The sequence below is a fragment of the Harpia harpyja genome, chromosome 1, assembly GCF_026419915.1.
Source record: "Harpia harpyja isolate bHarHar1 chromosome 1, bHarHar1 primary haplotype, whole genome shotgun sequence".
Taxonomy (NCBI): Eukaryota; Metazoa; Chordata; class Aves; order Accipitriformes; family Accipitridae; genus Harpia; species Harpia harpyja.
In genome coordinates this window covers 38,947,617-39,059,198 of record NC_068940.1, presented here as the reverse complement: position 1 = coordinate 39,059,198, position 111,582 = coordinate 38,947,617, and the positions used below count along the sequence as shown (strand labels likewise).

At 38.2% G+C, this 111,582-nt stretch overlaps 4 protein-coding genes across 13 annotated transcripts; 3 read left to right on the top strand and 1 right to left on the bottom strand.

Moving 5' to 3' along the window:
- Positions 1 to 2,040: 2,040 nt before the first annotated feature.
- ARFGEF2 (ADP ribosylation factor guanine nucleotide exchange factor 2) lies at positions 2,041 to 37,514 on the top strand. Of its 2 annotated transcripts, XM_052788242.1 has the most exons (39): positions 2,042 to 2,359; positions 8,503 to 8,533; positions 9,315 to 9,438; positions 10,147 to 10,293; positions 11,145 to 11,324; positions 11,753 to 11,972; positions 12,654 to 12,725; positions 13,012 to 13,160; positions 13,571 to 13,701; positions 14,236 to 14,470; positions 14,734 to 14,833; positions 15,060 to 15,199; positions 16,284 to 16,392; positions 16,906 to 17,107; positions 17,868 to 17,979; positions 18,573 to 18,778; positions 19,695 to 19,779; positions 19,872 to 20,043; positions 21,185 to 21,336; positions 21,526 to 21,654; positions 22,033 to 22,191; positions 23,393 to 23,540; positions 24,487 to 24,586; positions 25,903 to 25,943; positions 26,028 to 26,197; positions 26,826 to 26,977; positions 27,138 to 27,310; positions 28,438 to 28,598; positions 29,431 to 29,561; positions 29,656 to 29,785; positions 30,253 to 30,388; positions 31,169 to 31,307; positions 31,400 to 31,454; positions 31,716 to 31,830; positions 32,105 to 32,235; positions 33,336 to 33,504; positions 33,894 to 34,032; positions 35,175 to 35,292; positions 36,897 to 37,514. In XM_052788242.1, the coding sequence occupies exons 1-39, from the start codon at positions 2,221 to 2,223 to the stop codon at positions 37,071 to 37,073; spliced, it is 5,379 nt and encodes a 1,792-aa protein (XP_052644202.1). In that variant the 5' UTR covers positions 2,042 to 2,220; the 3' UTR covers positions 37,074 to 37,514. The 2 variants fall into 2 exon arrangements, with proteins under 2 accessions (XP_052644203.1, XP_052644202.1); XM_052788243.1 differs by lacking the exons at positions 33,336 to 33,504; positions 33,894 to 34,032; positions 35,175 to 35,292; positions 36,897 to 37,514 and adding an exon at positions 32,952 to 33,327 and having other exon boundaries at positions 2,041 to 2,359.
- Positions 37,515 to 41,092: 3,578 nt separating this feature from the next.
- CSE1L (chromosome segregation 1 like) lies at positions 41,093 to 72,212 on the top strand. 3 transcript variants are annotated; one of them, XM_052788211.1, is made up of 25 exons: positions 41,093 to 41,239; positions 44,199 to 44,294; positions 44,805 to 44,947; positions 48,525 to 48,626; positions 49,072 to 49,217; positions 49,538 to 49,628; positions 49,903 to 50,010; positions 50,935 to 51,027; positions 52,363 to 52,530; positions 52,627 to 52,756; positions 53,458 to 53,523; positions 55,443 to 55,645; positions 57,016 to 57,100; positions 57,873 to 57,934; positions 58,721 to 58,857; positions 59,018 to 59,121; positions 59,713 to 59,810; positions 60,701 to 60,851; positions 61,358 to 61,566; positions 62,313 to 62,410; positions 62,606 to 62,691; positions 63,810 to 63,891; positions 64,346 to 64,492; positions 65,337 to 65,568; positions 66,258 to 72,212. In XM_052788211.1, the coding sequence occupies exons 2-25, from the start codon at positions 44,210 to 44,212 to the stop codon at positions 66,345 to 66,347; spliced, it is 2,916 nt and encodes a 971-aa protein (XP_052644171.1). In that variant the 5' UTR covers positions 41,093 to 41,239; positions 44,199 to 44,209; the 3' UTR covers positions 66,348 to 72,212. The 3 variants fall into 3 exon arrangements, with proteins under 3 accessions (XP_052644171.1, XP_052644180.1, XP_052644190.1); XM_052788220.1 differs by lacking the exon at positions 41,093 to 41,239 and adding an exon at positions 41,839 to 42,214; XM_052788230.1 differs by lacking the exon at positions 41,093 to 41,239 and adding an exon at positions 42,287 to 42,556.
- LOC128140909 (uncharacterized) lies at positions 71,426 to 84,216 on the bottom strand. The gene is made up of 3 exons (XM_052785745.1): positions 84,149 to 84,216; positions 73,224 to 73,879; positions 71,426 to 71,514 (listed from the first exon to the last, which is right to left on the bottom strand). The coding sequence occupies exons 1-3, from the start codon at positions 84,214 to 84,216 to the stop codon at positions 71,426 to 71,428; spliced, it is 813 nt and encodes a 270-aa protein (XP_052641705.1).
- Positions 74,110 to 108,635, top strand: STAU1 (staufen double-stranded RNA binding protein 1). 7 transcript variants are annotated; one of them, XR_008235324.1, is made up of 16 exons: positions 74,110 to 74,285; positions 80,230 to 80,296; positions 84,978 to 85,254; positions 86,092 to 86,216; positions 88,242 to 88,398; positions 90,039 to 90,177; positions 90,904 to 91,069; positions 96,676 to 96,774; positions 98,133 to 98,345; positions 98,916 to 99,059; positions 99,918 to 100,064; positions 100,883 to 100,955; positions 103,044 to 103,363; positions 104,112 to 104,234; positions 105,765 to 105,997; positions 107,640 to 108,635. XR_008235324.1 is itself a non-coding variant. In XM_052788164.1 (16 exons), exons 3-16 carry the CDS (start codon positions 85,062 to 85,064, stop codon positions 107,725 to 107,727), a joined length of 2,073 nt encoding a protein of 690 aa, XP_052644124.1. In that variant the 5' UTR covers positions 74,110 to 74,285; positions 80,230 to 80,296; positions 84,978 to 85,061; the 3' UTR covers positions 107,728 to 108,635. The 7 variants fall into 7 exon arrangements, 5 of the variants coding, with proteins under 5 accessions (XP_052644124.1, XP_052644108.1, XP_052644117.1 ...); XR_008235321.1 differs by having other exon boundaries at positions 98,115 to 98,345; XM_052788164.1 differs by having other exon boundaries at positions 105,765 to 105,850.
- The last annotated feature ends 2,947 nt before the right edge of the window (positions 108,636 to 111,582 follow it).

Here is a 111,582-nt window from a genome sequence, read left to right as displayed (position 1 = left end):
AGCAATTGCACTGCGCATCATTTGTACATTCCAATCCTTTTATTATTGCTGTTGTCATTTTATTAGTGTTATGATTATCATTATTAGTTTCTTCTTTTCTGTTCTATTAAACTGTTCTTATCTCAACCCACGAGTTGTACTTCTTTTCCCGATTTTCTCCCCCATCCCACTTGGGGGGGGGGGGGGAGTGAGTGAGCAGCTGTGTGCTGCTTAGTTGCTGGCTGGGATTAAACCACGACACATCCAGACCAGATATTAGGAAGAATTTCCTAACTGGATAGTTAGTGAAACACTGGGGGCAACTAACTGAAAAGCTGTTGAATCTCCTGTATTAGAGCTTTTCATGAAGAGGCAACATTCTGCCTTTGTGCTTGGAGATGGACTAAATGATCTATTGAAGTGCTTCCCAGCCTCCTATTTCTGTGATTCTGACTTGAAATAGCGATTCATTCTGAACGTACATTATTCACTTAATGTAGAGGAAAGTTCAAGTCAGTTGCCTGATGACAGCTTCAGCTGACACTCAGAAGGACTTTGAACCTTCCAACAGTGGTACATTTTCTGGTAGCAGAAAATGCAGAACATACTGTCAAGAGAACAGATATAACTAGCAGATTTTTGAGGCAGTTACACCCTGATAAGTTGTGATTTAATGGCGAGCCATGAAATCACACTCATATCACACCCATACTTGAACTACTGATCTCCAAGGAAAACCGAAGTCTTCAGGTACTAACAAACCTTAAAAATTGTTTCCAGACACAGGCCCTTCCCTGCTTCTTATCCAGCCTTGTTGTAACTTCTGATTTCCCATCCTCTAACTCATATTTTTCCATACAAGTGGAGTCTTCAGCTCTGTATGAACCAGTCCACATAAACCTCTGGGCAGTAGAGGTGATCACAAAGCACCTGTCCATTTTCCCTGTGAAATAATACTAAACTAATGCTTTGCACAGGTGTTTGGGTTTGGAGCATTTGTTAGTGGTTTCTAGGACAAACTTGACAACTTGACACTAAGGATTGATTAATGACATTTTAAAGAATTAGACTCCAGCTGCTTGGAGAATAAGGAAATAAAATTACAATCTTATGTGCCCCTGTATTCTCAGTTAGATGTGGTCATCTTAATTTGATTAAAAGTCCATTGTGGAACAACATAGAAGAGATGGCTGCGTCCCAGTGATGGTTGCCAGATTATGGTGGAGGGTGTCTATGGAATAAATTACCTCTACAGATTATTTCCAAAGATTATACTGGCTTTCAAAGAGTCCAGAATTTTATTTTGGGTGTAAGGTACCCTACTGCATAGGCCAAAGGGTGAAGGGAGAAGATGCAATTGGGCATAAGGTTATTAAAGGAGACTCAATTTCTGGGACGTGATATTCAATTTTTAGTGATTCTTAACGTACGACTTTGGGTCTTTTACACATGTACTTTCTTAGTGCCTCTTTATAGGACCCGTTCTGTGAAAGTTAATGGTGATAATGCAAATGTTGAGATGCTTAGATTAGAAGCATTATAAAAATGAGTATTATATTAACGTGACTTCCCTTTTGGTAATTATAACTTAATCAATACAGATAATTGCAGCAGTAACTGACTTTTAATTCTTACCGATACTGAAATTCGTACCCGAGACGCAACTGACTGATTGCCACTTAAGCATTTGGCATTACAGCGAGGAATTTAGTCGGGTTTTGCCCCCAGAAAATGCAGGGACAAGAAAAGGGGCCAATTTTTTTAAGACGCCGGGAGGAGCCCAGCGCGTTTCCCGGGGAAGCTGGTGATGCAGGGCAGGCCCCGCCCGCAGACACCCGCACACAGCAGCGTTTCCGACGCACACTGATGGCCCATAACTAGCTCAGCAGCTCGCCAGAAGCCCGAAGCTGCGGGGAGGTGGCGTTAATTTTATTTAGTTACAGGCAGTGGTTCGTTTTTCAGCAGCGAGGCGCGATGCCCCGGCCCCCTCTCGAGCCCCGCCCACCCCTGGCCTCCCGTCGCCGTCGGCACCGCGGAAGAGGTCGGAGGTCGTCGCGGGAAGGCGGGGTGGTAGCTCGAGTCACGTGACGGTGCCAATATGGCGGCGCCTTGGCGGTGGCGGGGGTGGCAGGCGCTGAGGGAGGTGCGTCTCTTCCGGATGGTGGGGTTGCGGCGCGGCCGCAGGCTCTGAGCGCCGGCCCCGGTGACCCCCTCCCTGCCCCGCGGCGGGGCCGCCCCGCCATGCAGCCCCCGGCTCGCGAGCAGGACGCCCGCACCAAGAGCATGTTTGTGTCGCGGGCCCTGGAGAAGATCCTGGCGGAGAAGGAGGCGAAGCGGCCCCCGCACGGACAGCTGCGGAGAGCCTGTCAGGTTGCGCTGGGTGAGTCCGCCCGGCCCGGCGCGGCCCGGCCCGGACCGCGGGACTCCCCCGCCTCCGCCGGGCTGGGAGCCGCCACCCCTCCTCGGCCTGGGGGGCGAATGACAGAGGGTCCCGCTGGCGGCGGGGGGGAAGGAATCCCTGCTCGCCCGGTGCGGCGGGGGCGGGAGGTGGTGTTACCCCCTCCCCCCCCGCCCCGCTCCGGCTGGTGTCCTCCGCCACGTTGGATCCCCGGCGGGGAGCGAGCGAGTCCCGGGCCCCCAGCTGGGAGGTTGCCGGCCGCGGCCCCGGCTGAGCTCGGGACTTTGGAGTGGGGAGAAAGTTCTCTCTCTAATACCTGACGAGCAAGTACGAGGGGAAAACCCCCAGATATCTCTTTTTATTAAGTTCTGGTCTCGGTATGAAGCAAAAGGGGATGGGGTTTGTCACTTTAGAACCAATTTTCAGAAAATTAATTGTAAACTTTTAAACTAGGAGACTGGCTGTTTAAGGCTGTCGACTTGTGGAGTCTCAGACCTTCCAGGACTAGCAATCTTCTGACATCTTATCTCCAGCTCGTGGTTGGACTGGCTAAAAACTGTTAGCAGTGTAGCCAAATACATACAATGCCTGTGGTGTCTTGCAGAACTGAAAATACTTTTTGTGAAGTTGGTGGACTGGTCCTGAAAACCCCTGCAAGTACAAATTGATGATATAGGTCTCTGTGTTAAAGTTCTGGGAGCATATGGTATATCATGAAGAGGAAAACAAATAAACCGGGTAAAGCTAAAGTATAGCTCTTACAGTTGGAGTTTTCTGTGGCCTTTCTGAATTTGCAAAAGTGACATACCGCTTACAGTTTTAGTTGCTTTGCACCAATATTTTTCCTTTAACTTGGGAACGTTTACTGTATCCAGAACAGAAAAAAAGGCAGGTTGAGTATGTAAGGAAACTAGGCAGATGCAAGTTCTGTCCAATGCACTGCGAAAGAAAGCTTGAAAAATAGCTGTCATTTTTACCTTCCTTCCCACAATCCTTACCTTCAAGAAATTTGTAGGAGCTAATTGTAGTGATAGTACATCCAGAGAAAGCTAACCAGATAGAAGGGTATTTTTTTGTTATTATTAAAAGTTGACATTGTGAGCAGTAGTATAACACGTGTGCCCCAGCAGTTAGAGACTACTTTTCCTACTTACTTCCTTTTGCTGATTTCTCCCCCAACATGCACCCAACCCATTTACAGGACTGGGAACCTGTTTTGTTGCTATGTAAATATATTTAAAGGGTGAGAAAGGGAACTTTCTTGAAAGATGACTAGTGAAGGTCTTTGTTTGCTAACACATCAAAGATTATGATTTTGGGAGAGGGGTATTGTGCAATAGCCACCTAATAGCATTTGCATATTGGATTATAACTATTCTATGTCTGCATATTTTAAGGTACAGTACATTTGAGGGTAGTTTAACGCTTGCGATGATGGACATTTTTTGCTAATCTTGCTCAGAAAAAAGAAGTCCGTGTGCTTTCCTGGACTAAAGCAGAGGTCAGCGTGAATAGATAACCTGTTGCCCAACCGTCCTGCTGTAGCAGGGCCTTGATTACTGTACTAAAGGATCTCTGTTGTATTTGGTGAATGTTGTATCATTTTAAGTTGTCAACCTGAATGAGGTTTCTTTTATTTACGTGTGATTTTTTTTTTTCCCAAACTTCATTCTGTTTAGGTTAAGCTCTTTTTTACTCAAATGAAAAAATCAGTTTTACTTACATACACTTAAGCTTAATTAAGCTTATACTTTATATTAACTAAGACTATGACTTCAGTTCCAAAAGTGTTAGCTCTAATTATCAAGCCCTGCGCAATAGTAAATATGCTAGGAAATGTGGGAAGAACATTACTTGCAGTCTGAGGAATTCAGGCCAGACTTTGTAATCTACACAAACTGTTATGGATGAAAGAAGCTTCCGTGTTTTGAGTAATAATAAAAAAGTCCAGTTAACTCTGAGTAAAATTAATTCAGTTTGAGAGAAAAGTGAAGTTAACTTTATGAAACTGGTAATTGTGTCAGCTGTTGTCTTCTTTTTTTCTTTTTTCCATGTCATACTTCAAATAATCTCTTTCTGCTTCTCACTAAATTCCATTTGCTGTGCTGTCTTATTTATACAATGGTCCTTTTAATGGAGTGTTGAGGTATTGTACCATTTATAAACCAGTCAACGCAGGCACGGGTCACGTGTAAATGATACCTGCTCTTGGTACTAGGGAAGTCTATGATGCATCTTTTTTCTAAATAGAGAGGAACTGGTCTATTCTACAACTACCTAATAAAAATTAACCTGCAACTATTTCTAAATTTCTGCTGTAGTGTTACTGCAGTAGTGTTTCTGCTAATTACATATGCTTTAAATTTTTTGTTTGGTGAGACAGAGAAATATATTTCTAACTGTGGGAATGATGCTCTTGTTTTATTTTACATGGGTTCTTTATTGTTTTGAATGTGTTCAACTCCTGAGAGCTTAAGTAAATTACTACTGAAAATTGTTGTCATTCCTATGTAGGAAGTATAGGTATTCTTTCATTCTAATTTTAATCTGTTCTAATTGTTTTAATCGTTCTAATTTTAAACTGTTCTTACCCTTTTTTATCTTCCTTTCCCAGTAATATACCTTTCACTGGACTAATACTGTGCAGTTTTGGACTGCAAAATATCTTCATGATTTTGTAGAAATAAGAAGTAACATAGGCTCAAATGGGACGTAAACACAAGAAGTGTTGAAGAAAACAAACAAAATCAGTTCCCAGTGGTGTTTTGGGGGGGTTTTTTTTGCTCTGTCCACCCCCTCCTTTGAAATACACAGAGTTTGAATAGATTCCTTCATTCAGTCTCTTGCTTCATCAGTAGGTGTAACGGTTGTATCCTGTACTCTTGGTGCCAGTAAGCCCCAGGAGAGATTGGGAGAAATTGAGGTTTTTAAACAGAGCAGCTGTTCTGCTCTGCTTTAGAAAACTGTTTTTAAGAAAACTTGTTTTCAACAGACAACCAGTGTATTGTATAAAAATAGTTGCTTAATAAGCATTCACATGGAGCTCTAGGCACACATGATTCTTAGTGAACCTACTGAAATAATCTCTGTTCTGAAAAATTTACAGTGGAACACAGGCAGTGTGTATCACAGCAGTTCATATTGGTCTAATGCTAATTGTGTGCCTGGATCTCTCATATAAACTATTACTCTTGCCCTGTTAGGACTGTTTTTAATGACATACTGTGCAGACAACCTGGTTATGTGACCTTCTTTGACCGCCACGTACATATCTTCGAGCTTTGTAAACAAAAGAATTTGTTTAGTTAGCTTGTTAATGAGTTTAATAAAATAATCTCTTAAACCATGCCTTCACTTAGGAATCTAATTGTGTGTTTAAGAAGTCTCTGGGTATAAATGACAGATGTCTAAAATAAGTTTGTGTTTCTTAGTTTAGTAGCCTCTTGGCTAGCATGTTTTGAGAACACTGGGGCAAAGAGGAGGTAGCGTTGCTTCATTGTGGCAGCCTTTTCTAAAGGGTTCTCTATAAATTGATAGAATCAATAAATGTGGGTGTTGGGTTTTTTTTTATTTAAGTTTAAGGCAGCCTGGAATTAGGCAATGCAGTAGACTTTACTGGTTTGGGGGAAGGGAAGCTTTTGCTGCTGCTCCATGTGTTTGTATTGGCACTGCTGTCTGGTGTTTTGACACACTATGGAAAGACATTGCATGTGTCCTTGCGCGAACACAAGCTATGCCATTTTCTGCACAGGAACTAGTTTGCTTCCACTGAGACAAACTTGATTGCACGTTAACATAGGATGCATCTAATTGCAGGCAGACAATTATTTCCTCCATTTTAATATATGGCTTTCAATATAAGCAAACTTAAACCATCCATCTAATGTAGAAAGGCAGTTAGTTTCAGCATGAGCTTCATCCTGCTTTTATTATGGCCAGAAACTCTGGAAGAGATTGCTGCAAGGCCTTTCTTGTTATTCCAGTTGTGTTGCCTGGTAGGAATGCTGAAAGGCTTGCATTGAGTGGGCAGCACACATAGTGCCCAGAGTTGAAGATGTTTCTGACTGAAGTAGATACCATGTGTGCCGATACATTCTGGCCTTGAAAGTAGCAGGTAGCTCTAGTACTGAAAACACCAAGTGAAGGGACAGTGTTGTGCTGTGATGACCAGACATTGGCCAAAATTCAGACTGTGTTCTGTAGCTGTGGAAGGGAATTCAGCTGTGCCCCTTAATCCTATGACTGGAAGAGGAGAGTGACAGTGGCAGTAGGTTTCTGGAAGCTGTCTGTGCCTGGTCAGGGCTTGGCAAGCTGATCATGGCAACAGACTTCATTTAGGCAACAATTTCTGTTTCACTCACTTTCAGTGGTCAGACCACCAAATGAGCACTTAAAATGTGGAGGCTTCCGAACTATTTTGATGCAATCAGTAGCAGAAGCATGCCTGTAACTTGCTTTTGTCCTTTCATTTATTCTTTTCTGCCAGCATTATCTGTTAAAATACTGTTGTGGTGCAGATATTTTTATATGGCTTTAGAAAAGCCTTTATTAAATAAAATTGTGGGGAACTTGGTCAAGCCTTGGTTAGATTTATTTATTTATTTATTAGTTTATGGAGTATTTCTGAGAGAGAAATTGTCATTGTTCGAATAAGGGATGCTATTCTTACATATTTTTCCAATGCAAGATCTCATATAACTATCGGTGAAGATGGGCACGATCATGTCTCCTTAAGGCTAAGACTCTTCAATATTTCTGTTGTCTATTCTTTTGTTGGCTGTACAGTGGATAATGTTCCTTCAGTTCTTGTTACATTGCTTATTGCTAACGGATGTCATACTGCTTCTTTCTTGACTGCTGACTGTGTTGGCTTTCATTAATGACTACGGCAGACAGAATAGCAAGTCCCAGTCCTGGATTTAGCTTATCACTCACAGCTTGCAGTTATACAGGTTTCCTCCACATTTTGCTTCCATTTTCTCTATAAAATAGGGGTAGTAATGTTACAAAATCGGCATACTCTGCAAGGATTAATTCTTGCAACATTCATTGAACAATAGGACAGTGCAAAAACCTGTAACGTGTTTGTTACAGTCCTTGTTTGTTAGTATGTTTTGTGTATTTATGGTTCTGAGACAGAAGAAATAATTGATGTTCACAGGCAGCACTGAAATCATCTGAACTCTGAACATCTAATCCCAAACAATGGTGCCTCTCCAGAGTTGTGGAGAACAAATATTGAGTGAATGATCAGTTTCTAATAACTTTGCAATTGCAACAAGTTTTGTAGGCATGATAATTTGCAGATGCATGAGATAGGGTGGGATGGACAGGATTCCACATGGTGTTACAAATGGTTGTAGCTGTGCAGCCTTACTGCATGTGCTGGTTTTGATATTTCTTGTCAGTTTTCACAGTATGCGCTTATGCCATGTCTGGTGTAGTGCAGTTCTGGTCTGTATTGTGCACCATGGTGACATTTTAGAAATCCTCAAAAAGCCACACTAGCATCTTTGGGATTTGCTACTGTATGCAATAGAAATGAGAAAGAAACACTTTTTTTTTTTTTTTTTTCTTTTCCTGTATTTAGTTTTATGAAAAGCTCCCTTTAAAAGTGTAATTTTAAAAAAAAAAAAAAAGCTCTGCTGGCAAAATGACACCATGCATTTAAGATTTCTTATCTCTTGGGAGTTTGTTCAGCTGATGTCATATTGTGAGGTTTAACAAAAGCAGGCTAACTAGCATTGTAGTTAACAGGAAGGTCTGATGCATTGAACTAATGGTTTATGCAGTGGCTTAGACTTCTGCAGACCTGAGCTCTCTGATGTAGACTTACTCTTGAATAAAAATTGCATACTATACCTGTTTTCTAAAGATATCTCTTGTTAAGAATGTTTGGAAAAATTAGCCTTTTCATGTAGAAGTTGAGAGATATGCCTTCCAATAAATGGTGTAACTGTCCATGATCGCTGAAGATGTTACAGGGAAGGAATAGCAAATACTGAAGCGTAAGACTTCTGGTTTGAAACAGCTTTGCTTTATTGCATTTTTCCTTATTTGTGTTATTGATAATGATAACTTATGTTGGGTGTTAAAATCCTTTGAATATTTTTTCTTTCTTCCAGATGAAATAAAAACGGAGCTGGAAAAGCAAAGGTAAATTATTAATTGCTGTAAACTATGCCATAAAACAGCAAGCAGAATAATTTGATAGTGGAAATGTAAGAGTGTATATACATTATGGCAATGAATTTGTGAATACCCAGTTACACACCTTTCTGCTGAAAACATGATATGGCCTGTGTGCTCCAATTACACAATGTTTGTGGGTGTGGGTACTCAAGCCATAACTGCCTCTGAATTTCACTACGAAAAAATTGCAAAACTTCTAAAAGATGCTAGTTTTTCACTTCCTTTTACTGGGCTTAATATAGCCTGATAGGAGATCATAAAGAGCAATAGGTGTCCTCTGTTTGACAGTATATGCTCTTAACTACCTAGATCAAGAATACCAATTTAAATATTACTTAAATCCAAATTTTAAAACACTTTTCCAGCACTCTGCTGTGATTTAAAATGAGCCTCCAATGTGTTTCTCTTTGCTTAGTAATCCTCATATGGTCCCTGTTTAATTCAGAATAACTTTGATAGATTTATCATTTAAGTTGTGTAGGAGTTCCCAGTATTTCAGGTAGCAGGACTGTGTTGGAGTGTAGTGAGGGAAGAGTTAAGTTTAAGAATATATGAAAAAGTTAAGATGTGATACTGATTTTTAAAGAAAGCTGAACTTTCTTTAAGAAAGTATGTGTGAGAGAAACTTGCATTACATTTGTATGCTGCTATGTACCATTCAGCTTTAAATTTAGAAAAGGAGGACGCATAGTTTGCTGTGATATACATGTTTAGAAGAATTAATAACCCTTCTTATCTGACCTAGAGAAGGCACTGCTGCTCCACCAAAAGCAAACTTCATTGAAGCAGATAAGTATTTCCTCCCGTTTGAACTGGCCTGCCAGTCAAAGTCTCCACGCATTGTCAGTACTTCACTGGATTGTTTACAGGTAACTGTTCTGTTTAAACTTGGACAGAGTGAAATGGAGAAACATGCAGTTACAAAAATCTTGTGTGATGTTGGCATTCTTAGAGTGAAGAAGTAATACTGTCCTGAGTACATACAGTGGTGAAGATACCCACTATGGCTACCTAGATGCATAAACCATGCAAAATAGGTTATTATCAGACTGGGCTGACAGCGCATCTTGTCAAAGTCAGAAACGTATGTGTGTTGTTTTATAGTGAACCAAGCCTTTATTGAAGCTCATGAATGCTTACATTATTCAGTAAAGATGTTTCATCTGTGGTGCTCTAAAAAGAATATTTACCATGGTGTTTCTTGTAGTGCTGATGTGATGGGAGGTCCGACTCTGGAGTCTTTCTACCTTGATCCTCCTTAGATTCTTACAGAAAAAACAAATTCGCCTTAAGGGCAGAATCTTTCTGTTGTTAATAGGTACAAAGTTTGACGTTAAAAAATTTTGTCTGGTTACAATAGGTCTGGGTGGAAAAAGCTTATGTATCACTTACTAAATTTGTTTTGTCTAGATGTGTGAACAGTCCAGGTATTTGGTAGCCAGACTATTGATGGTGTTAAATTTTTGTGTTAAAACCGGTTAAGTGAGGTATACTGTCTAAAACCCCCTTTTTATGATATACTTACTGTATTTTAGTTAACAGTATACAGTTGTCTAACCTGCATTCTTTCTACGCAGAAACTCATTGCGTATGGACATATCACTGGCAATGCTCCAGACAGTGGAGCTCCTGGAAAACGACTGATTGACCGAATAGTTGAAACCATTTGCAATTGCTTTCAGGGTCCTCAAACAGATGAAGGAGTACAGTTGCAGATAATTAAGGTATTTTATTTGGTTCAGTTTGGTGCAATGTTAATTTGCTTTCTCTGATTTTGTAACTGAAAAAAATTTAATGCGAAGCACTACTTAAGGCTCAGTTTCTCCATTTCTTACACTGTTAGATGTGCCATTGAATTTAGGGAGGCTGTCACCAGGTCAGACTTGGTATGTGAAATGTATTTCCTCTTGGTGAAGCAGAACATAAGGGAATAATTTATAAATGTTTGTCCTTCTTTCTGGGATGAGCCATGGCCTGGGTACTTTATCTTGCAGACAGCTGGGTGTTCATCTTCTAGGCTAGTAATGCCCACATTCATTAGGCCAATGAATTGCTATCAGCCTTCAGCTGAAGGCACTGTAACTCTGATGCAGTATCATGGCCTGCTGCTCTAGCCCATCTGCAGTATATGCTCTGAATGAAGCATAGTAGTCCCCGTGGTGTGTGTTCTGGTTCTGAAATCTACTTGGGCTACCAAAACCAAGGTTGGAAATTGGTGAACCTGCTAGTAATCTAATTTGATGGCGGTGTAGAGCAATTAGCCTTTTCACAGAAATTAAGCCATAGAATATAATGATAACTGTTTCATGTGGAGGTGGAATATCTCCCGTAGTGGAAAACTAGTTGTGATAAAACACTTGAACAACTCAGGAGAGAACAGAGATATGTGGAAGTTCTGTTAAACTTTCTTTGATTTGAAATCTTGTTTCAGAGAACTAGAAGTTCCTTACAAAGTCTTATAAACAGATACATGTGTTTCATAACAAACCCAGTGATTATTATGGAAGACCTGCATGAAGTGTATTGCTGCCTACTTGCTTAGATTTCATTTTTACTGTGTTATGGACTTTTTCAGGCTCTCCTCACTGCAGTAACATCTCCGTATATAGAAATCCATGAAGGAACAATTCTTCAGACTGTTAGAACCTGTTACAACATCTATCTGGCCAGTAAAAATCTTATTAATCAGACAACTGCTAAAGCTACCCTTACGCAGATGTTAAATGTCATTTTTACACGGATGGAAAATCAAGCTGTACGTAACTGTTACTTTTGCTCATCTCAAATGTTTAGGCTTGAAAAATGAACAGAAAACTTTTTTATAATTATTTTTAATGGGTCTGTCATTGTAGTTGGATATCTATTGATTTGTAATTTTAAAAAAATTGTCAAATCCTGCAATAAAGCATAATGAAGCATACTGACTGATTAAAATATGAAGCTTTTTGCTGATAACAAGGTTTCACACTGTACTTTCTGCCAAATGGCTTTGTATAAACAAGTGATGGGATGCTTTTAAAATAAGCATGAAGAGCATCTTTTTAATTTGACTGGCCAAGTGATGTCTTCACTGTTTCTTTCCTGTTAACACGTGAATTCACAAAGGAACATCAGTCATCAGAGATACCTGTTTTCCCTTATGTTTTGTGCCTTAGATTAACTTTTTCGTATTGGTTTTTCAAGATACAAGAATCCAGAGAAATAGAAAAAACAAATCAGCAAAAATCCCAGTCTCCCGCAATTCAAGTGGTGTCCAAGTCTCCGAAGATTGGTCAGTTAAAGCACGGCTATCAGGAAGGCAAACCCACTGTTCCTGTAAGTGTGGAATTAACAAACGGTGAGCCTGAGAGGGCAGAAAACGGAGAGGTGAAGTTGGAGCAGGATCTGACTCTTTCAGCATCAGGTGAACAAGAATAGGTTGTGTCTATTGCTTTCAGTTACAATGTTCCTATTGGAAAATGCTCTTTGTGGCTATTTGGGGGAGAACTGACTGGGGATATTGGCTCAACTCATGCTTGCGTTTTCTCAGTAGTTATTCAGAGTATACAGGCCATCCTTAGCTTGTCTACAACATTATAACCATTGAAGAAAGGCTCATGTTTTCCCTAGAATTCTAGTGCAACTATATATCGGTTTTGTATATAGAATTATAATGGGATTTGACTTGATTAGGTTGATAAAGGTGAAGGAAAGGAAGAGAATAATCACGGTACATGGGAAGTGACAGAATTGCTTTCAGGTAATTGAAGTCCTGTGGTAAAAATAATGTGTATTATGAAGACCTTATCATAAGCATATACTGTATCCAGATTAGGAACGTAGGGTATTCCAAAACTAAAAGTTCATAACAGTTGATAAATGCAAATGACAAAATCACTGTATTAAAAATATCAGTGTTTTATTATAAACAATGGAAATAATATCAATGAATGTTTTTGTATGACTTCTTGGAAATGGCTTTAGAGGAGAACTACTAAAGAAAATCTTTAATTTTTAAACCTTCTGCTTCTGTCATGTATCTCCTTTCCATCTTCTTCCTAAACAAAAGTACTAAATGGAAAATTATCTCTGTGTGTTTCATTAGAGGAAACAACTGATGGAGGAAATGAAATGGTTAAAGGCATCTTGGAAGATGTGGTCACGTCAGCTGTGAAAGGTAGCAAAATCTTCTAAAGTAAAATAGATGCATGTGTATTGCCAAACTTTTATTCCTGTGATTACAAAAGCATGGAAGTTCTTTTTGTTACTAAGTATCTTGTCAAGAACACCTACTAAGGCAGTAAGAACAGGTTTTTATTGTTTCAATATTCTTCTTTTGCTGGTAGCCAAGAAACTTTAGTTTACCAGTGCTGCTTCTGTTCCGCTTGGTTGTAGAGCTTCAAAGTCATGGGATAAAAAAGCTCAATGGGTGATTTTAATCGGTTTTACTTTTTCCCATTTAGTGGCGGAAGAAAAGCAAGTTACAGAAACAGTTAAGGCTCTACCTGCATTAGAGGCTGCTGATATTGCTCTTTCTGGCTCTAGTAATGAAAATGTACAAACAAACGGGATTCCAGATGACAGGCAATCTGTTTCCTCCACTGATAATCTGGTAAATAACTTCACTGGATGCTAATGTATATTTAGGAAAGGCGATATGTTTTTGTCATGCCAACTAATACAGTGGGATTTTGGGGAGGGAAGGAACAGAAGCTTTAATATATGTGTCCTGCTCAGCTTCAAAAAGGAAGCAGCAACTGCAATTTAAGTAGATATTGAAAACAACTGTTCCAAAATTGATTATGTTATTTGTATTTTAATACAGGGTAGGGGCGGAGGGGAAGAGTCTGTCAACATGTGTGAAAAGATCCACATCACTTGCAGGTTCAGGTTTAGTTTAAACTTTGCCAAATGTACAGTTTTTACTTAATCTGTAGCTAATTCTCAGAGGAGCTGTGGAATCTTCTTAATTGCTCTGTTCCTTTCTCTCACTGACGACCTAATGTGTTTCTTGCTCTCAAGGAAACAGATGTATCTGGACATCAAGCTGCTTCCAAATTTTCCCATGTTCTACAAAAGGATGCCTTCCTTGTGTTCAGGTCGTTGTGCAAGCTCTCAATGAAGCCACTTGGTGATGGACCACCAGATCCCAAGTAATGAGACTGTAGTTATTATACATTATCCTTTTCAGGTAGCTTTTGGAGACAGTTAAGTAGCTGCTGTATAGTAAAACAGGTATTCAAAATTCACCTGTCAGGCCCTTATTTCAATTAGTTTGATGAATCTAGGGTTGCAACTTGCTTCAAATTATTAAAAACTTAATACTTGAGAGTTGTGGGGTTTTTTTGTAACAGGCTTATTAATCTTATCAGTTGAAGTGGCCTTGACTATAGTATTTGTGAGTTTTTGATGGGGGAGTGGGAGAATGCGTCTCAGTAGCACTGAGTTGCATCTATTATCCTAGTCTAAGAAGTTAATACTCCTGGAAAATCTCCAAATTAAGATGGTAGATGTTGTCCAAAATCACTTGCAGGCTGATTTCCACCCCTCCTGTGCCCTGGCTTGAAATGAATTAAAAGAGCAGTCATTTCTTCTTGACATGGAAGAAATGCCATAGTGGTCATGCTGAATACAACTATGTATTCAGAAATGTAATAAAAATATATTTAATTTTGAATTTTTTCTAGATCCCATGAATTGCGTTCTAAGATAGTGTCTCTCCAGCTTCTTCTGTCAGTACTGCAGAATGCTGGTCCAGTTTTCAGGACACATGAAATGTTCATCAATGCAATCAAGCAATATCTTTGTGTAGCATTATCTAAAAATGGAGTCTCTTCTGTTCCTGATGTGTTTGAGCTCTCTCTTGCCATCTTTCTCACGCTGCTTTCGAATTTTAAGACCCATTTGAAAATGCAGATTGAGGTGAGAGACTTTTATCTAGCATTTGTATGATGCTCTAGTTCTCAAATAAAAATACTGTAATGATAAAATGCCAGCTGGAAGATAGAAGTCAATGTCTTAGTTTTGTTTGCTTACTAAACTGGTCTATTACTACTGTATTCAAATTCTAATATGCATGAGATGATACTCTTCAAGAGGAATTACTGAATAGAAAAGAATTTGTACATTTGGCATGGTTCTAATAAGTTTAGATCATCAAGTCCTTTACCTCATTTATTTTGCAGGTGTTCTTCAAAGAGATCTTCCTGAATATTCTAGAGACTTCTTCAAGCTCCTTTGAACACAAATGGATGGTGATTCAGACTTTAACTAGAATCTGTGCAGGTATTTCCATTGTTGTGAAAAGCAGTCACTTCCTCTGGCAGCAGATGAAAATTAATTTGAAGGCAAATGCCACGTGTAATGTTTAAGTGTGAAAAATTGAATTTGATCCTGTAGTGCTTGGGTTAAATGTCTGGATTCATCCCCACTGCCTGCTCCAACCGGCTGATTCCTTTTAAAAATGCTATTACACTGAATCCTAATACTTGCATTTTCTTTTATTTTCAAGATGCCCAGTGTGTAGTGGATATTTATGTTAACTATGATTGTGATTTAAACGCTGCTAATATATTTGAACGCCTTGTAAATGATTTGTCCAAAATCGCACAGGGACGAAGTGGGCATGAGTTGGGAATGACGCCTTTACAGGTAAGAAAAACACCTTTGAAGGTAAGGTACTTTTTTTTTCCATAAATGGTGCTGTCTCTGCATCATTATTGATATTTCCAGTGGTTCATGTTGTCCTTAATGTACTGATGTTGCTTCCTTTATTAGTTAACCAATTTTGCAACTGGATGCTGAAGCAGTACGATTAATTTACTTTGTGATTTTAATGTATATTTGCATTGTGACGCTAGGCTGGTTCTGGGCTCTCTTGTTGGTCTGCCATGGGAGAGAGAAGCAAATGAGCCTTTCTCTGCCTTACTCAAATGACTTCCCTTCTGGGGTTTATGAACCAGCAGTAGCTTCATCTTGTGTTTGCTTTGCACAAACATTTTGTGCTGTATCTACACCACAAGTATTTTATTTTTAAAATTATACTTTCCCAGTCATTAGAGGAAGGGTGGAGTATAGACTGCTTTCAGCAGGAGGAGTTATTTCTGGTATTGGCCTTGTCCTACAGCACTGTTTTTCTAGCCCAGCCTAATGGCTTTCAGGGCTGAAGTGAACTTAGTGCCAGTGTTGGTCTCGGAACTGCGTGCACCTCACACTTCTACCCCCTCCCCCATGGTCCTTTGACCAGAAAATGGAAGTAAAAACCAGGAGACCTTTGTTTCAGATTTTGAATAGAACTGTTTACTGTACAGCTAAGGTAGTAAGATGCTTGTCTTGCTTGTGGAGAGATCTGACACTATAGAGACTTACTGGATGGTCATAATCATTCATACAACAAAGGGGCTGCATGTAGGATTTGGTGTATATTGCTCGTTGGTTGTGCTCATCAGTTGTCAATAGACCATCTGCTTAAAGCAGCTGGAATGTGTGTGTCAGTCTGGTTATGGTTGCTTTTGGCCCGGATGTATCCAACCTAAATAGTCAAGGGGCAGAAACTTCCTATAACCAATAGATTCTCCCTAACTGATGAACTTTCTAAGGTTTGAATGGTGTGATGTAATGCCTTCTAAAAACTTGTGGACATATATGTATTGTTTTGGGTTTTTTGAGGGTTTTTGTTGTTGTTTTGTTTTTTTGTTTGGGTGATTTTTTTTTTAAATTTTTTTTTTTTTTGAAGGAACTAAGCCTGAGGAAAAAAGGACTTGAATGTTTGGTTTCTATTTTAAAATGTATGGTAGAATGGAGCAAAGACCTTTATGTGAACCCCAATCATCAGGCTAGCTTGGGTAAGATTGTTTCCTTATGGAGAGACTATTTTGTTTAATAAGTTTGTGCTTGTGTTTATTCAGTGTTTAGAAGCTACTCCAGAAGTGTGGATGCTATGTTTTTACATAATGATTTGTTTATACAAATGAAGTATTTTATAAACAATTGTAAATGCTGTTGCAGTAACCAACTGTCCAACTGTCTGGTTCAAATAACCAGGTTCTGTTTAAGAGCTTTAGCCAGGCCATTGTCTACACTATAAAAGTTGGCTTATGTAGAACAAGACATGTAACAAATCTTGCAGTTACTAAGTTGAAGCACAATTTCTCCATAGCAGCTGCTGCTGCTCTTCTCTGCCTTTCATTGGATTATTTTAGAATTGCATCAATATAGCATCTTCATGTAGTGTAGACTGCCAAAAAGTATACGTGATAAAATAAGAATATTGACTCATAAATTTCTACTAAAAAGTTTTGTAACTAAAAGCTTTTGACTGAACAGGATAACTTAAGTCTTGCCCTGTTTATAAATAGGTTCATATAAACAATCTGAACAGGAAATGGCTGAAGGTAAATGCCTTGAGAGTGGAGGGAGACGGAGTAGTGTCAGTTCCTTGGACTCCACTGTGTCATCAGGAGTTGGAAGTGTTGGTACCCAGACTGCTGTCCCAGATGATCCTGAGCAATTTGAAGTCATCAAGCAACAAAAGGAAATAATTGAACATGGGATAGAACTGTAAGTCCAGTATGACAGGAATATAAAAGTTCACTAATAAAAAAAACTGTGTGTACAACAATATTGTTTCTTATGGTCTTACACAGTCAAACCTGTAGGGACACTTACAAATTGATCTTAATGCTGAAGGCTCGTGCCTGCTGTTGTCAAAAGCTAACACTGGAGGCTATTGTAGTTAAAAGGAATTCAGTAAAATCTTGGGTGGAGTGGAGGGTGGTTTCACAGCTTTCCTTTGTGCTGGTTCAGCCACAGAAGAGAGGAAAGTGTGTGTATACCTAGGAAGAAATTGATTTGAGCAGGCAGGCTTAATGTTGTCTTACAGCTCTTACACCATTTGTTGTCTTTCATTGAGTTTGGAGAATTAAATCATTGTCGAGCTATGCCTTACTACTTTTTCATTAGTTTGAAGATCTTTATGTCTGTAAATGCTATAAGGAGGTCTTGAACAGCAACATTTTTAACATTTCATGGAAATTCTCTAATTTTTAATATTTCAAAAAGGTCAGTTTTTAAGTAAGTTTTCCAGCAATAACTTTTAAGCTTATCAGCAACTGAATGTACCTTATGAGATGTAGCCTATGGCGTGATATGTGCAACAAATGTAGTAACTATTCTTTGACTTTTTTCGAACTAGAAAAAAGAGATACAGAGCTACAGCACAGAATCTTTGGTTTAGAAGGGCTCTATAAAACTAAAATTTTATAGGCTGTGATGTTTTTCAGTTGTATGTCTCAATTTCCCCATGTTTTTGTCTGAATAGGTTTAATAAAAAACCAAAGAGAGGAATACAATATCTACAGGAGCAGGGAATGCTTGGCACTACAGCAGAGGACATTGCACAATTTTTGCACCAAGAAGAACGCCTCTGTTCTGTAAGATGACATGCAACATAAGATAATGAATACTTTTGCCCCTATCATCTTCTCCCCTGTCTTCTGATGTCTGTATGCGCTCACTCTTCAGTTCATATTTCATTAATAGATAACTGAAAGTGTAAGGGTTCTAATGAAGGTACTTAATACCAATGCTACTTTCTCTTTACTTGCTGTCCCAGGCTTTTTAGTAAAGTAGCTGTGTTTACAATAAGGCGCTGAAGGGATTCCCCATAAATGGGAACATGCATTTTATCTATATCTGCATTAGTGGTACCTTGCCAGCAAAGGAATATCATGTACTGCAGTGGCAGAGCATTCTCTTCTGCATATGAAATTGGGCACAAGTTCAGCTTTCCTTGGCTCTACAGTAATGCAGATCTTGCCTTGGGAAGTGAGGGAAGCAAGAATATGCAGACTAAAGGCATTTCTAATGACACTGGTTTCTTGTCATCCCTCTAACGGTTACTCTGCTTGCTCAGTGAAGTGTATCAGTCTTACAAAACTGACAGATGTGCAATTCTTGTACTATAAATTTTCTTGCAAAGCTGGCAGTTGGATTACACACTAATAACTGTCTCTTGTGTTTTTAGACTCAGGTAGGGGAATTTCTTGGGGAAAGCAACAAGTTTAACAAGGAAGTGATGTATGCTTATGTAGACCAGCTTGATTTCTGTGGAAAAGACTTTGTCTCTGCTCTGCGTATATTTCTGGAAGGTTTTCGTCTGCCAGGTGAAGCCCAGAAGATTGATAGATTAATGGAGAAGTTTGCTGCTAGATATATTGAATGCAACCAACGGTAATTCAAAACCTTTGTATTGGAGAAGTGCCTGAAGAATGGCTGCATTGTTTGTGGCCGTTAGGGGCAAGGTGCAGCTCGCACTAGGTCAGGAACTTCTACAGACTTGTGTGAGGAGCAGATCTTGTTGCTAATACTGGTGCTGACCCTCTTCAGCAGCTAGGCGAAATGGAAACTTTGGATAGAAAGTATCCTGGTGCTGGCCTTTCATTAAATCTGAAATACTTGCTAGAATGAATTATTGGAACAGGAATGCACTAAGTATGTTAAATTGTCTCTGTATAAGCTGTTCTGTTTTAAAACAAATGTAGATCACTCAAGTGTAAACAACAGTAATAAGTAGCAATTGATAAAATTCAAAATACATGGCATAAATAGCTAATAAGATGTTACACATGTTTTTGTTTGCCTGTTAGACGTTGAACAAAATGTATATATGTTAGTTGGCATCAAGAAGGCAGTGTTGCTATTGTTTCTAATGTAATAAACTAGCATTGAAGTTTAACTAGGTGTTCAGGCTTAATTGGTTCCTATTCCTCAGTCCAGTTGGTGCCTCACTGGGTTGGTTTTGTATAGTTCTTTATGAAACCCTGGGAGTGAAAAATAAGCTGTTCTTTACCTGTTGTAGGATTACCCAGAGAAGAATAATGTATAATCTTTTGGGAAGGTACTTGAAAATTCCAGTCATTGCTAGTTTTCAACATTGTAAAGAAGATGCTTTTATATTGTTTCCCTTTTTATTTGCATTTTAAAACATTTGGGGCTTCATGCATTTCTAAAGACTAATTTCAGGCTCTGTTAGCTCTTTGGTTGAATGCATAGCACTTCTGGGTGTTTTTTTTGCATGTAGAAATAGAGTTAATGGATTGAGGAATTAGGGCTCTAAAAACCTGTTTTGTTTTTTTTCCTCCCTTAGGCAAACACTATTTGCTAGTGCTGACACTGCCTATGTTTTGGCATACTCTATTATAATGCTGACTACAGACTTGCACAGTCCACAGGTAGAAATTAAAAAAGCAAACTTGTAGAGGTTCAAATTTCCCCTGCAACTTGCATTCAAAATCTGATATCCAACTTCCATTCTTTTTTACAGGTAAAGAATAAAATGACAAAGGAGCAATACATTAAAATGAATCGAGGAATCAATGACAGTAAAGACCTGCCAGTAGAGTATTTATCCACAATCTATGAAGAAATAGAAGGAAAGAAAATTGCAATGAAAGAGACAAAAGAATATGCAATTACAACCAAGTGTAGTAAACCAAGTAAGAAGGAACTAGAAACCGAAAGACCACAGTGCTCTTGAACTATTGCAGTAACTTTCAGGATGGTGTAGCGGGAGTTCAGATCCCTTTTTGAAAATGTGTTGTGCAGTACATAAATTTCTTTCAGAATGGCTAGTATAGATATTTGGAATGAAACCTGGCTCAGTTAAGTAACAATGCTGTGATGGAAACATAGCTGTGTAAGTGCATCTGGCACCATTGCAGAGAGGCACTGGAAACTAGATTTGGGGTTTTTTTGAAACGGAAGTGTGGGGGGAAGATGGTAGAATAACTGAGGGTGGCACTTACTTTGCAAGTTAACTTCTTTTTTTTATGTGCTAGACAACAGGTGGGATTTTGGTTTGTGTTGGGTTTTTTGTCTCCCTATCAGTAGCATGTCATAGTTCAGAGGCTGATAAGTGCCACAGTCCTTGTGATAATGTTTGAAAAAGAGAGAGATCAGAGAGTTTGTTATGGTCTGTTGTCACCTATCCTCATCTAGACCAAATGAGGACTTCTGTATGTAGTGTTCGCTAGAAACCAGGATCCCCAGCTGTACTCTGCTTTTACTCAGAATAACTGGTATTGATTTAATTCAAATCAGTGACTTCTGAGTCTTCAGCATAGTGGTTTTTTCAGTGTTTTCCATGCTATTTGCAAGTTTCCTAGATCAAAATAGCAATGAAATTGTTTTGCTTGAAAATGGAAGTTGCAACCATTACTATAAGGGTAAAGAAACACTAAGTTATTGATTTATTTATCAAGTTAGTGAGGGCTAGTTTTCTTTTGAGGATGTCAGGCTAAGAAGATGAAGGATCTTCCATCCATTTTTACAGGCAGAGTGACTTAATAGAGTATGCCTCTCTGACTTCCAATGATTAGGTCATAACATGTGGCATATAATAAAGGGCTGAATTAGTTATTTTGTATAGAATAAAGTCTTAAGTTTGGATGTGGGTTTTAGTGCTGGAGTTCTTTATTTGCAACCTATGACAGCCTCCTCAGTTCTAACATTCTGGAAGATTTTTATCTTTAGATTTCATTTGTAATACCTTTAACATTTTGTGATGCTCTATGTGAAGACATGGAACTTGATTTCACAAAAAAGAAACAAATGCACACTGTGTGGTGTTCCCCTTAGGTGTAGCTAATGAAAAGCAGCGGAGATTGTTGTACAACTTGGAGATGGAACAAATGGCTAAAACGGCTAAAGCCCTCATGGAGGCTGTAAGCCATGCAAAGGCTCCTTTTACTAGTGCCACTCATCTGGATCATGTCAGACCCATGTTCAAAGTGAGTGTGAAGTTCTGCTCTTATCTTCATTGCTAAGAGTTTTAAGCATGGGTAAAAGTGGAAAATTACTCTGAAGAGTTAGGTAATGCAACAGGTGGACTCTTTGGGTATATTTGGTTTCAGTTACCTAGTGTTTGGGTTAAAATCATAATAGACTTCTGAACTTAGTTTCTTTCTTTCTTTCTTTAGCTTGTGTGGACTCCATTGCTGGCAGCTTACAGTGTTGGCTTGCAGAATTGTGATGACACAGAAGTTGCATCCCTTTGTTTGGAAGGAATACGCTGTGCAATTAGAATAGCCTGTATCTTTGGAATGCAGGTTTGTATAGGACTTTAGCATGGGGCTTGCGAAGGGCAGTGTAGGCTCTGGGAAGGAGATGAAGAATTACAAACAACTTACACATAGAAAATGAAGCATCTGGTCTACTGTCTTGAAATGGTAAAATAAAATACTATTGTCTCGTTTTAGTTTGTTTTAAGATCTTGATATTGTCAAGCTTTTCAACTCTGCTTTTCTCTTATTGCTGAGTCTTCTATTAAGAGCATTTACTAACTTGCCTCCCACTCCTCTTCAGCTGGAAAGTGCTCTAATAGTGCCAGCTGTACATAGAAGGGCAATTGTGTAGGCATGCTGGACAAGTAGCTTTCTCTAGCTCTTCAGGGACTTGATTATGGTGCTTGTTTCTCTGTCTTGTAGCTCGAACGAGATGCTTATGTACAGGCCCTTGCTCGTTTTTCCTTGTTGACCGCCAGTTCCAGTATTACAGAAATGAAACAGAAGAACATAGATACCATTAAGACACTTATTACAGTCGCTCACACAGATGGCAACTATCTTGGGAACTCTTGGCATGAGGTAAAAACTTGATTAGTTTAAATAGTGCAACTGTGCTGTCCTCTGAAAACTTGCAGGATTTTGTTCTTCTACTACTTTCATTCTTTAGTAACTGCATTAGCTCCCAGCATGTGTCAGAACACTGTTTAAAATGTGGATTCAAGTGCACTATTATATTAGTGGTTTATATATATGTGTGTGTGTTTGTACGTATATGTAAAAAAATGCATTGCATTTTTCTGGCAGACCCTATAGACACTGTGGGACCAATATTGTAATTTTTGTAGGTGCTTTTGATATGGAATTAAAACCATATTAAAATCTCATTTGACTTCAGAAAATTCTGCACAGAAACTATTGTTTACGTGAACAAGAATGCAAAAATATACTAGCTCACAGGTCCAGACTGTCTGTGCAGTGTTTGGCAACATTTATACCATGATCACATGAAAAACTAGGGCTAAAATAACTTGCTGGGGGATAGGTAAGGATAGGCTGTCAGGATCATATGTATTTTCTTACAGCATATTTTCCAGGAGCTCTTTAATCAGATCTAAATCTGTGCTGCTGCTAAAAGGGGCATTCCTGCTGCATTCTGTTCTTTGGCACTAGTCTTTGGCTACATGATAATATGACCCAAATATTCTCTTGCTGACAAATTACTTGGACCTGGCTTACAGCATACCCTCACAAATGCTTGTGCCAGTCCAAAGGATGTTGCAGTGGGGGAGTAAGAAGGAAGAGATAGTAAATTTTGTGCTGATGGCAAGGCACAACTTTGGCATTTTCACTGTCTATGTTGAAACATCATTACTCAAACTGGTAGCTGCAAAAATTCAGTCTTTTCATCTCTCTGGGACAATGAACTCTCTAGAAGATCAACTCCCAAGTTGTTTATAGTTTTGAAGTTTGATGCTGTAAGAAGTAATAAAAAGGTTTCCTCTAGTAGTTAGAGGTCCAAGTTAGATTTTTGGGTACTGTTTATTTTGTCTCATATTGGAATGATTGGTGGCAGCTGGTGCTCTTGAATGAATCACTCAACTTTATCTCCAGTTGTATTGGTAATGTTTCAGTTAGGTCAAAACTGTTACCATTGTCAAAGTTGTTTTAAAGGTTAGAGAACCTGGGAAGGTTATAAATATTAAATATAAATATAAAATAGTTAAGAATAAAAATATAATGGTGTCAAGAAACACAATGTTTAAATATCTTTTGTTTTTAGATCTTGAAATGTATTAGCCAGCTGGAACTAGCACAACTTATAGGAACTGGAGTGAAAACTCGTTATTTATCTGGCTCTGGGCGTGAAAGGGAAGGAAGCATTAAAGGCTATGCATCTGGAGGGGAAGAGTTTATGGGCCTGGGATTAGGTGAGATTAATAATCTTGGACTTCACAAAGATGCACATATAAGCGAACTATGATGGCTAAGAAAGCTCAATGTTATAAGATATTAAAATATATTTACTTGCTTCCAGGGGAAGCTATATTGGATTAATGAAACTTAAAAAAATGGAACCGTATATTTCAAGATGTATTAGTAATTACCAAATATGTTCTAACTTTGTAATTGGGTTAAGCAATTTAACAAAACTCCTCCAGATTTATTTGCTGGAACATGTTGTTGTCAAAACTGTTTTACCATACTTACTAAGTCATGGTTTTGTTACCGTTATTATCAGTTCTTTCTTTTTTATGCTCTGTTTTTAATAGTAAAAACATCAGCCATTTATTTTTAGGAACTAATAGATGTTTCAATGATTGATAATTGGTTTTCCAAATGAATTTCTTATCTCTGCATGTTGGTCTTGCTGTTCCAGTTTCTATTGTTCCTGCATTATGTACAAGAAACAAACCTTAGTTTTTAAGCTTTAAATTAGAGGGATGAGGCAAGTTGCTGCAATCTTTGGAAAACCATCAAGGAAACATTTTAATTTGAAAATACTCTGGAGTTAGTGCTATACACAGTGATGATGCTAAATATAACAGAACTGTGCCTGGCATTAACTACTTGTATCTGACTTACAGTTAATATTTTAAAATCATATTTTATCATTTCCAATTTTTATTAACAGCATTGCATCTGTTAATAAACATGATGGTCGAAACACAATGCCCTAAGGAGAAAAAACCCATACTTCTTACTGGATGTTTAATTTTGTAATAATCTGGCACAGATCTGGCATCTTCTCCGTATAAATTACAAGCTAATTGGAAGCAGTAGTCACTTGTCTTTGTCTACTTGTGTAAAGTTGGGGTTAATATAAGTCACGATTTCAGGATCCTAAATACTGTTTTTTAATGGCTTTTATTGAAGGTAACCTCGTTGGAAGTGGAGCTGATAAACGGCATATGGCAAGCATTCAAGAGTCTGTGGGAGAGACCAGTTCGCAGAGCGTAGTGGTAGCAGTAGACAGGTACTGAGAATATAATCTCTTTCTGGGGAAAACATGACTTGAAGTTACTGACCATTTTCACTTTATTTACAGACTCTTGACAGGGACTTTTGTTCTTGAAGCCTATTTCTGTTGTGAGAAAGATGCTGATAGTTAGGTGCTTTCTCTGGACCCAATAAGTATATCTCTTTAGGCATGTAATAGTCACAAAACAAAAGACTGTCATTAAATAACAGTATAACTAAGGTAGTGTATTGTGAGAAGGGGCACTGTGTGTATTCATGTGTTTTTATGCCTTTTCTTTGGAGTAAGCCAGTGAAGAGCAGAATTAGGTTGGTATTACAGTATTCAGCTATTTTTGTTTTACAAATCTGTCTGATAACTGTCTCTAACTTACATGTATATATTCTGTGTATTTCGGGTTTTTTTGGGGTTTTGTTTTTTTTTTTAAAATTTAGGCTGAACAGGACAGGTATCTGAAATTAATAAATGGCCTTATTCTAGTAAATTATGGAATTTTCTTTGGTCTTGTAAATGTCAGTATTTTGGTATTTCTTTAGTTGCTGTTCTTCAGCTCTTTATTCGTTAGTTGCTGCATTCGTGTCTAAATTGTTATCTTTCTCATCTGTCCTTCTAAAATGTTGTCTAAAGAGATGCTTCTATCATAAACCATGTGTTGGAAGGGGACTTTTCTATCATTATTGAAAATATTGGGCAAGTCTGTAGAATCATACATTCAGACTTGTAGTGTTTATTGTAACATAAATGTCTGTTACCATGTCAAAGTCTAAAAGACGTGGGAACATTCTCCGCTTACTGGTGTTCTATATGAACCACGATCAGTGGTCTGAACTCCCCTCAAGACTCAAGAAGGGAAAACGGTGCATCCATAGTCTTTCTGCTGTCTGTTTTGATGGCCACAACTTAGAGTATTCTTGAACTATGTAAAGATCAAGCAGGTGGCTGGCATCCAGTAAAGTCTTGCAGCAAATCTTTCTTCATGTCTTTTTATTCTCCCTATGAAATTTAACACACTGTCATCCAAATGACTGTTCCAGCACTACTTGTCCTGGATAAAATTGTGAGCCTGCACCTGTTTCCTGCAGTGGGGCAGGAGCATAGTAGACTGTGACTTGCAGCAGGGAAGAGAATGCTTAGACTAGGAGAAGGACATGAACTGCTGCCAAGGAGTAAGAATAAAGCAGTCGCAGAGTTCATGGCATGGAGGATTGTAAAGTACCTCCAGGAGATGTGCTGACACTTGCCTACAGCACTAAGATGTGATTGACTCTTGTGGATGCGCAGCTAAAACTGCAACTCATTTATTTGTTCCATAGGATATTTACAGGATCAACTAGGCTGGATGGAAATGCAATAGGTATGTATGCTGACCATTTGCTGGGTTACAGGAACTCTTGTGATGTAACATCCTGAACTTACAGTAGTGTGTTTTAATGTTCAGTTGATTTTGTCCGATGGCTGTGTGCTGTTTCCATGGATGAGCTGGCTTCCCCACACCATCCACGCATGTTCAGCCTGCAGAAGATAGTGGAGATATCATATTACAACATGAATCGCATTAGGCTGCAGTGGTCAAGGATTTGGCACGTGATTGGAGATCACTTCAATAAGGTATTTTTAAAAATCAAGTTACAGAACATACGTGAATAGCAGGACTTCTTTAATCAGCTTTTTCCTTTTGTGTTCTTAGTGGTGTAGGTTGTGATATTAAAAAAAAAAAAAAAATCCAGTAAAGGCACCTAAAGGAACCACCTATTTAAAAATCTAAAGTGTATAAATAGAAATGGAACTGTTTATGGGAATGATTTTTAATCACTTCATTATATGATTTTGTACTTGTAATTTTTCTTTATGTCTTTGTCTCATCCTTCTGATCAAATGCCAAGTTAGTTTTCCTCTAAAATATATACAGGTGATCCTGGAACAACAGTTATTTTCTTTAGGAAACTGGACCATGTTTGGGCGGGGATTTTTTAACCTAAGATTTTTTTTTTTTCTTAGCATCTAGCTCGCTATAATAGTTCTGCATTTGTTGCATACAAAATCCATGGGTCTGTTTAGTTGGATCAAATGCCTGAGAAAGCCCTCTCCGAAAGTAACCCCCTATTTTCTAAATATCTGAAAACTAGAACGTGCTAGCAATTTTTAATGGACTGACACGAAACTTGAATGATGAATTTGTTACTCATATAAGTAATATGTTAGGCGGTAAGTGTTTGAAAATATGCTTTTCTTCTAGGTTGGATGCAACCCTAATGAAGATGTCGCCATCTTTGCGGTAGACTCGTTAAGGCAGCTGTCAATGAAATTTCTTGAGAAGGGAGAGTTAGCCAACTTTCGCTTCCAGAAAGACTTCCTAAGGCCTTTTGAGCATATTATGAAGAAAAACAGGTGTGATGCAGTGCAATGTCTGTGTTAGCTTGCTTTACTCCTACTTAAAGATATTACTTGGTGTGGGTTAGATTGTCACGTACATGGAAGCGGCACAGTTACTTTGTGCCAGTGTAAAATTGTGCCACTTGTGAAATTCTTACTTTTCATTTTTTTTAAGATCTCCAACTATTCGAGACATGGTAATACGCTGTATTGCTCAGATGGTGAACTCTCAAGCTGGTAATATTCGTTCAGGCTGGAAGAATATCTTTGCAGTCTTTCATCAAGCAGCGTCAGACCATGATGGGAATATTGTGGAGCTGGCCTTTCAAACTACAGCACACATAGTTAGTAAGTAATGCTTGACAGATGAGAGTACCAAAATTAGCTTAGCTGCTGTGATTCTGGTTTAAAAGGCCCATCTGAATAAGACTTTCGTATTTCCAGATAAATAAACACAAGATCTTGCAGCCAGACTGTTCAAACTCTGCAGCTAGGTCTTACCTGTTAAGTCTCCTGATTTGCTATGGACAGGAAAAACTACATATACATATCCTGCTACAGAACTTTGGATGTTTGGAATAGATTTAGTAAACTTGTATGTTGCTCCATCTGTCACAGTAGGTTGTTCTGGATTTAGGAACACATTTCACGAACTTCTATGCCAATTCAGTATCATATGGTGGGAATCATAAACCTTGTGACTCTGATATGTGACTGCTTGTAGAGTTTAGTTTGTACAGGTTACCTGCTCTAAAAGTCTATTTGAGCAACATACTGCTGCCACTGTCAAAGAAATACAATCACTCAAATATTCTTGAAATGGACCTTCAGTATTGATCATAGCTTTCTTGCATGTCCTGAAACTGCCCTCTTCCCATTAAATAATGTGGGGGGAAAAAGAGCTATGGACAGTATTAATACATGCAAATAGTGACAAAACTTTTTTTGCTAACTTGAATTGCATAGATCTTGGGAGTTGTAGTTTGTTCAAAAGCTTGTACACATTGGATTTGTTTTGTATTTAGTCTGGCCCTTAAGTCTGAAATCTAACTACTTTTTCCTCTCTTGCTACAGAATAGGTAACTGGGGTAAATTTAGGTAACTTCATTCCCAGCAGAGAAGATAACATCAAGCTTTACTGCTATTATTTCTCAACATATTTTAAGAATTTTGGGTTGCATATGCTGTGAGAGGAAACTGAACCATATAAGAAGCCATAAAATAATCCTAGATTATAAAATTGGTAATTACCCAACCTGAGAAAATGAGATGCTGACAAATTTGGGTGGTGGGGTGGGATGGGAAAGAATGCAAGGGAATGCAGAGAACCGTATTTAATCCAGAAGACCTGGTCCTTTCATGTTTGTCCATTTGGTAGTGGTATACCATGGCTGACATCTGTAGATCAATGCCAGTTTATCTATGGATTTCAATATCAGTAAATTTTATGAAGTGTATTTGTTTGTTCTTTGCAGCAAATATTTTTCAACAGCACTTTCCAGCAGCAATTGACTCATTCCAGGATGCAGTAAAATGTCTTTCTGAGTTTGCCTGTAATGTTGCATTTCCGGACACCAGCATGGAAGCTATTAGACTTATTCGGTATTGTGCTAAATATGTTTCAGAAAGGCCACAGGTATTTTCTTTTAATTTTTACCCTTGTGTATTCTTACACTATCTTCTACTGTTAAACTGAGACTAATCTTGTAACTAAGAGAGAGCTTTCAGACTCAAAACTTCAGTCTCCCAGCAGGAGGTGTTTGTATTAAAAACTTACTCAGAATTAGCAGTCATTTTGGTATTATGTAAGCAGTAAACTAGGACTAATTACAAAATTTTAAGTCTCATCAGTCCAAATTGGAAATAACTGAATGAAATAGTCCCTTTTTTTTTTTTTAATGATGTTAGGATGACCTGGAAAACAATACTTCTTGTTCTGTCACCCTAATTATATCTAGTTAAATTGGTTACAAACATGCATATTTTTCTACATTGGTCTATTGTGTGACTTAATATAATAATCACTTTGCTGAAAAGAGCCTGGAGTAAGATTGCATTCATATGTTACCATTGCAAGACATGTATGCTGTATCTAATATGCCAGCGAAGTGTAGACTGGTTTATGCCAAACTTAGATTTCCTTATTACCTATATTTATATAATTGTTGCCTGCCACTGTTAAACTTGCTTCCTAAAGTTCAGACCTCTGCAACTTGTAAAGCCTTTAGCAGAAATTGAGTACAACGGGTTTAACTGCTTATTTTTCATGTTTTTCTTCCCAACATTTTCACAAGTAAATATGCCTCAGATTTATATTTACATTTTACAGGATTTGAGTGTTACAGTAGAAACTAAGCTAACTTTTTAAGTCTGTCTGTGCCACTAGTAGTATCTAAATCTGTCAGAATTAAAGATTTTTTGAGAATTTTTTTTTTAATCTTTTTTTTTTTTTCTTGCCCATCTCCAAGGTATTAAGAGAATACACGAGTGATGACATGAATGTTGCTCCCGGGGACAGAGTATGGGTCAGAGGATGGTTTCCCATTTTATTTGAACTTTCTTGTATCATCAATCGTTGCAAATTAGATGTTCGAACAAGGTAATAAAGCTTTTTTTTTTTAACTCAGTTAGTGAAAAGATCACAGGTACACATTTTAACATCTTTTCCTCCTTTTCTTTGGGTTTGTTTATAGAGGCTTAACAGTGATGTTTGAAATAATGAAGAGTTATGGCCATACCTTTGAAAAGCACTGGTGGCAAGATCTGTTCAGAATTGTGTTTCGAATTTTTGATAATATGAAACTGCCTGAACAACAAACAGAGGTAAAAACAAAACAACAACAACAAAAAAAAACCCAAAAAACCAAAAGCAGGCAAGCATTAGAGTTTGTTTTTAAGAACTCAGACAATCAAGGCAGCAGTTTGTGTTATCTTGTCAGTATATTTCTACCCCATACTGCTCCAAACGTAAGGATACGTTGTATTCTGCTGTATTCTGTGGTATGTATGAAACTTGTCATAGTATCCAGTGACTTATCTGTCTGTTCTGGCTGCATATTTTCATGGAGAATATTCACACTTTGTTGTGAAACTGTATAGTTTTCTGAACAATATTCATGTGGCCAACTAAATGCTTCCAACAAGGTGTCTGCAGTAGTGAGGCTTTTTAGTTTTATCTAAATTCTACTCCTCGGAGGCCACGTCCTTTGTTGAATAGCCATGTATAAGCCAAGTGCTATCATCATAGAAGAACCCACATAAAAATAAGGACTTTTCATTTTTTCTCATAGAAATCTGAATGGATGACCACTACATGCAACCATGCACTTTATGCCATTTGTGATGTATTTACGCAATTTTATGAAGCTTTAAATGAGATCCTTCTTCCTGACATACTTGCACAGTTACACTGGTGTGTAAAACAAGGTAGCTTATTTACTTATATCTTTTGATTAATGTATTTTTTAAATGCTCATTACTTGAGAAGAGGAAAGTTAACTGAATTTTGGAAGAGTAAAAACTACCATTAGGATAATATGTTATGTAATAGATGGATGCAGTATCTTAAATATTGGAGGATCATTCTATTTAATTGGTTAGACAGCTCTTCTGTTAATGTATTTATGGTGCTATTGTGACAGAGCAAAAACTTTTAAAGAGTTGTGTTTAATCTTCTACTGACAACCTTTCTCCATTTCACTGCATGAATAAAAAACCTTATTTATTGGCAGATATATATACATGTATGAGTTATGATTTTTTTTTTCTTCCCCCTGCCAACCATCTAGTACTTTTAAATATGACTTTCTAAAGAATGTGTTTTATTTTGAGCTCCAACTCTTATGCCTGAAATCCTGTGTATTGCTAGCATGAAATGTGGGGTAACTACCTTGCAGGAAATCATAAGTTTCTAATTGGTGCTTTTCCTTCCTTTGTCTCACTGTATGCTTTTTTTCTGCTTCTCTCCTGTCCTTTGTCTTCACTGTTTGGATTTCAATCTCATCAAGTCTATTTTTAAACACTATTTTTAATTCAGTAGGTTCCTAAGCTTGATATTATTGTAATATACTTGATAAGTAGGCTTTAAGCTAAGACACCATGTGTTTCACAATATTGGTAAAAATGTTTAATGGAGCAGTAATAGACAATGCTTATTTTTTCATTGATATTGTAGAAGTTGATAAATATGGAACATTTCTTTCACAGATAATGAGCAGTTGGCTCGATCAGGTACAAACTGCCTAGAAAACCTGGTAATATTAAATGGACAGAAATTCAGCCCTGAAGTCTGGGGCCAAACATGCAATTGTATGCTAGAAATCTTCAAAACTACTATTCCTCATGTGTAAGTTCATAAATTTAATTCTCGTACTAATACCTGATTCCAGAGCAACAATACTTACCTTTTTTTTTTTTTTTTTTTTTTACTTTGTGAAGCTTGCTAACATGGAGGCCTGTGGGAATGGAGGAAGATTCAGCTGAAAAACACTTGGTAAGAGTTAATTCAGTGCAACAAACTAACTTGAAGGGTTTCGTGTTAAGTTAGCTTTTGAAATATTTTATTGTAGTAAATACACTTGACCACAAATACTGGAATTGACATTAGCCTGTATTTGGTGTCATTGTAAAATAAAATATAAAGAATGGATGCAGGAAGCCTTTGAATCTAAGATTAGTGAAGTAATCTGAAAACTGATAGCTGGTTGGTAGTTAGTGTTTTGGATTGCTAGAATTGTTCTGCATTTTCTTCTAGGATTTAGACCTAGATCACCAGTCTTTAAGCAGCATGGATAAAAATGCTTCAGAAAGAGGACAAAGTCAGTTTTCAAATCCAACAGATGAGAGCTGGAAAGGTGGTCCTTATACAAGTAAGGAAAACATGCAAGTTTATTAAATGACCTTTTATAGCCACCCTTGGTCCACTTCTGTAGTTCTGTAGAGAAAGTTTTTAGGTGCTTAAACTTGGGGTACATCTTTACAACTTGTGTTTATGCCTTGCAGAGAAATTTTCTCTTTGTAAGATAATTCACAGCATCACTAAATATCACTAAAAATGCTGATGGTAATGTAGTGTTTTGCTAGTCTGTTGTAAGTGAATTGTCATAAGTTGCTTCTGAAACTTGTGTTACTCCATTTCATTAGACCAGAAACTATTTGCTGGCCTCCTTATAAAGTGTGTGGTACAGCTGGAACTGATACAGACCATTGATAACATAGTGTTTTATCCAGCAACAAGCAAGAAGGAAGATGCTGAACACATGGCTGCAGCTCAGGTACCATCAGACTTATTTATAATCTTGTTGTGGCAGTAAAGTACAAAGACTATCAAATAGTCTGAAGTGTGTTTACAAAATAGAGCATATAGTCTCTTCCTTTTTCTCTCAGTGCTACCCTGAATGTGTGTGTCATTACTCTAAGATGTGATTTTTTTTTTTGACTGCCTCCAGTGTTTCCTGGCAGTCTGCCTGTTGGATTATTATATTATCATTATTTTTATTATCAATATAATATATTACCATTGTTTTTATAACTAATACATAGTCATCAAGAATGTTTTTTGTTTGTTTGGGGGAGAGCATTCTTTTCTGTTGTTTAGCCTGAGTGTCTTCATTTAGCCACAGTTGACCCTTTGTTCAACCTCTAGGTGTTTATGCAGGAGGAGATGCAGAAGTTGAACTTTAGTAAGGTTAATGGTCAAGGTTTAACTCATTACCTGCATCGTAGAGGTCCTTGTCCCTGAAAAATCTGATTCTAGGGAACAGTGCAAGGTAGTTCTTGCTTGGTGATATTGTGAAGGCCCTAAGCTAGAAGTTTGGGCTAGTGCATTCAGGTAGTGTTTTGGGGATGGTATAGTTAAATTCCTAATGAAATTAGCTAAAAATGTTGAGCAATTTTCATGAAATGTGACATTAGCCAAAGATGGGGAATTTCTACACTACGCAACACTTAAAGTTGCGCTATTTTTGTGGTTCATTTTGATGTTTTTCAGAATTCAGCAGACCTACTCAGCTCCTGGAGGAGAGGAAATGTTCTGTATTGTATTGCTATGACTTTTTAATGCCTTGATAAGGGAGGTTCTTACCTTGTTGCTCTTGAATTTTTTTTTTTTTTTTCTTATCAATAACTAGGATAGATCATAATTGCTCTCTTTTAAAATATCCTACTGAAAGGAGTACAACCCTGGTATTTGACAGGACCATTCTGCTGTGTTGTATTGCACTACTATTTCACTTGTACCTAAAAATGGAATCTGGAGTTAGTGGTATATGGTCTGTGAAATATCAAAGTCTCTTTAAGTTTATATAAAAAGAATGTTATTGACGTGCCTCTCTTGCGCACATGCACTCTCTCTCTCTCCGCTCCCCCCCTTTAGCGAGATGCATTGGATGCAGACATCCGCATTGACACAGAAGACCAAGGAATGTATAAATATATGTCTTCACATCACCTCTTTAAGTTACTAGATTGTCTGCAAGAGTCTCATTCATTTTCAAAAGCCTTTAATTCAAATTATGAACAGCGAACTGTGTTATGGAGAGCAGGTGAGGCTTATTTTTAGTTTGATAAAAATACTGAGCTCCACTTATAGCTTTAGCTGTAGAGATACAAACGTGTATCATTGCAATAATCTGCAGTTAATGTGACAGTGTTGCATGCTTTTATTACTTGTCTCCTTCCTGATGACTTGAATAATTGTTTGCTAAATTACCTGCTTTTTTGATTAAAGTAGAGCTACACAGTTGGTACTACTGTAGTTAAATATCTTTACAAATAGATGAGGTCTCAAATCAAAATCAAGGAGGAAGAGATACTATCTGGACAAGAAATCATTACTGTTCACTAGTGGAGGTATTGTTGATAAACTTTACCTCTTGGCTAGTAACTACAAATGTGATTGTTCCCTCTCTCCCTATGTGTAACTGATTTCTAGGGTTCAAGGGTAAATCAAAACCCAATCTCTTAAAACAAGAGACCAGCAGCTTGGCTTGTTGCTTGAGAATACTCTTTCGAATGTATGTGGATGAAAACCGCCAAGAGTCCTGGGATGCTATACAACAACGACTGCTTAGGTAAAAGTATCAGCCTGGTTCTGATGTGTTCTGTTTTCAGCCAGTATGGTGCACCCCTGGATACAAATGTTTGAAGTTGCTGAGCAGAGTGTGACAAGTATATGGAGAGATGGGGGGGTGGAGGGTGGGGGGGTGTGTGTGTGTGTATATATATATATATGACCATTCTTCATTAAAAGTTAATTTAGCAATAAGGAAGCAACCTACTTGGAATAAATGAAGCACCTTCTTGCCTGAGATAAGCGCTTTTTTTACAAAAGTGGTGGTGTATGAATACTTTTCACATCTGAATACATGATGATATTTAGAGGTATAATAGGATACAGTAATCTAAACAGAGTGCAGTATAAGCTGCTGTATACCTGGAACTTAGGTAAATGTAGAAAATTATGTTGAATATAAAAAGGTAGTGGTGTCCCCTTTATTTGAAAAGTGAGTTGTTGGTACATGGAAGTTCAGAGTACTAATCTCTAATCAAATGTGAAGAACTCTTAAGCTTGCTGTTGGCACTAAAGCAGTGGATTTCAGTAGCAATCTGATTTATCAGCATCTATGGACGTAGTAATCTTTTTAGTGTGCAAAAGGGGAGGTTCTATTCCTTCTTTAATTAAAATAGTGCCCCAAAAAAAGCCTTATTAAGTGGTACAGTTTGTACCTTGTGTTGACAGTCTACAGCAAGGACCAAAAATTTATTAATACAATAGTAATTCCTCTTTAATCTGTGATGCTGAGCTCTGCAGATCTTCATTAAAGCAGTCTGGATTTGGAGGGAGAACTCTTTCATGTTGCTGTTGCCTAAGCTGTCCCAGTGTAAGGATCAGGAAATAATGTTTGCAGGTTGAAGGTGACAACACTTTAATCACAGAATGTTTATGAGGAAAATCAGACTCTTCTGCCTCTGACTCCATGTTTCTTTGTTGACAACACGAAAACTATTTCAGTTCAGTTATCTGTAACAACTACTCTAACAGAAAAATCGAGACAAGTTTGTGTAATTAAAGTTGTTGCATTTGATTGAAATCTTTCCCATGGGAATGCATCTTGTTTGAAAACAAAATACACTGAGAGGACAAACAGTGCCTGTTATAAAAACTTTTAATGGGTTTTCTTTATGGTTTGTCCAAACTGTGTCATCTCTTCAGTGTATGCAGTGAAGCCCTGGCGTATTTTATTACTGTGAACTCAGAAAGCCACAGAGAAGCTTGGACCAATCTCCTGCTGTTGCTTTTAACAAAAACACTAAAAATCAGTGATGAAAAGGTAAGAACAGGCTGGAAGTCATGTCTGTTTGCATTCAGGTATCTTTTCATTTCTGCTTCTGTTGAATTCAGTCTTTACTATCATCAGTATTGCAAGGTGGCTAGTTTGCTTACTCACATAGTGTGTACTCTCCTTGACATACAGTGATCGTTACACCTCCGTTTTTTTTGCAAGCATTCTACATTGTAAAAATCAGACTGTGTCCAAGAAATTCACAGCTGTATAGAAATATTGATAGAATTACTGCAGAGCTTTCACATAAAAGCACAAATATTGTGCAATAAAGGATGGGCTTGTGCTGTTATTACAGCTGCACGAGAATGGTAGAGGTAAATTTCACCACTACAAAATTGGAATTCTGGTTCCTTGACAGTGATGGCAAAAAATAATTTTGAGGATCTTGGCTGTCTTGAGAAAAAGGTGAATGCAAATATTCACTATGTTAGGACATACAGAGAAACTTCTGGAAGTTGCTTACCTTTTTTTTTGTTTTTTTTTTTAACTTCATCTTCTTCTGAAGTGTATGTTTTCCTGGTGTAGTTTTTTTTCTGTATTGTAAAGTGTGTAATTTCACTTCGCTCTTGTGTAGTTTGGAATGTTTTATTGCAATTTACCAATATTTTAAGAAATTGGTAGTAGTGGTGGCTTGGCTGCTCCATGTAGCAGCAATTCAGTAATGTCCCTGTGGTTATGGTGTGTTGTGAGAATAGTCTTAACTCTCTAGATAAAATGGCAACTTGGCCATTCCTTAGTACACAATCCCACTATCTTTTTATTGTAAAAGTTCTGTGGAGAAAGTGTTCCATTAACTTTCCCTATAACTGATACTGAGCAAAGGAATAGAGGACAAAACATATTTCCTGTTGTGTAAATTCATGATAGATTTGAATCTTGAATCCTGTTTGCAGTTCTGATCCCCCATATTGGAAGGGGTGTAATGGAGCTGGAAAAGAGTTGGGAGAGTGTAACAGGAATAAGGGATATGGACTGGCTCCCATACATGGAACTGTATGTAGGTTAGACTTTTATTCAGTTATTTTTATCCAGAAAAGAAATAAAAATGAGAGCTGCATAAAGTCATTAGCACAAAGAGAGGGAAAGGACTGAATCATTATACTGTAAGAGATGGTGAATGAGAGTTTTGGAGATGGCAAGTCACTGCGGGGGGGCGGGGGGGAACCAAACACACACATAATGGAGATACTTTTTCACACACCAGTTCAGCTGTGTAAGGCTTCATTATGTATTGTGGATGGTATTTTAAAAAGGCTGGAGAAGCAAGCGGACAAATTCACACCAGAGGGCAGTGTTTCTGCATGTTGTCCCTAATACTACCTCTAGCCTGAGAAACCCGAGGCACAAAATAGTCTCTTATTTTAGGGAAGTAATGTCAAATGCATGCTCTGTGTGTGGTTTCCTGTAGGCATCTGCTAAGGCTGCTGCAGAAAACAGACACTGAGCTTGACAGCCCTTTGGCCATCCAGGAGGGCCTTTGAGTGAGACCTCATGTTTTAACAAGCTGATGTAGCCATGAATGTGGAAAAACTCTGTGCTTTCCTACAGTAATAGAGAGTAATGTTCTTTTTTCATACCTTCTTTGATAGTTTAGGGCACATGCTTCAACATATTATCCATACTTGTGTGAAATCATGCAATTTGACCTGATTCCTGAGCTTCGAGCTGTGCTACGGAAGTTCTTCCTGCGTATAGGTGTTGTGTTCAAAATCTGCATAACAGAGGAGCAGATACGGACAACTGGGATGAATTTACCTTCATGGTAGCCCTAAGTAGGGTTGGTTACTTCAGCTTGTACATAAAGCTATGTTCCAGAGATGATTAAAATGGATGGGAAAAAATGGGACCCTGGTGTATCAACACAGCAAGTTACTCTTACCACAATGGCATCTGGGGAGGAAGAAGAAAATCCTGTTCTGTCCATCCTACAAAACTATCAGCAGTTTTATTTAAATTATTGCTTACAGAGTTAATACAGTAGATGTAAAGCCTCTTTGTTTCAATGCTAGTCATTCTTATGATCAAGTCTGTCTCTTCTAGTCCTTTATCAATTGTTCAGTCTTGCATCCCAGCTAAATCTGATAAATCAGCTGGATTCCTCAATAGAAATTATGCCCCTTGGAAATAATGAATATAGTTGTATAGCCTTGTGATGTTAGCACATGTGTTCATAATAAACTATACCACAGTGGCTAATGACCACCTAAGATCATTCTGGGTTTTTCTTTGTGCGTACATGACTAGACCAGGCAGCGTGTTACAGTTTTTGAAGTGGACAGCCTGTAGGATATTTGGGGAAAGGGTTTTCCTCCTGTTTAGCAAGTAATTTTTAAAACTTTTTTTAATATCAGTGCTTCATTTTCTGAGACTTATTTTTGTTTTTACAGAAGGTTTTACATCAGCAGCACACAATAACATCTGCTCTATTTAGCTTGTTAGTCTTGAGTTAAAGGCATATTTAAAAAAAAAACAAAAAACTTTCATACGTTGCCAGATCATGGACAGAGCATATACAGTAGTATTATAAACAAGGTTCAGAACAAATAAAACCACCTTTTTTTACCCTTGAGTACAATGTATTTAGTAGTAATAAGTCTGTTTAGCAAGAAGTCCTGTCCTTAATACGTATGAGGTTCTGTCTCTTTTTACTGCAGATCTGCAACTTCTGATTTGTCTTTTTGTGCAAATGATCTTTGTTCTCAACTATTAGTTCCTATTGTGATCTAAAAAGAAAATAAAAACTGAATTACCATGAAACTGCTCTAGCAAAATTAAACAAGTTCATTCATGTATTGTAAGAGTTACCAATACATTTCTATGCTTTGAAGGTATTTGTGATGCAATGTGACTTAGCACTGCAGCTTAATTTGTCCTAGAGATTTTTCTTTCTTTGAAATGCATCAGTTTCCTGTGACAACTGTTTCCATGACAGAATACCAGTTTACAGTTGAAGTACTGCAGGACTGAGGTCTGTCCTTTGAAATAATTTTAATTTCAAGTTTTAAGACTTCTCTAAACTGGAAGAGTGTGGCAGGATGGGAGGAGAGGTTCCACTTCCTAAAATAATGTAAACAAAGATGTTATATTAACTGCTGTAGTATCCATAGTAGCAAACCTAAAATATAACAGTATTAAAAAAAAAAAAAGAAAAGAAAAAACCCAAACAAAAAACCCAACTTGAATGATATTAAGTGTTTAACCTGTTATTTTGCTTTTTAAATTGAGTTTCCTGGTAGGGTGGCCTTAGTTGTAGTAGTCTTGGGATATTCCACTCTGAGAGCTGTTGGAATTCTTTCTTTCTTTTTTCTTTTTTTCTTTTTTATGAGCTATTTCCAAAGGGTTTATATGGTGCTTTTCAGTAAATCGGCTTGTTCTACATAAGCATTGTTTGGGAATGGTTTTGCAGTCAATAGTAGTGACAATGCTTTCACATTTTTATTTTTACTTTTTATTTTTAACCAAAGAAAAATAAATGGTGATTGCGGCTCTTTTAAACACCCATTAGATAAAAATCTATACACTAATATTTAGTAGAAGGGAATATATGGCTATATTTTACAATAGGAAAAGACTGAAAAATAAGCAATGCTGATATTTAACTTGCTGCATTTGAAATGTCCTTTTGCTTGCATTTAGTATAGTTGCTCATTCCCTGGTAATGTCACTTCATCAGTTACAGTAAAAATGAAGTATTTATTTTAATTCTATTTAAATCTGTAAGAGTAGTCTATTCCTTTTCTTATGGTCCTAAAGAAAATATTTGAAACTTTGTTCTTCAGATTTTGAATGTGTCACTGTCTCATTGAATGTATACCCTTATCTCCGATCAAAACAACAAACTAATTAAAGTTGCATGCTTTTTCTGTATTGTACAGTTTTGAAAGCCTTACAACTCATGTCTTGAAACAAGTCTCTTAATTTTCAGATCTTACATTACTTTACAGTTGCATTGTGGGCTTTCTTTACTGTAACATGCAACACTTGTACTATCTCTGCATATAGAATAAGGGCATTTAATCAACCTTTTCCTTCAGCCTTAGTTCTGAGACTGTTCTTTTACTTAAGTAAAGCTTCTATTGTATTTATACAATTTATAAACTGCTGAAATTAGGTATGTGACATCAAAACATCCTAGGCTCTGTAGTGCATGAAAGAGAAGCGGGACTGGAATGCGATTGGATTGTAACAGCCTTAATCCTGTCAATTTTCTGGAATCGATTGTACATGTTAAAGCAATAAGAATGGTATGTTAAGTGTAATACCTGAAACAGTTGTATTCACATCAGGTGTTTGGTTTCCCTTATACAGTCAGAAAGACCATAACCTATAGACATCTTAATGAAGCTAAAAATGCTGAGCCAAAACTCCTGCAGTAGTCACTGCTGGTTCTGATCTTGTCCTGACTCTGCTGACATAGACTTCATCTGCCTGTAGTGGTTTTACTGGCTTCAGTGGAACTATGACTGAAAACAAGGTTCTGTGTCAGCATATCCTGGTAGAGATCGAGACATCTGTGCAATACATGAAGTAACAAAAAGTAACCTCTTAGACTTTTCAAGTAGTGTTATGCAACAAGTTAAACTATAAACTGATTTACCTATAATGGTATAAATATGGAGACTGCATGATATTTGTTATTACTTCTTATTTTGGAACCCTCTAGGAAATAGTTAGGCAGGGGGAGGATGCTAATGAGGAAAACCCTGAAAACTCCCTTTCATGTTGACTATTGTGTTTTACAGTACAAGAAAATAATATTTTTACAGTGCTTTGTTATCCATGTCTCCCATCTGTAAACAGAACAATCTGAAACAATGTCCACAAATACAAGCAACCACCCCACAAATTTTAGCTCAGTCTTACTATTAAAAATGAGAAAGATTAAAAATAGTAACTTTTAGTCTGAAGTAGAACTAAGCTTTCTGTCAAAAGTGCAGCTCCCTTTAATATGTAAATTCAGTTTGTTCAGCACCTTTAATGTTATTTCTGTGTAAAATGTATGTTTTCATGTATTTAAAATGCCTAAGTTTTTTGAAGATCTCCGTATTAAGTGCATTTAATATCAATAATTTAAAGAGCATTCCTTGCCCAATGGATGTATACATTTTTGAGAGAATACCAAAATTATATAATATGAAAAACTATGTAAAGTTTTCTACATGAAGATACTATGTATAATACTGTTATAATATTCCATGCTTTAATCAAGTGGTAAATCAATAAAGTTTTAAGAAGTGTTGCTTGGTTTTGTTGTCATGCAGTTGATTAGAAGGCTTGTGAGCCTCTAGCCTGCTCTCCTCCCCCTGAGACTAGATCACTGATGAGAATTAGGGGCCTTTCCCATGTAGGGGCGTTGGTTGGTTGTTTTGGGTTTGGTTTTTTTAACACACCGCTCCCTCCTGCCTTTCTCACTCCTCCTGGCTGCTCTTCCTCTCCGTCGCCCTGTCCCCCTTCCTTAATCAACAGAAGGGCTCCTGCCCTCCGGCCGCACCTGCTCCCTGCCCTCCCCGGCCCCGCGGCCCACGCCTCCTGCCCCCGTCCCTGCGGGTGCTAGGCCGCCTCCCCGTACCCCTGGCCTGGCCTCCGCCCGCCGCGTCCCTCAGGACCGCTCGCTCGCTCCCCCCCACGCCCGGCGCGGGGGCCGGTTCCCGCGACACCCCAGAGGCGCCCCGGGGCCTTGTGGGAAGAGCCTGGCCATTGGTCGGCCGTCCCCGTGGGGGAGCGCGGCAAGGATTGGCTCACAGCGGAGCCCGTCGGAGAAGGAGAGGCCGCTGATTGGCCCGGCGGCGGAACGGTGTCGCCGCCCTGCGTGATGCGGTCACGGTGCCGCCGCCGCCGCGCCCTCTCACCGCAGTTTGAATGTGAAGCGCAGCCGGAGCTCTCGGAGCCGCCGCCGCTGCCGCCACCGCTATCGCCGGGGGGGAGTCGCCAGGTGAGGCTGGGCCGCGCCGCCCGGCGATGCTGGCGGTGGGGCGGCCCCGCAGCCCGGCGGTCCGCATGGTCTGCAGCCGGCCGCCCCTCCGCTCCGTGCCGGGCTCGGACGCTGGGCCCGCGGCGCAGCGAGAGGCGCAGCTCACCATGCTGGGGTGCTTCGGCCCGCCTTCCGCAGCTCGCGATTGGCCCGCGGCCTCTGGGGCTGAGCAGCGTGCATTTCTCATTGGCTTCTGCCGCTGCTAGTCTGGAGGTGGCGGGGAGGGGGAAGGGAGCAAGTTAGTCTGAGGGCGGTTGGTGCCGTTGGGGCTCCCCCGCCGCGGCCGCCAGCCCACGCTGCCCCCGGCCCGGCCCGGCCCGGTCCAGTACGGTCCGGCCCGGCGGGGGTGGGCAGGCAGCCGGGCCTGCCCCTGGGCCTGCCTTGTGGGGGCCGCAGCCGAGCCGGGCCGCCGCCGCATGAGGCAGCGTGAGCGCCGCCGCGGGGGAGGCGCAGTCTGGCGGCGGTGGCGGCGCAGTCTGGCGGCGGCGGTGGCGGCGGGCGGGACGGAGCCGGCCCCGTCTTTCGGATAAACCGCCTGGCGGCTTCAGGCTGGGCAGGTGGCGGGGATGGGACGGGGGAAGCGCCGGGGCGTGCAGGGCTGAGGCGGCGGGAGGGGGCTGGGCCGCCCCCGTGGGAGAGCGGGAGCGGGGGCAGCCCCGCTGGTGGGCGGGCCTGGAGGGCTCCTCTCCCCGTCCCGGCTGCAGGGCTGCCGGGCGCGTCACGGGTGGCCTGGCCTTCTGGTCTGTAGGGAAGCGGCGCGAGCGGGCGGTGTGATGGGTGTTGGCTCCTGCTCCCGCGGCCAGCTGGTGCTCGTCTCCTGACCCCTGCGCTTTGGTGAAGCAGAAAGTGAGCGTTAAGGTCTTCAGTATGGTGTAAAGATAATCTTTCCCATAAAATCTGGACCGTAAACGTCCTTAGGCATGTAGACGGTGTTTGGTAAGTGCTGTGGTGAGTGAGTGTGGGAACAGAGCTATTTGAAGTTCTTCGCAGTGTAAGGCTTGGAGGACAGCAGGTTTTTGGTTGGGTTTTTATTTTGGGTTTTTTTTTCCATAGGTGGTCTGTCATTAATTTGACTAAAGCAGTTAGTGCATTAAGCACATTTTATGGGTTTTCTTCTGGAGAGGTGGTCTGAAAAAATTCTCATTTTTTGTGGCCTTTTCAGGAGGCATATGTCACAACATAGCAAAAAGCATCATATCACTCTAGCAAGTACCACCAGGTTTTTTTGTAGTGGAAAACAAACAAGATGAATAGCTAGAGGAAGAGAAGGAACTAAGAGTAAGTAGGTAGCAGGTGAAAATATTTATCCTTTTGCATGAGAGATTGAGTAATGCATTCAAATCTTTGTGTTTGTCCTTCAGAGTAAACTCTCAGTCAGCTTGAGGTGTCTATTTTTTGCATGGGCCCCTATATTACATATGTATGCGAAGGATTTGTAAAAGGCCATTCAGGGTTGTTGTCTCCTTTTTCGGATTGGTTTCCCATTTGAGTCAAGTTTAGTCTTAATAAGTGATTTCTGCACTGGTTTGCACCTCAGCTGTACAAACTTCCCTGGAGCAGATAATTTTTATTTTTTAATTATGAAAGACTTAAGTATTAGTTTCAACATCGTAGTAATGATGCACAGGCCATTTTGTAGAACAGATGAGCCAGCTATTATTGGTGCTGTTTGCTTATGCTGTACTTTATTGGAATTTTGTTGGTTGATGTGAATTGGTGAACAAGACTACAGGCAAGTAATCCCAAAAAGGAAGGGGAGTGAAACAGGGGAGGCAGGACTCTTTAGGTGGATTTTTACTTTTTGCAAAATATGTTGGTGTCTCAATTACTTACTAACATTCATCTAATTCAAGAAGATACTGTTGCTGTCTCTTCTAATGATATCGATGCCATAGTTAAAGTAAAAATCATATCACTAAAACTCATTGCCTTTGCAAGCGTGCTTAAATAGAAACTGTATTTGTTGCACTGATAATCAACATAAAACAAATCCGAAGTGGGACAGGCAAATTTCAGTCTGTCTTACTAATTAGAAACTCCAGAGAAAAAATGGAAATCTTTGCTTCCTCATTACTTTTATAGTGAGTGAACTGTGCTGCTGGTGGTAAGAAAGATGGGCAGAATTGATGATGCTATCGTGAGCAACAACATGCCCATTAAAGCATGTCTTGCTGCTGTTTTAGTGTTACTGTAATTTTAATTATTCCAATTAAAGCTGTGAAGTTAATATATCACTGTGGTAAGTAGGAGAATGTATGTGGGAGGATTACTAGAGAGGAGTAATTTAGACTTATTGCGCAGAGTTATTCTGTAATAAGTATTGCAGTTTAATTTAACTCCCACCCTAATCTAAGTTAATTTTACAAGGTGGAGAAACTCTCTGGCTTTGCACAGTCTTATGTCTCTTTAGAAAAAATTATTTTTCTGTTGAGAGTTTTATTTGATAATGAGTATTTAATTTTAAACAAGCCTTGACTCTCCAATACACTTTGAATTGTTCTATTTACAATTATGTAGGGCAGAACTATTCAGCTTTTTCAACCGGGAACAAGTTTCTGGGGCTGACAGTAGTTCTCAAAAGCAAAACCAAACTCTTATTGTCCTGAAAGGGCAAGAGATCATCTTTTGGCTGTACCTGGTGGTTTGCTGGATGTGTGATCCTGTTCAAGGAGTTTGTTTTCACTAAACTAGACAATAACAGTTACATGTAGTTGAAGAAATGTAATGCTTTCTAGTTTGTGCTTGGTGCACACTAGCTGTTGTTTTATTGGATGAGATGTACAAGATAGGACCATGCTTTATGAGGTATAGTCAAAAAGAGCTAATGCGTGTCTTCTGTGGAATCTAGTTTTGTGTATGTGTAGCTTATACGATAGATTTTTTGGTCTGTATTTATAACAAAACTACCTGTGGGTTTTAGGTTCTGCCAAAATGGAGCTGAGTGATGCCAATTTACAGACTTTAACTGAGTATCTGAAGAAAACACTAGATCCAGATCCTGCTATAAGGCGTCCTGGTAAGTGAATCTCATGAGTGACCAGAAAAATTTAGTTTCTTTTTGACTCTTCTGTCTCTGTATAGCAAACTCAGTATCCTTTTAAAACAAACCCCCCCAAAACTAATGAAGGATGGCTATAAATATAAATTTTTGTTTGCTTTTTGTAATTTTATTTTCCTGTATTCCTGATTTTTTTTTTTTGTACCATTGTTATTTAAAACAGTGCTGCTGTTCACATTAAACCAGGATTTACTTCTATCAGGTTATGGCTTTTAAAAATGGTGAGGAGGCAGTATTTCCACATTCTGCTTTGAATTGAGAGCTTTTGTTAATAGCAGAAGCATTAAACAGCTTAGTAGTAAAGAAGCTACAGTACCTTTTGTCAGACTTGTTCTGTGTTTCTGTTCTTGTGAAACTCTGGGGAAGTGTTCATGCATCGATTATTTTAAATAGACACTTGAGGAATCATAGGACTCCCATTAGAAAAATCAGTTCAGCTTTTGCTAACCTTAGTATATTCTCTTACAGCGGAAAAGTTTCTTGAGTCAGTTGAAGGAAGCCAGAATTATCCATTGTTGCTCTTAACGCTGCTGGAGAAATCACAGGAAAATGTCATCAAAGTTTGTGCATCTGTAACGTTCAAGAACTATATTAAAAGGAACTGGAGAATTGTAGGTATCCTAGTGAGTAAGATTTGGTAATCCTTTTAAGCTACAATAAGATATTATACAGTAACCTTGAAGAATGTGTGTTTGTACTCTGTGAAAGAAAGTAGATCATTCAGAGAACAAACACAAGGTGTAATTTACTGATGAGGGACTACAACCTGGACCGTTGGGGTCCATTCTATTAAAAAAAACTAGACCTGGGTGGTAAAATGATGAACAAATAATTTTCTCTAATATTATAGGCGTATTTTGCAGAAGCACAACATTTAAAGCTCATTTAACTAACAGCAATATTATTTAAACTGAAGTGATTGTGAAGTGTCTATGCGCATGAGCTGGCCAATTTGGCCTGGATCTATTGTTGTGGTGTTACAAACATTTCAAGCCATCACTGCAGCTGAAAGTGATGATACTAGCTTCTTTCACGTAAATGCTTCTGGGGCATAGAATAGTGTGGGACAGTTTATTTTGGTGGCCTTGCCAGTTTAACACTTAAAAGTGTTTGTAAATGTCAGATAGAAGTATTGCCATTTAATCCCATTTTATCCTTTGCTTTGAAGAGGTCAGAAACATTTTTGATTCAGAGCTTTCAGCATTCATGAAATTTAATTTATGGTAGAAAATATTAACATTTGAGAGCTCAACTCCTTCACTGATGAGAGGTTTTAGTTGATACTATTTATACTTTGTCTCACTGAAAGTACTGTTTGTATCTGAAAAATATCAAATGTATAACGTTGCTTTACTGCAGGGAAACTAGTAAGTATTCCGTCATTACACCTTGGCTGGTACCTATTTACAAATTTGCATGCGATTTCTCCCCTCCCCCTCATACTAATATTAAGAAGCTATAGCAGTCCTAAATCTGGTTATATGTTTGATCAGATCAGCACATTCAGTCTGGCATGAAATTTCTAGAACTTTGTTTCTGTAATACTGTATTCTCAGCCATTTCTCCCAAATTGCATCTTTATCTGTAGTATATTGTAAGTAGAAGTAATGTTCTGTTATGGAAAATTTGTAAGTGGCTTCTTTTTTATGGATTGCTGATGTAATTCAGGATGAGATTTTGTGTTGGAGTAGGTGGAGATGCTATGCAGTAAGTGCATCCAGAGGGCTATTATGATTGCTATGTGGCTTCAAGCACATTGTTTTGTCCAAAATTGGAGCTTTCATTTCAGGAGCAGCTGCATGAGCATAAAATACAGCCATGAGGCTAGCTTACCTAGATTACATTGTTTAATTTAGCAGCCTTGAATTTGACTGATACAAAGTTTAGTGGAAGTAAAAGGGTTTTGCCTGTTCAAGGACTTCAATTTGGTGGAGCCCGGAGAGTCAGATGTACAGGGCACTTCTGGAGTGAGTGAAGAGTTTGCTTTTTTTAATTTATTTTTTAAGTATGTACAGAATATTTATCTATGTGCTGCCTCTCATGTTTTGTAAAAAGGTCTAATTTCTTAGAAAAATCTCATAACTAACTCCGTAGTAGAATTTGCTGTTGCTGATCTCTCTACCACCTCTGTCCTCTATCTAAACGTATAGTAGTAAGTCCTGCATCCCTATTCGGAGCTTGCCTGGTAGTTATTGCTGCCTTTCACATCATATAAACTTGTAAAGCTTAGGTTTTAAAGATTATCATCTTTTTGTGTTTTTTAATGTATATATAATGATTCTGTACATTCTTCTGATCCAGTGCAATGTGATAGAAGAGGAAAAGCAAGTTCTCTGTCTTATTTTTATAACTGCTTGTTTAGAGAATCATAGAATCATTTAGGTTGGAAAAGACCTTTTAGATCAAGTCCATCCGTTAACCTAGCACTACCAAGTCCACCACTAAATGCACCCCCATTCGATGATTCTATCTACGCATCCTTTAAATACCTCCAGGAATGGTGACTCCACCACTTCCCTGGGCAGCCTGTGCCAATGCTTGACAACCCTTTTGCTGAAGAAATTTTTCCTAATATCCAATCTAAACCTCCTCTGGCGCAACTCAAAGCCATTTCTTCTCATCCTATCACTTCTTGCTTGGGAGAAGAGACAGACACCCACCTCACTACAATCTCCTTTCAGGTGGTTGTAGAGAGCAATAAGGTCTCCCCTGAGCCTCCTGTTCTCCAGACTAAACAACCCCAGTTCCCTCAGCTGCTCCTCTTAAGACTTGTCCTCTAGATCCTTCACCAGCTTCGTTGCTCTTTGGACATGCTCCAGCACCTCAGTGTCTTTCTTGTAGTGAGGGTCCCAAAACTGAACACAGTATTGGAGGTGTGGCCTCACCAGTGCTGGGTACAGGGGGATGATCCCTTCCCTAGTCCTGCTGGCCACACTATTTCTGATACAGGCCAGGATGCCGTTGGCCTTCTTGGCCACCTGGGCACACTGCCGGCTCGTATTCAGCCAGCTGTTGACCAACACCCCCAGGTCCTTTTCTGCTGGGCAGTTTTCCATCACTCTTCCCCAAGTCTGTAGCGCTGCATGGGGTTGCTGTGACCCAAATGCAGGACCCAGCACTTGGCCTTGTTGAACCTCATACAGTTGGCCTCAACCCATCAATCCAGCCTGTCCAGATTCCTCTGTAGAGCCTTCCTACCCCTGAGCAGATCAACACTCCCACCCAACTTGGTGTCATCTGCAAACTTGGTGTCATCTGCAAACTTACTGAGGGTGCGTTCAATCCCCTCCTCCAAATCACTGATAAAGGTATGAAACAGAACTGGCCCCAGTACTGAGCCGTGGGGAGCACCACTTGTGACTGGTGTTACAGCTAAGCATAACTCGAAACTTTGAAATTGCTACTTTTTTTTTAAGTTTATGGGAAGATGGTGCAAGGGAGGTGAGAAGGATGGTAGTAGTGCCATCTGGTTTAAGGCATCTTAAGATCATTGAATTACTCTCTGGAAGTGCTTACCTCTTTTAATTGCTCGATAATTTTTAGGTTTCTGAACTTCGGTGCTGTCATCACAGATAATGTGACTATCGCTGCTGTCACTGCTTGGTGACGAGCCTCCTTCTTATTTTATTTCTTTAGTAGAAACTTTGTAATTTACTACCACTTGGCACTACTGACTGACTGGACTTTGAACTGATTGATATTTTGAACTGATTGGATAACTCTTAATGTCATGGTTTTGATTGTGTAACCTCCATCTTCATGTACAGTTTCTAGAAAGTATGGCTTAAGGCAGCTTGCACAAAGTAAAGCTTTGAGGTTGGCAGAAGTGAGGACAGAGATGTGACTTGGTGTGGTGGAAGAGCAGACTATTGATTAAACTTTGTATGTTATTGGCATATGCATCTACCCTTACTACTGCTGAATTGATGATTTGAAAAGTCACCGTTGGAGAAGGAAAAAAAAACTAGTTCAAGGTTTTACAGAAAGATGTAATTTCTTTCAGCTTTTTTCAGGTACTACTGTTATAGATTCATTGTAGGCAATGTCTTTAACAGATCTTCTTAGTTTCTTTAACAATGTAATAGTTACATAACTCAGTATAAGCAATTGGTTTCTGGAATGCTGATATTTGCTTGTTGCCTAGAGTATACTGATATGACCATGACTTAATTATTGTTTTAATTTTAGGTTGAAGATGAACCGAACAAAATATGTGAATCCGACAGGATAGCCATTAAAGCCAACATAGTGCCCTTGATGCTTAGCAGCCCAGAACAAATTCAAAAGCAGGTAATGTCAATTCCTGATTGTGTCCATGAGACTTTTGGAATGTTTTAACCATGTCTAGAGGCTCTGGTTATTGGCAGAGCTCAGTTCCCTTACCAATGAAGTCATCCCAATCCGAATAACTTGGAGTATATTGTTATAGCTACTTCCACCTACTTTAATTTTTATTTTTTTAAAAAGGCAATTACTGTATAATCTTATAGCTAAGTTGTAGCATTAGGTAGTTAAATACAGTAATGCTAGAAAGTGAGACTCTGTACTCATTGAATTTAAAGTGAGATTTATTTATTTGTGGTGAAAAGTAGTAGATATTTAACCCAATGATTTTTGAATCTGACAAGAATAACAAGCATTTTCTCAGATACTTGCAACATCTGGCATGACTGCTGTGTTTTTTGTAATGAGGAGTCTGCTATTGTATCATGCAATGGTTATGTTTCCTTTCCAGTTAAGTGATGCTATTAGTATTATTGGTCGGGAAGACTTTCCTCAGAAATGGCCAGACTTACTGACAGAAATGGTGAATCGCTTTCAAAGTGGAGATTTCCACGTCATTAACGGGGTCCTTCGCACCGCTCACTCTTTGTTTAAAAGGTATTGGAAATAAGGGAGTTAGTATATGGATTGTAAAATTTTTGTTCAACTCTAAATTTTTACTGTATGACTTTAATTTTGTAGATTTACGAAGTCTACAGTTGTGGCTTCTACTTATGCTTATTGACTTTTTAATAAGACTTTAAGCGGTTACCAAATTGTACACCTTGCATGGTCTTGAACTATGTTGTTTAGTTCTTGTTTACTTGATAGTATTTGTTTCAAGGTTCAGCACAAAAAATTAATTGTATGCAAGTTAATTTCATAATAAATGTGAAAACTGTATTCTATTTTTCTTGTATTTCTCTTTGACTTGTCAGGTACCGCCATGAATTTAAGTCAAATGAATTGTGGACAGAGATCAAACTTGTCCTTGATGCTTTTGCTTTGCCCTTGACAAATCTCTTTAAGGTATTTCTTGTTGAATCATTTCTAAACCAATTTTAACATTCTGAATTGCTTTTTGTGAATGCCTGTAAAATGAAAAGAATAGTTGCTTTGAAACTATTAATGAGGTTCAAACTAAAGTCATGAAATGAGACCTGACAGGATCAATAAGGGGAAGAAAAGGAACTATATTTTCTAGCTTAAAAAAAAAAAAAAGTTACATGACACTTTTCAATACTTCTTGTCAATGTGGTGTTTGTGTGTGTGTTACTTGACTGAATCTTATGTCTTTTTCTAGGCAACTATTGAACTTTGCAGCACGCATGCAAATGATGCTAGTGCTTTGAAGGTTCTCTTTTCTTCTCTCATTCTAATTGCGAAGCTGTTCTACAGTTTAAATTTTCAGGTGAATCTCGTTGTTCTTCTAATAGTTCTGCTTTGATCTCACGAAGCTGTTATGCTCTTATTTATAGGATCCATTTGAGGCAGCCTTTAAGGCCATGCTTTATCGCAAAAATAAAAGTTGACAGTCTGCATCAACGCTGGAGTAAAGGCACAGTAAGGATGGGGTTAATTAACATGTTAGCTTGGCCCTATCTAAACAAAAGTTCAACAGAGTCTAAGCTCCTGTCATAGCAAGGAGGTGTTCTATGGGTAACTCTCCAAGTATGAGTTGTGAAAGACAGAAGTCAAATGCCTGAGTTTGTACTCAACTGTGCTGCTTTATAAATATGTCTGTACTGACATGAACTCAGTCCTGTAGATCAAAGTCAGTTCAAACTAGTAGCTCCATAGCACTATAGTAGCAAGTAATTCTGGTAGCAGTGTGGGGCTTTTTTGTTTTGAAATGAGATCTAAATTTCTAACACTATTAAATAAATGCACAATATGAAAATGGTAAAAAGCTGCTTTGCTGAGGTGACATATATTTAGTGTCTCAACACAAACATAAGTCTGTGAAGTGTGATGATCATGCCTTGATTGCTTGGGCTATTCTTCCATATTGGGCAAAAGAACAAGCTGGAGTTAAAAGGGAGGCTTGTGCTTTCTTGTTCTGAGAGTAAGAGGCAATAAGGTTTGTTTTTTATAAAACTGTAGGCTGTATAGGGTGTAAGCAACTAGTTAATTTGGAAATACTGTATTCCAAAGCCTCTGTCTGGAGGGTTTTCATCTGGGGGGAGGGGGTAGTGTTTCATTTTGAAGATTGTTTTCCACACTTTGTTGTCCCTCAGTAGATTATAAGGTCAATACGTACTACTTAAAATGTAGGTATGTTATCTAAGCAGTGCAATCAGAAATTAAAATGTAAATTTATGCTTTTCCCTCACAGGATCTTCCGGAGTTTTTTGAAGATAACATGGAAACGTGGATGACAAATTTTCATAGTCTTTTAACTTTAGATAATAAACTTTTGCAGACTGATGTAAGTACTGCATAAACCTCCTGGTTTGCCTCTGTGTAGTGGAGAGGATTGACTGAGAACTTAGGTCTAACTCTGAACAATGCAATGTTTTCTTTGTTGGGTAAACAAAGGAGTAGAATGACTATAAGGAAATGGGATTTAAGAGAAGTTGCCCTGTTGTCTAAAGAGATTTAAGTTCTTGAAGTTGTATCTCAGTTACAGATATACCCAACTGGGCACAGAAATCAAATTGCAGATACTCATCAATGAGTAGATTCTTTCAAGGATGTCTGCTGAAGTAACCTGATCATTAAATTAGTCACAGTGCTCAGGTTTTCTATACCTTTCAGCTGGTTCACACACTATGTTTTAGAAAACAGGGTATCCTAAAGAACTTGAAACAGTTGAACATAGAAGGCATGACATCCTTAAGTACTTTAGTTTAGCATTTTCTGTCTTTGTCTAATTATAAGAATTACTACTTTCACAGGTGAAAGATGATACCAGATCATCAAAGCTCAAATTAATTTTGTGCATGCTTTCTGCATTTTAAATGCTGATGTCTTCCAGCTACAGTACAATAGTTTGCCACATGATGGAGCCAAAGCAACTCTATAAATTTCTTTACAATACGTAGGGAGGCATCTTAAGTGTATCCTGTGCTATAGTTTCATGGTTTTAGGCTAATGCTGCTGCTAAAAGAAGCTTTGCTGCTCTTTTCTCTTGTGTCTGTGGGCTGTTGCCCAGCACAGACATTCATGCAGCTGTGTGCTGAACTGAGTCAGGAAGTGATATGCATTAAAACTGAAAGGTGGGGATTAGGGGGTGAGGGGTAGACATAACTGGGGTGGTGTTTGGTTGGATTTGGGGGATTTTGGGTTGGTTTGGGTTTTTGTTTTTTTTTTTTATTCCAGCTCAATTTCCCAATTCACTTTGCTTTGTGGTTCCACAAGCATGTGTGCTGGTATGGGGAAGGAGAGGGAGCTACTTTTACAACTATTCTAATTTAAAGTAGCAAGATACGATGTCTTCTAAGCATACTTTTTCAATGCCTTGTGTTGTCTTTTTCCTATTACGTTCGTAAATTAATTTCATGACAAATTTTATCAGGTCTAAGTGATTCGAAGTGTCTGGTACTTTCATTTGAAATGTAGGTATGATTTATAACTTGCAGTGCAGTTCTGGTACAAATCCGCAAAATACATTAATTCTAGGGACGTGAGAGGGATTTCTTTGACTTGTTTAGAACATGGTAAAATAATAGTGTAAATATTTCCTTCAAATATGTTTGATACTTTTAATATTTAGTAGTGTTGAAGTTCGGATGCTTAAGTTCTTAGTTTTGTTTTATGTGAGGATGAAGAGGAAGCTGGATTACTGGAGCTCTTGAAATCACAAATTTGTGATAATGCTGCTTTATATGCTCAAAAATACGATGAAGAATTCCAGCCCTACCTGCCACGTTTTGTAACAGCAATCTGGAATCTGTTAGTCACAACAGGCCAGGAAGTGAAATATGACTTGGTAAGTTGTTATAAACTGCTCTTGTCAAGTTTGGTAATGAATTATAAATTGGTCAGTCATGCTAAAACTGTATGTGTTCTGTTTGTGGTGTTCTAGCTGGTTAGTAATGCGATCCAGTTTCTGGCCTCAGTTTGTGAGAGGCCACATTACAAGCATCTGTTTGAAGACCAGAACACATTGACAAGCATCTGTGAAAAAGTTATTGTTCCCAATATGGAATTTAGAGGTAATTTTTTGAGACTTAAGTTTTCAAAGACACAATAAAATCTAACTGTAATTGTAATGATTTGTTGCTTTGCAGGACTAAGAATTGAGGATTACCTCTTGTATACTTTAGTACTAGATTCAAAACGAAGTTTCTACAATAGATTGCTGTCCTATGGGCTTTGTAGAATTGTATGAATATATCTAATAATTTTTCTGTCTTACTGTGATCTCAAATTGAAATGTATAGGAAGTCTAGGTCATGTGCCACCAATAACTTTTCATGTTTAAAGTGAGTATCAGAATAATTCAGGGAGTCTAAATAGGCATGGGTATCAGGCCTACTAATTTGTAATGTCTATTTCTCCAAGTTTTGATGGGCTCATATTGATCCTAGTATCTAAAATGCAGTGATAAGAAGCTTCTCACTCTTAAGTCTATGCCTCTGGAAGCCTCTCTGCATACACTTAGTGTTGAACATGTCTTTTCTTTCTTTCTTTCTTTCCTTTTTTTAATCAGGAATACATCAGCTCATGAATACGAAAGACTAATTTGTGGGCAGGGGCAAGCAGAACAGGCTAGTCTGGCTAGATATTTCTGATTAATTTCTATTAATGTTATAGAAGAGTACTTGGAAAAAATAGAAGTTAATAATAATACACCTTTTTACCATAAAAAACAGAGAGCTCAGTATGTAAACTTCTATGTATTTTATATTTTCAGCGGCTGATGAAGAAGCATTTGAAGATAATTCTGAAGAATATATAAGAAGGGATTTGGAAGGATCTGGTAATCCACAGATTTATACTAAGAATACTTGGTTCTTTAAATATAGCTCTAAAGAGCTGAAGCAATTACTGAAGCTTTTATAACTTATTTTTGACATTGGGAAGGTTCCCCCCGCCCCCCGCAATAGATTTTATCCAGTTTTTGATCAAGTCTACTGTCATGATGTGCCCATCACAGTGTCTTTTTGTTTTGAACAATGTTTTTATAGGGTTTTTTCCTTAATTGGATTGGTATGTCTCCTGCACTGCACACATTCTCATTTTAGCAAATGTAGCCTGTAAGTCAATGCTGAATAGTAGCCACGTTGTGTATTTAGTTCCTATGTGCAGAGTTTTAAATAACATGGAGAGACTGTGCCTGCATTTAGTAGTCTATCATGTTTAAACTGAAATTCTGACTGGTGTTGCATACAAATCTGTGATCAAGCCAGCTGGGCACCAGCCAGCCCTTGTATGCCGGCACTGTGTTCAAACCAATACAGTAACTGTCCTGAAAACACAGTGCTGTGCGAACAGAGCTACTTGATTTTCTGATTGTAGCTGTCTGGTCTTCAGCCAGGTCAGAGCACAAAGGAACCAAATCTAGATCTGTGTGACAATTCTGTATATGCAGTTCTGTGCCACTAACAATTTACTGATGGAGACTTGTAGATTAATGACATTTCATGATAGATTTAAGAAATTACTGTACACGTGCAATGGAGGACAAAATTGGAGGAAAATGATTTTGAACTTTTTTCAAGCAAACGTTATACCATTCTTATCCAGGATTGGCTGCATTTTAGGTATTTGTGAAGCTTTTCTTTGTTAGCTATTTCTGCTTTTAAGAGAATTAAGGCAAGAAATATTTGTGGTCTTCAGAGATTACTTTAGAAATGTCCTCTGTTGCATTTAAATTGACTTGCTTTATTTTCCTTCTGTCCCTTCTGTTAGTATATTGTATTAAAGTCCAGCTGACTGGGTTTTTTTCCTTTCTTGAAACAAGGAATTTTTACAGTTTGTTTGTTTGGTTTTTTTTTTAACAAAAATGTACTGATTTGGTGTGATGGGCCAGCAGCTAAGCACCACACAGCAGCTCGCTCATTCTGCACCCTGCTGCAAAGGGATGAGGGAGAAAATAGGAAGAGTAAAAGTGAGAAGACTCGTGATAGAGATAAAGGCTAGAGATAAAGAGGGTTTAAGTGAAAGAGGAAGAAAAGAGAAGGGGGTGGGGAGAGGGAGGGAAGTCAATGACTTACCACCTCCCACAAGTAGATTGATGCCCAGCCTGTGCCTGAGCAATGGCTACCTCCTCAAAACCCCTCTCCCCTCAGTTTTTATTGCTGAGCATGACATTACATGGCATGGAACATCCCTGTGGTCAGTTTGGATCAGCTATCCAGGTTGTGTCCCCTCCCAGCTTCTTGCCCACCCCCAGCCTACTTGCTGGGAAGGCAGAGCAGGAAAAAGAGAAAGCCTTGACACTGTGCAAGCACTCTTCAGCAACAGCCAAAACACTGGGGTGTTATCAACAGTTTTAGTCACCAGTACAAAACACAGCACCATATGGGCTGCTATGCAGAAAATTAACTCCATCCCAACCAGACCCAGTACATTCGGGTGCATAATTGTCGATATAGTAAAAAGCCTCCCCCTGCATTCTTACTGAAACTTTCTTTAGAGGGCACTAAAACCTGTGAATATGCGTGCAGTATTGGTAGGTGTCCATTCCTCTTTTTGTTGTACAAATAGTCCCTATTATGACAGTAAGTAAAAGACTTATGTGTTCTTAAGCATCAGTGTGGAGGATTGCAATAATTAACATAAGGTATGGCTGTAACTTGAGAAGCTGTATGTTACTATTAATTTTTATTATTATGTTTATTAATATGAAAAGCTGTATACTTTCTCATATCCAAAGAATCTTTGGTTCTTATGCAGATATTGACACCAGGCGTAGAGCAGCTTGTGATCTAGTCAGAGGCTTGTGCAAATTTTTTGAAGGACCTGTGACAGGGATTTTTTCTGGATATGTTAATTCTATGCTGCAAGAATATGCAAAGAATCCATCTGTTAACTGGAAGCACAAAGATGCAGCTATTTACCTTGTTACGTCTTTGGCATCCAAAGCTCAAACACAGAAGGTACTTTTACATTCTATTTGTTTTAATCCATATGCATTCAAATATTATAGTGTACATGAGGACTGCGATTCATTTTATGCTGCTTCAGCTTGGGAGTAACTATTTGTAGTAGTTTAATGTTGATAAGATTAAAAGTTGTCCATTATAGAATCCTATCACAGTTTGTAATTTGGTGATATCTGATCTTGAGATAGGTTGGGCAAAGTCAACAACCATGTGTGACCGTTTGGCAGGTCTTATTAGCATGTATGAAGCAGCCATATGAAGAAACAAAATTAGCTTGATTCTAGAACCTCTGAGCATTTAAATGGTACTGAGCCAGAGTTTGTAAGCCATGGAAGGCCAAATTTAGCTTTACAGAAGATGATCAGAAGTGTTAAGCAGACTAGAAGGAATTTAAGTGACTCTTACAGTTCTTGTCATTATATTTCCCAATGTTTCCTGTTATTTGAGTGTTTATGATTTGGAAATGGCATGTGAATACTAATGATGGCTGGAAATGGATCTCATTACTTGTTTGGAAGAAAGCAACTAATAGGCTGGATACATTGAAAAGCCACACCTAAGCTAAACTGTATTTGGAAACTAGCATTGTATCAGATGTCCTACAGACAGATTTTAATATACTAATAAATATTTTAAATGTTATTACAGTTCAAATTTCAGTGGCTTTACAAGACAGATTTGAGGCAAACATAGTAAAACATGTTGTACAGCGTCTTTATGCAATTTTGCTGAAGGTTCTCAGTCTTTTCCTGAAACTCTAGTTGTATACTACTGCACAGCAATTACCTGTAAGTGTTGCATAATGTGAACCAGAGTCTTCTAGCAATTAGAAAACTGCTAAGTTGTACATCTTTCTTTTTCTGTGCTATTTCGTGGCAAATATGGGATAACGTCACTTAGAACACTTGATTGATAAATATCCATCTGAAAATCCTGGTTTAAATATCAGTTGCATTTTTCATAAGAGAAAACTCAGTAGTCATTATTTTGCTGCTGTAATTCAGAATTGGAGTGTGACTCCTAAACTTTTCCTTTTTAAAAGGCCTATCACAAAAAAAGTATCAAGTTAGTAAGATATTTTCTATCTAAAATTTTGGTTGATTATTACTGTGTTACATGCCATTATTCCTCAACTCAGAGCTGGTGACTTTGAACCTCAGTAGAGCTACAGCTAAAACCTAGATACTTAAAAACATTAAGAAAAAGAAATTGGATAGCTCTCTATTAAAGAGGCAGTTTCAACAATCTCATCATGTGCATGCACATTTCAGATTCCTTTTATTAAAAGCACATAAAAATGAGTAAGAAAATGAGCTGAAGGTCAGCATCTAAAAACAGAGTTGGTTTGGTTTTTGTTTTTCTAGCATGGAATAACACAAGCCAATGAACTTGTTAATCTGACAGAATTCTTTGTGAATCACATTCAACCTGACTTAAAATCTGCTAGTGGTAAGTTAATGTTAATTTTGATATGGCGTTTTTTTGTGATATATCTACAATCTTGACAGTGACCATTGTTTCTTAAGGCACAAGCACTCGTATATCAGCATAATCTCTGAGACAGAAGACTTTACTTCCTGTGGGTCAGGTGTTACTCAAATTTTTTTGGCCAGCAATGAATGAGCTTTTAAACAAAGGTGGATTACCACATGCTGTCTGCAAGATCAGAGCGTGTACACACATGGTTGCTGTCAGCTATGTGCTTAAACTTGTTGAATCAAAGTAATTTGATTTCTGTATTTGAGATGTTATGGCAAACTTCTGTACTATACAAAACCCTGAGAAGTTAAAATACTAAAGGCTAGGTCGTAGCCTGTATCAGCCCATATTGGTGAGATTATGGATGTCTAGATTTAAGCCACATAATTTATTTTATGCTTCAGCAATTATCTTATGATATTTGGAACGTAGTGGGTTGTCTTGGAATATGTAATTGGAGGCTGTTAAAATCAGAGCCAGAAGGAGAAATTTAATGTGAAAGAGTTGGACTCTACACTTAATGGTGCTGGGGTGTGATTTGTGCCTAAAACTGAGATTCTGTCTAACAGAACATACAGTGCCCATACAGAAATGCAGAAACTAAGCAATGTAGAAAAACATTGCGTGTGTTATTTTTGAGGGGGAAAATCATGACTTAATGTCACCTCTATATATAGTATATGTTCAGTAATCGCATTTATATGAAAAGGATCAACAAAATTCGCATATTTTTCTATTGCAGTGAATGAATTCCCTGTGCTAAAAGCAGATGGTATCAAATATATCATGATTTTTAGAAACCAAGTAAGTTTTTCCTTTACTCTTATGGTAAAAACATATTGTAGTTTGTTACTTTATACTTGCCAAGCCTAATTTATCTTACTTGGCCATATGTTAACTCAACAGGTGTTTGATAGTCATATATAACACTTCATGCTGAATTTTCAGTTTTGAAAGTGAATGATATTGTTATAAATATCCAATTAGCATGTAGTCTATATGCTATCCATATGCTGTGGGAGCACTGAACATCTTAGCATGCTTAGTTCTGTGACACACTCAGACTTTTTTTCAAGTGAATGTTAGTCTAAATATACTTGATTGCTCGTATCATTGCAGTAGTTGTTAAAGAGCGTACAGCAACTTTGTCCTTTACCTTTTCTGGTTTGTGAGATGCAGTAAGAAATTATATTGTGTATTATTTCTAAATTTTAGATTTTCTTTATTCATCTCTTAGGGAATATCTGTGACTTTTTTTTTTTTTTAGAGCTTGATACTTACCTGATAAACTTGATTTACTTTGTCTTTCTTAAGACAAAGTAAAATGGAAAAAGAAATATGCATTAGGAATATATGCACTTACTGACAATCAAATGTAACATTGATGTTTGGGGGAAGTATACAGGCGATGACAGAAATAGGTATCTCTTGGTTGTCAAGGTGTGATTTAGCAACTGGAGAAGCCTTCTAAGATTTCTTCCTCTGACAAGCTTTCAGTTTGTAGCTGATGAGCTGAGAGTGGTTGTGCTGTAGTGTTGAACCATCTGTATTTTTATGTAATATGTATAATTTGTTGCTATATTTTTGTAGGTACCTAAAGAACAACTGTTGGTATCTATTCCTCTCTTAATCAATCATCTTCAAGCAGAAAGTATTGTGGTCCATACCTATGCAGCCCATGCTCTTGAAAGACTGTTTACCATGAGGGGGACAAATAATACTACCCTGTAAGTTTTCAAGCAGAAACAAATTCATTGCTACGTAGGTTTTGTCCATTAAGGATGAGAAATATCTGCAGGGGATCTTTTATTTCTTATTACAATATTGTAAAATGCTTGAAGTTTGTGAATATCTTTAATCACTAAAGAGCTGTGTTTTACTTAACAGCATTACAGCTGCAGAAATGGCACCATTCGTAGAAGTGCTATTAACAAACCTTTTTAAAGCACTGACGCTTCCTGGCTCATCTGAAAATGAATATATTATGAAAGGTAAATGCTTTATGAGTTCTGCAATATAAGAGTAACTTCGTTGACTTGAGGTAAAGGCTTATAGTTAGAGGGTACTGAAATTTTTATTTGAAAAGTCTAATTTATGCAAACATCCTAAAGAGGTATGTGCAGCCTGCAGTTATTTACCGAGCTATATTAAGTCATCTTTGACTAAATTTATGGTACCAAAGAGAAACACTAAACCTAATGGTATTGTGACAAATTATTTCTCTAATGGTAGTCTTTGTAGTCGGGACAGCTACCTGAGCAGTGTCAGTAGGAGATCTGAGTGGGTTACGGCTAATAGTATGCCAAGATTTGAGACTTGCCCAGGATAAATGATGGTCTTCGCAAAGTTGCTTAATCTTCTGTGCTCAGTCAATAGAATGGAGATAATGAGGCTTTGTTTTATCCTTTGTCATGATGATAGATTGATTGCTTTTGCAGCAGATGCTCTTTCTTACTGTACCTAATTCCTTGGGCTCTGATTTAATAGGTATTTTACTTTCAAAGGTAAAGGATTTAGGCATATAATGGATGACAGAAGTGTATGTTTGTCTCCAGAAGATAATACTTTTAATTTATTTGCAGCCATCATGAGGAGTTTTTCTTTGCTACAGGAATCCATAATTCCATACATCCCTTCTGTCATCACACAGCTTACACAGAAACTGCTGGCTGTCAGTAAGGTAAACAAACAGGCTATCTGAGCAAAATGTTCACTTTCACCTTTTAGAGTAGTCTTTCTAAAGATTTATGTATATCTTGTTGTTTGTGTTCTGTTAGAATACTGTAAATTTTTCAATATTTTCTGACTAAGTTAAAACAGCCTTCCAGTGAAGTCCTGTTTTCTTTCTAGGACATACTTTCAAATCATTCTCCCCTGCTCTCATCTGAAATTTGGAAACAGTGTATGAAATCTTTCTGTAATACTAATTTGTTCTAGCATAAAGGTTTGCTTGTGCAGAGGCCATCATGGCAGTAATCTGTTTTTCTCACAACTCCTTTATTCTTTCTCCATGAAGCTTCTGAGGCTAATACTAAATTTAGGCACTGAAATGTAGGAATAAATTAAATAAATTACTCTCCTGCTTTTGGTGGGTAAAATTGTCTTAGTTTTTTGTTCAGGCTGGGCTAATATTCTTGAACATTGACAGTAGGGAATGCTTGAGAATACCTTCATCAACTATCCAAAAAACTTCTACTATGTATAGTTTAAACTTAGCTGCAGAGTGTAAGAGTCTAGTCAATTCTTTATTGAATGCTATTTACAGGACTGAAAAATAATTTTTTCCAGTTTTTGTTTTGTGATACTTCAACTGCTTGCTAGCTTATATAGAGCTGAAAAACACTTCTTTAAAATATTCATAAAAGTCACCCCTCCTTTATGCTTTAAAGGTTTTTATGCTTGCTTTTGTCTATGGAATTAATTTCATTAGTATATTAATAAATAAATCATAAGTATCCTTATTCCCAATTGCTACTTTAGACTTCAGTTGAAATAAAAAAATATGTGTTGCTAAATAAATGACTTGGCTGCAAGTTTGGGTTGATTTATCTGTTTATAACTTGTTTTTAGAATCCAAGCAAACCTCACTTTAACCATTACATGTTTGAATCAATATGCTTGTCGATAAGGATAACGTGCAAAGCAAACCCTGATGCAGTTGGAAGCTTTGAAGAGGCTTTGTTTATGGTGTTCACTGAGATACTACAGAATGATGTGCAAGGTAAATTAAAATCAGTAAGTGCTTGTGCTCTCCATTATAATTGGTGGCTATGATTTACCTCATGGCAGTTTTTCTGTAACACAGGAAATCCAAGTGAGAACACAGCATGTTCACAGTCCTAATAAACACTTTTAGTAAGTGTCTGAGTTGTTCCATAAGGTACATCAACTGTATTAATTTTTTTTTTAAACAAACTGTATTTTTAAAATACCTAACAATCACTACTCTAAAGCCTCCTATTATTTTTCTTAATTATATTGTATTGTTTCTAGTGGTTTGTTTTCCATGTTCTGAAACATTAACAAATAGAAATTGCATATATACAATGCTTGCAAATTTTTTGAATAATTACATTTGGGAAGCCATACATTTCTCAAAGGTTTTATTTGTTGGAATCGTTGTGTTAATATCATAAAATTGTAGGTTCAGTCAATAGATATGTGGTTCCTAGGAATTGACAGTGACCATATTTGTTGAATTTGTAAATGTCATCAATTCTTTTCCAGAGTTCATTCCATATGTGTTTCAAGTGATGTCCCTACTTCTAGAAATGCATAAAAATGAAATCCCATCATCCTATATGGCATTGTTTCCTCATCTACTTCAGCCAGTATTATGGGAAAGGACAGGAAACATTCCTCCTTTGGTCCGACTCCTGCAGGCTTATTTAGAGCGGGGTGCCAATACAATAGCAAGTGCTGCTGCTGACAAAATTGTAAGTTCGATTGATTTAGTCACAGTGCATGCCTCCAGACATGTTGGTTTAAGATTAAAAATTATGAGGAACTTTCTCCTTCAGTGAATAGCTGGATTTGTGCAGAATCTGTGCTTATACTTTTAATGGTGCTTATGTAGAAAGACAAAAAAATACTATGAATGCAGGCTTTTTGGATGCTTTTCCATTATGCGGGTAAGATAAATCCTAGACTGTCACGCTTTTGTCAATTAAGATGTAAAATTCCTGCACTTAGTTTTTGCAAGTAGGTAAGTTTCCGCAATTTTCCTGTCTCATTTGCCTCATGTTGAACACCTGTGGATCAGGAAAACTCTGAGAGCTTCTGTTCAGAATAGTCTTGAGAAGAGTGAGTGAGGAGGAGCCAAAATGCTGGGAGATGTGAGGATTAGTGAATTCAGTGGGAGATTTATTCTGCATACTTAACTTCTGTTATTTCTGCTGCATGATCTGCTATAGTCAGACTTGATTAGACAATGCCATTGATGAAGCAGACATGCATGTTCGAATTGGCTTTGGTGTTCATTTGATCAAAGTTAATCTTAATGCTCAAAGGAACATCACTTGGTCCCAACAGAAATCTGTCTTCCTTGTCCTTAACTGCAGAAACAGAATCCTGGTTTAGGTTATAAAAGCTTTTGTGTTGGCTTAGATGGTAAGGGCCAACTTTCTGGTAGGTCATGTATGAAGAACTGTTGTATAGAGTTTTATATCTGCTTTGCTTACAGCCTGGATTGTTAGGTGTCTTCCAGAAGTTGATTGCCTCTAAAGCTAATGACCATCAAGGATTCTATCTTCTAAACAGTATTATAGAGCATATGCCTCCGTGAGTATGAGTTGAAATTACATTCAAAACTAATTTCTGTAGACTTTAATATTTGGTATGTTTGTACACTTCATAGTTAAACAACTGAAAAATGTCACGTTTATCAGTAAAATAGATTTGAACAATTCTATACATGTGAAGTGACATTAGTAAAATCCTAGTATGAATTGAATAACTATTCTTTTAAATTTCCAGTGAATCAGTTGACCAGTACAGGAAGCAGATCTTCATTCTACTATTCCAAAGACTTCAAAATTCCAAAACAACAAAATTTATTAAAAGTAAGTTCCTTGCTATGTGAAGAGCTTCAGTGCTGGTGAGGGCAACAGTTTGGAACATGCGGCTGTACTGAATAAGTATCTTATGTCCTGTGATTATGCGGATGAAGGGATACTAGTGACTCTTAGCATCAGTGGCTTGCTTCAAATTATTTGTGTAATCAAGGGTGACATATAGGGCAGTTGCCACAGCAGGTGACACTTACTTCATGAAAACTGAAGGAATAGAACTAAAATAAGGGAAAAAAAAAAACCCTTGTGTATTCCTCTTCCTTCTTATTCTGCACGATATCATTATCTGAAAGTGTCTCCATTTAATCTTCAACTAATAGCAGCAAACTTTCACACAACACAGTAATACTGATCGCACTTCCTTTTGTTACATATAGTTGTTATTACTGTTAAATATTCTATAAATTTGTGTCATTCTGCCTTAATATGACTTAAGTTATTGATGAGGTTTTATGTTAAACTAACAAAGCTGTGACAAATTATTGAAATGCATATTCTGGTTATTCCTGCTGTAACAGGAAGATTACTGTCATACTGATTAAATTATTTTAATGATACTATTGCTACACAAATTATGCAATGTCTATTACTTAATCCTATAAAATCTGGTTAATGCCACCTGATAGGAGCAAGAAAGATAGGATTGCTTATAATGGTCTTCCACAAACAAACTTTAAGTAGTGCTTTTAATGCATTGCATCTATGCTTTGGTACAAAGGCCATGCAAAGGGATTCACAACTGATCTGAAAAACTGCATTGCATGAAGTTTTCAGCTAACCGCATTGGGGAGTTATTTTGGTCCTTGATCTGAAAAATTTGCAGATGGCTTTTCTAATGCTTTAAAACTGCTTTAAGAGGGAAAAGGACTGAATCTTGTCTTAGTTGTCTTTCTGCCATGTTTTAGTGCATTGCAGTATGTGAAAAGATCAGCAGTTTTTAGGCAAACTTCAAGGTAGAAAGTCAAATGTACTTCACTAAAACTGAACATTTATAAAGACTGCCATTTCTATACTCTTGAAAAACTTGTTAGAATGTATTTTGCTGCTGACTCTAAAGCTATTCTTCTGGTTTTGTGTCAAGTTCTAATTTGACCTTTTTCTTGTTACAGGTTTCCTAGTCTTCATTAACTTGTACTGCATAAAATATGGAGCATTAGCTCTGCAGGAAATATTTGACAGCATACAGCCAAAGTTAGTATGATTATATTATTGTTTATTATTATTATCATCATCATCATTATTATTAAGACTGGTGTGTAATTTTTACTTTTAAAGTAGGAAATAGTTGTCTCCTTCAGCTAAAATTACAAACTGCATTTGTCACTAATTTGACTAGCCAAATGTTTCTTCTAACGTGATTGACTTATTTGTCATCTAGCAATTTTTCTGATTTGCTGCCCACAGTTCCTCACTGATAGTTCAAGATATTAATATCCTAAGCAGGTCATAAAAAGGAAATAGTGATGTTTTTATTCCTTTCCCTTTGTGAAAAGTTTGTATGCTCAAATTTCTACTAGGCATCCACTGCAACAGTGAATTATCTGGTTTTCTCTTTTTCCTAGTGATTCATATTGTTTCTGGTTTTCTTTTGTCACCATAAGGCTGATAAGGCTTTCTAATACTTTTTCTTTTAATGTCATAACAGGATGTTTGGAATGGTTTTGGAGAAAATTATAATTCCTGAAATCCAGAAGGTGTCTGGTCAAGTTGAAAAGAAAATCTGTGCTGTTGGCATTACAAAAATATTAACAGAATGTCCTCCTATGATGGACACTGAGTACACCAAGCTGTGGTATGTAGAACACTTCTTCAAGTTCTGTTAGTGAGGCTATTTGATTTTTTTTTTTTAAAATGCGAGCTATCATCAAAATACATTCTTCAAATAAACTCCATTGTGATTTCTGCAGGCTTGCTATTATGAGGCTGAGTTTCAGGCTTTTCTTACCACTTCCTTTTCTCAACAAATAAAACTCTTCTCAAAGCGAATGCCAGAACTGGTTTGAGATTTTTGTGATGGAGGTAGCACTCATTGGGCTAGCTAGGACCGCATTTAAGAAAATACACTACTTTCTTTTAGCTTGTATTCTTTCTGAAAAGCTAGGCCCAGGTTTGTCTTGTAACGGTTCTACTAGTCAGGAGACCTGAGCATACTCATAACCTGACAGAGAGACTTGTAAATTCTCAGCTTGACAGTAGAATTTTGGGGAAAGCTACCTGGGAAGATTGTAAGCCAGTCAAGGATGTCAGGTAGCCTGAATTTAATGACAATAACTGGATGCCTGAACTAGAACTCTTTTTTTTTTTTTTTTTTTTTTTTTAATTTACTTAGAGAAAAGGTGTGATCTGGAAAAAGAATTGCTTTTCTTAGGTATGTTTCATGATAATTTGACCTGATAAAAAATAAATACGTTGTTCATGCTTTTAATGTGAGCACCTCCATTATGGCTGTAAAATACACAGATCCACAATTCTTTAAGTCCAGCTTAGATTGGGCACTTAAAATTTCAGTAGCTAAGCAAGTACCTGCAAGGGCTAAACTGTAAAGGGTTCCAAGTAATTTGAACGTTTGTGTAAAATACACCCTGTCCTAACGTATTTTAAGCACTCAGGTTTTTTCCTCCCCTTTTTACATATAGGACTCCTTTGCTGCAGGCCCTCATTGGCCTCTTTGAACTGCCTGAGGATGACACTATCCCTGATGAAGAACACTTCATTGACATAGAAGATACTCCAGGATATCAGACTGCATTCTCTCAGCTAGCCTTTGCTGGAAAAAAAGAACACGATCCTGTAGGTCAAATGGTGAACAATCCTAGAATCCACCTGGCACAGTCTCTTCACAAACTGTCTACAGCATGCCCAGGCAGGGTAGGTGACTTTTATACATGGCATGCTAATGCTAAATTCTACAGAGAAGAAATGCTTTTTTTGATAATGGGTCTCTTTTGCTAATGTTTGATAATCAGCAAAATGAAGTATGTCATAACCAGAATTCAAGGTATTGCTCTCTTTTATTCTTTAATGGAATATAGCTTTTGTAAGGTTTTTTTCCCTAGTAATGTTAGAAGGGCCATATTTTCATGTTACTTATTTTAGCAATAAGCTTAAATATGCCATTTCTTAAATGAAAATTTATCCACTTGTTGGTATATAACTAGTACTTATCTCCAGCTCAGTTGTATGTACTCAGGAAATTTCAGGCAACTCATGTTAAATTAAACAAGTTTACAGTTAACTATTTTAACCTGTAGGGTCTTCATTTTGTTCATGACTTTGGTAAGTAAAGATTGCCTGAGATCTGATGTCTGCTGCATCCAAATATCTGCTTTAATAACTGAAGGTTTTCTCTACTCTTCTTTCATATTTGATTCAGATAAGTAGTACATAAAACTGTCAGCATCAGGAATTGTAATTCCAGCAACTGCTTTCACAATGAAAAACTGCTGCTCTCGGGATGTCATTTGACTTTGTACCATATGTTGACACAGTGATTAACAGGTTATAGCAGTAGTTTAATGTATACACACATTTACACTTCTGCTTTATCATGTTTTAAGGTTCCATCAATGCTGAGTACTAGTCTGAATGCAGAAGCATTGCAGTATCTCCAAGGATATCTCCAAGCTGCAAGTGTGACACTGCTCTGAATCGCATATATTTCACAAGCAAGATCAAAAGCTGCAGAAGGTTGACACTGACTTTTTTTATAGCAGAGCTCAGACAAAATGAAAAATGCTACTTGAAAATGTATTGCAGAATCCATCTTGTAAAAGATAAATGTGGCTTTAAGCAGCAACTGAAAGAATTTGGTGGTTTGTGTACTCATAGATAAAAGGTGACTAACTTCCATTCCCAGTTTAATTTCAAAGGGAATAGTTATAGCATTTTGTTATGGGATTTATTTGAAATCTGCATCTGCAGTGTTTGGATAACATTTTGAAATGTATGGAGAGCACTGGCTGTAGAAACTCACTTCGGTCACTAAAATTCCTTTTCATTTTGATGTTGTCCTTTGTATTTCTTTTGTCTTTCCTTAAACTTTATCTAAATTGTGAATAAATAAGAAGTACTTGTTTAAAATGCCTGTCAATGTGCGCTTACTGTTTTAGAAGAATGTAGTTGGTTCAAAAAAAGGTAATGCTTTAAACTTAGGATAGAATATAAAATAGTGGGACTGTGAGGATTTTCTTTATCTTAAGTAATAGTTTAAATACATTGTAGGATCATACAGAGCAAATCTGAAACTTTGGCAGAAGATCCAAAGCTATTAGCACTCTTGATATTCATCAACAGGTGCACCCCTTCTCTTTGAACAAGACATGTCAGTATAGTGCAGTGAAAGCAAGTAATATACCCTCTTAGAGCGGGTATCGGTCTCAAAGTGGATTTTTAGTGATGTATTAAAACTGAAGCAGTGATCTTAGACTTAAGTTTAACTCAGATGTTCTCCCTGGCTCCTCATAAATATACTGATTAGGTTTGGTAGCCTTGAATTCTAAATGCATCAGTTTAGCTTATAGTTATGGCTGTTTAAGTGACTAGTTAAATGCCTGAGCCTGCATTCTCAGATGGCCTGGGCACCAAACTACTAGACCATAGGCTTTTAGAGCACTGGTACTGCAGGGATATAAATAAATCTAATTATAGAGACTGAAAAACTCCTGAGTAGAAGTGAAGGCTCAGACTTCTGTGGTATCAAGCAATTTCATACAGGACAGATTTTTTTAGTTACTTGTCCACAGAAATTCTGCAGATGACTTGAATCAGGACTGTTTTTTTGTAGTTAGAATGCCTGTTGAAGCTGAGCCTTCTATCAAGAAAGTTACTGAATTTACTGAGGGTGAAACATAGGGCAGAATCAGCTGTCTTTCAGTTCTTCCTTAGTATCTGTGGCTGCTGTGTGAGTGCATGCTGGCCATACCTCTTAATATATAAAGAAATGAGTTGCTTGTTAGACAATGGATTTAAACTACTAAGTGCCTAAAAATGTATTAGAGTCAGCATCAACAGGTTTTCTTGAATCTGGTCTGTTGTGCACTGTCAGACCCTCTTCGTTCATAGGTATGAAATGAAAGCAGTTCTCAAGAGTGAAATAATACAGTGGTGATCATGAAAAGCATCTGCCTTAATGCTGATGAGAGAGACTGTGATGCGTGTTAAAAGTTTGTCGAAGTGCCTTGCAGAATGCATTTCAATAGACAGGCTGAAACCACATGGGAGATGTCTGACATTTGCAAGGAACTGCATGCCTACCTCGAATGTCAGTGTTAATTGAGCTGTGGTCATTCAAGACCTGCAAGCCAAAAGGATACTCAGAACTCTGACTGCTCTGCAGCTTTGTCTTTTTCCTTGGATAATAGGGAGAACAATTCTAAAGAACTTGCAGACCTTTTTTTCCTGTCAGCCTCAAAGAACCAAAATTAAATTGGTACTGGTGGTCATGTAATTGTAATCTGACATGCTACCTTTGCATCTATTCGAGTAGACAGCCTGTCTAGCATACATGCATAATAATCTTGTGCTGAAATGGGGTTCTTCGGCACTATGCAATGTGAAGGGGCTCATACTAGACCATCTTAGTTTTGCAGTTCTAAGCAAGATTTCTTTAGGGGACAGGTTGCTGAGATACGTAAGTGAACAGATGTTTCTTATCTCACCAGTACCAACATAGATGGAACTGGACAGGATTTACACCAACAAGCCAGAACCTTTTTGAGAGGTAGCCAAAGAAAAATTGGCTCTTCTGAATGGAAAATCATTAGTGAATCTTGATTTTCACTATCTTGCACTCCCTGCAATGTGTGACTTTTCATTGTTGGACAGACATTCTGTGTGAATAAGTGCCTAAGTGACTTCAGATCAACAAATACTAGTGGCATATTTGTCCTTTAATTCAGTCAGAGTTGAGTAACTTAGACTTTGTAGATGTGACTGTGGCACTGTTATGTAGTCCTGACATATTCTGCAGATTTCATAAGGCATGCAAGTGTTTATATAGAGCACTTACCCTTTCAGGGAAATGAACTTTTCAAATGTAGTGCAGGCAAGCAGATGCATCTCTGCTTCAGAGTACAGGCAAATGTTATTGGCAGTGCCCTCACCTTCAGTTAGGTGGAGACCTTATTGCTACTTCTGACACCTCCTGTTGCCAAGATTCAGAAGGCAGCACAACGTTCCAACTATATTTATCTGTTAATTTTAGTGGAAACTGATGCAAGCCATGTCGTAACAGGTTTTTGCAAGATTGCTGAACTTCTCTAGGCCACCCTTGTTAAACAGTTAGGCAAATACCAGTTTCTACCAGCTAGAAAGCTCAGGCTGGAAACACCTGGTGTCAATGGATCTTCTGAGGACTTGGGACCATCTAATTTAATGTTAGACAGTTAGCTCCTGCCCATCACCTGAGATCTTCTTCTGAAACACTTCTGAAAATATGTAGCCAGTTCTCCCTTGCAACTGATAAAGGTAGAAGATTATTCAGGTTCAAGGGGAAAAAGATTACTACTTCCTTTCTGAGTATAAAGTGGGCAAAGGGACACCTGTTTTGGGATCTTCTGACACCACAGAACTCTACTACTCTTGTCTACTGTCCTTTTTTGGACCCTACTGACTGACTTGTGGTTGTCAGCTTCTAAATGGTCTGAGGCTTTTGTAGCAGAAGAAATACCTTATGGTTGGTTTAAGAAAAAAAAAAAAAAAAACAACCAAAAAACCCCAAAATGCCACTGCCCTCAAGACCAGTATGTATTCTTGTTTTCTTGGGTTGTGAATGGGCCACAATACTAACAGCATTCCTGCAATGTTGGCAACACATACTAAAGCGAAGTTCTGTTTCTCTATTTCTTCATATAAGTATGTGCTAAGATAAGAGTTATCCTCTCATTAAGCCAGACATTTAATTCTAAAAATTCTCTGATAAGGCCAGAGCACATTCTTTCTCTCAGCTGACTTCTGCTTTCCGAAAACTTGATTTTCTTTAAGCTCTCAGTAGCTTGCTTGAATGTGCCTTCCATCAGGCTGCACTTCTTTGATCGTTGCATGTACTTTTGTACTCATTCCATGACCTTTCCACAAGAACAGCCTTCCTGAGAGCTGTAGTATTGTCAAGAAGGGGTAGGCCAGATTAAAGCTGTCAGAGCGTGTCTTTCTACTGTCACCAGCACGAGTTAACCATAAGGCATTGTGTGAGATTCCTGCTCAAAGCTGATCACAGCAATCCATTTGTTTACAGTTCTTTACCCTTCCCTGAAGTTCACTCATTCTTGTACAGAAAAGGTTTACCATTCAGTGAGCTTCCCTTTATCAGGCCCAAGAGTGCATGTTTCAAGCTGTCAAAAATGCTGCTAAAATGCTGGTGAATCACGTCGAAAACATTTTGACAAAACTTTGGAAGAAGTTTGCAGCACAGCATCTATACACCTGCACTAGCTTGGATAATAAAAACAGCTTGGCTGTAGCAGTATGGAGATTTAAGCATCCAGCTATATTTGGTGGAGTAAATTGTCTCGCATGACAAACAGAGCTGCCTCTGCCAGACTGCACACAGTAGTTCATGGAAAGCTAGTATGGATACAGCTATACCCCGTGCTCCAAAATGGTTGGGCGGTTTCCTTGTACCAAAGCTCCTCAGTGTCAAACCTTGATTTTTGTCTTAAAACAGCTTAATCCTTTCTTCATAGAAACAATAGTATTTCTCAATACCTGTTACCTGTTTTGCAGATTCCATCAACAAAAAAAAAAACTGAGAGGAGTCATGCATGTTCTTCTAGCCCTCAGCAGAAGTATTACAAAGACATTTTCTCCTCTTTCAAGCATTTGCTTTTAAAGTTGTGCAGTTGTTAACTGACAAAGATATGCTCCAGGCATGACTTCTCTGAAAATTTAAATCTATCTATAAATCTACCCAGCTATCAGGAAGTAGAATAAATGCTTTACTTGCCCTTAGCTTTCTACCCTTACCTATTTAAATGAAGCCATTATTGCCTTTAATATAATTTAGAGGAAAGTTGAGGTGTTCCTGGGGAATATGGGCTATAATAATAGGTACCAGCTAACACATGAAAAGCTCAGTGACTTCTGTTGACAGCTAGTTGCAAAGTGACGATAGGCTTAAAAACTTTCTCTCAAAATAATAATCTTCTAATTCACATGAGGTCAAAGCTTATGCTGGACTTACTGTATTGTATTCAAGATGAGAATAGAAGAAAGTACTTTAATAATAAAGTAATAAATCTTAATAGAAAGTAAGATATTTGTTACAAATGAGTAACATGTCAGAAAAGCAGAATAAAGGGGGTTTAGCACATTTAGTTGATATATTTAGCTTCCTAGTAAAAAGCTTTCATTTTTAAAAGCTGCGAAGAGAAATTCACAGTGGTTTTGTGCCTGATATAAGGGGTATTTTGAAGTATTTAACAAAGAAAATATATTAATAACATATCAGATTTCTACATGAACATCTGAAAATACTATAATTACATTATTGCTTCCTTCATAAAAGAAGATGAAAGTTTCAAATATTTTACAAATTATTAGCTAGAAATAAGTCCTTGTTTAAGCTGCTGCATAAATAAGAGTGGAAAATTTCTGTAACATTTTTGAATAATTAATAATCATACACATAATAAGAGGAGTAAATATACTCCAAACGAAAGGACAAATGTGTTGGATATTTGAGGTGGTGTGCCAAGTGTTCCTCGGACTTTTCAATTACATAAGTATTTGCTTAAATTATGTTCAACTTTGTCATCTGGCTGCGCTGACTTTTTGTCCCAGTCCTGCAGATTTTACACTTATCCAGACGTTCATGATTTTCTGGAAAAAGAAAACACAAAACTGAATTTTTAATGTAACTCAATCTGGAAAAAAAGAAAATTTTGTAATTCCCTGTCTCCACCTAACTTTCTACAAAAAACCTGCACAAATGTTGTTTCTGTTATAGCCAACATTAAGCCTTGCAGTAATGATTACACGACAGTTGAAATTTCATTTCCTTCTGAAATGTAACTGTTGCTGGCTTGGAGTAATTAAAGCATCTAACAGCACATATTATATGCAACAGACCACAAGAACATATAAATAGGTGTTTAAATGTGATATGGGATATATATCTATATACTTATATACTGGAGAATGTCTTTTAAATGCTATATTGTCAGTTGATTTTAAGTGTATGATGTATTTTCTTTATGGTATTTTTGGAATCCATATCAGTATTAAATACAGAAATGGATATGGAGCTTTAGGTATATTGTTTATTTCTAATTTGGTTTTGCTTAGATGTTGTAGTTGTGATTCTCCCCACTAAATATGAAGGCTTTTGCATTTACTGTAGAATTAAGTTACATGTATTCGGTTAGTAAATGTTGTAGGCTGGATGACACTTTTTTTGCTGAACAATGGCAGAAATTACTGACTTGCAATTTAATGGTGCCATAGGGTTTAAATGCAACCTTGTAACTTAAAATGTATTTTTATCTATTAAGAAAGATAAAATATTTCTAAAACAAAAAGTTCTCATAGTATCTTTCTCTGACAGAAGGGATTGACCTATTCTAGCAAAACTGCTGGGGACTCTTTAATATTGTACTGTAATTTTTGTTAGCTTCTTTGCTAGTGCAGATTTGTTATAAAAAGCAGTTGTTTATAAAAAGCTTTAAGAAATCATACAGGTTAGGAAAAGTGTTGTCTTTAAAATACTTAATGATACTTAAGTTTAAAATAATTGATGGCATTTATTTAAATCTTGTAGGGGATTTCGATTGCTACAGTGACCCAGGAAGGGAAACTTCTGCCATCAGAAGCTCACTGGACAGCTGCATGCTACTGTTAACATAGTTTTCACTCTTCTTTCAAGAGCTACGGTATCTGAAGCAACATAACAGTACTTGAAGGCTCAATTTGTACGAAAAGTCTAAAATTACTAGAAATTATAGCCTTCAGTAGTGGCATGCTGGAATTTTTGCTTTCTTAATGTAAAATAAATACATTCATATCTTGGCTTTGACTTAGCTAATCTACATGGATTCACTCCAGGTAGTAATTTCAACAGTCCAGCAGAAACAATCACAAAATTGCTGAGAGCCATGGTTACGGTAGTGCAGCTGAGTGGGGACTTTGGGAAATGGGGGATAGATGCAAACAAGGCAAATTAAAGCTGTGCATAGGAACTAAGCAGATTTCCCTTACGTACCTGTTACATATACTCTTTAGATTCAAGTGTAGAGCTTGACTTTAAGTGTACCTCAGTTCGCTGCTGAGTTAAATAATGTCAGTTGGGTACAGCTGTACACACAAGCTGTGGAGTTTTTTTCCTGGGCACTCTCTGTTGAAAGGATTTTGCATGTATGTAGTTACTGTTTTTACTTCTGTCTCTTCTTGGGTTCAGCATGATTTTTCCCTCCCACACGCCTGTGTTTTGAAATTTGAGATTTATTTTTTTTTTAAATACTCTTCCCTAGTTGTGTTGGCTGACATTCGCTATCGACTCCCTACTTGAAAGTAACTTTACACTGACGTTTCACCTGAATGCACCCGTGTTGAATGCAGGTACACCTTCGGCCTCCTTTCCTCTCTCCGTGAAGGCAGACCAGGTTTCCCGGGGGGAAGCAAGCAAGTTCTGCCTTTCTCTCGTGTCACATTCTTCCTTTCCCAGAAACGCAGGGGTGGAAGTAGAAAACGGGCATTTGACGTACGCGTCTGTGCTTCGCCTAAACCGAAAGGAAGGCCAAGCGCCAAGAGGGGCGGACGGAGCGCCGAGCCTCGCAGTGCCGGCGGGCGGCTCGACCCGCACCGCTGCCGCCCCGCCGGCCTCCGGCCGCGCCGCAGCCGCCGCCGCCGCCGCCTCGTACGTGGCGGCTTTCCCAACGGCTGGACGGTGGCCTTGCCCCGGGCTGGGCTCCGCTCCGCTCCGCTCCCCCCGGGACCTCGCACCCGCCCTCGCGGGCGCCGTCGGCCGCGGCCCGGCCGTGCGAGCGGCCGCTCACAACGCCCCTCAGCCGCTGCCGAGGCCACGGCCCTGGGATCGCCCTCGTCCGCTTGAGCGAACGGGGCTGCCGGGCCCCGGAGCGGGAGGGGAGGGGAGGGGAGGTGAGCCGGGCCCCGGAGGAAGGCGGCCGGCGGCAGCGGCCCGACCCGCTGCCTCCCTCCGGCGCCTCCATCTTGGCTGGGCGCGACGGCCCTAGGCGCGCGCGAGGCACGCCGGGAGCTGTAGTTCCCCCCCCGCCCCGAGGCAGGCCGCTGCTCTGCCGCTGGGCACGCCGGGACTTGTAGTCGTCGCGAAGGAGGCGGTGCTCCCAGCCGGCCCCCGCGCCCGTTGGCTGAGAGAGCGGAGGGGGGCGGTGCCCGCGGGGGCTCGGCCGCCCTCGACTGGCTACCCGCCTGCCCCGCCTCCCTGTGCGGTGCCGTCACTTCCTCCCCGGCCGGAGCTGGCCCCGCTCATTCTCTTTAGTGTTTGCCCTGTGTCCGCCGCCTCCCTCCGCTGCCGCGGTCGCCCCCCGGCCCCCCCCCGGGACCCGGCCCATGGACTGAGCCGCCCGCTGGCCCGCACCACCAGCCGGCCCGGGAGCCGCAGCCCAGGCAGCCAGGTGAGGGGGGAGGCGGCCCGGGCTCCCCCCGGCGCCGAGGCAGCGGGGCGGGGGGTGGCGGCGGCGGCGGGGCCTAGCGGGGACCGCGCCGAGCCGTGCCGGTGGGGCTGTGGGGAGGGGACAGCCCCCGTGGCGGGCGGGCCCGCCTCCCCTCCCCTCCCCTCCCCCCAGCTCCTTGCTCCCCCCCCCCCCGCCAACCCCCCCGCCAACCCCCGCCGCTCCCCCTCCCCCCGCCCGGGGCTTTGCCCGGCTCCCGGGGGCGATGGCGGGCCGGGTGGGCAGCCCCCGGCCCTGTCCCCACCGCCCGGCGGGGGCCCGGCGCGGGGGAGCGCCCGGCGCGGGGGGGGGGGGTGCGGGAGGGGGGGAGCGGGGCAGGTCGCGGCGGGCGAGCCGCGGAGCCGTCCCCGCCGAGCCTCGGTGGGGCCTCTGGCGGGGGCAGCGCGGGCCCCTGCCCGCCCGCCCTCCCTGCCCCAGCGGCCGCGGCGCCCCCCGAGCCCGCGGGGCGAGAGGTGGGGGCGGCGGGGGGGACTTGGCCGGCCCTAGCGAGAGAAGTGACAGCGGCGGGGCTGGGCTCCCCCGAGGCCGTGCGGCGGGGCGAGCGGCAGCTCCAGGCACCCCAGGTGCTCCAGGCAGGTGATGCTGGCGATCCCGCTCTGCCCAAAATCCCTGCTCCCGGCTCGGAGGGTGACAGTGGTGGCTCCGGTCGTCCCCCCGCCCCGGCACAGGGGTTGGTGGCAGCACAGCTGGTTTAGGCTCTCCGAACCCCTTGGGGGAAAGTGGCTGCAGCCATCCTCCTTCTCCGGGTTGCCCAGAGTGGGTGACAACAGTCACAGACTTCTGCAAAGTCTCAGGGGCACACGATCTGGGTGGGAAAACTCCCGAGACTGAACTAGACTTGTCTGACTTCTGATAAAAGGTGGAGATATGGTGACAACAGCAGGAGACGCCCCCAGCCTTCTCCTTGTACAGATTACAGTGCAAACACTGAGACAGCTGGTATTAGCAGCATTAGCTTTCTTTCTGAACACTGGCATCATCACACTTTCTCCTCATTGCCCACTGGCTTTGGCAGCCATCACCGCACCAGGCTCACTTTTCTTTTCACTGTGTTTTGATCACCACACTAGTGTTTCAGGAGGCATAACGGCAACAAGTTCCTTTTAAATCTTGACACTGCTTCTGTCTGTCCTAGAGGTTATACAGGGTTTGATTTGTTTGGGTTGCCCATCTAGGTGATGCTATAGCTAGTATATGTTGACAGCCATTTTTCTGATTTATTCATCTGTTGGGTATTCTTGTCATTGCTTTTCTGGCAGGTTTAAGGCAAACTTGGGAGGACCATCATTTGGAATGTAAATGAAGGCTAGGTGTATATATATAGCAGTGAAATAAAATACCTGAATGAAGTCCTTTGTCTGCTTTTGGAATAGTATATTTATAAAATCTTTTCTCTTCTAACTAGAACATGCAAATGTACTACATAGTTCCCTTGCTCAAACTGGCAGAAATGTATTTTTTTTTTAAATACTAGTGAACATCAAAACTTGATTTTTTTAATGATGTAGCTATAGCTGTGATGAAATAAAGTGATCTCTGATTTGTCTATTTATCATCTCGTATATGCAACAAATTCGTATGTTCAGACTTTTACAGAGGTATTCACTGGATGTCTGTCACATCTTAATGAAAATTTAAAGAGCCAATGGGTAGAAGTTTTTACTATATTTTGTATTTTCTGATGTTGGATCAGAATCTAATTTCAAAACTCTCCTTAAAGGATGTATGCAAGATACAATTCTTTTTTTATTATTATTTTAAGCAGCCGCTCTTTCTTTGTTTGAAACTTTTCATAACATTTATCATTAATTGTTTTTTCACTGTCAGTACCAGTCAGTCAAAGTATTAGATATTTTGTAGCAAAATTAAAGTATTCATAGGTTGAAGTAAATTTCGGGTGATGTAACTGTACAAAGTTAGAGCAAAACTGAAAACTGCTCTGTGCCTTTCAGATCTTACTGAAGAACAGCAACTTTATTCTGAAGTCATATGAACTTTCAAAAAAAATTTTTTTTAATCGCTTTGTCTAGGATCCCTGCCGAGGGGTTGATTATTTTATAAGAGTTCTTGAAGATGCAGCTGGAACAATAGAGGAGATCTGTGCACTGATTACCATGTTAACTGTAATCTGTATCAGTGGGCTTTTTTGACCTGTTCTACTGCAGGAAAAAAAAAAAAATTCATTCAATATTTTGTCACAGTACTAATTCAGATAGAAGTAAGCATTTAAGCGTTTATTCATGACTGACTTATCACTTTCTGGTTTATTATTTTGCATTATGTTTGGAACTGTCTGGTTTATGTGTACATCTGCTAGTTCCCTCTTTTCCTTCAGATTTTACTTTCAAATTTTAGCTTTTCATCACCTGTTCTCTTATTAATAATCCATGTTTTCGCTCCCGAATTAATTTGCTTAATATTTAGTGTTTCTGCCTTTGAAAATTCATCTTACTGGTACTCGAAAAGAGCATCATCTTTTTCTACAGTCAGTGTTGCCTTTGAGATGTACCTTGTCTTGCCCAAATATTATAGACAAAGATTTATCTAAGAAGAAAACATTGTTCAGCTAGTGTTTTACATTTTGTGTAAATAGCCTTAAGTCTGTAAAATTTGTAGTCTTTTTATCTTGATTGGTAGTGAATTTTTAATTAGACTTTCCAATTGTAAATAGTCAGATGTTGTTCTTGAACACTGTTGCAGCAGTCAAATGCATTAGAATTTTATCCTATATATTACAAAGCCACCACTGATGTGGCTTTTTCAAAGGTATATTAGGAAACAAACCGTCCCAACAAACCTCCTAGAATTTGTGGCAATTTGTTCTTCATGCTCCAAAATGGTTGAGTGTGGGACAAAGGAGCCTCAGCCACCACATTTGAGTTATTTAAAACTCCTTTAAAAAAAGGGAGGAGAGGAGGAATCTTTCTAACCAATATTTTATCTAGGTAATGAATGTCCTGTAATATTCCCCAGTCTGCAAACAACAGGTGAAAATGTTGTTGTTGAACAATGGGTCTGTCTTTGATGTGACCATAAATTCTGATTTGAGCTGTGGGGGATTGGCCTCCTTCGTCAGACCAGCTCAGCAGATTGTTTCTGCGTGGCAGATAAGCGCTACTGCAATGCCGCGCTTCTACCCAAATGCGGGTTGGTTGACATTGAGTGGCAATAGAGCTACAGGCATGTAAAAATACAGGTGACAGAGGGGTTAGTTAGTGAGTAAATGTTGTGCATTCCACAGTTTGTTTAGTTGTTTCAGTGCTGCCTAGCCCCCACCTCGGATACCTACATCCCTCTGCAGGGATAGGGCTTGGGTTTTGTGTTCTAGTTGCCCATCTGTGAAATAGGGATAAATGAACTTTCCTGCTCTGAGAACAGGGTTTGTTGTTGATAAGGAACAATTAATCTTCCCTGCTATGTGACTGAAGGGTCAGTAGCTGTTCAGATGCACTGTGTTATGAAGCATCTGCTTTTCAGAAATAAATTAATGCTTAATTTAAAACCTCATTTCCTATAGCTAGAACTTTTTGTTGGATATTGTTTATGACATGATTTTTAGTTGGCGATGTCAAGAAGTCCTTGTAATTTGAATCTTGATGGTTTTATCTGGTATCTGTTCTGTTTCTCATTCTACTCTGTTATCGTTCTGTAAACAGCCCTTCCTGCCTGGTGCTGGTGGTTCATGAATGAATGCAAAGAAAATTTTAACAGGGTACACATGCAAGTTCGTAACACATAGCATAATGAGAATGTCATAACTTCCAGCCTTCTGAATGTGTGCATCCTAAGGAACAGGACAACTTCCCATATTCTGGTCCTGACAATGAATAAAACCTATTTCTTTGAGGATTTAGTCTCTCTTGTATTTTCAAGTCGTTTATCAGAGTTCAGAGCAAGTCTGTGGTAAGACCCATGTGAGATCCCCCTTTTTGCTAAACCTGTTGTTTAACAACAAGGCCGTTGTCGTCCTCTTATCGGAGACGGAAATGTGCTGTTACAGTCAAGTACACAAAAGTGTGTTTGCAGTCATGGGAATCCAGGCTAGGAGGGACTTGAGGGAGTGGAGTAGTCCATCCCTCTGCGGTGTCAGGTATGCCAGCCTCATTCTAAATGGACGTTTATCAATTACTTAAAGTTTGCCAACAGTGAAGTCACCTCTGTTGCCCAAAGCAGTGTAGTTCATTGCAACCATTACTATAGGAAAGCATTTTCTTGATGCACTTTTAAGCCTCTTGCCTCTAGTTCTGTTGCTTTAAGTATGAAGAACAGGTTATTCTCTTCCACTCCAAAAACCTTTTATGTACTTGAAGCCTGCTGGTTGTCAGGCCCCAGCCAGCCCTCTCCTCTTCAGCATACACAAGCCCAAATCCTTTAGTGTTTTTCTTATAGGTTATATTTTTCTAAAGCTGAGTGTTTTGTGCTTTTCCTACTTTGTTTTTGCTAACTGGGTCCACGTCTGTCTTGAAGCATGGTACCCATATGTGGATGCAGTGCTCCAGCTGAGGGCTCAGTAATACTGAATACAGAGTAGGACTACTGCAGATAGCTCTCAGGCTATTCTTCCATTTCTGCATCTTGGTATGATGATTGCTTTTTCTAAAAGAGCCTGTCAGCATTGGCTTGTGTTAGGTAATGATGTTATGTTGGTTGTAACTCTTCTCCCACTCTGCTGGTGTCAGTTGGTGGTTTTTCTGTCCTGTGTTTGATCAGCAAAGTGCCTGCCCAGAACCTTGCACTTGTTCCTGCTGAGATCAAGTGACTCATTTCTGAGCCTGGTTAGACCACCAGAGATGGCTGAAGAAAATTCAGGGGTCTTTACACAACTTGGTTTTGGTCCCGTCTGGGAGTATTATCCATTTCCTTGTTTTCCAGGTGCTTAATTAAGCCTTCAGAAAAACTGCTAGAAGAGAAGTTGAACTGATAGGACTGTAATCCTCTTGTCTCCCTTCTTCACTCTCCAGATGAAAAAATAGGCACGATGTCTGCCTTTTCCAGGCTCTGTATCCTCATCTGTTCTGCATGGCTCCTCCAAGATAACTGGTTATAGTTCTAAGATTCATTGTAGGATTTTGAAATGGCTGTCTGAAGTAAATTCAAGAGCTTGTTTATCTACATGCTCTTCTAACCCTAATCAAGATTGAGATCTTGCCCATTTTGTTGCTGGTAGTAATGTTGCTAGCATCTGCGTGCAGTTGGCTTTAGTCATGGAAAAGAAGGATTAAACACTTCGTGCTATATTTGTAAGCAGAATAAAATACATTTTGATTTCCATTTAGAGCAGTCCATGCAGTGACAGGTTTCATATTCAGTACTGAAACAATTTTATTCTAAAATGGTTTTAGCTAGGTTGATTTTTTTTATATGCCTATTTATGAGTGAAATCATTAGACTGGAAATGCAGCCAAATGGTTAAATTTATATCAGATTTTTGCAGTTAATAGCTGCCAGAGTTTCTCAGGTTATTGGCTTGCTTTTGGTTTGGCTTTGTGAATTAAGGTCTGGGTCTAATTTCAGTAGCTGATTTCTAGGGCTGTTAGGACGAAGGTTAACTTCAACAGAACTGGAAGCCTTACTACAGAAAGAAAATTTGCAAATGACTCTTACAACCCTGCAAAGAGCACTATTGTGAGATTCCACTGTTTGTGTAAGAAAAATCACTTGGCTTTGGGGAAAGAGCAGGGAAAGAAGATTCTTGGATCAGGTTGGAATTTCTGCTTGGAAAGACGTAACTCCATTAAGCAGTCTGTCAGTGAGAATTTAATAGTCATACAAATTCTTGTCATCCGAATGGATGAGGCAAACTCAATGTAGTGGTGAGGCATTTGCTACAGAAGATCTTTTTGTAGCTTTAGGAAGCAGAATGCTAACTCTCTGTTTTTCCTTTTAGGCATTCTCCATCATAAATATCCTATTCAGAACTAAATCCAAATCTTCACTCTCTGGATCTCCTAAAGGTACAGGAAACTTTCTTAAAACATTAAAGTTTCTTACCTTTTATTTGCATTGTATTAAAGAAACCACAAGTTGTGGTAAAACATGATTATCCACAGGAAGTGTCGGGTTTTTGTTTGATCCTCTGGCTTATATCTTGAATGCCTCTGAGAATTATAACACAAAAAAGCCCCAAGAGAACTTTTATCTGAAAATGCTACATTCTTTCTTTTATATAGGAAGATTTTAATTTATTTTTGGCTGAGTGGACTGAGACTATGTTCACATCTTTGTGCATTTCTTTGTTTGCCTTTTGGTTACCTTCGTGACTTCTGAACTTTGCATTTTAATGTATTCAAAGGTTTCTGGGAATTTTCCAGGCATTGGTGTGCCAAAAGAAAATAAAAATCTAAAAACTGGAGTGGGGAACAGTGCTCTTTCATCTGAAAATCCATCTCCATTATTGTCCATAGGTCATTGAACAGTTTGATGGCAACCATTACCATCCTGAGGATAATATTCTAGTGCAACACTGTCTAAATAAAATTTAAAATATTAATGTCTGAGTTAGCGGAAAGTAAGTGTGGAAGGGTGGGAAAGGAGTAAGTTATGTGATTAGCTGCTGGCTAAGATAGTATGAGTAAAACATTTGTTCATTCACCTATCTTTCGATGTTTGAGTGGTTTTAAGTTCTAGCAATGCCTCGAGTATTGTATAGGGGTCAGTTATTTGTGCTAGTATTTGTCTTGAAAAGTTTGAAGTAGCTAACCCCTGATTACATGGAAAAATCATGTGAAATACTGGCATCTCTGTTTCTCTATCCACTGAAACAGCCTTTATAAGTTGTTAGCCTCAGCTTTCTAGATCATGGTGCTTTTTCTCAGATAGTTAGGATTTTGTAAGCCTGTTATAGGGTAGAGGGCATATTACTTTGTAAAAGCACTGGAAACTCTTTTATAATCAGCGAATAACCTATAATTAAGTGTGCGCTGATGGACAGTGAGTTCTTATACCCTAGTGAAATACTTCACACAAATCAACTACAGTATCATAAACTTCACAGGTAGCTGAAAAAATACAAACAAAATTCCAGTTTTTGTCAGACTGTTCTTTGAAGTTGCTTGTAAAAGTATGAGCTAAGTGTTTTTAAAAAGAAAACATCATATATATTTGTATATATAAACTTGTAAAGTATAATCTTGCAAGTTACTACCTAGTGTCTAAAATTGTCAGAAATTTGTAAAGTGGAATTTCAGCATTTCACAAGATGTTTTTAATGCCTACTTAGCTTTGGTTCTGCCTAGATTCAATCTAATGAACTCTGAAATAGTTCTGAATTGGTGATAACTTACAGGATATAGATTTGATTTTGATCTGAATATAAAAACATGTGAGATGTGTATTGGCGAAGGAGAGAGAAACATGATGATGATGTAGCAATTTACGCAGAAATGCTGTAGCAATTTATGTAGAAACAAGCATTATATTCACTTAGGTTAAAAATGATACATTAATTGGAAAAGTTTTATTTTCATTGCAATTCAGTTCTCTTCTGGATAATAAATTTCTGTTCAGCTGTGGCGAAAGAGCGGCATGGCCAGATACTCAGCTACTTGAATGTCTTGGGGATAAACCTTGAACAGCAGTGTGTTCTACAGGTTTCAGATTTCTATTTCAAGAAAAGATACAGCTTACTGACTCCTTAAAATTTCTTTTTGGTTAGGCATTGCAGCTTTTCCTTCCTCCACCTTTAGAAACAGTCATGGAAGGGAGCACTCACACAATCCTGTTGAGTGCATCTTTTCTTTCTTGCTAAATTAATGGCTCCAGAGGCCAGGTATTTCTATGGTAATTTTGGTCATCAAATCATGGCTACACTTGTAATTGCAAAGCATTTTGCAAAGAAGGGTGGGTGGGATTGTTACCATCTTGCAGATGCATAAAATGAGCTGTGCTTAAGCTCTCAATACTTGGTTTCTTATGAGGTTGGAAGCCTTTTGGATTCCCAGAAGGTACATGAGGGCTGAACTCTTGCAGTTTGTTGAAAGGTTGGGGGAGGGCGTGGTGAATTCCAGCGAGGTGTGCTTCGAACACTTTCCTAGGTCCTTACTAGTCCGTTTAGATGTGACTGAGCAGCCAGACTGCCAAAGAAGTTGGGCAATTGGTCTCTATGCTGAGAATAAGCAGGTTATGAGCTATGGATGTGTCTGCAGCAATTTTTTTGTCTGGTTGTCGAATGTGCACAGCTGAAGTCTATTTGAAATTGGATCGGTTTCCAAACCCTTATTGTTTCAAGCACTAGGATGTGACCTCAAGTCTCCACAGATTTTCGTGAATAACGGCTGAATTGTCTGTTAGAATATTATTCTAACCAGAGGTGTTTGAAGAAAAGCTTTTTCAGGCTGAACACTGATGGCTGTAACTGTTGATGGAGAGAGAGCTGGGTGGAGAGCAGTCTGAGCTGTACCACTGTGAGGTTCTGTAGTACTCTGCTGTAAATATAGCAAGTGAACTAATAATACCCTTGTCAGGGACTTCCCTTCTTGGGAGAAAAAAAATTACTAGGGATTGGTATACTGTTCTTCTCTGCATTGTATGACTAGAAAACCACTTTAACAGATGTATTTTGGAGCTGAAATTCTATGTTCCCTAAAACCAGGTGATGGCAAATAAATGGAGGATAGTGCCTTGCTTTAAAAGGAAAGTACTTGTAGGCAGAGTTTTCTGAAAAGAATTTCAGACTTCCTTTCCAGCATGATCCAAAAGATCCTGATGTTACTGACTTCAAAATAAAAACTTTTGGTGTCATCTTCTCAAAATGTGTGGATTAGAAACTGTTTAACTTCAGTTACTTTGAAGGGCATTGCACTTCAGCAGGAAAGGAAAATTAGCTTGCTTTATTGCACTGTGAGACTTTATAGTCTTTTCCAGGCAATTATTATTGTTGTATTATGTTTAAAAATTTTCAGTGTTTCTAGTGATGCTCCTGGGAATGAAACTTAGTGATTATAAAATTATTACCCTGGAGTCTTATTCTACATACTTTTCATCTTTGTCTTACAACTTCTTGGATTTCCTTTAGATAGACTCCCTAATACCATTTTCACAGTTAGAATGCACCCAGTGTGTAACTTCTGCAAATTTAGTAGTCAAATACAGGATTTGTTTTGAGTATAATCTGTATATAGGTCTTCTGAACTAATTTCGCTCTCTAGTAAAAAACAGTTACTCAACCAGTAGTATGATAAGTCTGACATGTTTATGTTTTTTCAAAGTAAAAATTTTCCAGATGGTAGATTTGTTGGTGTATCTGTTTCCTGGTAGCTTCTTTCCTGTTATTTAATAAACAAATAAATAAATCTTTGTACCCATGAATGTATTAACCTGGGTTCTCCTCTTAGGTTTGTTTTGTCAGTAACTAGCTAAAAACTTCACTCTGACTCATTGCTGCTCCTCCTACATTTGGAAGTCCATTCACAGGTTCAGAATTTGAAGCTTACAGAGCACTAGTGGAGTTGTGTTGCTACTAATAGCTCCCTGGTGGTATCTAGAGCAGTGATTTCTTTTCTTTTCATCTATAAATTGCAAAAGAATAAACCCTTGTTTGCTGCCCTAATAAAATCTGTAGGTGACCAGTGTATGTGTGCATGCCTTTCTGTGCAAAATGTATTTACTTGGTTGTAAAATTTATTTTTAATAAATAAATTGATATGTGGATCGTAAGCGGATATGGGCAGCTGAGCTCTGGCAGCAATGATAGCCTTCAAACTGGCAACCTGTTAGTGTATATTTAGGTTTAACTGTCTGAGCATGAAGATAATGTTGCATCCATGTGTAGGAGAAATCTAATACTAATTTGTCGGTGAAAGACAGACCTATCACGATACTTCATATTGACTGGTGCAGGTTCATCACCTGAAAGCGTTTTTTCATAAATGACCATGGATGCCTATGAGAACTTTCAACACTTGTTTACAGTGTTGCAAGGCCAAATAGCTCTAAATTGATGCTTGAACTGTGACTGAACATGTTCTGGCTTAAATAGAGTAACCTTCAAAATGCATGTAGCTTATAAAGTTTATGAACTCTTACACCTTCACTTTTCCCAGCCATAGCTACTTTGGGATTTTCTGCTGGACACCAGTTGTGTTCCCCTCATAAATGGCTAGGCATTCTTCTTGGTGATCCTGGGGAGGGAAAAATATATGATTATAATAAAGGTTGCATGCTCTCAATAGTTGTTTTGTAAAGACTGCATTTATTGCTTGCCCTTCCAAGTTAAAAACTTAGACTTCAAATGGTAGAATGCACGAAATGTAATCTGTTCATGAAAGTTGCTCTTTGTTTAGTATATAAGCAGTGGCTATCAGTTTAAGTAACTGGATATGCTTTGTAAGTGGATTCAGTGAGGGGAAAACAGATGGATAGTTATCTTGAATGAGCAAGCATAAATAAAGCTTCTATACTACTTCTCTTTTATAAATGAAAGAAATTTGAAACTTAAATGATAGGGCATATAGATTGAAATATGCTGTTAAAACTGGATGCATAAGTGACTTATTGCATACAAAATGGAAACAATGGATGCTTGAAGGAACGCTTTTTCCCCTTTTCCCCTTTCTGCTGATGGAGAAATAATTTCAGTAGATTGTTAGTTAGAGAATGCTAAATTTTTAGTATAATCTTTTTATCTTTATATTTTAGGTCAGCAATTTGGCTTCATCACACTGAGTTTGCCTGCATTCAAAGCTGTTTACCTACAGTAATTTGCTCTGGTTGGAAGTAAACATGTCTCAAGTTCAAATTCAGAATCCTTCTGCTGCCCTTGCAGGGAGCCAAATATTGAATAAAACCCCATCTCTTTCACAGCCTTTGAGTATTCCTTCTACTACTAGTTCTTTGCCCTCTGAAAATGCAGGTAGACCTATCCAAAACTCTGCTTTACCCTCTGCGTCAGTTACATCCACCAATGCAGCTGCAGGTAAGATTGAGTGTCTGTTAATAAGTGTATATATTCTTAGTGTTTATACTTTGGTATGATATATTCCTGATGTCTTGCACCTACAAATACTTTAAAAGTGATATTTATCCAACTGCAGTAGCTTGTGATGCTTTCTCCCCATTGAATGAAATCTGTTTGAGACAGAAGCAAACTTTTCCACGAAGTTCTAATAATTAATTGAAATGTTTGTAATAGTAAAGAATATTTAAAATCATATAACACTGAATTTTTAAAACATTGCTATCCATCTTTTCTACAAGTAGCTTGTTTTAAATATAAAAAATGTGTTGTTTGAAACAGTTTGTTTAGTTCTATTATCTTTAGTTCTTTTATGACCAGTTTAATGATAAATATATTGTGCTAATACAATATAATAGAGTGAGTAAAAGGTAATAAATAAAAAATAGATAATAGGGGAAAATAGGAGAAGGAAAAAGAAACTAACTGACTTTTTGAAATTATTCAAAGCAAGTGACCATGATGAACACTTAGAAGATTTGCTCTTTGAAATGTACTACATAAGATGCAAGCTAGATGTGGGAGTCTCCTAACTTCGTACTTCTGGCTTGCATTAAAACATTAAATTTAATGATGATGTCTTTTAGGCATGCACATTACTTGGAAATCCCAAAGTTCAGTAGATTGTTGCCAGTTTGGTTAATGAGCAGAGCTGTCTATTCCAGCAAATCTTCTCTGAGAATCGGTGTATTGCAGACAACTAAATGCTAAGCCAATGAGATTATTTATTTTTAATTAAAAACTGTAGTAGAGTTCATAGCTACCTGTTCGTTTATCTGATTTTATGTAATCTTTCAGCTCCTTCAAACATGGCAAACCCCAAAGAGAAAACCCCAATGTGTCTTGTGAATGAGTTAGCCCGTTTCAACAAGATTCAGCCTGAGTATAAGCTTTTGAGTGAGCAAGGTCCAGCTCATTCTAAGGTAAATATTCATATAAGTTTCTTATTGCTGTTGTTCATGCTCTTTCACTTGCATAAGTGGAAAGGCAAAGTATATGTTTTTGGTGCAACATAATACAGAATAATAGAGAGGAATGGGAAGCTCACCAAAGTACTGATGGTGGGGAAGTGTGGAGCTGTTACATGTGTACTAAAACGTTGGTTTCCCAAAGTACATAAAAGTTGAACTTATCTGTTAACTAAAACTACTTAGCTTTTTTGAAGAGTTAGTTATGTTAGCTCCATTATGAGATGCTTGACTTTGACTTGCATTTTATAAAGCAAGGCTTGTCCCTTGCACTCTTTGCTAAAAAATTTTGTATTAAATATGGATGATCTTTATACAGTCACTTTTCTGGTACGATGTTAAGCTTTTGTTCTACATTTTGCCTGTTCTGCAAATTTTCTGTGTTCTTCCTGTGGTGCATTTTAATATTTTGAAATTAATCCCACCAACTTTAAGAGATTAAAATAGTTTCTTAGTCCAAATTATCCTGTGAGATGCAGGAAGATTTATGGCAATTATGTTTCTTTAGGAAAAATGCTACATAAGGAGTTGTAGTGCTTTTGTGTCTCTGTATTTGGCAAGATACTAATCTATATTTGTTGTTATGCCTGGAATAAGTTTTTACTACTTAAAATTAAGAGTTCTTCTCTCTTATCCACATCATAACTGAATGTTGCTTTGCTGTTGTTCTGTTTTAGTTGTAAATAAAATGAAACTTTCTATCCTAATTGCCCGATATTTGGAAAACAAGGATCTTGGTATATGTTTTCTAATGCCTGAAGTACAGTATGATTGAACAGCACTAAACATTCATCTGTTCTGGAACTCTTACTTTAGCAAAAGAATCTTTAGTTCTTCACAGTGGGCTTATAAGAATGCCAAGGGTAGACCAGCATGTGGTGTGCATCCCATATGATGACATATCTTTTACAGTGCATCAAAATCTTGGTAATACACAATTCCTTTGGTGTTCTGTTCGTATGCAGACAGATAGTTTTTCAGGAATATAGCAAATATACAAGCAGTTTGTGTTAATTCAAAGAACATTGAAGAAGGGAGTTTTAGCATTATTAAACTTTTTAATCCTCATTGAAGATCTCTATTTTATGAGAACTGAGGTCAAGGCGTACAAGGAAAATCAGCCTGGGATGTGTATATTTAATCTGACATCATCTCCTTAAGGTGTTTCCTGGAATAGTGCTTGTTGTATGTTAGACGAATTGCCTTAGAATTGAATAATATTAAGAACTAAAATCTTTTGTCCAAAGTATGTGTAATGTCAGCTTCAATGTGCAAAGGAGGCAAGGTTTGCCTTTACAAAAAGTGTTGGAATAACATTCAGAGCATCTGTTCGCTTGTGTTTTCATTCTGATTGAAACTAAATTTCATTTAATTACCAGGAAGACCTTGGTTTGCTGTTGTCTGATTAATTTGTGAAAATTTAGGGCAATATATACCCTTCCTTACCCCACACACTTAAAAAGAAGAGCCACAGAGCTTTGCTCTATAATCAAATAGGCTTCTGCTCACCTGTGGACATGTTGGAGCTTTTATGGTGCAATGTGAACTTACCTGTCTTTAAACTGCTGAAAAATATCATTAAAAAACCCCCACAGTATTAAAGCAAGAATTGAGTTATGTGGAATAAAAAGTCTGAATTTCAAGGCTGCCATTCCAAGTAATGTTGGCATACTAGCTATCCATGTAGCTGTCACCTCTATACACATTGTGTCTTTTGGTTTTTTAGCCTATATGATCTCATGCAGTATGCGGGATAGTTGCTAGCTACAATTGTTGTGAAATTCTTAGTTCAGTAATCAGGGAAGTCCTATCGATGTCCAAGTGTTCAAAAAATCTGGAGATGACATGTTAGTTGAGGAAGGCTTTGATATTCTCAACTTTTGCATCACTAAAAGACTCATTGTTTTGTGTAAGAGGATCTAATAAATTATGTGAATTCTGAAGCAGCTTGTAATAAAATTCATGTTTTCTATTTTTGAGGTGTTTACAGTGCAACTGACTCTTGGGGACCAGCACTGGGAAGCTGAAGGAACTAGTATTAAAAAAGCTCAACATGCGGCAGCTGCCAAAGCTTTAGAAGGGACAAAATTCCCTAAGCCTACAGCTCGTCCATCTCGTAGTGAAGGCAAGAATCCAGGTATTTGCCACACAAAGTGATTAAAAAAAAAAAAAAAAAAAATAGAATACACCTTTCTGGTTTTGGTATGTATTTTAAAGTTGCATAGGGATGAATAAAAACAGTGATTCTGCATATTTAACAATGGCAATTGTCAGGTTTTGTGGGAACATCATCTTGATTTAATCTTTGATTGTTGTAGGCAACATGATAAGAATCATCATATCAACAAGTTAAAAGTATGGGGTTTTTCTATCAAGTCAATCAGGCTTGAAGAACCCACTGCTTAACTTACTGTTTATTATTATAACACCTGGTGAAATCCTGGAAAATAAGTTTATCCTAATCTTAAAAAAAACTGAGTAAAAAAAATACAAACAAACAAACAAAAAAGAAACATGAGGAATTTGTTCACAGCAAAGAATAATCTTTTGCATGGGCAGATGAATGTGTTTGGTAATTCCGATAGGATAATTCAAAAGTTTGACAATAAAGATTTCTTTGGAAATGTTTAATTAAAAAAAAAAAAACAAACAAAACTTAAATTTGTGTTGAGGGATTGGATCAGAACTTTAGAATTTGTATCATTTGTACTTCTTTAAAGAGAAATAAATGTTGATTTGTATAAAAGTTGTAGTTTGCTATGTTTAGGGAACTTCTTACTTTACTAAGGTTGCTTTTAAGTTATATTTAATATATAAAATTAATTAAGAACTAGCTTCACATCTCAGCTGCACATGTGATTGTTTTGCATTTACTCTTAGTCACTTGAATTCAAAACTATTGGGATAGCATTAGCGTGTTCAGCAAAGATTAAAACTTATTTTTTGTGCCAGTTGTGTTCTGCTATCACCTAAATTCTTTTTTTAGAAACACTTTGTACAGTCAACAGTGAAAATATTAGAAGCTAGCAATAACTTATTTTGTCTGTGAATCTGTTCCATAATTTCATTTTCTTTTGACAATTGCCCTATAAGAAAACACTGTTGTACTAAAATACACAGATTTTTGAGCCAGTGAGGCCTGTGATAGAAAAACTTAACATGACTGTTCTTTCTCAAATGAGAATAGTCAGGGAGTCAGTTCTCATCCACACGATATCTGCATTGAGAGAAATGTTTATAGCCCTCAGTAGCAATATACCTTCCTTTTGAAAAGGCCAGTTACAATTTGAAAGTGAAGAGTCATAAAAACCCTTCTTAGGTCATTGAGTACAAAGAGAAATGTTTGATCATTCTCAGTAAACAACAGACATGGAAGGTATGCAGCATGTCTGTTAATTTAAAAGTATTTTTTGGGAAAGAGGAATTTCTGTTCTGCAGACCACATTATTAGATACACTGTAAAAATCAATAAATTGGTAGCTTCACAAGTTTAAAGCAAAATAAAACAAAACAAAACAAAAAATAAAGGCCCCAGCAAATTCACTTTTTTGTAACAGGATTTGTCACAACCCCACTAGGCTGCTAATTTAATATGCATCATATAGACTTACTTTCTTTGTGTTCATTAGCATTTCTATTCAGAATTCATTCATTTAAGATACTGCATATGGCAAAACTTGAGCTCATTTTTCCCTGCTTTGAGACAGCATAAGTGTTTAGATTGTTTCAGTTCCTTGTGACAGTTGGACTACTCTCTTTATATGCCTTTTTATTTAGACAGCGTAACCCCCACAGTGGAGTTGAATGCACTTTGCATGAAGCTGGGAAAGAAACCTATGTACAAACCTATCGACCCTTATACAGGGATGAGATCCACTTACAACTATACTATGAGAGGTGGTACTTATCCTCCACGGTATGTATTGTTTAATTTTTTGGTTTTGCAGTCTCCTATCTTTGAACATCCGCTCTCATCATCTGAGTGCTTTGATGCTATCTTCTGAAAACTAGCTAAAAATACAAGGTCCCTTAAAGGGATATTCAGCTTGAAACATAGCCACCTTACGAGGCAAAGGGTTTTGATAAGTACACCCCATTAATATCTGTAATTTGTCTTATTTAAGGGTTGGTTTTTTTTTTCCTTTGGAGGGGAGGGGAAAGGGAGGAAGAAGTGGTTTTGAGGGCATTTGGTTATAGCCAGCTTCATGAAGTGACTAGCTAAATATTAAATATTTCTTGCATTTCCTTTCTGTGTAAAGGCAAAAGTGAAGAAAACAGTTTGATGCTTTTCTAAAGCTATTTAAATTAAAGCTTCCATTTAAAGAATTTTATATGGGCATAGGAATTGAGAATTCAAAACTTACTGGCCGCCAAGTCTATAAAAACGAAGTTACATTGTCTTTCTCTGTTCTAGTTGGTTAGAAGTGTGTTGGTCTTGTAAAACAAGAAATGTTGATACTCTGTTTCAAAGGCGTCCCCCTAAAATCTTTTAGACTTTAAATCAAAATTTGGCTTTTTAATACTAGTGCTTCAGTGCTCAGTCATGATTACTGATACCCAAGAGATTCATCCACGTATAATTTATGTTTCTGTTTACTTTGTAGGCCAAACTATTTGCTTATTTAAATCTCTCTCTTTGCAGGTACTTTTACCCATTTCCTGTTGGGCCCTTACTTTATCAAGTTGAGCTTTCAATTGGAGGGCAGCAGTTTCATGGGAAAGGAAGAACAAGACAAGCTGCTAAGCATGATGCAGCTGCTAAAGCACTGAAAGTACTGCAGAATGAGCCCTTGCCTGAGAAACCAGAGGTGGGAATTAATCTTATTGTTGTAAGCATAAATTGCTGTGATAAACTGAGATATTGTTGTAGATTTTTTCCTTATTGAGAGGAAGATGACAGTTGTGAAATTTAATTCTGTGTAGTAGTGTTGACCTACTTGTGTCAATAGCAACACTTTGATTTAAAAACATAGATTTCTATGGAACTAGAGTTTTCCCAAATGAAGTTATATTAATTCTTTTGCTGTCATATTTTTCCACAGCAATGCTATAGACCTCTGTCAGATATGAGCACTGGAAGCGTAGATAGGAACTAATATCTTATCAGGTACAGATCATATACAAACTTCTGAAGAAGTGTGTAAATGGGGTGCTTGCATTCTTGTATGGGCAACATAGAAATCAGACATGGGTTTGCTTGCTGGGCAAAATTCCTACATGATTTTGGAAAGAACCATGGAAGTTCTGGAAAAGCAGGAAGTTCATTGAAGTAGTAAACTCATACACATTTTGATATGAATATAAGAAGCAAATTTTTATCCCTCCATATATTTACGGCTGCCCAGCACTTTCCTTTCCAAGACCCTGTTATTGGTTTTTTTTCATGCTTTTTTGTTAAGTTGCATTAGGCAGAAGGTCTCACTGTGTGCACACAAGTTACTTGTAGCCTCTAGGACTGGTTGACTGTGTGCACCTTCTCTGTATTTTGGCTGACTGCTTTGCCCAAAGACTACTAGAAAGAGCATATTTAGTCTTTCATTTATGGGCTTATTATACCATTTTGTCTGAGTTATGAGGGCTTGATGTTAGAACTAAGAGCAAGAGTACATCTATTGATGTACTCCACACTGGAATCTAGATTGTGTTGAGGAGGAGGCCATGCGATACAAACCTAGAAGCAAGAGAGACTAGGACATTGCCAGAGAGGTGAGGAACAGGATGTGGAGGTTAGACTGGTAACTTAGAATCAGGGGAGCATGAGAACTTGCTGGATACAGAGTCTGGCTATGTGCTGAGAAAGAAGGAAAATGAAGAATTGGGCAAGAAGGTAACAAGGGGTCTCAGACTGGGAAAAAAAAAATAGCTGGGAACTACCAGGAATGGTAGAGCAAGAGGTTTGAGGAATGTGTTGTGAAGCCAAGGGACATTGAATTAAAACTTCCAAGTGTGTTTGTGGGAGAGAGCATTGCCCAGATAATTAGGCAAAACCACTGGATCTGATGGTTCAGGGAAGAGGCCTAGGAGGCACTGATGGTAGTGGTTCAGGTAACAGAAAGCTCTCCTGGAGGTATGTAGATTATTGAATGATGGAGGCTACTAAAAGTCAAGGGATTACAAATGCTATTGAGGAGAAGAGAGTAATGCTGGGAGTAGAAGCTGAAAGAGTGGAGATAAGTTCTGCACTGAAACGTAGAACTGTTGATAGGCAGAGTGTGGTCAGGGACAAGCTGGAGGTCTTCATGTAGGAGAGGTCAAGCCTGAAGGGGGTGTTCCCCTTCAGTGCAGGGGGACCCCAAATTCCTGAGCATTCTCGTTCTGTGTCAGTGATGTATAACATCCTCCTTTTGCACTCACCCTCCTAAAAGGTAACCTACTGTCACCACCCATTTTTCTGCCTCAGGTAGCAAAGGTCTGTGTACTGGACCCAAGGAGTTCAACTCTGCAGAAAATAATAGGATCACATGTAACTGAATTCTTTTCTGTTCACTTTTTTAGAAATGCTTCTGTACAAGTGACTTTCTGAATATTTATAGAGTTGTGTTTAAAGTTGAGTAATGTGAGGTCTTCAGAACAAACACTGCAATTGTCTTTCTATGGCCATGTATCCTTTTCTATAGGATGTCTCATTCGGTGCAAGGGGTGTAAATCAAGAGGTAAAGGAAGTAAACCTACAGAGTCTCTCCTTTTGGTTTTTTGTTTTGTGGTTTGTTTTTTTTTTTTTAAGGACATAAGGGAAATACTGTTGTGAATGATGCAAGAGACTGCAAGAAGGGAGAATTATTTTATGAATAAAACAGTTGCAAGCTGGCTGGGAGCTGAATGCTGTCTTGACCCTGCTATACATATGCTGGGCAAGTCACTTAAACTTTCAAGAGAAACATGGATTTGTCATTTTATTTTTCTATTTATGTTTGACTTGTCTACAAAATGAACAGTAAGAAATGCAGCTATGCTTAAGGAGAGCAATCCTTTGAACAGAGTGTGCTGTTTTATAATAAGTACTCGGATAAATCAGATCTTAATTTAAAGTTTGGTAGATAAATGCTAAGTTCATTAATATTTGTGGCTTTCAAATGTTGTAGCTTTAGGAAAGTCTGAGGGAATTGCTGTTTTTGTAACAGCATTTTGCACTAGACAGGATGAAGATGAAAAAAGGAAGATTTTACAACTAAGTGAGCACTGTTCATTCTTCCATTCAGTGAGGCAAGGTCCTTGAATGATACAGTAGCGTAAGATCATAAGAGGTGCTATTATAATGTGTGTATACAATGGAGGCAAATTAAGATTTCACAAGCAGACATAATCCTGATACTTCCTACCTGTTATTTGATGTTGCCAGTAATTTTCCTTTTAAATGTGGTTATTTTTGTGTATCCCATTTGTGTGTGTGTGTAAACAAAATATGCTTAAGCTTGAACTCTTGTATTTTGGGGGGGAGGGGGGTAATTTTGTAAATTTTTTAATTTTACAAATTTTTGTATTTACAGGATTTTACTCTTGTATTTTTAAATTAGAAAATATTCAGTGCTTAAGAAGAAATAATTTAATAAAATGATTAGACTTTAAGGGTAAGAATGACTGTTTCCCACACCTTCTCAGACTGCAAATCTAGCAGCAAGTGGCAGGAAAAAAAATTTCATAATATTAGCTCTCAACTGGACAAAGCCCTGCCTGAACAACCTAATTTAGTTTTAAAGTCTGCTCTGCTTTGAGTGGGAGGCTGTGGTAGGAGACCTCCAAAGGACCCTTCCCACCTAAATTAAGATGATTGGAGTTAAGACACGCTGATAAAATTGCAGTATGGGGTTACTTTGCATATTCAAAGACAGAGATGATAAAGCATCAATTTAAGGCTTAGAAAACCTAGAAAGCTATGCTTTCTAGCCCAATTCTTAAACAGAAATTCTAACTTTTGCCTGAAAGTACCAAAACCAGAATTGTTTCTATGCTTTTTGCCAACTTATTTGGTAAATATCAGCTGCTCTTTGTACCCTTAACATGGAAGAAAATAGACTGGTACCTATGTTGAAATCAATGTAGTTCTAATCAGCCACTTGACTGGTTTTCATAATTTGCTTATAAGCAGTCTTCGAGGAAGTGCGTGTTGAAAGAGTTCCTAGAAAACGGCGAATCCCTCTTAAAGGAGTCTATTACTTTTACAATTTGCTTGGGAGTTTTTTAATCTACCACTTTTGTTTCCTTTTGTGACTTTTTTTCACTTGTTAGAGATGGATTTGAACAACTTGATGAGAGTGGTAAATGCTTATATTCATGGTCTCATTCTGATCTAGAGGCATAGGTTCCTTGGAGAGTTTAGTTTATGCACACATGCAAACTACTTTAAAAGCAGACTTTATAGATCATCTGCCTTGAGGTGTGCAGGGAAAGAGAAAGAGGGAGAGCGTGTGTGTATGATTATTTCTGAGTTATAAAATAAACTGATCCAGAACTCAAGTAGAGGCAGAATAATTGCTAAAATAGCTATAGACTGTTAATTGTTATTTTGCTATTAATTTACTCTTTTTAGATAAAGGTATTGAAGAAAAGTACCTGTGTTTTACACCGTGTGAACAGACTTGGAATATGTCAAGAATATACACCGTAATATGGCAAATAATTCCATACTATTTATTTGTATTCTCTTGAAACAATATTAAATGGGAAAAATCTAATCCAATAAAGAGAAGTCCTGGTCATCTTCACAAGGAAAAATGTCAGAATTCGAAAAACTAGAATATATCTGAAATTACAAGGAGGGGACGAATTTTTGTAGTTGAAGTGATTGTGTTAATGTTTTGATAGTAAGGGTAGTGACAGGTCATTCCTAGAGGTGCTGGTAGTAAACTTGCTGTAACACCTAGACTGTAATAAACTAAGACCTTAGTAGTTCAGATATTTTTTTTCTGGGTATATGATGCTATTCCTTTTGAACTTACCAATTGCATTTGAAATAGGTTTAGAATATGATGATCAAGACTTTTGACTCCTGTATTCAATCTTGGTTTTGCCAATTTTTACCTGCGTTGTGCCTTCTGCTGAGGTATAGTATGGTTCCTCTAGTGTAGGTGCTGCCTCCACGTTTCTTATGTAGTCTAATGCACAGGGCATCTATCTCGCTCCTGTGGGAGTGGTGCCATCATGTGGTCTCAGTTCTTGCAGACCTGAAGATTGCTCTATGTACACCTCTGTGTAGAGGTTGGAGACTGGATGTAGTAGTGGGATGAGAAGTATCAGATGTTAGCATTGTAAAAGGATGTTGGGCTATATGTGCTCTTCTGAAATGTTTGCAACTCAAATCTGAAATACAAGGTCAGCCCATAAGAACAGTGTGAAATCTGATGGGACAGTGGGAGGAATGAAAACCACAGATTAATTTTACTAATATTTTTTTCTGAGATGGGAAGAGGCTGCTTTAAGTGGTGGGAAAAAAAATTTCCTTCATGGTTTAATCTAACTTGTTAGTAACAGACATTGGGGATGCTTGATACTATCAAAACTAGTTTTAATCAATGAGAGCTCTCTAGCATATTTCCACTGCTCCAATAAAATATTTAAATCATTTTTGTTACCTGGTTGCATAACTAGTATTGTGGCTTGATATAATTGGTGAAATTGTTGCTGTTCATCTTTATCATAATCTTTCCAATATCACTGCTGGACACTTAGTCTTAAAATTTCTCTGTTGCTATTACCATGCCTCTTAGTTCATGTTGATCCCAACATCAGTGAAGACATTTTTGGAATCACAATCAAAATTTTACCTGGAGATACGTAGAAGTGCCTGTAGGTAAGCTTCACCTGGCACTGCTGTCCTCCTAGCAGGTGTAAGGTCTCAGACATGTACACCATTTGATTTAAGGCAAGTTCCTGATAGTATATTCTTCAGATGAGAAAAAAATCTGTAGATGAAGCACTTACAAGGGAGCATGTTAAAAGGCAGGACTCTGCCAGGGTCTAATTAGCCATCCTTTATTCACATTGGTCCCATTCTCAGAATCTTTATTTTTCCTGCCCTTTCTCTTATCTGATACTGTCTTAGTGCTTTTGGTACAAATGTCCAATCAGTATATGAAAATTGTATTTCATAAAGGTACTTCCATTTGGAAATCAGTTCATTTAACACTTCAGTTTGTTTTTCTATAGATAGATTTTTAAACCTATTGGCCCTTATCCCATTTGTTCTTTCCTGTAATGAGCACATGAAAATGTGAAGGTTTGCTAGCTTTTACACATACACATTAAATGAGCTTCTTAAGTTTCCATTCTGTAGTATGTGTGCTGCATTTCTACACATTCATGTAAAATGGCAGTAAAGGTTAGACTACTTAAAATTTTGAGAGTTCAGTAAACTGGTTGGATGGATAAAATTCAATTTAATAGGATCTTTATTTTAAATAGAGTATGCTTCTTTTAGGTTAACGGAAAAGAACCAGATGATGAAAATCTCAATAAATCTGAAATAAGCCAAGTTTTTGAGATTGCACTTAAAAGGAACTTGCCTGTGAATTTTGAGGTATGTTTATTTTACAAGCTCTAGATTTGTTTTTATTAGAATATTAAGGGTACACATTAAGTTGAGTCTCTCCTAGATAACCCAAACAACTGACTTTTAACATGTCTTGTTAGTTGTGAATACACTTTTACCTTTGACAGTCACCCTGATTGTCTCGGAGTTTATATGGTGAAGTGAAAAAAAAAAAAAGAAAAATCCACCTGTTCACAAATTCATGCACTAAAATCATAACATGAGTGAACAGGTATGCTGTGGTTGTCTGTGCAATCTTTTTTCCAAGCTTTTTGAAAAATCAGTATTACAGTGAAGAAACAAAACACAACCCCACGTTAATGGTTAGAACATTGAAGTGCAGAGTCAAGGCAAAAGAGTATAGCTCACTCTGAAAGACATTTATGGAAGTATTTGCTTAATTAAGCACTGATGTGGACTACCCGCAAGTTGCAGAATCTCACAAATAGGTTTCTTTTCTTGCCATGAGGTGACCTCATGTGCATCTTACTTTCCTTTCCCTTTGGCCTGGCTGCTTGCTGCCTCTTTGCCCCTCCTTGATCATTTTAGTTATCTTAAATCAATAGCTTCCATAGGAGCATCTCTGTTTCATTAAAATATTAATTTATCATGCTGCTTTCCTGAGCTGGCAGAGTAACATTTAAGTCAACTATCTGAATTATTATAGTAAGAAAACGCAATTGTGTGTAACTATATTGCTTCTGAAACCATTCTATGAAATTTTACGTGAAGCTTTCAATTATTGCAGGTTAGCCTGAGCATCACTGGTAAAAATATACTGTTACACAAAGCCAGTTGTGGGTGGAAGTTCTTAATTCATTCTCACTTTTTGACTTTATGGATATTTTGAAGTATGATGTGTTATGAATGGAGTTAAAAGACTAAATCTGTAGTAGGCAGCTATCTCTTGGATGTCTCCAGAATTCTTGATTTCTGAACTAAAATGCTGGATGCTAAAGAACTGCTTTCTCTGTAATGTTCTATTACTGTAACATGATGTATTTAATGAGGTGATGTTAACTGTGTGGAAGTACACACTGATGAAACAGAACAGTCATATTTTAATATTGAAAGAGTAAATCAGTAAATTAAATAAGATGGATTAATGACTTATATGTAAATACTGTTTACTGCTTGCTGCATCTGATCTTTTTAAAGTATATGTTTATTTGGGTGGGATTATGTTACTGGAGTGAGTATGATTTACTTCTCTACTTTCTGGATTGTATGAGAATCTAAAATCTCTTTATCCGTAGTTCTTGAGAGAAGTTTGCTATAAACAATGTGCCCTACCATTTTTAATAAGTGTTTATCACGCTTTCACTCAGTTTTTCCCTCTGAAACAGGTGACCAAGGAAAGTGGTCCTCCCCATATGAAGAGCTTTGTAACTAAGGTGTCAGTTGGAGAATTCATGGGTGAAGGTGAAGGAAAGAGCAAGAAGATCTCAAAGAAAAATGCTGCAATAGCAGTCCTAGAAGAACTGAAAAAATTGCCACCTCTTCCTACGGTTGAGAAAATGAAGCCACGAATCAAAAAGAAAACAAAATCAATAGTGAAGGTAAGACACAAACACATTGGAAATCTGACTGTTATAACTAATCATCAGATGAGAGGCGTTTCTGAGTTAATTATAAACACTCTTCAACTGCTCAACGTTTATTAGCAGTTTGGTACTACAAATGAAATGACATTTTGCTCCCACTCTAAATGGGGTTCTGACACCACTTTTACAACAGTTATCAGTAAATTCAGCATGAAAGAGAAACCTTATAAAAGAATGAGCGGCACGTAAAAATCAGGCTCTGACTTTTAAGCCTTAGACTTTACAGCTTCAGGTTTTGCATGATTTTGCTTGTGCAAATTCTCCTGCAAGCCTGTCCCTCCTAATATAGCAGGATTAGAATTTGTAAAACTGTTACCAGTGGTAGGTTATATGTGGTCAACTGTGACAGCAGAGCCAAATAAATTGAGTGTTTCTCTTCGGCTGTGACAGTGGTTCATTAAGCAACTTTTTATTTCAGTGTTTTTAAATTCTAGAGATTAATTAATTCAGTGGCATGCTGCATTTTGTCTATTAAACCAAATATTCACAAATTTTGGTTTATTTCCTAAACATTGTTCTACATAGCTGCAGACAAGTCCAGAGTATGGTCAAGGAATGAATCCCATTAGCAGACTTGCCCAGATACAGCAGGCCAAGAAAGAGAAGGAACCAGAGTACATGCTCATCACAGAACGTGGTCTTCCAAGGCGCAGGGAGTTTGTTATGCAGGTTTGTATGTTAATTTGAGGAATCTAGTTGCATGGCTGTGATGCCCTTTTTTTTTTTTTTTTTTTTTTTTTGGCTTATGGTAATCATGTTGTCATGATGATGTACAAAGTTAACAGGATTACGGCCAAATTTCCATGAAATTTATTAAGAAAATATCTAGTGGGATACATTCAAGGAAGATAGAAGTTCAAGAAAAGTGATCTGAATCATGTTTAAAAACAAATTGCATAGGGCATCAGAAGTCTATGTTGTAACTGCCTAATGTTTTAATTAACAGGAATATTAATACTCTCTTAAGAGATACTGAGCTTCTTATATTTTGTAATGTAGGATTCATTAACACCAACCTGGGTATCCTTCATTTCCTCCTTCCCCTGAGCTTTCATGTGTTGCTTTAGAGTGCAGCACTTTCTGCACTCTGCATTGCAAATCCCAATAGCATAGTAGTATTTTTAATACTGAGTATCTACTAGCCTCTAATAATTAAGTGCATTTTCCAGACCTCCCTCCTATCCTGGCCAAGACAGAAAAGTTACTTGCTTTCTTTCCATTACATTAGTAAATCTACTAAACCTGTAACTTTAGCTTGGAAAATTTATATCTGCTGTGGTACCAGTTTTGAGCATTTAGGCTGTTGACAAGGTGAGATGATGAAATATAGTTGTTTGTGTGACTTCTGTTTGGGTTTTTTGTGCTTGGAAGCCAATGATCATTGATAATAAATGACAACTTGCTTAGAATGATGATTACTTGAACTATTTTGTGACTCATAGTGTGCTCGAGACACAGATCACTAATAAGTGAATCCTCATACTACTGTTTAAGAATTGATTTGTTTTTTCTTCCTCTTTTGTCCAGGTGAAAGTTGGTGTACACACAGCTGAAGGAATGGGCACGAACAAAAAAGTTGCTAAACGCAATGCAGCTGAAAATATGTTGGAACTTTTAGGTTTCAAAGTCCCTCAACCTCAACCTCCAAAGCCAGCATTAAAGACAGAAGAGAAGGTAAGAGTCTTTAAGAATCAACCGCTGTTTAATACTATGGCAAAAGTTGAGCTGAAACAATAGCAGCTTTGCAAGGCAGTAACAGTGTAGTAAATTGATGCTTTCTGCCCTAGCCAGGAAGCAGTTGTGTTGAGGTGACTGTTCACTAAAAAATAGTGCATTTTGGATACATTAAGGGTTCAATTTTGCAAGTAAATCGAAGTCTCATCAGAAGGCTAAATGAATGTATTTCTTCTTTATAGAATGGCTCAGAACCTGTGATAATTGATGTATTGGTCTTAGAAACTTGCAGACATGTAAGTTATAGGACTCTGTGGTAGCAATAGTTTTATATAGCCTTATCACCAACTGCAGTCAAAAGTTTGTTACAGGTCTCTTTCTTTGGTAGGTCCCTTAGCAGGGAAAGAGCCTTGCATTCTCCTGTTGATTCAGCAAGTGTTACTAGCAAGTTAAAATAGCAAGTCTGGTTTTAGTTTTCTCCTTTTCATGTACATGCTCATTTGTGTCCAGTATGTTGTCCTCAGCAATACCAATAACTAATGTTAGTTTAACTGACTTTATAATGGTATCTAGTTCTCAATATCTGTGTTCTTAATACCACTTCACTGGTCTGTAGATAGTTTTAGTCATTCAGTGAATAAGAATCACTGAACTTGTCTCTTCTTGGTAGCTTTGTAATAATTGCAATTTTTGAATAAGAAGTTTTTCAGTAAAATTTTGACTAGTCAGATCACCTGCATCTTGAAAACTTTAAAACGTGGCGGGGGGAAGTTTTAAAGGGATATTGTGTGTTTGGCTTTTTTCCTTCTATTTTGAAGACACCAGTGAAGAAACCAGGTGATGGAAGAAAAGTAACCTTCTTTGAGCCAGGCTCTGAAGAGACTTCAACTAGTAAGTACCCTTACTGAAAGAAGCATGGCCCTGTTGGGGTGTGTGTGTATGTAAGATATGTTTCTCAGTCCCTTCAATAGTGTCATTTAACACGCTGTAATGAGCAGAGGTGTGCAGCTGCTGGCTTGCAAACTAAATCTACCCCTTGGGAAGGTTTTATTCAGATCCTGAAGAGCTTATTCCTCCCGAATCATACAGTATTCAGCTTGCTTGGCCATCTGCTCGGTGAAGGGAGTAGATGGCTGAGCCAAAAGCATGTGTGTGCTAATGGGTCAGTCGAGCAGTTAGTGGAGGTGCAGCTGCTGCTACCTGTGTGGTGTCTGGGCTTGTCTTACCTCAATCTGAGGGATCTTGGCACAGGCTTTAATCTGTGTCTAGGGCTTTCTAGGACAAGAATGAATGTTAGGACTGAGCTTGGTTCTGATCCAGGGACCAGGCTCCTTCAACCAACAGCAGGAGTGAAGTGGGGGCAATTTTTGTGGGGGAAAAGGTAGGGGGAGGAGGAGAGATCAGCCTCTTTGGCTCAGCAGAACATTTCTCTGGTACAAGGTCCAAATGAGGATGGCAGCAGATTCCCTGGGAAGAGGGTTGGGGTTTCTGCCACCTGGAAACAGCCTTCTAGATTTGGAAGAATGGTCGCAGGTTGGAAGATTGCCCCAGAAATGTCGCTTTAAGCCTGAGGCAGAGTAGCAAGGGGAGGTGCTGAATTTGTTGAGGCAGAGTTAGCTGTGTTAAGTTTGGCTGTATCACCTTGCAGATGTTGAGGGAATAACTGCAGTACGTTGAAGACTGTTCCTGGGATGAAGATGAGAAAGGGTGTCAATACTAACTGAAATCGGTCTTCCTAAAGCAGAGTTGGAGAAAGAAGGAATGGCCCTGTAGTACAGAACAACCTCTTCGTCTGTGCTTGGTCTCTAATGTCTGAGAGCAAGGAACCGTGCCTGCATTTATTTCAGACAGTTGATGGTTATAGTGGTCAGATCCACAGGTGACTGGCTAGAACAAAAAAAAAAACCAACCAAACCTGGCCACCAAGTATACAGGCATTGGCTTTCTCTAATGTAAACTGTTGGGAGGAGTCATTATGGAAAGTTTGTCTATCACAACATATTTCTGTTCTGGATAGTATGTTTCAGGTGCTTTATGTGTTTAAGTATCATTTTGTTGTTTAAATTATAAATAGTTGGGATTGACTTGGACTTCAGTAACATTTTACTGCATCCACAAGATCTTAGGTAAACTTCCTGACTTCTTATTCAAACTTTGCTATCCCTGCTTTCTTCCATCTACGAATTTTTACTTTCATCCTTTAGACTTGAAACAGCTCAGTCCTGCTGAACTTCATTTATCTATTCTGCTATAATACTGACTCCTCAGTTTATTTCAGTGGCACTGTCTTCCCTACCTTTCTTGAGCACACCTCTAATTTTTCTCCACAGTTCTGTGTATGTGAGTTCCCCATAAAAAGCTGTTCTTATCCCTCTTAAATCTAACTTATGCCATAATGCCAATGAATTGCTTTCAATTCACTGTGGTTGGATATTTGCAGTAAATAGTCATTCTTGCTTCTTCATACTGTGCTAACATTACATTTAACCTTACCTACCTGTTTATGTTTTCACAACATATATTTTAAACTTTGTGGACTATCTGTCACTATCTTTACAACGGTGAACAGTGGCTCTCGCCATTCTACGGTTTCATTATTTGCTCCTACAGCTTAAATGATGAAATAAAAATTTCTGAAACCAAAAGATATATCTTGAATGTGGTTGCAACTGAGGTGTCTGTAAGTTTGACTAACCTGGAGAAACTGTTCCTGGAGGTAAAGGTGCTCCTTTTGGCAGAAGCAGGTGTTGCACTGAGTCATTTATTCAATAAGCAAACTCTGCCTTGATGATGCTGAATCTCTGACCCACCAAAGGCGAATCAAGCTTGCTAAGTTTGTTAGTGTTTCAAAAGTAATTTGAAACAATTTTTTTTTTTTTCCAAAAGTGGCTTTTGATGCCTATATATGCCTTCATGTGCCAGCAGAAGGCCTCATAGAAATAGCTAGCGTTTGTTTAGTATGTACCTCTCTCTTCTCAGGTAATAAAGAAGATGAATTTAGGATGCCTTATCTCAGCCATCAGCAGCTTCCTGCTGGAATTCTTCCCATGGTCCCTGAGGTTGCACAAGCTGTAGGAGCCAACCAAGGACACCACACCAAAGAGTTCAATAGGGCAGCCCCAAATCCTGCCAAGGCTACAGTAACAGCAATGATTGCTAGAGAGCTATTGTATGGTGGTACTTCTCCTACTGCTGAGACCATATTAAAGAATAACAACTCATCAGGCCATGTACCCCACGGACCACTTACTAGGCCCTCTGAGCAGCTGGACTATCTTTCCAATGTTCAAGGAATCCAGGTAAATGTTCAGTTTTGCAAGATTTCTTCCAAAGCTATCCAAACTGGTCCAACCTGTTGTTCTAAAGCTTTTTAGTTCTGCTGGTGACTGATGTATTTATTCTGAAGCTGCTTGTTAAGCTGAAATTCATGTAAATGTTTACTTCACCTATGAAATGTACTGAATTTTACAGCTTTTTTATTTAGTTTTCAAATGTACATTTCTATACTGCATCCTCAGCCTTAATTCAGTGCTGCTCTGAAGTCTTGGAAGAATAAAATTGAAAGTAGTATTTTCTGAAAATTGTCACGATGTAGGAACATAGTATGAACTTGAACTTGGCTGATCTGAAATCAGTTTTTTTAATAATGTTTCATACATTAACATTTGCTTTAAGCTGTACATTTTCTTGTGTTTGGTCCCTTTAATCAGAATTGCATGTAAGTTCCTATATTAATATGTTAAAGGAGCTCAGTGGATTAAAAAGTATAATAGGGAAAATTCTAAATGCAGATAGCTATGATCAGAATAAAGGTCCCAGCAACAATTCTTATTAAGTAGCCACTTTTATTCAGAAGGCTTGCAGAGCTCTCATGATTACTAAAAAACATTGCAAGTGAAGTCAAACTTCAAAGTAAATGGTTCTACTGGCTGACAATGATTAAAAGTAAGGTTCAGCTTCATACGTGGGCAAATAATCTATAGCAATTGTGATATATTTCCTGTACTTGATTAACTGAAAAGAACTAAATCCTTCTTTTTTCTTCAGGTTGAATATAAAGACTTTCCAAAAAATAACAAGAACGAGTTTGTATCTCTTATAAACTGTTCCTCTCAGCCACCACTGATCAGCCATGGAATTGGAAAGGATGTAGAATCTTGCCATGATATGGTATGATGAATATTGCTGAAATGCTTTCTCTTTGGCCTTCAGTGAACTAAGGGATGCAGCGGATAGACCAAGGTTTCATATTACTGCTGGATAGCAATGAATTAAATGCTGTACAATTCCCTGGCTCATTTTTTTCTAATATTTCACAGGTTGCTGAAATAATTGATTAATAATACCAGAATCTAATCTAGATAACCTTTAAAATGCTTAATATATGCTCACAATTTTGGTCTACAAAACCCACATTTTCTTTATCTTAATATTATTTGCATGAGCACATATTAAAGAAAAACATATGAAAAGGAACAGAAGAGCATATCAGCTTATTTTCTGTAACAGAATGGGCTGATATTTCATCATTATGGGAACTGTAATACTTGGGTTGACGTTACCAGACTTTCTGCTGGAACGGAATCCAAAATGGAAGAAATGCAATTCACCATTAGATAGCAGGAGACACTCTAAATCTGTTAAGCTCCCTTTAAAAATAACATCTTTTATTAACAGTAGCTGAAATATTTCTTTGTGGAAGAATGAGTCTTCTGGACTGTAAACTGTAAGGGACTTTGTCTATAAAAGACATTACATATTGCTAACAATAGGTATACAGTCTGCTATAATTTGAGAAGAGTTTTGTTCTTCTGGTATCCAGTGGTGACCTGAGTACTGACTGCAGACTAAAGTAATAGTTTGCAATATGTAAATACACTTAGGAAAACCTGATTTTACTGATTTTTATACTAAAAGAATTTTGCAGTAATTTTTTAATAGCTGTAATTTGATACAGATTTCTTTGATCTTTGTTGCTTAATTTTGACATTTCTCTACATCCTGCTGTAAAGTGCTCCTGTAAGACTAAGCACACAAGTCAGTGCAGTAGGTAGAAGGGAAAAGGACAGCCAGTTCAGAGCTTAAACATTGCGACTGGGCCAATGTGAGAACCTTCCTCTGTTCAGATATTCAGCTTTCACTAATGCATGTGTCATAACTAATCAGGGATATTCTGAAAAGGTGCACCTGAAATTGATCTGAATAAAGCTAAAAAAATTTGTCAGTTCTCAAAGGAGGTGACTTACTTTTGCATTAGCCATGTCACATTGACTCTTCTTTTAAACAGTCACACATGCCCTGCGTTGTATTTTTTTATTCTTGTGCAGCTTGTTTTCATTTTCTGCAAAGGACTTTTTGGTTCTGTGTACTTTAATATCCTTTGTCTTAAGCTCTGTACAGTTGAAGCCATTACTAATTTAATGTCTTTTCCCTTGATATTAATAGTACTGCTGAATTAATTTTCCCCCATTGCTAAAACAAGTGCAATGGGAATCCCCTAGCCATAGCACCATTCTATTTTTTAATGTAGCAAGGTGAAATTCTACACTATTGCATATTTTTCCACCATAATTATTCATCTTAAAAAGTATATTACCAAAATTAGAACATTTACTTTGTTTTAAGTGAGTCCCAGTCCTGCTTTCACTAAATTAATGAAATGGACTCAGACTGAATTGCTGAATGCTCTCTTTTCTTTAGGCTGCATTGAATATTTTAAAGTTGCTGTCTGAGTTGGACCAACAAACCACAGAGATGCCAAGAACAGGAAATGGACCAATGTCTGTGTGAGTGTGACCCATTGACTTTCCCTTGCATTAATGGAAACCTCTAACCCTATGATGTTGTTTAAACAAATAAAATGTGAGGGTTTTTTTCTTTGCCAGAAAAGTTAAAATGCCAAGGGCTGTTGGCTTCTTCAGAAGGATGAGAGGGTAGGTTTTATGATCAAGCTTGTAATTTTCATGTGTCAAATGCAAATTACTAAGCAGGAACAAGTGCATAAAACATAAGGGCTGTGATACAGAGCAATTTTGACTGTGATCCCTCTGCTTAAACTATTTTTTTACATATACTTGCAAATAGTGTGACTTTTCAGTGTGTTTAAGTGTTGTAGCTGCTCCTCTCTCCCTAGAAATCTTCTGTATGTGTTGTGGTTTAACCCCAGCCAGCAACTGAGCACCATGCAGCTGATCACTCACTCCCCCCCCCCCCCCCAGTGGGATGGGGGAGAAAATCGGGAAAAGAAGTACAACTCGTGGGTTGAGATAAGAACGGTTTAATAGAACAGAAAAGAAGAAACTAATAATGATAACACTAATAAAATGACAACAGTAATAATGAAAGGATTGGAACGTACAAATGATGCACAGTGCAATTGCTCACCACCCGCCGATCGACACCCAGCTAGTCCCTGAGCGGCGATCCCCCCTCCCCCCAGTTTCTATACTAGATGTGACGTCACATGGCATGGAATACCCCGTTGGCCAGTTTGGGTCAGCTGCCCTGGCTGTGTCTTGTGCCAACTTCTTGTGCCCCTCCAGCTTTCTCACTGGCTGGGCACGAGAAGCTAAAAATCCTTGACTTTAGACTAAACACTACTTAGCAACAACTGAAAACATCAATGTTATCAACATTCTTCACATACTGAACTCAAAACATAGCACTGTACCAGCTACTAGGAAGACAATTAACCCTATCCCAGCTGAAACCAGGACACCCAGCCAGCAACTAAGAACCATGCAGCTGTTTGCTCGCTTCCCCCCCGCCCAGTGGGATAGGGAAGAGAATCAGGGGAAAAAAAAAAAAAAAAACTCGTGGGTTGAGATAAGAACAGTTTAATAGAACAGAAAGGAAGAAACTAATAATGATGATAGTAACAATAATAAAATGAATAATAATAAAAGAATTGGAACATAGAAAAAAAGTGATGCACAATGCAATTGCTCACCACTCGCCGACCAATGCCCAGTTAGTTCCCGAGCAGTGATCCAACTCCCCCCAGTTTATATACTGGGCATGACATCACATGGTATGGAATATGCCGTTGGCCAGTTTGGGTCAGCTGTCCTGGCTGCGTCCCCTCCCAACTCTTGTGCCCCTCCAGCCTTCTTGGTGGCTGGGCATGAGAAGCTGAAAAATCCTTGACTTGGTATAAACATTACTTAGCAACAACTGAAAACATCAGTGTGTTATCAACGTTATTCTCATCTTAAATCCAAAACATAACACTATACCAGCTACTAGGAAGAAAATCAACTCTATTCCAGCCAAAACCAAGACAGTATGTAAAATGTAAACAATGTATAGGTTTCACAGCTTCTTTTCAGCAGAAACATGGAGGGGTTGCAAATTACTCCCTTTGAGTAGGGAAAAAAAAAAGTTTAGCCTCTCATTTAGATAATAAGCTGTCAAAATGGTAGAATTAACAAAGTGCTATTTAATTAAAAATGGAGGCCAGTTATATGGAAACAAATTGTTATATGCACCTCAGATTCTTTGTATCTGATTTAGAAGCATTGTATTTGTGGAAATAGTCTTTTATCTCCTAAGTGACAGGTGTTTTCTCATTTGTAGATGTGTGAAACAAGAAATGGAAAGTGACCCTCTTCTCAAACCGGCTAACTCAAACACTTTGGGACAAACACTGGACAGCACTGCCTAAAAAAGGCTTTTGACTGGACCCAAACCTGAAAGCACCAGAGAAAATCAAATGCTTCCTATTAATGTAACCTAACTGTTTTAGAGTGCTACAGTCTTTACAACCTACTGTAGTGTCTAAATCATAACCGTTGCTTTTTCTTCAAACAGTGATAAATTTTTAGTTTCATTATGTTGTTTTGATTGAAATGACACTATAAATTTTTCATTTAAAAGTTTCTTAATTGTATCTAGAACAATAGCACAGTTTAGAAACTTTGTCTTCTGAGACTGACATGTTATCTGTGAACTAACTTGGGAAGATCATATCCATGTATGTGGTTATTTTGTTTTTATTGAAATAGCAAAGTTTCACTGGAAACAAATTGTGTGCCCACCATTTTAAAAAGTCCAATATTTTCGCAAACCTAGCTTAATTATCCAACGGTTGAATAAATTAAAACACTTTAGGAATTTTAAACTTTGTTTGATCATTTTTGGTTAATTTCTAGTTTTCTTGAGCGGGGGGTAGGGGAACTTGAATGCAACATGACTTTAAATGATCTCTGATCTATGTTTTAAGGATTGTGTGTATAGATGGCACACAGCTCACTACATTACAGGATATGATCTCAATGTAGTGCATATAAAACCGCAGATTGATTTTCCTTGAGTGCTTTATACTGTTTAATTACATCTCCATGTAGGGCTGAAAAAAATTACCTATGTTTATATATAAACTGTGTTGCTTTTGATGTTGTGTTATTGCGCACTGAACTGTGCGCAATAAAGTTTTTTGCATATGGTCCAGGTAAAGCACGATAGCCTTGCAAGTTAAGTACTGCTTCAGTTCATTGTTTACGCTGGAATTTTTTCTCCCCATGGAATGTAAGTAAAACGTAGTGTTTGTCACCAATAAATGGTAATACTAAATTTTTTTGGTTAATTTATTCTTGTATGCCACTACAGGGGCTGCTTTTTTATAGGATTTGTAATGCTTGTGATATAGTATGGGCAGTATTGTAAAGCTATGGAGTAACTGTACAATGGTTATCAATTACATATAAATAACTACTATTTAGTAATGTGGAAGATGTGAAAACCTGGCAAGGTCAAGGAAATTCAAAAGTAATTGTGGGTACATTTTGTTATTTGTGCCACAGTGTGTTAGTGCAACTGTATTAAGGGGAGCTTAAACTGAAGTTGTGATTATGACAAGAAACCTGGCACAACAGGTTGGTATGATTTCAAAGTTTAAGTCTCTACTTTTAAGTTTCCTTGTTTGCTTGTAATTTGAGTCATAACCTTGCCTTGCACTTAGTAATTTTGGGGGGGTAGTACTTTTCAAAACAAAACAAAACTTTCCCTCTAGAAACAAAAACTGGCACCGTAGACTGACACATGACAGTGTATTATTTGGATGTGAACTACGTTCAGCGTGTGCTTAACTGGTAATCTGTAGCAGCACTTCCTAAACACCTGTTTGCAGTGCGTGTAGTAACTCTTGTCATAGAAAGCAGTTACTGCATATGCTGTGTCTCAAAGCTAAATGTCTCAGCCATTTCATTTGCATTATCAAAAGCAATTGGGCCACATTAACTGCATACCAAATTTTATTGAATCAAGTTGGTTTTGATCATTATAAGTGAAAAACAATTGTAAATTTGGGGGGGGGTGCTTTTCGTTTGTTTGGTTTTTTGGTTTTCTGGTTTTTGGTTTGTTTGTTTTTTTTTTTTTTTTTACATTTGTAGAACTAAAATGCTGTACATTTAAAAATTAAAAGAAACTTGCTAGGCTGAGGCTTTGTATTGCAAATTCTTACAACTTAGACACCGCTTACCAAAGAATTTATATTGGAAAACAGATACCACATTGATAGCGGTGTAATTGGTGTCCCTACCTTTATCTGCTGCTACTTAGGAGTTTTCTCTCTGGATGGGAGTAGAGCCTATTCTTCTGACTATTTTGCAGCATTCATTTGTTGATAATGCCGTGTTTCATATGAACCTGAATTAAGGTACTTTGTTATAGATGCCTCTGTTTTCAATACTCTTAAATACATCTATCATCTTGGAGGTGCTATGTAAGAGAAGGTTCTTTTGTGAAAAGACCTTGTAATCACAGCCTCATGATGGAAGACTTCGGGTCACTATGTGGATTCTAGGTAAGCCAAAGTGAGTTCTAGATAAAAGTGTGTTTTTCCTACAGCACTATAATTGCTTGCTTTTTCTGTTGTCTCCTCTGTGCTTAGTGCAGCAAAGGCTAGGAAGAATGATTATATATTATATGTAATCACCTGAAGGCTTTATCTGATGCTTTTGTTCAACAGATACTGAAGTGTTCTACAAAGAATACAAATATGAGAAAACTGAGGTGAAGGTGAAATTCTCTGACTGCAGTAGTCTAGCAGGCTAGTACTGGTATAAAGCATACATTTCTGAGTACTAGCAAAGTGTTGTCTGCAAGACACCTCACCTTTTTGGATTCTTTCTTTGAACTTTTGTTTTTGATCTTAAGAAACCTTTTGATGGCAAGTGAATGAGCTGGAGCTTCTGCATATGAGTATCAGTGTACATTAGCTCAGGCTTCATTTCAGTAATGATCCCATTATAGAAAAACTGTAAGTATAGGGCCTGTTCATATTCAGATCTTAATTGGTTAGGGTTGTTCTCCCACAAGCACATTTTACCAAGCCTTTTTCTCCCCATTATCTTATTTGACTTTGCTTAAATTGCCACAAACATTTTAGTAAATGAATGCATTTTCTCCTATGTTTCCAAAAGTATCTGGCAAGATGGCAGTACTAATTTGAGTGTTCCAGGATCTGCTGTACATTTAGTAAATTGTGAAATTCTGCACTCAAAATACTGAGTTCTGTTCAGCTACAGAGAACTTCCCTTTAATCACTTTCAAATGGGAGTAAGGGGAACAAAGTATGTAGTCCCATCTATCAGGCTCATTAACTGTTGTGCTAACAACTGAGATAGTGATCTTGTTTCTTTTCAGAATTTACCACATTATTGTCCCAGCCTCTTAAGTTTTATAGCCAGTGTTCTGCAAGTAGGGCTGCCGTTAGGCCGCTGCTTCGAAGGGCAGAGAAAGGAGGTCTGATCCTAAGGGGCTTCCACTCCTGATTTAGTAACTTGTAACTGAGGGCGATTCCCGAGGAGGCAGGTCACTGGGGGACAGCAGCTGTCATGTGCCAGAAGGAGTCATTGAATTTCAGTGCATTTCAGTCTTGTTCATTTGGACCTTTTTTTAATGCCTGCCCATCCTGCTTCCAAATGTGGAGCATACAGGCTTAAAGGAAGTAGCTGAAGAGTTTGGAAACCAGATTCTGGAAATAGTTATGTTCATTTTCCAGTCATTCAGCTTGTAAATAAGATCAGCAGAGACCAGACAGCATAGGTAATACATTTTCCTTCACCAAAGAAAATGTCCTGTCTGCCTGTACTCCTTCACATGTCTAGACTTTGAGAGACTCCAGTCTTCATGTTATTTTCTGGTATTGGAAAGATAGCACTCATTACTGTTTTCTCAAATTTTAAAGCCTTAAGCCAACCTCTAAATTCTAGTAGCTTTTGTATTGCTTTCCTTCAAGCCTTTTCTTACTCAAAACAAGTATACAGCTATTCTTTAAATAGTGACTCTTGTCAAAAGAATGATACTGTGCCAGTGTTCTTTGAAGAGGTGCAGTCAAATGTCTCGTTGCAATGCCCCTGTATAATGTGTAAGAACCTGAAGAGTGGCTTTGTAGATGTGCTGGATCTGAAACCTGACAAATGAAGCTTTTGCCAGTGCTGGTTTACCAAGCTTAAAGGCTGCTGCTCAAGTCTCTTAAGTAACAAGTTGCACTCTGAAGTTGGTGTACAAGAAGGAA

Bases quoted from the DNA above. Each gene is read 5' to 3' on its own strand.
- ARFGEF2 (XM_052788242.1), top strand. From the start codon at position 2,221: ATGCAGCCCCCGGCTCGCGAGCAGGACGCCCGCACCAAGAGCATGTTT. The intron at 26,978-27,137 runs GTGTGATGCAGT...ATTTTTTTTAAG, and splicing joins CATATTATGAAGAAAAACAG to ATCTCCAACTATTCGAGACA. The intron at 27,311-28,437 runs GTAAGTAATGCT...TGTTCTTTGCAG, and splicing joins AACTACAGCACACATAGTTA to CAAATATTTTTCAACAGCAC.
- LOC128140909 (XM_052785745.1), bottom strand. From the start codon at position 84,216: ATGGTCATTTATGAAAAAACGCTTTCAGGTGATGAACCTGCACCAGTC. The intron at 73,880-84,148 runs GTCTGTCTTTCA...GCGCGCGCCTAG, and splicing joins AATATGAAGTATCGTGATAG to GGCCGTCGCGCCCAGCCAAG. The intron at 71,515-73,223 runs GTGAAACGTCAG...TTCTTTTTCCAG, and splicing joins TTCAACACGGGTGCATTCAG to AAAATCATGAACGTCTGGAT.
- STAU1 (XM_052788157.1), top strand. From the start codon at position 85,062: ATGTCTCAAGTTCAAATTCAGAATCCTTCTGCTGCCCTTGCAGGGAGC. The intron at 85,255-86,091 runs GTAAGATTGAGT...GTAATCTTTCAG, and splicing joins ATCCACCAATGCAGCTGCAG to CTCCTTCAAACATGGCAAAC. The intron at 96,775-98,114 runs GTATGTTTATTT...GCTTTCACTCAG, and splicing joins ACTTGCCTGTGAATTTTGAG to TTTTTCCCTCTGAAACAGGT.
- CSE1L (XM_052788211.1), top strand. From the start codon at position 44,210: ATGGAGCTGAGTGATGCCAATTTACAGACTTTAACTGAGTATCTGAAG. The intron at 52,531-52,626 runs GTAAGTTGTTAT...GTGGTGTTCTAG, and splicing joins AGGAAGTGAAATATGACTTG to CTGGTTAGTAATGCGATCCA. The intron at 61,567-62,312 runs GTAAGTTCGATT...CTTTGCTTACAG, and splicing joins GTGCTGCTGCTGACAAAATT to CCTGGATTGTTAGGTGTCTT.